Source organism: Rhinichthys klamathensis, unplaced genomic scaffold, assembly GCF_029890125.1.
Source record: "Rhinichthys klamathensis goyatoka isolate OS25496 unplaced genomic scaffold, OSU_Roscu_1.1 h1tg000003l_1, whole genome shotgun sequence".
Classification (NCBI taxonomy): Eukaryota; Metazoa; Chordata; class Actinopteri; order Cypriniformes; family Leuciscidae; genus Rhinichthys; species Rhinichthys klamathensis.
The window spans coordinates 4,549,069-4,693,247 of record NW_026606556.1 but is presented as its reverse complement, the minus strand read 5'-3'; the positions used below and the strand labels follow the sequence as shown (position 1 = coordinate 4,693,247).

The 144,179-nt window shown below is 38.7% G+C and overlaps 3 protein-coding genes across 5 annotated transcripts; 2 read left to right on the top strand and 1 right to left on the bottom strand.

The window, feature by feature from the left end:
* Positions 1-44,220: 44,220 nt before the first annotated feature.
* phf10 (PHD finger protein 10) lies at positions 44,221-65,016 on the bottom strand. 2 transcript variants are annotated; one of them, XM_056249856.1, is made up of 13 exons: positions 64,905-65,016; positions 64,404-64,510; positions 63,884-63,997; positions 61,815-61,945; positions 61,561-61,644; positions 61,116-61,258; positions 59,656-59,805; positions 57,459-57,568; positions 57,137-57,287; positions 50,046-50,189; positions 46,090-46,198; positions 45,659-45,847; positions 44,222-44,410 (listed from the first exon to the last, which is right to left on the bottom strand). In XM_056249856.1, the coding sequence occupies exons 1-13, from the start codon at positions 64,971-64,973 to the stop codon at positions 44,325-44,327; spliced, it is 1,587 nt and encodes a 528-aa protein (XP_056105831.1). In that variant the 5' UTR covers positions 64,974-65,016; the 3' UTR covers positions 44,222-44,324. The 2 variants fall into 2 exon arrangements, with proteins under 2 accessions (XP_056105841.1, XP_056105831.1); XM_056249866.1 differs by lacking the exon at positions 50,046-50,189 and having other exon boundaries at positions 44,221-44,410.
* A 661-nt stretch (positions 65,017-65,677) lies between these two features.
* Positions 65,678-82,219, top strand: actr2b (actin related protein 2b). Its single transcript, XM_056249844.1, has 9 exons — positions 65,678-65,834; positions 68,499-68,609; positions 74,812-75,027; positions 76,261-76,333; positions 76,470-76,606; positions 77,645-77,794; positions 79,756-79,901; positions 80,126-80,258; positions 81,798-82,219. The coding sequence occupies exons 1-9, from the start codon at positions 65,787-65,789 to the stop codon at positions 81,966-81,968; spliced, it is 1,185 nt and encodes a 394-aa protein (XP_056105819.1). The 5' UTR covers positions 65,678-65,786; the 3' UTR covers positions 81,969-82,219.
* A 4,563-nt stretch (positions 82,220-86,782) lies between these two features.
* spred2b (sprouty related EVH1 domain containing 2b) lies at positions 86,783-127,694 on the top strand. 2 transcript variants are annotated; one of them, XM_056249833.1, is made up of 6 exons: positions 86,783-87,248; positions 110,643-110,820; positions 111,052-111,220; positions 112,451-112,515; positions 125,194-125,334; positions 126,129-127,694. In XM_056249833.1, exons 1-6 carry the CDS (start codon positions 87,223-87,225, stop codon positions 126,783-126,785), a joined length of 1,236 nt encoding a protein of 411 aa, XP_056105808.1. In that variant the 5' UTR covers positions 86,783-87,222; the 3' UTR covers positions 126,786-127,694. The 2 variants fall into 2 exon arrangements, with proteins under 2 accessions (XP_056105808.1, XP_056105798.1); XM_056249823.1 differs by lacking the exon at positions 86,783-87,248 and adding an exon at positions 98,310-98,545.
* Positions 127,695-144,179: the final 16,485 nt, after the last annotated feature.

Below are 144,179 nucleotides of genomic sequence, written 5' to 3'. Positions count from 1 at the left end.
AGTGAGGCGCGGTGGTTTATGGGATGAGTAGTTCCTTCGCTCGGAAATTAAAATATGTACACAGTCTTGTACCTTTGATTTTATTTGGATTTTCTCTTCGTTTTTTCACTCGAAATGATATGTTGTATGCTTATGAGTTCAGCCGTAGCCGGTTATCCTCAGACATGCTCTAAAACTCTTTAGATACGGCAAAACGTCAATGGGAGAAATGAATGGGAAATTTACTTCCGGCACCGAAGCTCTCTCGGGCTGTGGGCGGGACTGTGATGACATTTAATTTTGTAACAGAATATTTTTTTTTTTTTTTTTTTACAAATGTAATTTTACTCTGTTTATTAATGTTTTTACTCAACATTTGTGCAGTTTTTGGAGGATTTATGATGTCTTTTAAATTTCTATAAATAAATAAATATTTATTTAAATAGGCTTTTTTACACACACAAAAACAGCATTTTATGTCAAATTCACTTTATAAAAGACCCAGATTTCTAACTTTCATTCATGGAGATAACATGGATAATTTTACATGGTTTAATGTAAGATTTTTGGCCATTTTTTGGAAAATGCAGTTTTAAAATAATATAAAAATCACTCTAACCACTAGATGGCTATAGAGCTTCACTATATGCTATTTGCTATTTGACTAATCAAAATATATCTTTTCACAAGTTTTTCCAGTTGGATTCATATCCACATTTTGTACATTTTATTTATGTTCAGTAGCTCTTTCTACTGTAGCTCCTTCTAAGGGTATTTTTTCAATACCATTTTGCACATTTTATTTATGTTCAGTAGCTCTTTCTAGCTAAAGCAAATCCACAAACTAATAAAAGGATTTATTATTTTTTATAAGGTCGTCTGTTGACCGCTGTTTATATAAAACCCCTTCAATATAGTTGTTGTTACCTCAGGGGTGGAGGGAAGTCAGCAAAAATAAAAATAAAATAAAAAAATAATAATAGAGTACCGCCACCTCTTTTGGGCCACTTAAAGCACTGAATAAACCGAACTAGAAACAGGTGTGGAACTAATGAGTAAATAGGAAACTAACTGGCACAGAACTCAGTAACAGTAACAGGGAACAGAATGAAAACGAAACCAAAACAGAAAAGAGACCATTACAGTCTGCGTGTTAGTCCAGTTATCCAATCACATCCTCTGTTGGGGCAAAGACACGTGAGTTTTTTGTTGTGCATCGAGGATTTATTCGGTAAATGTGTTTCCATCCTAGTTTATGTGCATGTCTTCTTATTAGATAAAAAACAATGTTTATTAAAAGTAGGCCTATATTTAACATTTTTTTTTATTGCAGACAATATTAATGAAACAAAATGTATCTTACGTATACTTAAAAAGTATATTTACAGACTTTAACTTAGTAACAGACTTTAGTGCATTTTCTAATAGAGTCATATTAGACGCTTTACTGTAAATTACATTTTAAATAACTGTTTTAATTAACTGTATTTGTGCTTTAAAGAGATACACTTATTTTTGACGCGTTATTGTATTTCAATATTACATTTACAGTTCATATATTCTAAATTTCTAAAATATATTTTCAGCTTTAAAATATCTAATTCTAATTATAATGATAATTGATTTCACCAAAAATCTGTAAATAAAATGTAATTAAATGTCATTCAAACGTCATTTAAAGTTTCAATGTCAGAAATATTTTAGTTTACTATAAATGCTTGTCAGTAGTCGACAAAATAGACAAAATAATCATGAAATAACATATACAAATGTACTTAAGTCCTACTTAAGTGGGTCAAAAAAACACTCTAATATCTGCATTTAATATAAATTGAAACTATAATACATTTTCATTAAATTGTATTTAACATTCAATGTCCGAAAACACATGCAGTTTGTACATTAAAGTATATTATAATACGCACTCTTTTAAAAAATATGCTAAAGTATTGTAAAGTATTGTACTTCTCTTTCACAAGAGTGTAAATGAATATGAAGACTTGAACTAACATGCACCAAAATATCATGCAAAATAAATCCAGGAAGGTGCATTAAAAAAGTATATAGTGTCAATTTGATGCCTTAAAAGCACTTTCCTTATATCTTGACTTTTGTTTGGGACACGTCCTACTCTGATTTTCACTTTCCACACTGACACATTTCTACCATCAAATGCTAGGCTATATGTGGTAGATTAAAGAACACAATAAGCTAATGAAAGTATTGACTGTTATAAAATTCAGAAAATTGAAATAATCACATTCCTCATTACATGTGCCCGAGTCACTCCAAGCTTGAAAATCTTGAGGAATGCGTCCACTTCAAACATGTGGCGGTCCCATTGATGCCATCAGGAGGTCTCAGACCACAGCATCTGACTTATCCATTGACACACGTTTAGCCAAATGGACCTGTGATTTACACTTCTGCAATTAGCTCAACTATTTCAAACATTCAAACTGGTTTGAGGTGTTTTTACAGGCCTCACATGTTTGGCGAAAGGATTTATTTATCTTAAACGCTACCCAGGTAGGTTTAGAGGACACTTCATGCCCTTCTCCATTCTGTCCCAGAAGTGCCCCTTGACATTGCCCAGGAGAGTCAGACCACCCAGCCAGGAGAAGACAGTGCACCTCAGGCCCTGGAGATCATCAATCACTCGCGCTCTCGATGAGGGACCTAAAGACCTCTTGACTGATGTGAACCCTATTCCAAAATAGAGCCACTGATCTGGAGAGGGTGGCGTCTTTGTTTTTAAAACATACAGAAGGGCCTATGCTTGTCACAGCTGAAGAATAAAGCGTTCGCCAACCTCACAAGCTTATTCACGCTTTGAAAGCAGACACTTTCTGATAATTACTAGACTAAATAAATAAGTGCCACCGGCCGGCGTTTCTTCATTCTAATATGCTGATCTGCTGCTCAAGAAACCGTTCTTATTATTATCAATGTTCAAAACTGTTTTTGCTGCTTAATATTTTTGTGGAAACTCTGGTACACTATACCATTTAAAAGTTTAGGGTTAATACTTTTATTCAGAAAGCTAGGACACATTAAAAAAGAATCCTGAATTTTTTTTATCATGGTTTCCATGAAAATATTAAGCTGCAAACATTGTTTTCAACATTGATAAGATAAGATAAGATAAGAACCATTATTACTGTAATAACTGAGCAGCAAATCAGCATATTAGTATGATTTTTGAAGGATCATGTGACACTGAAGACTGGAGGAATGATGCTGAAAATTCAGCTTTGATCACAGGAATAAATTACATTTTGAAATATATTCATATAGAAAACAGTTATTTGAAATTGTAATAATAATATAAATATTTACTGTTTTTACTGTACTTGTGATCAAATATATGCAGCCTTGGTGAGCATAAAATACTCCTTTCAAATGCATTACAAAACATCTTAGTTATTTTAAACTTTCGTCAAGTAGTGTAAGTAAATAAGAGAATGAATGAATGAATAAGTAAATAAATCCATCCATCCATCTATTTTTTTATTTGTTTGTTTGTTTTTATTATTTTGATTTTTTCATTCATTCATTAATTCATTCAATCGTTCATTCGTTCATTCATTCATTCATTCATTCATTCATTCATTCATTTAATAAGTGGTCTGGGAATACTTATAATAAAGTCTTCATAAGCTTTTAAAGAGTGACCAGCGTTCATGAAGTTTATTATTAGCAAAATTTATTATTAACATAACGTCTTCAGTGACTGGGGCGTTGTGGACATTGTCAGAAGATAAAGGTCAAAGTGCCTGTTAGCCCCTCGTGCTTCTCTTTCTTATAAGCGACTCCTGGAAGTGTCCTCATAAAACAAACATACATGATGCTGACGGCAAGGCATAAGCCAAAAAATAATAACAATGTGTAAACAATTCCAATTCATCTGCATTCAAGCATTATTTCACTCTATTACACAGCATCGCATTAATCTACAGCATCAAAAATGGTGATATTATGATGATATTGAAAGGCCTGGATGATAAGACGGGAGCTTCTGACAGTTGCTGTGTGGCAACAGGTCTGTAGGCATGGCAATAACTTCCTCTGCATCGTGGGAACTGCCCGAAGAAGACAATGATTGAATTCACAATGGTGCATACAAAGGCCACCTTTGGGAGAAACCATATCCCATGGCATGCTGGGAAAGAGGAGCAATAGCAGCAGATGTTGTGAAGACTATAAGCGACAGATGCCTCTAAAGCCAGCATTCAGGCAGGACGAGTGGAGCACACATCCCCGAGCCCAGCGTAGAAAAGAATTAGAGTAGGGGGCGAAGGGAACACGCACACAAATAATAGCAGAGGAGTTTCTGCTATAAAAGAGAGACAGCAGTAAATTGTGTGGGGATTGATGTTTGTGTACTTATAATTGTTTCGGAGTGTTCTACAAGCTCTTTGTGAACATCTCAGAGCACCAAGACGTTAAACTTCTGCTGTCGTGACGCTAGCATATATTTGCGGTCATTCAGTGGAAACAACAAGTATTTGGACACTTAAAACTGTCTCAATGTCATTGCATTACATTACAAAGAGCCAAACAAAGTTTTTAAAGAATATGTCACAAGATCATTTCAAGCTAAATATTTCACAAAAATAAGATTTTAAATGATAAAAATTAAACGTATTCTGACACTTTGTCTATGTGTCAAAAATTTGTGGATCATGTTGATAGTTAATGATAGCCATCCATCCATCCATCCATCCACCAATACCTCCATCCATCCGCCAATAATTCCATCCATCCGCCAATCCATCCATCCATCCATCCATCCATCCATCCACCAATCATTCCTTCCATCCATCTGCCAATCCATCCATATATCCATCCATCCATCCATCCATCAATCCACCAATCATTCCTTCCATCCATCCAACAATCCATCCATCCACCCATCCATATATCCATCCGCCAATCCATCCATATATCCATCCATCCATCCATCCATCCATCCATCCGTCCATCCATCCATCCATCCACCCACCAATAATTCCTTCCTTCCATCCATCCATCCATCCATCCATCCATATATCCATCCATCCACCCACCCACCAATAATTCCTTCCTTCCTTCCAACCATCCATCCATCCATATATCCATCCATCCATCTATCCATCCACCCATCCATCCATCCACCAATCATTCCTTCCATCCACCAATCTTTCCTTACTTCCATCCAACCATCCATCCACCAATCATTCCTTCCATCCATCCATCCATCCATCCATCCATCCATCCATCCATCCATCCACCAATCATTCCTTCCATCCATCCATTCATCCATCCATCCATCCATCCATCCATCCATCCACCAATCCTTCTTTCCTTCCATCCATCCATCCACCCACCAATCTTTCCTTCCTTCCATCCATCCATCCATCTATCCTTTCATCCATCCACCAATACATCCATCCAAAAATCACCCAGATATCCATCAATCCATTCACCAATCCATCCATCCACCAATCCTTCCATCCATCAACCAATCCATCAATCCACCAGGCCATTCATCCATCCACCAATCCATGCATTCACTAGTCATCCATTCATCCTTCCTTCCATCCTTCCATCCATCCATTCATCCATCCACCATTCCATCCATCCATCCATCCATCCACCAATCCTTCCTTCCTTCCATCCATCCATCCATCCACCAATCTTTCCTTCCTTCCATCCTTTCATCCATCCACCAATACATCCATCCAAAAATCACCCACATATCCATCAATCCATCCATCCATCCATCCATCCACCAATCCTTCCATCCATCAACCAATCCATCAATCCACCAGGCCATCCATCCATCCACCAATCCATGCATTCATGCATTCCATCCATCCTTCCTTCCATCTTTCCATCCATCCATTCATCCATCCACCAATCCATCCATCCATTCATCCTTCCTTCCATCCTTCCATCCATCCATCCATCCATTCATCCATCCATCCTCCAATCCTTCCATTCATCCATCCATCCATCCATCCATCGATGATTCATTCCATCCATCTTTTCATTCATCCACCAATACTTCCATCCATCCATTCATCTTTTTTTATTTACCTGTATATATGCTTTTTTTTTTTGTATTTCAGTTCCACTGCCTGTAGTGTGTAATATTTGATGTTTTAAGCATTCTTGTGTTCCATATGGGTCTGGTTATAATGTTTTTGTTCTTTTTGAGTTGTGAGTGTGTAGTGCAACTTTTTAAAAAAATTTATAACCCCTTTAAAATGAAATCAAAATTGAATGACAAAAAAAACAGATGTCAAAATCAGAACTAAAGAATGACAAACATTGGCTAAACAAAGCTCATATATATTAAACAGGAAGAGAGAAACTGATACTAATCCCAGGTCATGTTCAATTGTGCTCAGTGACATCTCTATTCAAAAGATTTTCATGGATCAAGAAAAAAATGCAGGTAAATCCACCCAATAATGACTTTAAGAAGAGCAATTCAATGAGTTTACCAGTGCACAAAATATGTATATGCATATGCGCTATGCATTCTTCAAAAAGAGCACAAAAGCCATGTAGAAAAGGCTCAGAGACACCAACAAATGCAAATTAGGAGCATGTGAAATGTGGTTGTCACAAAGAGTTAACAGCTATTTATTCTTTATGGTTGTTAGATGTTGACATTTGGCCTGTGTGAACCAAACTCAAGAGTCATAAGCAGCTGCTGGTCTTGAATATGAAGATCCATCGGTGACCTGTGAAGGTCACAGGATAATGACTTAAAGAGACTTCAATCGACATATAACTCTCAAAGCTCACCCGATGGCATCCAAGTGTCATGGAAACACAGAAAGTCTACTGTACGACTGAAGCACTTTGGCTTTTCGGCTCCCAATAAGTGTCGGTCCATGCCTGGCTTCTGATTGGCTGTTGAGAGGGGAGTAGCGGTGCATGGCTCTTTTGAGACGGCATCAAGTGTGATATGTGGGAATGGACAAGTGGACTGACGCCTGATTAATGACCGCAAACACTGAATGCTGTGCTCTCTTCACATGATAATCATTTCCAATGCCAGATGGGGAAAGTTGAGGTTTGTAACTTTCAGGACAATGAATGACAATTCTTTAGACCAAGGGACAAAGGAGGGAAGCCAGCTAACAGGCTCTTGCACAACTCTTGGATGAAATGGGTGGAAGCTTTGTGTTTACAGAAAATGGCCATATAGCAACATCTCGCTGTGATCCTCTTCACACAGACTTTGTTTGAATTCTTTTTGTGCTTATGAATAAATATTTGAGTGGACAAGAGCCATAACACAAGGATGATGGGAGTGGGGGTGGGCTCCTGGCCACAAAACATTAAACAAACTTAAGTTTAGACAAAAAGAATACATATAAAATGTTGTTTTTGGAGGTTTGCGTCTTGTAACCCTGTGTATAATCTGGGCCGGCAACATTTTTTTTTTATCATATTCAGTGAAATCGACACTATAATCTGACAGAACAACATAAATAAAGTGGTTTTAGAAAAAACGCGACCTTCTAACTCCACCTAGAGCGTGTTATTTGTTTTTGCAAAAATCCACAGCTCCCGGTTCATCGGGTCCAATCAGCGCAGGGGGGTCGGAGATCTGACTGTCAATCACAGATCGCGCACACGCCACCCCTCGCGCACGTTACAATCACATGCACACGCCGGAAGTTCGCGCAGTAACGAAGAGTGATGGCGGAAAATCAAGTAAGCTCATTTAGAGTATAAATGACGTTAGCAATTGCAATCTATCGGTAGATTAGCCAGGACAGCATACCTCCACATACTCCATGGTGTTGATGGATGCTGATGAGACGGGCGCGTTCACAGATAACCTGGTGCACACGCACTGACGAGCACGAACTCGGTGGGACTCGTGGGAGGGTATCCGTTGATAGTGGGGGAGGGCCATAAACATTCAAAATTTTGCCTAAGTCCACTCAATCTGCCAGACTTGCCGACTGCAGAGATTTCATTTATCGAAACAAAAATGCCTTCTTTCACATGTATCCTATGATGAATTGTGATCAGTGAAAAAAATCCATTCAAGATGGTGAAAGAAACAAACTATGGTAATTAAAAATAAACTTCTATAGAATCATCAATCAATCAATATTTCTTTTCTGCTCACCAATGTTGCATTTATTTGATCAAAAATAAAGATATTATTACAATGTAAAATAACTGTTTTCTATTTGAACATATTTTATAATGTAATTTATTCTCGCAATGACAAAGCTGTATTTTCAGGTTCATTACTCGTCATTACTCGTATTTTCAGGATCATTACTCTAACCCTAACCCTAACCCTCACCCTCTCACATGATCCTTCAGAAATAATTCTAAAATGCTAATAAACATTTCTTATTATTAAATGTTACAGTGATGCATTTTTCAGGATTCGTTGATCAATAGAAAGTTCAAAAGGACAGCATTTATTTGAAATAGAAATCTTTTTTAACAATATGCATATATTTACTGTAACGTTTGATACATTTAATGCATTACTTGCAGAATAAAACTATAATTTCTTTGAAAAAATCTGACCAATCATATATGTGACTCCTAAATATGTGGCATTTAGGATATATATATTATATACTCTAAAAAAGTGATAAATTATGAGTTAAAAAATCTATAAAATTTTATTTTAAAATGTATTAAAAAAATAGTACTAATTAATCTAATCAAATTCAAATTATACTACTTTTGAAATGTACTTAATATTGAAGGATGTTATGTATCATGCTGTCTGTTAGCATAGCAACATGCTAACGCTAGTTGTTTTTAAAAAATCAACTGTGAGTGAAGTCTCTCAAAGTTGCTGCCATGTGTATATTCTTTTGAGATTATATTTCAGTTAAGATGCTCCCTTACAATCCTCCCTTCAACTAGTGCCGAATTTACACTGCAAAGTGGCACAGAAGTGCTTCTTATGTGGGATTTAGGGGTCTTTACAGAGACTGTTTCTTGCTGCTCAGAGGTGCTATGAATGCATTTACACAGCACTTGCAATACTTTGATGCTTGGGCTTGAGCTAGGATTAATAGTCCAGCTAAACTTATGCAGCATTGCGTCTTTACACTGAATTTCAGAGGAGCCTCAACTCAGACACAGGTTGGCTCACGGGCGTTTCCTCTTGGTCCCCAGGTATCCCAGCCTCTGTGTATGTATTAGTAAGCAATAGTGAGAGAACAAGCAGAGAGCTTTGGCTCCAGACTGCCTACTCCTCAGTCCGAGCCTCGGGTCTACAGGCTGCTCCAGCACCGCAGAGAACAGATGGTGAGCACCGCACAATAATGGGATGACTAGCATTGCACCGTCCTTGGCCTGGTAACTGCTGGCCTGTGCTGGCATTTTCTCATCCTCAACCCCCTCCCCAACAGTGATGGCAGCTCTTAGCGCTCTCACTTCTCGAGTATGTAAATAAGCAGACAGAGAAGGCCTGCTTTCATCTAAATATGAATAGAATGAGAGGAGGCCGCTCAGAGGGAGACAGAAGTGCGAAAGGGGGGCAGGGCCCAATCTCTACTCCTCCCTACAGACTTCATTGTGAAAACAGACTTAGACGAGACACAAACACATTAAATCAATGACATCTATTTACAGTTGTTCCCCAAAAGTTGTATCTCTGTGCGTTTAGTGTAATGTTTGCGATGAAACCAAACACCTAAGATATAATGTCTTGCTTCCAAGAATTCATAATGCAGAAATGATATTACACAATGACACAATCAATTAGTCAACTTACCTCACAGAGGAAAGCGTTAAAGAGATGTACTTCTTGTGTTGCTGTTGTATTTCAGAACACTTTTGCATGTTGAATTGGCTATTGAGGTCATAGCTATCAACATTGAACATTGAAAATAAGGGAGATTTCCCGGAATCCATCCCCAAAATAAGGGATTTTTTTTTTTTACATGATTCTTACCCACAAACTTAAAAAAAAAGCACTAATCATTAACAGTCTAAAGAGTTTATAACTACATATGTGTGTGAGAGAGAAAGAGACAGTGTGTGTGTGTGTGTGGTTGTGTGAGAGAGAGAGAGAGAGAGAGAGAGAGAGAGAGAGAGAGAGAGAGAGAGAGAGAGAGAGAAAGAAAGAGACAGTGTGTGTGTGTGTGTGTGTGTGTGTGTGTGTGTGTGTGTGTGTGTGAGAGAGAGGTAGAGAGAGACAGCGTGTGTGTGTGTGTGTGTTAGGGGTGTGACGGTTATTATATAACCGTGAGACCGATGGTTATAGTTGAACACCGTCATTTGAACTCTATAACCGCCAAAACCGTGTTATTAAAAATTATTTTATCATAGAGATCTGTTTAAATACTAATATCAGCTTACGAGGAAAAGGGAGTTAGTGGTGCTTCGGAGGCTGCTACTGCTGGAGATGATTTGGGAGAGGTCTGTGCCCCTTTGCGCTTGATGTTTACCGATCAGAGCGCGCGCTGACACGGAGTAAAGCCTTGTTTATTCTCGACGCGTCCGCACGAGCGCGAAGGTGCGCGCGGCAAAAATTACGTTGGGTGCGCAAGACCGGCAAGGCCGAGTAGGCTACTTTACTGGAGGTCTAGCAACCCAAGTACAAGCCACACAGATAGTTGCGTGTTCTGAGTTAACACAATCAGAGCGTAAAAATACGGGATATTTTACGGGAAAATACTAAAACGGGAAGACAGCGGGAAAAGAGCTAAAATACGTAGGAAACCCGGAAAAAACGGGAGGGTTGACAGCTATGAGGTGGGATACAAGTAAGGTTAGGGACAGGTTTTGTGGTCTGGTTAGGTTTAAGGGTATGTTAAAGTGTAAATTGCAGGTTAACCACCACAACCAATTAATGTGTAAATTAAAGTCCTCAATGTGTATATACAGTATGTAAAAATTTCTGTCTTAAAATGCGTTAAAATAACATTTATTGGGGTTTCTTCAAAGTTTTTTTACCGTAACTGGGTGATGACGTCATAAAAGGGAGCGCAGGCGGTAATGCACTCACACTGTGTGTGCCGGTTGAGGGAGAATAAAACAATTCGCGGGACTCCCGCAAACTAGAAATATCTATGAATAAAACATAAAAACGAATACATTTTTATTCATCTGTTGCAGAAAAGCAATTTCTATTCTATTCTATTCAGCTATTTCTAACATGTCTGCAGCATTGAGCGATGTAGCCAATCACAGACATAGTTGATTTCTTGAACGCAATAATGGCCAATCAGAAGCATTTACGATAGACTTCCTGTAATGGTGAGTCAGAGGCGTTTAGATCCATTTGCAGTAATTTATTCACACATGCAATAAAGCAGAGATAAGCAGACATGAACTGAAACAGGCTCAGATAAAGGGACAATCCAGTACTCGAAACGAAACACAGGCGAAGGTCGAGGCAGGCAGCAAAGGTTCACAGAGTCCAGAGTCCAGGCAAAGATCTAAGGAACAGATAATAACGGGAGATGGGGAGAGACGCTTGGTAATGTCTGCGGGGCAAAACAAGACTTCGCAAACTAACAATGAAAGGGATAGTCCAGATAAAGGGGAGATAATGATGAACAGGTGACGAGAGGAGGATGATCAGATAAACCAGGCAGGGATGGAGATTGATAATAATCAGAGGGACAGATGGGAAGTGCAGTTCTAAAATTCCGGGGAGGTGGAGCGGATGAGACCAGAGGGAGGCGTAATTGCGCGTTCCGTGACAGAGCCCCCCTCCTGCGAGCGGCTCCGGAAGCGAGGACCTGACCGACGACGGGGTCTTCCACGGGGTCTTGGTGCGGGTCGATCTGGGTGGTTTCGGTGGAAAGTGGAGAGTAACGAGGGGTCTAGAATATCCTGAGACCTAACCCAGGAGCGTTCCTCAGGACCGTATCCCTCCCAGTCAATGAGATACTGAAGTGCCCCGCCGCGGCGTCTGGAATCTAGGACCACTCGCACCCGGTACGCCTCTGCGCCGCCGACCTCAATGGGAGGAGCCTGCACTGGAGCGATCTCCTCCTGGACCACCTCTCTCCTGGGGGTAATAGCGGGTCTGAAAAGAGACACATGGAAAGTGGGTGAGATGCGGTAATGAGCGGGTAATGCCAAACGAAACGAGACTGGAGTGATCTGGCGGAGAATCTTGAATGGGCCGATGAACCGAGGAGAAAGTTTCTTGCAGGGAAGTTTAAGACGGAAATCCCTGGTAGAGAGCCACACCCACTGGCCAGGCCTGTATTGCGGTCCCCTGCGCCTTCTACGATCAGCGTGCCGCTGATAGTGGCGGATAGCACGCTGCAAGTGGACGTGGGCGGAGTCCCAGGTAGCCTCGCTGCGCCGTAGCCACGCATCCACTGCAGGGAGATCAGATGGCTCTCCAGCCCACGGGAAAAACGGAGGTTGAAAGCCTAGAACACATTGAAATGGGGTTAGTCCTGTAGCAGGTTTCAACAGAGAATTCTGGGCGTACTCAGCCCAGACCAAAAAGCGACTCCAGTCGTGTTGATTCTGGTGGCAATAGGTGCGCAGAAAACGAATGAGATCCTGGTTAAGCCGTTCCACCTGACCGTTGGCCTGAGGATGATATCCAGATGTGAGGCTTACGTTGATGTTTAGCTTAGTGCAGAGCTCCTTCCAGACTCTAGATGAAAACTGGGGACCGCGGTCAGAAACAATGTCATCTGGGAGTCCGAAGAGTCGGAACACATGATTCAAGAGAACCTCAGCTGTCTGAAGGGCGGTAGGCAATCCGGCCATAGGAATAAAGCGGCATGACTTGGAAAAACGATCAACTACTGACAGGATGGTCGTAAATCCCTGGGACCGAGGCAGATCAGTAACGAAGTCCACGGCAATGTGGGACCAGGGGCGCTGAGGAACAGGTAGAGGTTGTAATAGACCAGCAGGCTTGAGATGAGAGGATTTGACGGTATTGCAAAGGACACATTGATGGATGAAAGTGATGACGTCGGCTTGCAAAGTTGACCACCAGAAACGATTGGAGACGAGCTGAGTGGTAGCAGAAATGCCCGGATGTCCAGCGCTGGGAGTGCAGTGAACCCATTGAAGGACACGATGGCGGAGCTCGAGAGGAACAAAGAGACGATCCGCAGGGCATTCAGGCGGAGCAGCATGATCTCGCTGTGAAGCAGTGACTTCAGCTATTATATCCCATTGCACGGGTGCCACGATCAGCGTGGGGGGAAGAATAGACTCTGGTTTGGAGGGTTCATTGGGACTATCGAACAGACGAGAGAGAGCGTCGGCCTTCCCGTTCTTAGACCCCGGTCTGTAAGTGATCTTGAAGTTAAATCGGGAGAAGAACAAAGACCAGCGAGCTTGACGCGCATTCAAACGCTTGGCGGATCTGATGTACTCCAGATTTCTGTGGTCCGTGAGGACAGTAAAAGGCTGACGTGCGCCCTCCAACCAGTGCCTCCACTCTTCAAAAGCTGCCTTCATGGCCAGGAGTTCACGATCGCCCACATCATAATTACGCTCAGCTGAATTGAGCTTGCGAGAATGAAACGCACAGGGGAACATTTTGGCCGGGTTACCATGGCGTTGAGAAAGAATCGCACCCACTCCTGTGTTCGAAGCATCCACCTCGACGATAAACTCCCTCTCTGGATTAGGGTGATGCAGAATGGGAGCTGTGGTGAATTTCTCTTTCAGCCGTTCAAATGCCGAAGTGCACTCGGGGGACCATCTGAACCTCCTCCCCCCCCCCTGGAGAAGGGAGGTGAGAGGAGCCACGATAATGCTGAAGTTTCGTATAAATCTGCGATAAAAATTGGCAAACCCCAGAAAGCGCTGCAACTCCTTCACAGACGAGGGTTGAGGCCAATTGACCACAGCCTGGACCTTGCTGTCATCCATAAAGACCCCTTCGGCGCTGATAATGTAGCCCAGGAAGGAGATTCGGGTCTGATGAAACTCACATTTCTGGATCTTTGCATAAAGTTGATTTTCGATTAGGCGTTTCAGGACGGCTCGCACATCCCTAACGTGCGCCTCGAGGGTCTCAGAATAGATCAGGATGTCATCTATGTAGACTATGACGTTTCGGTTAAGCATGTCCCGGAAGATTTCGTTGACGAAAGCCTGAAACACGGAGGGACTATTGGAAAGTCCGAACGGCATAACCCGATATTCATAGTGACCGGAAGTCGTAGAGAACGCTGTCTTCCACTCGTCACCCTTGCGTATGCGGATAAGATTATACGCATTTCGTAGGTCCAGCTTGGTGAAGTACCGGGCTGTGCGAAGCATCTCCAAGGCAGCAGGAACTAAAGGCAGCGGGTATCGATATTTAACCGTCACTTCATTAAGACCACGAAAGTCAATACACGGCCGGAGACCACCATCCTTCTTCTTCACGAAGAAGAATCCAGCTGAAGCAGGGGATGTAGAGGTAGTAATAAAGCCCTTAGACAGTTGCTCGTCGATGTAGGTTTTCATAGACTCCGTCTCAGGCTGAGATAACGGGTAAACTCTCCCGCGGGGTGGAACTGCTCCAGGAAGAAGTTCAATGGCACAGTCGCCCGCTCGATGTGGGGGTAATTGATCAGCTTCTCTCTCGCTGAATGCCAGGCTTAAATCATGATAAACTGCCGGTAAATCTTGAAGATTCACTTCCTCAGATGATACGAGACATGCCTCAGGACCTTGGACAGCGGGCACGCAGTTCTTCTGACACAGAGGAGACCACTGGGAAATCCTCCTCTCTGACCAGGAAATCTGTGGATTGTGATTCTCCAACCAGGGAAATCCTAGGATTACAGGATGAAGAGGCGAGTTAATGGAAAAAAGTTGTATAGTTTCTGTGTGCTGTGGACCGATGTTAAGCGTGAGGGGTTGTGTGATGTACTGCACTCTCCCTGTCCCCAGGGGACGCCCATCCAGCGCGGCCACTGCCATACGAGGGTCACAAGAGACGAGAGAAAGACAATGATTTTTGGCAAAAGCAAGATCAACAAAGTTCCCTGCCGCTCCAGAGTCAATCAAAGCTGTAGTTTTAACACTCTTTCCATCTGAATATAGGGAAATCTCTAACATGAGTGAATTTAGAGATGAAACATGAGGACTCACCGCAATAGAATCTGTGGATGTGGGTCTCCCAGGGGGTCTCATGGGACAGGAAGCTCGCAGATGACCAGGTTGAGCGCAATACATGCATAGATTATTCCGCCTTCTCCTCTCCCGCTCGGCCGTAGTGATATGTGTGAAGCCGATCTGCATAGGCTCGGGTTCTGTGCTGACAGGGGGATTAAAGAAGAAGTTAGTTTTGTTCGATGAGCGACGAGCCCGGATGAGATGGTCGAGACGAATAGCGAGATCCATGATCTGATTTAAAGTCTTTCCATCATCGCGGCAGGCTAGCTCTCCCTGAAGTTCCGAGATGAGACCCTTTCGGTATAAAAGCTTGAGCGGTTCCTCTGCCCAGCCCGTTTGTGCTGCGAGCGTCCGAAATGTGAGGGTGTAATCAGCCGCTGTGGAACTTCCCTGGCGTAACGAAAGAAGAAGCTCCCCCGGATCCTTTCCATCTGCCGGGTGTTCAAACACCTCTCTGAAGTGAGTAACAAACATATCATAAGAGATAGTAGAAAGCTGACCTCCTGACCACATCGCCGTTGCCCATTCCAGCGCTTTTCCAGTGAGGAGTGAACACACAAAAAAGATACGGCTGTCGTCGGTGGTGTGTTCCCGTGACTGTTTAAAATAAATCTCACACTGCATCAGAAAACCCTTACAAAGGATGGGTGATCCATTGAATTTTTCGGGGAGTGACATCTTGGGATTACTGGAAGAGGTACTCACAACTGGCTGTGAAGGAGCAGGTGCAGCGGGTGCAGGAGCCTGATTAGCGGCCGTGATCGCTGGGGTGAGAGCGTGCATCGATTTCACCAGTTCCTCCGTGAGATTAGTCAGTTTAACCAGCTGCTGGCGATGTGCAGCCAACTCTGATGCTTGCGAAGAAACCTCCTGGGCGAGGCGGAGAAAATCTGCTGGATCTGGTGGTGGCGAAGTCTTCTGTAATGGTGAGTCAGAGGCGTTTAGATCCATTTGCAGTAATTTATTCACACATGCAATAAAGCAGAGATAAGCAGACATGAACTGAAACAGGCTCAGATAAAGGGACAATCCAGTACTCGAAACGAAACACAGGCGAAGGTCGAGGCAGGCAGCAAAGGTTCACAGAGTCCAGAGTCCAGGCAAAGATCTAAGGAACAGATAATAACGGGAGATGGGGAGAGACGCTTGGTAATGTCTGCGGGGCAAAACAAGACTTCGCAAACTAACAATGAAAGGGATAGTCCAGATAAAGGGGAGATAATGATGAACAGGTGACGAGAGGAGGATGATCAGATAAACCAGGCAGGGATGGAGATTGATAATAATCAGAGGGACAGATGGGAAGTGCAGTTCTAAAATTCCGGGGAGGTGGAGCGGATGAGACCAGAGGGAGGCGTAATTGCGCGTTCCGTGACACTTCCCTCACCGCTCAAAACGGACTTTTTTTTCAGTGCTGAATTCTGTATGCTGGCAAATCCTCTAATTATAACAAACATAGTGTATATATTATGAAACATTCATTGATAATAACAGAGATGTGTGAGATCGCGATGAACTGATGTCAGCTTTTTAGGAATTATTATTGGAGCGCACTTTGCGCGCAGTCATGCCAGACTATCTATCAAGCAAGACTACTGGTCTTGCTTGATTTTTTTGCGCCCGATCTAAGCTCTACCTCGGGTAAGTTATGCTAACACTTACAGGCACGAATCAGCCGTTTGTCCTTGGGGAACTTGTGGAGCCTCTCCCCCGTTTTTGATGTATTCGTACATCCCGCACAAACACAATAGGTAACCATTTTTGCTAGCTAGGTCTCCAATATAACGTAACTCCAGGCCTGGAGCATAGACAGTAAAAGCTTGGAGTACCTTTTATGACGTCACGCCCAGCCTAGTGGAAGGGAGGGGGCGTGCTTAAAACCACTGTAAAACGCACCAACTTTTCATATTATATACAGCATTTTGGTATAAAAAACATAACAAAAACAATGGTGGGCGGTTCTTATCTTTATGTTTAGTAAGCACATTGCATTATCTTCGTGAAACATTTTACCTGCAATTTACACTTTAAGGGGTAAGGGAAAGGTCAACAGTGTAACTATAAATGTTAAGGCCGTTAAATTAATGTTCAATTCAGGCAATGCCAGCCCGTTTTTGAGGGTCGGTCAAATTAGTTTTTTCGGTGTGTTCCGCACCGTTGGCTCTAGTCGGACGCTGTCTGTCTGTTCACATGTTGAATCGGCGTCGGGCCGTCGGTGAGATGGAGATCTCTGATTGGCTGTTCAGCTTAGCGAACGAATCAGTGCATGAGAATAAAGGCAAAAGTGATGAATGCGAGCAAAGAAGTGAAGATGGCACAGACAGAAGGCTGTTATAATTTTACGCCATCTTACCTGAGCATTTGAATGCACGAATAATTTCATAATTTTTCATAATAACATGAGCCGACTGGAATGAAGAAAGTGATCAGCGTGATTGATATTCAAAATGTTAAGCTGCTTTGTTTACGGTTTGTTTAACTGCAGCTTTGGTTTCGAGAACACCACATCCATTTTCAATAATAGATCTATTCAATACCCTTAAGGCACTTTATTTAAACTTTTGGAATATTTTCTTCATTTCTAGGTAAAATCAAGAGAAGATTGGGATCGGAACTCGGGTCAAAAATCGTTCAATTAATTTCAGTTCACATTTATTTGTATATCATTTCAAAGCAGCTTTACACAAAAATGCATGTGTCTACATTACAGTTTAGAAAAATCTGTTATCAGAGGTGACTGTGTCAAAGTAATGTCCATATGTCAGAAATGCACAGTCGATAAAACAGATCATGATGTAGTTAGCTACCATCATCTATTCATTTAGGCAGAAACAATGAGCTCATTAAAGCAATTATTACAAGATGTGATCATAATGATTACAATATATAGAAAATTTGGCAGTGGTGTATGTTGATTCAGAGTTGGCATCATCTGAAGTCCTCGCAGGGGTTGGGTCATCTAAAGTCCTCGCAGGGGTTGGGTCATCTGAAGTCCTCACAGGGGTTGGGTCATCTGAAGTCCTCGCAGGGGTTGGGTCATCTGAAGTCCTCGCAGGGGTTGGGTCATCTGAAGTCCTCGCAGGGTTTGGGTCATCTGAAGTCTTCATAAAAGGCTGGATCCAACAGATCATGTGCATTTGATCTGATATAACTGGAGTATAAGGTTATGAGATGCATTATGTGAATGCTTGGGTAAAGAGACGTGTCTTTAATCTAGATTTCAACTTGGAGAGCGAGTCTGAGCCCCGGACATTATCAGGAAGGCTTTTCCAGAGTTTAGGAGCCAAATGCAAAAACGCTTTCCCTCCTTTAGTGGACTTAGATATCCTAAGTCTAACCGGTCCTACTCGACCCGCTCCGAGTGGGATTCGAACTGGGGTTTCCGGCGTAGGAGGCGTACGCGCTAACAAGGACACTAAAGACCACGGTCTCTGCCTTCAGGGGAGTGAGGTTTACACACACCGCTCTTACTGGCCTACGGCCGTTACATAGGTACTACCAAAAGCCCAGAGTTTTTTATCTTAAAGAGTGTGATGGACTGTAGGGCGATAGAAGATCAGTTAAATACACAGGAGCTAAACCATTCAGGGGCTTATAGATCAGTAGCAATACTTTGTAATCGATACATAACTTAAGAGGTAACCAGTGTAGAGATGATAAAATTAATTGGGATTATATGTGTAACATGTATGCTATGTTTCATCGTGTTTTGCCGGTGTGTCCTAGTTTCTGTCAGTTTCATTCAGTTCACCTGTTGTTTGTTAATTAGACCATTAGTTCCTCTGTTGGTCTTGGAACACAAATCTAGAGGCATCACTAAAGTAGGTAAAACAATTTCTTAAAATGATGAACTTTATTTTTTAACTTTTTGTCATTTCAATGGATGAGTTGAACTTGTTCTTAAAACCCCAAAGTAATATAGAAAACACTTTTGGAAAATATTTTTTTCTTCTTCTAGGTGACCACTCTAATGTTTCACATTGAAGTGATCCACCCCTTGGCGGGTGATAGAACAACCTTCCAGGCAAACAGCAATGCTTCCTCTTGTGGTAGAATAACAGAGAGTTGCTGATTAAGATGGGTTATGCTGAGAAGTGATAGCAGACAACCAGTGTTACTGCCGCAGGAAACTCTGCCTGTTTCCTCCCTGGAGTCCCAGAAACAGAGTAAAAACAAAGCGATTGATTTGTGTATGGATTAGAAGATCATCATTTTACACCCAAACACAAAGTTTTCGTTGTTCTATACCCTGATTATATCCCCGGGTAAGGGAACATTTCCCACCATGGTCAGCTTTGGACAGTCACTGAAACACTGCATGTTGTATAAACAGTAGTTTCAAAATGGTGACGGAAAACGTGTTATTTGGAATAAAGAAAAGAGACTGTTTCATTTTTACCTTTTAGTCCATTCGGCAATATTATGAGGATGTGCAATGCTGGAGCGATGTAAACTGGTTGCATGCTGTATTTGTACAGTCAATGGGACTGATAATGAATACCCAGGATTAATTGTTAACCCAGGTTAATTATAAGCAATGTGAAATACAAAACAAGATAACCCAGGATTCTGCTTACCCTACAATGACCAAAGTCTGAAAAGCTATTATGATGTACTGGTCTCTAGATCTGGCGTTTTTTTTTTTTTTTTTTTTTTTGCCAGTTTATCAGCATCATCTCCATCATACAGGTGAAAATCCCAATTGAGATCATTTAGTGTAGTAATAGCACATCTCTTCTCAACAAGCTGCTTGATTCGAGGTATCATGCCTGCATGGGACAAATTAAGGCCCCAATGTACTTCAAGTGAAAGCAAAGAATGAACTTGTGAGACATAATTTTGAACATGTTTGTTTGGATCTTGCCAAAGTGAACATTCTGGAAAAGTTTGCTCTGTCTGGTAAACACCTTTGAAGTACCATTGGTCCGTGGCGATCACATAATAGAATCCCATTTTTTTCAGTTCAGTCTGTTGAGGTCAGACGTCCATGAGTAAAAACATGACCTGGAGAGCTGCTTTGTAGAAAAATTGAAGTTGTACTTGTAATCGAAAGTGAAGCTGAAACTGCTTTTTCATGTTGAATACTATAAAGCTACTTGCTAACTCTAAGCTATCTATTGTGCAAAGTGGTGTATAAATAAACATGACATTACTGCAGTGTCGTATTCACCCTTCACAGGGAGTTTGATTGACAGGCGATCTGACCAATCATAATCCGCCATTCTGCCCGACAAAGCAGTCAGGAGAGTTAGTAGATTGACGTCGGTGGACTTGAACTTGATTAACGGTCTGTACTGACGTCTTTCTGCGGTTGAAACAACATTCCTTCTATTGTCCATAATGTTTATTTGATGCAATAAATGAACTAGAAGGAAGAGATGATCAGTCTTTGCGAACGGTCAATTGCAGAGGTTGTGCAAACATCCACGTCACTATGATCAGATGCTTTCTAAACTGCTGTTTTCTCACCCGCTGTCATTTTTGTTGTGTCTATTTCCATGTTCTCCTAAAAGCTGCTCTCAGCAGTGGGCGATGTCGGATGTTCGCTAACAGCATATCGCTGCAAAGCTATTTCAAACTTATTTTTACCCCTAACCGAAGAACGGAAAAGAACTTCACCATGAGTACATCGTAGCTTTATGCACATCAGTAATAGCAATAGTTTAAAGAGCAAGGAACGTGCCGCAAAAGCAGCAAGCGTTCACTCCTTTTGTTATGCAGTGACATTCTCCACCAGGACAAAAACAAACAGAGCGCACTTGCTCTAAGTCCCGTCACAAAGCAACACTGTCAGAGCAGATCAGGCCGCCACGTTCCCGGGCCCAGGCGTTTGTTCTCTCAGACCTCTGTTGGCTGTCAGGAGGGATGAACGTTAACGCTCACAGAGGTCCAGCGAGTGCCAGTGACAGGGGGTTTCTGCCTGCCCTGCCTAATGGGCACAGGAGCTGGAGCGAGTCCGCGGCACAGGGAGCGCTGCATGCCCGGATTTGTCATTTGTGAGATTTAATTTGTCCAAGAATGAGCCGGAGTCAGAGGTCAGTCGGTTGGAGAGCCGACCTGCTGACAGGTTGACCGTTCACGGGGGGCTAATGAGAGCGCTCGGCCAAGTGAACGGAACAAAGGCAGACGGATTACATGGACTCATTTGTTGACTGGAATCAATAACACCAGTCCCTCGGACTCGCATTTCCTCCTACACTCAGCACCGGAGGACTCTATTCATGGAACGTCACACTCATGCTTTTTCAGCACAAGTCATACGCACTTACTTTTCACTCTTTGCACGCATGGCAGCTCACGCTGCAGCGGGCGTCATCGATTTTTTGGCTCTTTCCACTTGGGTTGCAGCATTGTCACTGACGGCATGAGCAGGGTCCCCCTTTTATGTGTGTCCTTCATTTTCCACTTGCCCACTCACTATTTCGGTTAAGCATGTTTTCGTTGGCTACTGACCATTACTAACAGGCAGGCGGCAATTGAGCCGAGGGCAGCAGTGAAACCAAGTCATCAAACACTTCAAAATATATGTGTTCCATGTAGAGTTATGAGTGAATCTCACAAAACCTGTTAAGAACATTTCGACCCCAAAATCAGAAGAATTTTTTTTTATAAATAATGACTAAATACTTTCGCTTACAATGATATAAATAAAAAAAGTAATGTTTTTTTTACTGTAATATGGTAAAAAAAAAAACATACTCTATTACCGTTCTATAATGTAGAAATCATCATTATTGAGAATGTAAGTAATTAAGTAATTATACTTTAACATGCTATATACTTACTGTAATATAGTAAACACATTTATTACAGTAATAGAAATCTAAAATGAGGATAATGAGAAGTTTGCAACAATAATGTCTCAATGCAAAAAAATATTAAAAAACTAGCTACATTTTGCTTTTAATCAGCGCTCGTTAGCGGATGAAAAGATAATAATTCATTAAATCATAAAAAATTGAATATAATTTTAAAATCAAAGCAATCAAAATAAAACACTTACTTAAAAAAAGAGTTAATATTTTATGTTTACCTGCATGTCATGTAACTATTAACTGACATCAGACAACTGTGAACACGTGAATGTGTTGTTAAATTATTGAAATGTTGGTAACACTTTACAATATGGCTCATTAGTTAACATTAGTTAGTGTATTAACTAACTAACATGAACTAACCATTTGTTACTGTATTTGTTAATCCTTGTTAACGTTAGTTAATAGAAATACAGCTTTTCATTATTAGTTCACAGTGCATTAAACAAGATTTTAATAAAGTATTAGTAAATGTTGAAATTAACAAAGATTAATAAATGCTGTATAAGTGCAGTTCATTATTAGTTCATGCTAAACAAATGTAGTTAACTAATGTTAACTGATGAATCTTATTGTAAAGTGTTACCGTAATGTTTATCAGGGGGGAATTTGGGAAGATCTCCTCTACAATCATTGCAATATATATATTCGCGTTTTATTAGAAAAAGACAGCCTGCAACCGAAACTTCTCAAATCCAGCATCTCAAATCTCTCTCTCTCTCTCTATGTGTACATTTGTTCCAGTGGAATGCCTCTGATATTGTTCACCCTGATGAGGTCTGGCTAAAAGTTTTACTGAGGAAGTGCATCAGGACCTAGAGGAAGCCCTTGCCAGTATCCGCCCTCTATCTACTGCACAGGGAAGGGGAAAAAGAAACGCTAATGTAAACAGAAGCACAGCCATAAACTGTCTGATTCAACCTGACACAATGTAGAGAGTGTTTACCTTTCACTCTTGTATGTTGATTGATTTTTATTTGCTTTAATGACATCATTATTTTTTGTCCCGTTGTTGCTCAAATGTACTGAAACGAATGTTTTTGAATCAGAAAATCATTTCAACCGTGACTTCAAAACTGAAAACAATGAAAGAGGATCTGAAACGCTATCAGGACTTTTCGAGGTCTCGCTGCTGGTAGTGTTCGGCAGGCTTACTTCACAGCAGGGTGCAACTAGCCGTGCCAACAGTGTGTGCCAGTATTGTCAGCAATGTCAAAAAAAAGGGAAAAAGGGAAAAAAAGAAAGAAATGTGTGTGTGTGTGTGTGTGGGGTGGGGGTGGGGGGGGGATGCTGGGAAGAGAAAAAAATGATCCAAAATGACTGAGTAAAAGCTTAAAAGCAGAAAAGTCTACTGAACATACAGCTAAATGTGTGATTTTAAAGGGAGATTTCTGCTTGCTTGTGCAGTGAGGTATAGTTAAAAAAGCCAAATAAATAAATTAATCCTTAAACATCATTTTAATGTCAATCTTACAGGCAAAACTGATATTAAATGTACATTAAAAAAACGTGGTTTCCGATGTTTCCTTTTTACTTGTTTTCACTATAAATTCATAGGTGTTACTTAAACATGTCCTACTTAAAAGCACAGATGCTACACATTTGTGAAAAAGAAGTACACTTAACTGTACACTTAATTGAATGCGCACAAGTGTTCTTCAAATTAAGTTTTTTTTTAAACTGTGCTTGCAGATAATATAATATCAATTAAATGAAAGGTCATGTAAGTGCAGTTAAAGAGAGTACACTTTCTTGACTATATAAAAAAAAAAAACTTAAGTACACTTTTAAAAGTGCTCTTTTGTAATAATGTAAAAAAAAAAAAAAACTTTTTAAAGGGGCTGTATGTAGAATTCAGAAACCCTGAACAACGGCCAGTGGCCGTTAAGTGAACTGCAGCCAGCAACTCATTACTCATGTCATGCACATGTAACGTACAAGAGACTGAACTGATATGCTCATGGCGAAGGTCTTTTTTGTTCTTCACTTAGAAGTAAATAGTTGGAAATACCTTTGCAGCGACAAACTGTTAACAAACATCCAGACACGGTCCACACTGCTGAGAGTATACGCGGATTCATGAATATGCTAATTAGCCCCGCCTCCACTCACTCACGCCAGCTCAGAGATTCACTTTTACGTCGGACACATAACGGTAATTAATATGATTAGCCTTTTGCTTGACTATGTTATCAAACAGATAATAATGTGCTGCTACTGTTACACAAACCATGTTCCCGTTCGCCATCTCAGTCTGCCTTCTAACAATCATCAGAAACACTTCAGAACCTGAAAATAGGCTACCTTCCGTCAACACAACGGAACTATTTTCAGGCGCTGCGTCATATCATTACGCCTGCTGCTCTCATGGTACGGCAGTAAAGTTTCTTGATTATTACGCAGGAATGAGAGTATAGTTCCTAGCCATATCAGCCTAGAAAATCGCAACTTTACATTTTCCGTCGGTCTTAGTGCACGATGTAACTAAGAGTCAAGTTTTAAATAGGAAAAATATCGAAACTCTTTGGTCATTTTTTTTTTAGAAATGCTAATGGTCTTGTCCACTTCAATGATGTATGCTAAGCTATGCTAAAAGTGGTACCGCCAGAACCGGAGATCGGCTGAATGGATTCAAAAACGGTAAAACTCAACAGTTTACCTCTGGGGGAGTTGTAAAATGAGCCTATTTCCAAAAAAAGTGGAGTATCCCTTTAAAAGATACTCAGAACTGTATGATTCAGAACTGTATTGCGCTGTATTTAGTTCTGTCTGAAAATTATACAGCAATCCTGCTCACAAAATCAGATCAAAATCGCAATAAAATGAGTGGGTTTTCTGTTACGACATGGAAGAAAGCACAGAAACAGGGAAGGAGAATTCAGGGCAGGATAAGGACTATACCACACACACACACACACACACACAAATCAACATCTGTGGTTTGGGAATATTTTGGATACAGGAGAGATGATGTATCATAGAGCCAGGTAATTTGCAAGAACTGTCAAACTATCGTTGCGGCAAAACATTCCCACAGAACGCGTTTTTGCAGTTGAAAACACAAGAATCAGGTTAAACGGGCTAAAGATGTCAGTCTAGCATGTGTCATTTACATAAGAAATGTTGCCCGCAAATGCCGTCAATAAGTGTGTAAGAAAATATTGTTTCAAAAGCGTGATTAAAATTGAAATCGCAATATTGATTAAAAAATCATGATGTAATTTGTTGTCCATATCGCACAGCCTTAATCTTAAGTGAAAATGTTTATGGTGATATTAAGTTGTAAAAAGTAAAAAAATGTTATACCCAGACAGCAACATTCCACAGGTACCAGATGTGGGCCAGATCTGGGCCGACACTAAGTTGCTGTCTGGGTATTGACCTACATTAAGTAACATTTTGGCTTATGTCTAAAGAACTTTTTTTTTTGCAGTCCAGTGAATTGTCCAGACTGCGCTATTCACAATAGATTGCAAACAATGTTCCATTCTGCATTTTAGTGCTCAGTTACTACTGGCTTTTAATAAAACTCCAAACAAAAGTATGCTGTGACTTCGATAAGGAGGAATTGTACAGGAACACTCCCACTATTACCAATCTCTGGGACAAACAAGACCGTTCCAAGACTCTGCTGAGAGGAAGCACATTATGAATGAGTTTACAATCTCAGTTACAGGGTCAGGTCTACCTGTTTTTTTTTGTTTTGTTTTTATACATTGACAAAAGACTGTATGAACTGCTAAAATATAAAAAGGGTAAAAAATGGAATAATAAAGCGATACAAAGTAAAAACGTAGGTCAAATTGTAAGATATCCACTTTGAACTGAATGAAACGCAAGTTAATCGTTAAAAAAAATCATTTTCATGTTTTGTTATCACACCATTTTTTCTTTTGTCGAATCAACTTAGAAAATTTATGTGGTTCAGATAACATAATATTTTGAGTTTCTGTTGATTAAACCAATCTCCTTTGTAGTATTAACTCAATTTTTATTTTATTTTAATGAACTTACCCAGCAGATTTTACGGCAACCAGGTTACTTACTTTTTTTAAGTTAAACCAAAAATATGTTTTTTTTTTGCAAGGCAGTTTCCTAGAAAGTCATTGGCATCCTGTAAGCTGCTAAAACAGCCTTTCTGGATCATTTTCACAAACAGATGCACACTAAACACACCATCAGCATGCTGTCACCTCTCAAAGATGTGCATGGATGTACGGTTATATATGAAGACATGCAGCAGCACAAGGATTTTCACCATTACAGGAGGGTCTGCCCAAATTATTAGTCAGGAACAAGACAGTTTCCTTGGAATCTGTGCCCATTTCCTATTTGACAATGCAAAGAATGAGCCTTTCCTTACTGTGGCCATTTCCCTCTCATATCCTGAGACCACCCTTTCCATCCAGGCTTGTTTTTAACTATTTCAAATCCCTCCTCATACAAAAAAAAAAAAAAAAAAAAAAATCCAGCCAGCTCCAAAAGGTCTGTAATTTTAATTATTTCAGTTCGAAAAAGTCAATTTATTCACAAGTGATGCCAATATATTGGTCGATATTAGATATTTAATTGTGCAAGCTTATATTCAGTATTTTTACATTTACATTATTTGTCCAAAATCTACCACTTTCAATTGTAAGTAAAACTGTAAACATTTTACTGAAAACTGTAAAAACACTAATAATTTAATTAAACTGAATCTTTCGCAAATCTCAAAATGGATGTTAATATTTCATATTGCACATCAGTGTTTCTCAAACTTTCAAGTGGTCCACAAATTGATTGGCTGATAAAAATTATTAAAAAAAATTATAAATGACAAAAATACTTTGAATTAATCAAGTAATTAATCAGTATTGTTATGAACTGCTCCGAGACATGAAGGTTGAGATCCAAATGCAGCTTTAATTAGGGGCAATCCAGACACAATAAACAGGCAATAGGTCAAAACACAGGTAGGCAGTCCAAACAAACAAACAAACAAACAAAACAGGCAGGGGTCAGAGACAAAAGAGTAATCCACGGAACAGGCAAGAAATCCAAAAAAACCCAAGAGACATGAAACCAGCGAAAGCGCTTGGAAATGCAGTGCAACAACATACAAAACTTCGCAGTGAGTGAATGAGTGTATAAATAGGCTGATACTAACAAGGTAATGAGATACAGGTGAATGCAATCAGTGATGAGTCCGGGCAGTGAGTTCTGGGAAATGTAGTTTTTGAGAGTGACAATAGTCCAGGGTGAATTGATTGATGGCTCATCATGTAAACAGCTCAATCAACCAAAAGGAAATTTCTATGTGATTATGAACGTTTACCTGCACTAATTTGCGCCGTGCCTAAAGTGTCCGTGTTGAACTAGACTAGAGAATAATAATGATAATATCACCAGAGCTATCCAGAGCATAACTGACATCTTTTCTTTGATGACATTTCTAAAAAGAATTTATAAAAAATAGCAATGTTGGAAAAAGCTCCTTTTAACGTAATGTTACTTTTGCGTTACTCCCTAAGAAAGTAATAAAAAAAGGTTACTTAGTTACTTTTTATGGAAAGTCTTACGTTAGTTTCGCTCTCTTCCAGACCTTACAGGTGTTTTTTTGGCAAGTGTTTAACTTAGTAATGCATTCAACAACACAGCCTACATAACATACGCCTTCATTTTCTTGTAAAACACATTTAGAATGTTATATATTCTGACCACTACTATTTCCTGATCCTTAGAGCTATTTATGACATACAAAAGATCTCTTAACATTACAGGTTGTATTACCTACTGCGCAACTCTTTTTATTGAAAGTAATCCGAAAGTAATCTTTTGTAGTTTTTGACTGTTCCGGCACACGTGGGTCTAAGTGACTACGTTATCGAGGAGAGAATTGTAATTCAGTAGTTAAATTAAAAACAATTTAATTTAATTTTAACAACAATTTTAACAATTTTATTAAACTGAAAAGGAATTACTTTACTTAAAAAAAAAAAAGTAAATCAAATATTAATGTTTAAATTTACAAAGCAATGCTTGTTACATCAAAAAGGAATTTGGTTACGTAATGCACACAACTTGTAATGATTAAGGCCCTGATTTACTTCAAGAGAAATCAAAGAACGAACTGATGTGACGTCAGGACATAACCAACAGCTCCTCCCCTTTCTTAAAACAGCCAATAGCGTTTCATTTATATCACAGCTCGGCAAGAGCTGTTGAGCTTGATAAAGCCGCAGTTTCCTCTAACCGTTTCTCCTCCTAATCTCGCTTTACATAAACGTGAAACCAGACTCTATTCACCCCAATGGAAAGCATATTTATTTACACGGTCTGAATCGTTCCCTATCTCCTATATAGTGCACTATGTGCCATTCACCGTGTAGAAAACAGTAAATGTGTGAAGAGTGACTGATTTTAGCCGCAGCTTCAGCATCTGTTTATAATGTAGGGGGAGGGGCTTACGATTCTAGAGAGCATTTGATTGGACAGAAAATCTGATGAGAAGCTGAGTGCAGAGTGATGTCATCAAAATCATTTATTGGCGGAGGTAAGAGACTGTACGTTTTGAATGCTTATTATCTTCTAAATGTGAACATTGTCGTTGTTTTGGAGCTCACTATCTTAGATAACCTTAAGGCTAACATATTCATCCTAAAAGCCCCCAAAAAATTCAATTTTGATTTCATGGGGACTTTAACTAGGTTGCTGTTGAGTACAAAAACATTTTGTGAGTGACTAACAAAGTGGGGAATGCCGGGGAAAAGATCTTTTGGAACATGTACCACACTCTGGTCAGTTTGCTCTGGCCAGCTCACTGGGTTTATAAAGTGTAAAGTTTAATGAAGTAGCAGGCGAGGGAACGGTGGGGACAGTTCTCTGAGCACAGATGGCCCTTTGTAACTCCTGACACCTGCCAGCTGCCCGCTCTTCAACACGCTGGTGCGGGGGGGGGGGCTCTTCTAAGCTGCCTACAGTGGCTGAGGTTGACCTCCTGACCCCTGGTGTCAGACAGGGCCAGCCGATGTTTTCTCTCCTCCCAGTGGGTCTCCAGCTCTTGTCTATGGCCCCTCACGATCCATGCAGTGGCCCTGGGAGCCTGTTCTGGGAGCCCTTTGTAAATGTGCCGGGGATTAGATGCCTCGTGTTCCTCAGTTCATTATGAACTTGATGAATCAGTTCTCATAATATGACTAATATTGATACTGTTACCAGCATACTGCAAATACTATCTATCTATCCATCCATCCATCCATCCATCCATCCATCTAACAGATCAAGGATGATGATGGGTCAATACATCGTTCCAGATGTGCTGATCCCTGTGAAAAAGAAGTGTGCTAACCTATTTTGAATGTGAACTTGTAGTAAATTTCAAATCCTAAAAGTGCATTAAAAATACTACTTGACAATATGATAATATTATTGTAATAAAAGGCCACTTAAGTCAAAAGAGAGTATATTTACATGACCGTTTTAACACACTTAAATACACAAAGTTTGTAATAATGTCAAATTAAAAGTTTTACTTGACTTTAATCTTTGTCGTGCTTTAAAAAAAGTACACTTATTTTCATCTGTTGACTATCATACTAAAGCATACTGTATGTAATGTACTAGATTATACTTTTAACTGAAATATGTAATATTTCAAAGGCAATTTAAGTCATTATAAAATTACAAATACACATACTTAAGTCCTACTTAAAAAAGTATATTTTTTAAAGTTCAATATAAATTTCAATTAAAATGCATTTTCATTTGATTGTAAATAACATTAATTAAGCAATTGTCCAAAAATATTATATTCATTTTGCAGTTAAGTATTCTTTCTGTCTTTTTCAAGTCAAGTCACCTTTATTTCTATACCGCTTTATACATTACAGATTGTTTCAAAGCAGCTTTACAGAGATAACAGGAAAATTATGCATTTCGGCTGTTGATTTAGTTCTGTTGTAAAGATCATCAATTATTAAATTAGTTCATTTTATCTCATTTTAGTTCTCATCCAATACTGTCAGTACAGACAGATCAATAATATTCTTGAATATTAAGTCCCAACTAAGGGAATTTCACAAGGGAAATTCAAAATATAGTTATACTATATATTTATGCCATAACACACTGTATATTACCTATTGTAAAATATAGTATAATAGCTGAATTTCTTATTTTAAAACATTTGATTTTAATTTAAATTATTTAAGTCAAATATGTGCACCCTATGGTTGACCTGACATTGTGGTTCTTGAATTCAAAAGGTTGAAACATTTCAGAGAAAACAATGTGAATCAGTGTGTTTAGTCTGTTACGCCGGACACCTGTGATTGAGAAAGATGGATTGCTGTTTGCAAGGTAAATTGGGTAATTGCACTAATGGCATAAGTGTTTTCTTTGGCAAGTGTTTGCTGCTTGTCTTTAGATACTTGCTGAGGTTTGCAGAGTGAGTGGAATTATTTAGAAGAGCTCAAACAATGTAAGTGTGAAAGTTAGAAAGGAAAAAAAAACAACAACAACAAAAAACCCCATAAGACTTTCGTTCATCTTTGGAACACAAATGAAGATCTTTTTGATAAAATTAAAAAGAAAGTTACAGAATTTTATTGGGTAGCACTATATTTTACAGTCCTTTTCCGCATGTATTATATCAATTACAATAACTGGGTAATAACTAGGTCCTAACCCTGAACCTAACCTTAACCCATGAAGTTAACTTATATTACCACTACTTTCTTGGGTAACTACACGGTAAAATAAAATAAAGTGTAAATGTTTTTTTTTGTTATGAAAAATGCACAAAAATACTATTTACATTTTTTTAATGAAATCATTATCACAAAAATGAGATTTCAGTAAGATTTTGTTTGGCCACAGTACCAAAAGTTTCCACTAAATGAAATTCGTCTCCCATTCATTTCCAATGTGGTCAAAACAAATTTCAGTACCCTTTAACCTTTTCGGATCATGTCCATGATTTTTTGTTGTTGTTGTTGTTGTTGTTGTTGTTGTGTTCACATAGCAAGTGCCAAAACCTTTACCAGGTTTCGTACGATTGCGATGAAGTAAAAAATTCGAACAAAAAATATCATATTAATAAAAGCTGATGACTTGTTTTGCTAAATGGCATGCGATTATTCATTTTAAAACATTGTATGTTGGAGAAAATGGTGTATTACTGTTACTAAATAAAGCTCTAACGTTATCTGATTACGCCATGTTAGTCACTTGACAAAATAGTGTTGTCTGGTTTATTTTTGGGGTAAAAACACGTTACTTGCAGTAAATCAAGAAAACAATAAGACTAACCATGTTGAGCTATATAACAATGATTAGTTTTATGTCGATAGAAGTATCCAAACAGTTGCTCACCTGTCTATTAAAACCTGTCTATTGTCTTTGGTGTTTCCATGGTTTCTGCGGAAGTAAAACCGGAAATCGGTTCATGCCGGGGTTCAGTGGATTCACCTGATTGAGATGTTTTCAAGATGATTCTTTCTTTCTTAAAGCCTGTTCACACCAAGGACGCAAGCTATACAGATAACGATAAAGATATAGCTCTAAAAATCGTTCCAAACGTAAAAGAATAGCAGAGTCCATACTACAAATATAACGATAATCATCATGGCACAGAGTCATGATATCGTTTGGAATCACTTTCAGAACGATTTTTCCTGCTGGTGAACGATAAAAACATTGACAGCCAATCAGAATCCATCCTGCTTTACAGAGCTCGAGCATTTAAAGCGACAGACGACAAAACTGCAGCGTGTCCATAACGTCTTCAATTTGAAGATTGTATTATTCAAGCAATGCAACTAAAATGTCATAGTACATTTTACTCCTATTCACATCCCAGACTGCTTCCCATATAATCAGCTCCTAAAAAAAACCTCTGTATTCAGATATGCCATATTTTAAATGCCATATAAGGTATCTTTTAAATATCTACTTTGCAGTGTTTGCAATGAATATTTATTATTCCTGCAACTCTGGCAAAGACGCACTTTTATAAATCATGACGAACAATATCATGCATACTTCGAGCAAGAAGACCATTTTGGCACAACTCTACCAGTTCACATTTCTACAAACACCTTGTCCTATTGACACATCAGGCAGGGTGAGATCCCACAGGATGTGTGTCGGGTCAGGAAGATGTGCCCGAGTCTGTAAATACTGGCTACTTGAATTACATCTACAGCACATTAACCTGGGCTGGGAAGTGATGTCAGTCCCACAGCTGTCATGCCCGAGCAAAAGGGAGCAGTAAAACACGGGGCAACAGCATACGGGCGTAACATTACCTCATTAAAAGCGTTTTGATGCATCAAATGGATGAAAACAGGCAATGATTCGCCCGAACAGGACCAAAATTTTCTATCATGAGTCATTCTATATCAAAGTAATGGTAGCATATATTTATATTTATTTATTTATTTAGTGGAAAATTAAATTAAATCAATGAAAGTAATAATGATTTTTTATATAAACCAAAGACATACTTAAAAAAAAAAAAAAAAGGTCCTTATCTCATTTAATTACTGATTACTCATGAATGCTTAACAAAACTATTAAAATAAAATATAATCATTTGTGATGTGTCATGCAGGGACTTGAATGTCCTTATACTGTTAGGGAGGCTCATATTTTTTACTAAAAAAAGGCATAATTTTAATTTACAGTGCGTGTGTGTTTGTGTGTGTGTGTGTGGTGTGTTTAGAAAAATCTCTGCCAGCTGACACATTTTTTAAACATCATTCCACCCAGTCCTAGGCCCAAACTTGACAAGTATTCACTCCAATTTTTCATGTTAAAGTTTCCTAGAGCTCTTTAGAGGTTTCCTTTAGAGCCGAACCGATCAATAACTGAGCTTTTGTAGAGAATCCCAGTGTATAATGGTGTGGGATAAAAGTAGGAGCGGTGATAATGGATGTGTCTCTTTCGCTCCTCTCAGAAGGGGGAACGCTCCATCATTGGCCTCCTATAGCACTACGGTGTGTTGCCAGAGACAGCTGGTTAGCTGCATCCTTTTCTGCAGATCCCATCATCTTCTCACTGTGGGTCAGAGTAAATGAGTTCTCCCAGAGGTCAAAGGTAACGCTCCCCTTCCCAGGAGTCCACCCAGCCAGAACAACATTCCCTTGAAACAGGAAGGGAGGGCATTGTCCATATGCTGTCTTCACTCACAGGGCACAGACCTGTTAGGCTGTGACGTTAAGTTAAGAACTGTGAGGTGTATGAATCCATACCTTTTAGGGAAAATTAAATGAGATATGATATTATGTTGTCAAACGTTGTATCCTAACGGTCCGGATAAACTTAGTAGTAGAGCTCCGATAAATATCCATGTGTTGGTTCAACACCCAAAACTGAAATCAGGAATAATTTGGTCTCTGTTCCAAAAGTGTCAAGCCATGAACCAAACCAAGCAGCTACAATATAAATCACAACATTACAAACTTGATTTGAGCAACAACAAAACTATATATATATATATAAAAAATTTTTGTTTTGTTTTGAAAACCAGACAAAAGTTCCAAGACGGTATACTTAGTGAATAAAAAAACTACAAGCATTGCAAATGACAAATTAAAAATGACAGATAAATATAAATATACTGATTTAAATATGTATTTTACATTTATTGCAAAATATCCATACACTCACTAGTACCGTGTTGGACCCCCTTTTGCCTTCAGAACTGCCTTAAATTCTTCATGGCACAGATTCAACAAGGTGCTGGAAACATTCCTCAGAGATTTTAGTCCATATTGACATAATCGCATCAAATTTGTCAGTTGCACATCCATAATGTGAATCTCCTGTTCCTCAACATCCCAAAGCTGCTCTAGTGGATTGAGATCTGTGACTGTAGAGGCCATTGGAGTAAAGTCAACTCATTTTCATGTAAAAAGAAAACAGTTTGAGATGATTTGAGCTTTGTGATGGCACAGTATCCTGCTGGAAGTAGCCATTAGAAGACTGTACACTGTGGTTATAAAGAGATGCACATGATCAGCAACAATACTCAGCTGTGCTGTGGTGTTTAAACGAAGCTCAATTGTGCCAAGAAAATACCATTACACCACCAGCAGCCTGAGCCGCTGATATAAGGCAGGATGGATTCATGCTTTCATGTTGTTAACGCCAAATTCTGACCCGACCATCTGAATGTTGCAGCAGAAATTGAGACTCATCATCAGACAAAGCAACATTTTACCAATCTTCTATTGTCCAATTTTGGAGAGTCTGTGTGAATTGTAGCTCAAGTTCCCAAGAGATGCTCTTCTGCAGAACTCGGTTTTAACAAGGGGTTATTTGAGTTAATGTTGCCTTTCTATCAGCTGAACCAGTCTGGCCATTATTCTCCTCTGACCTCTGGCATCAACAAGGCATTTTCACCCACAGAACTGCCGCTCTCTGGATATTTTCTCTTTTTGGACCATTCCCTGTAAACTCTAGAGATGGTTGTGTGTGAAAATCCCAGTAGATCCGCAGTTTCTGAAATACTCAGACCAGCTGGCACCAACAACCATCCCACAATCAAAGTCACTTAAATCACCTTTATTCTCCATTCTGATGCTCAGTTTGCACTTCAGCAGATCGTACTGATCGTGTCTACATGCCTAAATGCACCGAGTTGCTGCCATGTGATTGGCTGATTGGATATTTGTGTTAACAAGGAGTTGAACAGGTGTACCTATAAAGTGGCCAGTGAGTGTATATACACAGATATAAGAAGTTTGAAAGCATAGGGAGATCGATGGGTAATGTATCATCAGGATTCATTAAGATAAAATTCTGTGATAAGTAATAAATACATCAAATGTACCCATAGCAATGCAATCTGGGAATGCCTTCTCTGCAAATGGTAGATGGTGACTTAGTATCTGGCCAAAATGGTATCTTACTAATCTTTTGGAACTGCCTTTGTGTATGGAGCGCATTGAAGACACCTTAAGCCCAAAGTACACTACTTCACTTCCTACACGTACACTAGGGCATGTGTACAGTGCGCGTGGCACGAATTTCGTCATCAGCACAGTACACACGCAACCTGATTTGTCTAACCGCGCATACTCTCCACAGGCTGCACATGCGCATTGAATTTTTTTGCACTAATTAGTTTGTCCACAGGGTGGCAACAGTGACGCAGGGCTGTTGATTCACAAGGTAGTAAAAGAAAACACTGAATAAGTGCAAGAGACAGAAACACATACAAGCTACAACAACAATGAAGTGAAGTAGTGTACATGGATAAGAGATTGTGCAAAGAGGTTAGAAAATACCCACATTTGTACAACTCTAGCCTAAAAGTTTATAAAGTTGCGTGAATATCTTCACAACAGATATGTCAGGGCTACAAATATGCTGTGGAGAATGAGTAAAAGTTGGCCACCCCCTGTGTACACATACATGTCAAAAGGAGTATTGCATACAGCTACAACATAAAAAACAAAGTATACTTTGGGCTTTAGAATGCTGTCTATATAGGGAGCTCACTAGATATTGGACCGGAGCCCTGGACAGTTAGTGGCCACTGGCCATCCCATTAGAGTGAGCATCTGTAGCAACTTTTTTTTTCCAATTGAGGTTTCTCCAAGTCCTTGTTTTGGCCTAAAGCAACAGCCGGCGTTCCACTTCAGCCAAGAACAACTGCAGCATCACTCCTCACCGACCAATATTGCTCCCTAGAGGGTTTGCTCTTCGTTATTGTTAGAGTCCAAATGTATAAAGAATGAAATAATAGCCTTTATCCAATTCTATCAACAACTGGGGATAACTAGCTTGTTCATCTTGGTGTCAGCTTTTAACAGCACGAACTGACCTCAGTGTCAACGTCCCGAAAGCAAAGAGACCGAGCCATTTCTATTGTGACGGGATAACAGGTGTGGGGCAGGTGCCCGAGCGTCGAAGCCGCTGCTCAAATATGAATGAGTTTCTCCGTTGCTTCACTGCTGTTTTGCGGTTGCAGCCGTTTTAGCGGCATGAAAACAGAAAACGGGGGAAAGTATGGGGGTATTTGTTACATGATCGTCCACTCAGAATGCAAGTAGAAAAACCTTTCATTTAAAGCTTGTAATGGGTTATTTATTCCATATGGTTAGCTGTTTAAATATTGATTCTCTATATGGTCATACAACCACTACTCATTTGTTTGGACACAGGTCACACTGTACTCACAGAGTGTGAGTAGAGTAACCCAAAGTGTTGTGTTCTTTAAAGTCTGCATTAAATGGAAAGTCACCCATATTTTCTAAATGCCTGTTATCAGGGACGGGTAACTTTGGTCCTGGAGGGCAACTGTCCTGCAGAGTTTAGCCAGAGACTATTTATATAGAGACACGCCACTTCCTCAATCCTCAATACAACTATATAGGGAAAACCTGTAACGCCAAAGATGGCGGTTGTATGCACATGCCCCGCCCCTCCCGCTGGAAAGCCAATCGTCTGCTTTTAACAGTCAAGCCGGGAAACATGTAAGCCTATCGTCTGGTTCCACTGACGCAGTTGAGGTTTGCGACTGCGGAGACGAGAACCCTTGCGCATGCGTAGTAAACGTGTAACCTGTGAGGAAAAGGCCTTTTAAACCTTATTTTGGGGCAAAATCATCAAACTTTTTCAGTGATTTTAATCATATTTTACTACTGTTTATACAAGCAGTTTTTATGTCCCGGTGACCAGTGAAACTGCAGTTCTGACTCTCTGCCCATTCATTTAGATAGGAGCCTGGTCTTGTTAGTCCGAAATAGCTGCCCGGAGGTGTTGCCAAGATGGCGGCCGAGTGGCATGACTTGCCTAAAAGGACTTTGGTTTAGCTCAACCCCATTCAAACACACATGTACCAGTAGGTGGCGACATGTGACTGTTGAAAAATGTATTTGTCATTGAATCATTCAGATTCGTTCAAAAATGCTGATAAAATGCTCTAGAGATAATTTGATGCCATACACTGATTGGTCTTGCACAGCGCAGCTTCAAGTCGAACACACCTTTAATAAGTGAGTCATTGAATCCTTCATTCAAATCAATAAAAAATAAAAAAACGTTTAAAAAATAATAATTTTTATAGACTGCAGCAATTACATTTTGTCAAACCCGTTAGTAAATGATATGTTATTTTGTTTAGTTCTCTCTTCAGAACCGTGGGAAAATCATTATTTTCAGTTCATTCAGAATCTCGCAGCTCTACTATTTTATCAGGGTTGCAGCTGAACTCTGCGGGACTAAAGTTGCCCACCCCGGTTATAGATGTTATTGTAAATTATTCATCCATGCATGTTTTTTTTTTTTTTTTTTTTTTTTTTTTTCAAAATGTCATAACTCGATCTTCCACTGAAATGACAGTACTGTATGTCAGACTTCTGCAATAATTGGTATTGAGTGCACTAGTAGTGTACATCAAAACTTAAAATTATATGTTTAAGAAAAAAATGTAGATAATATAATATAATATTAATAATGAAAAAAGGTCACTTAAGTCTACTTAAATGGAGTACACTTTCATAATTGTTTCTTAACACACGTAAGTACACTTTTAAACATACACTTTCTAACTGTCAAATAAAAATATTTACTTTTTACTTAAAAGTCATTGTATGTATGTGGCGAGGACGAGGGCCGTGAGAGAGCGGCGCGAGGATCTCTCACGGAGGAGCGGAAGCATGAAGGAGGAGTGATGACAGTGAAGGACGAGAGAGGACCAGGCCTGATATGTTATGTTTTATTTTGTTATATGTGACAGCAGTCGTCCGTGAGGGGCTGCTGTCTTTTACTTTCATTTTGTATTTGTTTCATTTATTTTATTAAAGTCTGTTGAATGTTCGCCGGTTCCCGCCTCCTTCTTCCCACAACATCTAACCTAGTTACAGTGTACATTTAAATTATTCTCTTTTGCCATGCTTTGATGTGCATGCAAAGTACTTGATTATAATTTGAACTGTAGTCAATCTTACATTTAAAGTTAATATGATTTAAATGTACTAAACTGCAACTTCATCATTACAAAAGTGTAATTACAAATATATTTAAATGCATAGAAATAGAAATGACATTACATTTTAGTTTACCAATGCTCGTTCGTACATTCGGAAGATCACTTCAACCATATTTCAAACAAAAGAATACAATAGAAATCATGGGCGTCGGAAGCAAAAAAAATGTGGGTTGGTCATCCTCCAGATTTCTTTTTTTACTGGAGTAGATTAGGGGTGTTCCCGAAGCCAAATACCTTATCTAAAATATCTATGCAATAATGAGTGAAGTGAATGAGTGAGAGTAAAAATGAAACGAGCGCAAATCCGTCTATGCGTGCATCTCTCAGAAACCACAGCTTGGCAAGAGTAATATCAACTCAAATAGGATATTGTAGGCCTATATTATTGTATGTATTTTTAAATGATTTAAGCTTTGTTCAATATACAGGCTACTCGAATGAATTGAATAAGCACAGCACGACCACAAATCAAACAGCGCGTTAATTGCCGTCTCTGCGCGTCTCCGTCTCAGCAACCAGTTCTAATAGCCTATAATCAACTAAGATTCATAAATATTCGTAAATATACATTAATTACTACATGATGTGTCTATTTAAATGTTTTAAACTTCGTATTATGTCCCATAGGAACCTGAGACTCGCTTAGGACACATGAAACGCCGTTACGGACGTGACCGCTCTGGGAAAGCGGCACTAAAAGATGCTTTAAAACTTTCACATGAGACCTCAAACAGAAAACACAAAGCCTTTCTTGAAAGTGAATTTCATTTTGTATTAATTGTATCTTAATTTTAATCAAATTTTCATCAACCAATTGCCTGGATTTAATAAATAAGAAGTAAATATAGCAGACAATAATCACGACACGGAGGCGCCGGCGCATGAACTGGAGCTCGTCTCATAAATGAACCGAAACTCAGTGTATAAGGTAGCCTACTTGCCTCATAGACCTGAAAATATATATACGTATATAGAAAGCTTTTTAAACAGAACAATTCAAAACGAAAAAAAAAAAAAAAACAGACTGCTCTCCGTATGAAATGTGCATTTCTCTCAGGCGCGTTCACTACTGCAAAGATCGCAGTCAGCATCGTCAACTTCATTTTTGCAGCCGACACACACAAAAACACTTGTTTATTAATAAACAATTAAAATGTTTCCTTGCTATATTTGACATATTCATAATCATTACTTTTGCCGGTTCTTTGTGACAGCTTTTAGGTGCTTTATTGGCAGCGCCACCCTTACATGTTACATGAACGTGTCACACCGCGTCACCACACCTCCAAAAGAATCGAGGTTTGTATCGAACTGTGTGTCAAAAATCGTGATACGAACCGAAATGTGGGTTTGGTGTATCGTTACACAGCCCTATCAAATATAGTAACGCATTTTTTGGCGTAAAGGTAACGGCGTTATTAAGATGGGAATAGTAATCAATTAGATCACTGCAAGTGACTGAAAAGTGAGCAGACATATGCGCTGAATTAGAGACAGTAAAGGTGAGTGGGTCCAATATCATTGGTCTTAAAAAGTGGGTGGGTCTTGTCCCACCCATATACAATGGTTCCGACGCCCATAACTGAAATTACATATAAAGTAACAAGGTTATAAGTTATAGGCATGTTAAAAAAAACATTCTTAAAGGGATAGTTCACCCAAATATATAAATATATATTTTGATTATTAACTTTTGTTCCAAACCCGTAAGACTTTCGTTCATCTTCAGAACAAAAATTATGATCTTTTTGATGAAAAGAGACCAAATCGCTTGATGAACAGATGAGTAATTAATGACATCATTTTCATTTTGGGGTGAACTATCCCTTTAAGTTTCACTAATTGCATTTAATAGCTATATATTTAAACAAATACATTTTCATTTATTTTAAAATAATATGTAGTTAAGTGTCCAACCTTTACAATCAGTTTACACTTAAGTATATTAGTTATGTATTTAAAAGTATGCTAAAGTGTACTTTTTCACAAGTGTCCATCCCTACATTTTTTATCTCTTCAATAATCCGTTACACTCGGATGTACATCACAATAAAGAAGAAAAGATCTGTCGCCCACTACAATATCTCTGTTACATCGCGACTTTAAGCTAGGTCTGTACACCTCTGGATTACAACCACACACAAGTCAAAAGTCCATCAAGTATCAATTTAACAAATCCTTATTGATATTATTATTATTATCATCAGTGTTATATGTTATTATTGCTAAGATGTCCTGAATGGTTTTTAGCACATTGCTATAAAATTTCTAGGTGGTAACTTACTGGCCCAAATTGCTAATACTAAGGGTTGGGGGTTTATTCTTTAATGCATGTGCACAATATGCTTGCCTTTCTAATCGTATTATAGGCTAAGCTAATAAGCTACAACATTAGCTAATAATACATTACAGATGCATTTGAAGTCGTAGCATTTACAATATTTTTGACCACAGGATATTATGGCTTGACTGATGGTTTAACATAATTTGGCTATTCCTAAAGCCATAATTGCTTATAAACCCACCGATTACACTGGGAATTTGTGTGGATGGTTAAAGAGCTCTATTTGTGAAGAAGAATTATATAAAAGCTCTGAATCTGAACTCTGTGACTCCTTAAACTAATTATGTTTGTGTTGTAATTTAAGGAGGATAATGCACTGTAAAACCCAATAAGTTAACTCAACTCAAACTGATTGAGGAAACTGATTGCTACAAACCGTTTAAGTTTAAAAACAAATACGCATGAGTATTGGGAACTTATATATATTTAGTCAAATTCAAACATTTAGTGTTGGTTTATTCAATCATTTTGAGTATAGGTAACTTAAATATTTTAAGTTCATTCCATTAATTTAAAACTGGTTTGAGTTCATTTAATAAATTTAATCAAGTTTAAACAACTATATAGCTACTCAAATGGTTTGAGGAAACCGATTGCCGTGAATGATTTAAGTTAATTAAACTCAAATTTCCCCATATAGGGGATCACATTATGAAATAAATGTTTTTCTCCAAAACACGTTGGGAACAATTATTTGCACCCTTTTATTAAATACTTTTGGTAATCTCCTTTTGCCAAGATAACAGCTCTGAGTCTTCTCCTATAATGCCGGATGAGTTTGGAGAACAACTGACCTGAGATCAGAGACCATTCCTCCAGAAGCTCTCTAGATCCTGCAGATTCCCAGATTGGCGCTTCTCCTCTTCAGTTCAGCCACTCATCAGGACAGGGAACTGGGACGGTCATGGCAGAAGCTTCATTGTGTGTTTATTGATTTTTTTTTATTTTGGTAGGCTTCTGACCCCAAGATTCAAGTAATCTCTCCAGTTCTCCATCTGTGATCCTTGGAGAGTCTTTGGCCAGTCAAACTCTTCCTCACCGCGCATTAAGATAATACAGACACACGTCCTCTTCTGGCAGATTCGTAACATCTTTAGTTGACTGGAACTTCTTGATTATTGCCCTGATGGTCAAAATGGGGATTTTCAATTCTTTAGCCATTTTCTTTCAACCACTTTCTATTTTGTGATGCTTTACAATCTTTTAGATTGATATTCTTTAAGAACTATTCTTTAGTTTTACTCATTGTGATGGATGATTGAGGGAATTTGGCCTTTGTGTTTCCTCATATTTAAACTCCTGTGAAACAAGAAGTCATAACTAGACAATTTCATGTTCCTAGTCCTCCTGGTGTGCTAAAAAAAAGTAAATATTAATGGGAATATACTTCAGAGATATTTTACTAAAAAAAAAAAACATTTTACTTTTTACAAAAAAAAAAAATTCTAGGGGTGCCAATAATTGTGGCCAACGTGTTTTGGAGAAAAACATTTATTTCATAATGTGATTTCCCCCTCACTTTCAATTATTTTACTTCAATGAAAGGTACGATTTTTGTATTTTTTTTTAAATGAAAGATCAAAAGGATAAACAATGCAGATTTATTTTTTTACAGCTAATATATGTCAATATATATCTGTAATAATCAAGGTACAAGTTGAAGTGAGCATGCATATATATGCATGCCCAGGCACTTCAACTTGTACCTTGATTATGACAAAAACATTTTATGCTGGAAATAAAGAGTTATCCATTGCTCAGATACCCTACCTTACAGAAGGATGTCAACCTGACGTTCAATTTGATATTTTTGACAATCTATTGAAAGATTCATATCGAACCAACTAGGATGTGATGTTTCAGAAAACCCATAAAAAAACCTGTTTCATCCCAAATAAGGTGGAAAGTGAAATTGAGGACACCAGAACAAATCATATAAAATAAATATTGATTACCAATTAAAACAATATTACTAAGAAAACATGTTTGGCTTGAAGCTTCATCAGACTCAAAGTAAAAATAAAAATGAAGAAATACCTAGATTATTTCTAACATATAACGTTTTATATGTAAGAAGCCAGCCAAAAAGGCAAACATCCACTCAAACTAAAGTAACAAGATGATTTAAAATTAATCTCTGTGTTAACTGCAGTTTTTGATATTTTTTGTATCCCACCAACACTACACATTTGAACTCTTCCTAATCAAACACACTTGATTCATGCCTTGCTCGCCTGGAGGAACACGGTTTGGAAACACTGGCCTGTATAATGGGGACATTGAATCAGATGTGCTGCAGAGGAGCCAGTGTTCCTGCTTTATTACTGAGGGACACATAGACACGGAGTAACTGCGCCCTCGTGTGGTTCTCAAAGGCTTCTGAACACAGACATTCAACTCATTTATGCATGATTAAGTTAACCATAGTAGCCTAACTCTAAAACATTCGAAAATAATAGGGTACAAGAGTAAACTTAAACGTAAATAAACTCTTCTAATGCGTCGAAGCTCTATAACTGACACACCTGCTGTTTCCTCACCATTAAAGTGGCATCCATCCAGTTCCCCCTCATGAATGTTACTTTTCGGAACAAGTAAATCTTTTTGCGAGTAAACATTAAAATATTCCTAAATATTCTGAGCGTATTTCTTACATTACTGTGGCTGCATGTTTGAAAGCGCAGATTCGTCAAAGAAGCGAAAAAACACCATTAAAACGCCTGAATGCCATTGCATCAGATACAATACCAAAACGAAGATGCATTTATGAATAAATGAACACAATGGAAGTTTGTTGACTGCCAAACGTCACTGTAACAATGTGATTGGGTGAATTTACTCCACTAAAAACTGGCAAAACACTTAGTCACTTAAAAAAAAAAAAAACTTACGATTTTAGTTTGTTTTAACGTTAGGCCTATATCATTATTATTATCCTTATTCTCATTCCCCCCCCCAATCACAACTGTTTTTAATAGTAAGAAATGTTTCTTGAGCAGCAAATCAGCATATTAGAATGATTTCTGAAGGATCAATGTGACACTGAAGACTGGAGTAATGGCTGGAGATAAATAAATTTTGACGTTTATGAAAATAGAAGTGATTTTAAAGCGTAATAGTATTTCACAATATCAGTTGATACTTTGTCTAAGGCAAGGTAATTTATAGCTACTATAAAAGTAGCTACTGTAATATAAACATACATATCTGACTGTATCATTATTAGATGCATGGTCATTTTTAAGTTTAAACTTGCAAAGTCAACAAAACTGAGAAATATAATCACATACATTGATTTGATTATAATAACGGTTTGGTAATAATAGACCAGAAGAGCCAAAGACTGCACACATACACTAACCCCTGGTGTACATCTACTTTTCTTTAAGACTGGCATATCATTTTCATCCAAAAGGATCTTTTGAATAGTTACCTGACGCTGGCCAGATCCGGTTACACAACACAGCCAGACATCACCTGTGGCTCGGTCAAAACAGAGCCCGACTACTCAATGGAAAGATGGATCCTTTGTGTCGAGGCTTTCCAAGGAGCAGGTTGGAGTGTTTATTGTGTTGCATACACACATATCAGGTGTCAGAGCAGCCGTCACACACACACACCTGTTACCTGCTGATTTACTATTGACCTCCACGTGGCATCTGCTACACAGCACAATACAACACACAAATACAGTTCCCATTCACTAGTCAGTGAAAGTTGAGACGACTGACTGGTGTCATTATGGTGTGGTTAAAACACCCTGTGCCGTGCGTCCTCCTGCTGCTCAGTTAAAAACACACGAGTCCCCGCGTAATGACTGCATCTGGACACTTCAAGTCTGAACTATGAGCATCACTAAGAATTATTAAACACTGGAGTGAGAAATGTTTAAGAACAATCAACAATTACCAAAACAAAAGCAACACACACACACAATCAGTTTTGAACTTTATTTTAAACATTACAAAAACAATCTACAGTGGAAACAATTATATAAAAAAAAAACCCAAATGTAACAAAATTAATGCAACATACCAAACAAATAGACTTATTCAAATAATAGAAAAATAACAATTAATATCAAAAGTGTTGTAAAAATTGGTCAACTTTTTGGAGCTTATTTAGATTTTTTTGGTGTTTTTATTGTTCCTTTCTTCTGAGGTGTCGGTATCTCTTTGTTACATAAATCACAGACCCAGCAACCTGTTGTTGAGAGAGAGAGAGAGAGAGAGAGAGAGAGAGAGAGAGAGAGAGAGAGAGAGAGAGAGAGAGAGAGAGAGAGAGAGAGAGAGAGAGAGAGAGAGAGAGAGAGAGAGAGAGAGAGAGAGAGAGAGAGAGAGAGAGAGAGAGAGAGAGAGAGAGAGAGAGAGAGAGAATAAGTGAATATTGGTCTTTTGGACTGTTCAAAAATATCTCTTTGATGGAACATTTTCATTTTTTTATGTTAAGTGTTTTCTCCTTCACAGAAGCCTGTTATAGGAAAACTGCTCAACACTGGCCTAATTTCCCCCCACGTTTTATAGTTAGCTTTTTCTTTGTATCTGAAGGCCACAGTCCCAGTAAATAATTAAAAATTTAAAGTTGAAATCAAATCATTGTCTATTAGCGTTTGCTATATACAAAACACTACAAGAAATTAACACTTATTCAGCGAGCGAGGGTGCATTAAATTGATAAAGTGACAGTAAAGAAATTCATAAAGTTACAAAATATTTCTATTTCAAATAAATGGTGTTCTTTTGAACTTATTGAAAAAAAATGATTGTTTCCAAAAAAACATGAAGCAGCACACATGGTTTTAACATTGATGATAATCATAAATGTTTCTTGAGCAGCAAATCATCATATTAGAATGATTTCTGAAGGATCATGTGACACTGAAGACTGAAGTAATGATGCTGAAAATCAGTGGTGGACAGCAACGCATTTTTACTTTGTTACTGTACTTAAGTACATTTTTTCAAGTATCTGTACTTTACCAAAGTATTTTTTTTTCCTGTGCATCAGGTTTTAAAGTGACAGCAGCCTAATATCCGGGCTCCCAAATTATGAGACAATATTAAAAACATCTAAAAGGCAGTTTTCCGTATCGATGTCAAAATTGTGGCCGGTAAAAATGCAGTGGCTACCGAGAAAAAAGGTTAATGTCAAGCCCTGTGTGTGTGTGTGTGTTTGTATACTGTATATATATATTTTTATTTATTTATTTATTTATTTATTTATATATACATATAATTTGATTTATTAAAAGTAAACAAAAATCTTGCCCTAAATATTTGATGCAACCGAAGCCTATTTCTAACCGTTTCCTTACATCAGGCTTCTAAAAAGCTTGTGAGGTGAAGTAAGATTTAAACAAACACAATATTGAGTTAATCTTGTCCTGTTAATGTAATGTTGAATTTGAGCTATGTATTCACGTGGGAGAGAGGCCGTCAGCTGCGGACTCACCCAGAGGAATGGAGTCCATGCCCACACAGAAGGTGTGGTAGCCTCGATCACACTTGTCACAGAACATCATCTCCTCCTCATGGTGGGGCTGCTCGCAGACGGTGCAGGTCTTGCACTCCATGCACTGCCAGGGATAACTCTTGATCTGGGACACCAACGCCACACTCATATCCAAGCAGGACGGGTGACCTGAACACAAAGTGAGGCTTCTCATCATTTCCGCTTTTCTCACCATGCTATAAACCCTCAGGCTGATCCAACAGGAAAACAGCATCTTCAATCATCAAGAGGACAATTTTGACCCTGCGGCTTTCAGGTAACAGTTTTAAGATGAGTGCTGTCCTACTACTACATTGAAGAGAAATGTTTAAAGGAATAAACACTAGCAGTGTGGTAGACCACTACATCAGGAAGAGATGGTTTTGACTTACCACTGTTTTGGCACTGGGAGCAGTGGATGAGAGCCTCCGGTTTGCCTTTCTTGTTGGCCTCCTTACCCTTCTGGCATATGCCACATATAGCATTGGGAATGACCTTAGGCTGCAAGGGCAGAGTAATGCTATAAACGCCATGGCAACCAAGGTCATACACACCATCATGTGATATTACGCTTGAACCAAAACCACTATGATTTTCAAAATTAAAGGGACAGTTTACTCAAAAATGAACATGTTGTCACCATTTACTCACCCTCATGTTGTTCCAAACCTGTATGAGTTTCTTTCTTCTGTTGAACACAAACGAAGATATTTTGAAGAATCAAATTGTTGGTAATCAAACAGTTGATGGCACCCATTGACTTCCATATTATTTTTTATAAGTCAATGGGGTCCATCAACTCTGGTTACCAACGTTCTTCAAAATATCTTCTTTTGTAAAAGTATTGTTGTGGTAGAAGTTCATTTTTCGGGTGAACTATCCCTTTAAATGAGCAAAAATACCAGAATAATCTGGGTGCAGGATCTTAAAATTAATTGGAATGGTCTAATATTAAAATTTCAAGAAGCACAAAATATGTACACAAGCAACAAAGAAGAAGAAGAAAAAAAAAGGACCAACATCTGTATAGCACATAAATCAGGATAAAACATACACTACCATTAAAAAGTTTGGGGTCGCACAGATGTTTTAAAGAAATTAATAACAAAAGCGAGATTAAATACATTTATAATACATATATATTATCACTGTTTTACTGTATTTTTTATCAAATAAATGCAGCCTTGGTGAGCATAAGAGACTTCTTTCAAAAACATTAAAAAACCTCAGAGAGCCCAAACTTTTGATTGGTTGTGTATATAATTTAGAGTATATCAAGACTGATACACAATGTGACCATTTGAATGATTGTTTCAGTAAATGTTTGGAACAAAACCATGCAGGAAAACATTTTTAGCAATGCATAAATTATTGTGATATTCAAAATTAGAATAGAGGAAAACGTAGAGGAAGCTACAAAAAATTGCTATATTATGAATAGTTGATCTCAAGAAAGGCGTTTCACACCAATAAACAAATACGCAGTAGCAAAAGCCAATTGTAAATAGTAACAAAAGTGTATCAAAAGGTCACAACACCCAAAAAGTGGCCAAAATACAGAACATTTCTGTAATTCTTGTGCTACTCATAACAACACAGAATTGACACTTTCATTCAGTGCTCACAGCCATTAAGAAATCTCTCTACAGCCTAATTTCTTTAAAACCTCTTTATTCAAAAGGTTACTCTAAATACGGACATGTCAAAGGCCCTACCATAAAAACTGTGAAACTAAAAAGAGCAGTGACAACATTGTGCTGGGGAAACGAAAGAGGCAGGCCAAGCTACAGGTTAAAGACACATTTAGATGTTAGTGAAGTTAACGGAAGGACAAAAGCCTTCATTCTGTCACAGTAGGAAAGTACTAGCCGAACTAAGAGTATTACATTTAAAAAAAAAAAAAAAATTCACATAACAGGAACAAGAACATTTAATGTTTAACTACAAACACTTTTAACAAGACTCAAGAGATTGAATAAAAGAGGGATGGGAACAAACAAGCCAAAAACATACTGAGAGTGAGAGGATCAACAGAAGCTGTACCTACTGTTTTAATCAAGTACTGCAGTGACTCGGGACTACAACTCTTAAATCTTAAATTAGAACAACATGAACATTTTTGTTTAAAGAAAAAATCCAGTTTCATTTAATTCTGGAATTCATCAGACTAGACCACAGTGCATTGTGGGATACAGTATGCACTGTAGTATACTGGCAGACTACTCTGACAAACGTAGCAGATCATTCAGGTACTCTCTGGATACAGAACGTCTACATGTTATGCATACTCGGAGAAGTATACTGTTCGGAGAATATCCTGCGCCAGTTTACACTGCTCATACTTCTAGACATAACGGAACTACAGGGGAAACTAATAATCAAGACAGGTCATCAAATAAGCCTTTAGCTAAGATGTAATGTCAAAATTGCTTCAAACTGTCCAATAAAAAGATATGCAAACTTATCCACAAGAAAAGGTTTGATAAGAAAAAACCTTTGCAACCCAGAATATATATATATATATAAAAACAACAACACCTATTGCACAAATCAGCATAATTTCTGTATGGAAAAATATAACTTTAAATGCAAGCATGTGGGCAAGCTACAATTTTTTGTATTATCACACTGCCAAATTACTGTTTGTTATATATTCACTTTTTATACATTTTGTTTTGTACAAAAAAAAGTGAGATGTTGTTGAGGATAATTAGTAATGTGTTAGGTAAACCTTTTGTTGATCCGCCAAGCATTTTGACAAAAAAAAAAAAAAAAAAAAAAAAACTTACACAATTTAAACAGAGTAAATCAAAGGAAACACTGATATCAAGCATATTTAAGGTGCCCATAGAGTCAGTATAGAAAACAACTGACTTCGACAATGTTATACCAAACAGTAGTTTGATAACCATTTCATGCCTGAAAGATAGTTATGCATCACTAGCATGACAAATAAAGGATAAATAAAGCTCAGTTTAAAAGTGCACTCAGTTTGTTTCACTGGCTCTTCTTCATCTAGCATCTTTAAAGAGACAATACATACAAAAATGCAAACTGTCATCATTTACTAACCATGTGTCTCCAAACCTGTATGACTTTCTTCTGTGGAACATAAAATAATATATTAAGAACTAAATTATGAATTCCTTTCTTCAGCGAAAAAAAATATATATATTTTAAGAAATGTCTTTTTTTTTAATCCATGATACAATGGATGTCAATGGTAACCAAAACTGTTTTGTTACCAACATTCTTCAAAAATTTTATGATTTGCAAAAGTCAGTCATAGTTTGGTTGAACTATCAGCGTGGACGAATACAATTTTATGATAGTTGGAATAGCTATATTTCAAGTCTTCTGTAGCCCTATGATAACTTTGCATGGTTCTTCTATGGTGACTTTAATGGGCGGGGGGCTCGGGAATCATATAGATTATGATCCACAAAAGAGATTTCACAAAAAATAAACCAACGTACAAACATACAGAATGAGATCCACAAAAAAAGAGAAAACAATTCACAAATACGATCAAAATGAGACGTGCAAATATTTTTTAAATTGTGTATTTAATCTATTTTTTCAGCTTTATAAATGTTTTCAGCTAAATGGAAAAGAGCTTTAAAAACGCATGTTGGAAACATGAAACATGCTTGTTATTATTGCTATTTTGTTATTATTACTAGTAACTTGGTTGGGTTGCAACACAGCTGGCCATGTGATTTCAAAACAATAACTTGTCATATGATTGGAGTCCTCATCCAAAAGTGCTATTCAAATCTGTTTCTTACGATTACATATTTATAAATCAGGGAAAGCATTACTGAGTGCACTCTTAATATTTCTTCAACCATTTTATATCTATAGTATGGATTAACACTTTTCAGAGTTTAGCAGCCATGACAGGCAGGTAAGATAGATATTGATAGATAAATAGAGGTATTTTAAGCTATATGAAGTACTGTTCACTTTATAAGGGTATTTACCTTCACAAGTGCATCACAGCAAAAAAGAAAAGAAAAGAAAAAGCCCTAAACTAACACAAAAACGTTATTGCTCAAAAGTCTGTGCAGAACACAGGAACTGTCACTGGGTTTTCCTGGCACTGAAGAAAACGAGTGCCACACTTAAAAAGGAAAATAAGTTCCATTGACTCGTGAAGTCCCAATCTACGACCACCAGGGAGAGTGTGTGTGGGTGCATGAGTGTGTTTGGACAAGGTACTGATGATCAAGTCAGAAGAAAGAGGACTTCTCTGCTGAAAGTGCTGGAAAAGAGGGGTGGCGAAAAGGGGAGAAGAGAGGTGTTGGGTTATTAAAAAAAAAAAAGATCAGGGGCTTTTTTCTTCTACCTTGTACCCAGGGACAGATTTGTGTTGGATGCTGCGAGGAGTGGCGTCTTTGCCCTGGGTGCCGGGTCGGTCTTTGCTCTTGACTTTGGATTGAATTCCGCTGTCTTGGCTGTCTCCATCTGAAGTGTTTCCTGATGAACTGTCCTGCAAGTCAACAGGAAATAAATTGACCCACTTTATTTAACACACTTCCTGTCATCCACGATTCATTGCTGCACGTTATTCAAATGTTGGATCTCTCCTTTCATATAGAGACCACTTTTCTCAATCCAATGAATTATTTAGTTAACAATAACAACATTGATCCAAGATTTTGGTGAGATTGGTAGATTTTTTTTATCACCACTTCAATCAGAAATACACTATATTGGCAAAAGTATTGGGACACCCCTCCAAATCATTGAATTCAGGTGTTCCAATCACTTCCATGGCCACAGTTGTATAAAATCAAGCACCTAGGCATGCAAACTGCTAGCCTGACTGCGTCAGACTTCGTACTTCCGCTCTATTTCAGTTCGCTTCTGTACTCAGTCTGAGACATCGACATGTCTCTCAGATTTCCTCCGGCCTGAAAACAGCCGGCCAATCAACGAACAGAGGGCGGGCTGAGAGCCGTGACGTAGACGCTAAGTACCGAGTTTAAGATTGTGACCGCGGATATGGAGACACGGGATGCAATTCGCTCTGTTGTGGAGAATATTCCCGGCATTTGCAAACTGAAGCCCGAACAAGAAGAGTGTTTGTTAAACATTTTGAATGGAGGTGATGTTGTGGCTCTACTCCCGACAGGTTTTGGGAAAAGTTTAATTTATCAACTATTACCGATCGTCAGAGAGAAACTGGGCAGGCCAAAGGCCGGCAAGGCGATAGTTGTGATTGTGTCCCCCTTGGTTGCACTCATGGAGGATCAGGTTCAGGAGGCAGCAAAACTCGGTCAACCATGTTCACTCCGGTATTTCGCTCGATGGTTTCGTTTTCGCATCATACATGTGTTTACAGTGGAAGTTCAATGCGGCTGAACTGGTGAATAACACACGTCATAACCAGACGTTATGTGATTGGCTTACGGGTAACGAATGATTTTATTCGAGAAAGAAAACACTTTTCAATTATGCCATGCCAGACTCTGTCTACGAAGCAAAGCGAAGTAGCAGAGTTTGGTATTACCAGGCTAGAAAACTGCTTCTGCAAACTCGCTCTCAGGAGCTCAGTGAATTCAATCGTGGTACCATGATAGGTTGCAACCTGTGCAATAAGTCCATTCGTGAAATTTCCTCACTACTAAATATTCCACAGTCAACTGTTATATTATAACAAAGTGGAAGCAATTGAGAACAACAACAACTCAGCCACGAAGTGGTAGGCCACGCCGAAGTCGCCAACGTTCTGCAGAGTCAATAGCTACAGACCTGCAAACTTCATGTGGCCTTCAGATTGAGGCCGAGCAGCTGCATCCAAGCCTTACATCACCAAGTGCAATGCAAAGCGTGGGATGCAGTGGTGTAAAGCATGCCGCCACTGGACTCTAGAGCAGTGGAGACGTGTTCTCTGGAGTGACGAATCACGCTTCTCTGTCTAGCGATCCGGTGGACGAGTCTGGATTTGCTGGTTGCCAGGAGAACGGCACTTGTCTGACTGCATTGTGCCAAGTGTAAAGTTTGGTGGAGGGGGGATTATGGTGCAGGGCTGTTTTTCAGGGGCTGGGCTTGGCCACTTAGTTCCAGTGAAAGGAACTCTTAATGCTTCAGCATACCAAGACATTTTGGACAATTTCATCCTCCCAACTTTGTGGGAACAGTTTGGGGATGGCCCCTTCCTGTTCCAACATGACTGCGCACCAGTGAACAAAGCAAGGTCCATAAAGACATGGATGAGCGACTTTGGTGTGGAGGAACTTGACTGGCCTGCACAGAGTCCTGACCTCAACCCAGCTTTGGGATGAATTAGAGCGGAGACTGCGAGCCAGGCCTTCTCGTCCAACATCAGTGCCGGACCTCACCAATGCGCTTCTAGAAGAATGGTCAAAATTCACACTCCTAAACCTTAAGTAAAGCCTTTCCAGAAGAGTTGCAGCTGTTATAGCTGCAAAGGGTGGGCCAACTGCATATTAAACCCTACGGATCAGGAATGGGATGCCATTAAAGTTCATGTGCATGTAAAGGCAGACGTCCCAAAACTTTTGGCAATATGGTGTATGTTGGGTTGCGAAAGTAGAATGTGTTGTGAACATGGTTTCGGGTTGACATTTTTTTCTCAATACACTTTCCTGGTCATCTGAGCATGTTATTCCGTAGAATTTAATCTTTTTTTTTTCTTTCAACTTCAAATTTGTCAACCCTTAGAACCACCTGGCTCCATTCTGGTATAAAGTGGGTTTCACTTGGACACATGTCAGATTGCAGAAGTAAAATAAATAAATTGGTGATGTCAATTTAACACATAAAATTGGTGCAATTATGGAAAAAATAATGCGTTAAAATTAACGCTTTTAACATAGGCCTGTTGCGATAATTACTTTATCGACTTATCAAACGATATAAGGACACGAGTGACGCATATTGCCCATTGTTTACATACATTTTTCACAAACATTTAGCATCTGTCATCTGGTCTGCTCTCTGTCTGAGGCGGGGCTCAGGCAGCTCCTCCACACACACACGGAGACCTGCGTATGTCCTCCTTTAGGTCAAGTCATATATTTGTGAAAAAAATCAGTTTGCCATCAGTTGTCAGAAGATAAGAGCGATAGCTTTGTCATAGTATGCTTTCAACATTAAAACGGCTTTTCCATGTTTGTCGTCAGCACTGTTCAATGCATTGAATCAATGCCATTGATCTCTATGAAGTGAAACATCAGCTTTAGCATTACCCCAGGTGATGTGTTGATTATCGATTGAGCCTTTTAAAGTGGAACTCAGTTAAATTCATTTCAACACCTTGATTCATTCACAAAAAAAAAGAAAAAAGAGAAGAGCGTTTTTAAGCGTATTATGAATGGTTTAATGATGACTCACTCATAGACAGTCACTTGTGGCCACCTACTATAACAATGTAACTGGACTAACTGACCGCTGGCGTGTGCAGAGATGTGCCAGTGCTGATGCTTCTAAAATATCAAGCAGGGCAATGACTGTGTGCGTGATAAAGCCTATTAGAATAGTTAAAATGCCACAAAAAAAAGATATGGGGGAGATTCCCCTGTATGGGTCTTATTTCTAAACTATATCATATGATATCACAGCACAAGTAAAAGTGCTATTTTCCCCAAATATCTGCACAATTTCAAATGTGATATTGATTTTATTCAACAGTTTAATAAACAAGTTAAAATACGGTTTACATTTTAGACAATTGTCAATATTGCCTGATTTTGCTCAATTTCACCAATGAAAATAGTTCTAAACAAGGCCACAGCAGAACTGTTGTGCGTCTCTGAGCAACACACAGCGGTGTTTCATTACTGAATAAATCTGTGGTTTTTAACTAAACAATTGAGCCAATGATTTACTGACTCATTCATAAAGACGATCACTTGCTTCGTTCCTGAATAAATGAGCCGTTTGAATGAATGACTCATTAAGACAGTGACTTGCCATCACGATGCACTTTTGAATCATTATATATCTTTAAATCAAACACCTGGCTTTATAGTTGTCTAAATATAAGGGAATGACAATCTAATTGCCTTAACCCTCTGGGGTCTGAAGGGGTTTTTGGGCCCTGGAGATGTTTTGACATGCCCTGACATTTGTGATTTTTCAATTACTTATAACATTTTAATGGCTAAAGTCTGCTTACACTGTACTCAGCACAAACTCTGCTACAATAATATGTTAGCAGCATGTATGTAAAAGTTTCTCAAATCATCCTGACCACTTATGCACATACAACAATAGATTGATTTAAAATGTGTAAGACATTATATGTTAGAAAGGCAAGAGTCAATGGCCATGCATATTGATGTGATTCACACCTGGGGACTCCCCTATAATGAGCCTATCAGGGTGAATGGGACTGAGGGAAACAAAAGAATGTGAGTTTTTTCGTAGTTTATTTTCAACATAGTGCACAACATAATCAAAATACACATAATAAAGGTCAAAGGCACAATATTGAGCACATTGACCTAAACAGACAATTGAACAGTTATGCACGTTTGCCATTCCAGAAAACAGTTCCTGTTCAACTGTAGAAACAAGTGAACCATACCTGGCATTTCCAATGTGTCTGCTGCTTCTTTTGCCATGCACTGAAGAAACAACATCAGTAGTCAGTGATGGAGCTTATTTTACCATGATCATATCAGTCCAATGTAGTTGAACAGCTTGCTGACGGTACAGCACTCTGAGAGACAAACAGTTTGAAGACACTCGTGAAAGTTTGAGTCAGAAGGACTCCTCAGTGGTGCAGGTATCTGATCACTGTATATAAAAAAAAAAAAAGAGAGAAAAAAAAGCCAACAACAGTAAGCATGATGTCAGGAGCAATGATATTATTACACTAGAAATCACTAATAGCTTACTAATATTGAAGATTGCAGATTAAAAAAATAAGAAAGTCATATTTGTAGTCATGACACACATGCTGCATTATCATACAGTACAAAAACAAAAATAAATTATTATTGTTTAGCAACATAAACATTGTTTATACATTTGAACAGTATTTCACAGTAAACACTATTCTAAATATTCTTAGACTGTAACATTCATCATTTAACAGTATAGACACTATTACTATTATATTGTATTATGCTTTTATATTACAGAGCATAAAAACACTCTTTATACAACATTTACATGCAATACCAAAATAATTCATATTTCAACATCTCACTCGATTTCACACATTTTAGTCTGGTAATATAGTTTGAAAAAAGCCGACTAGTAAAATGCGTAAACATTTATGTGAAAACACGTTAACTAATGCAAAAGAATGAATGACTTACTCAACAGTAAATGATATCCTCCGCTGGATCAAGCCGCGCGTCACATTGTGCTCTTCTTCTGAGGTAAATTCAAGGCTTTTTCCACATATCGTGTCTTCTTCCAAAACTGATGAAACGTAGAGTAACCTGACGCAGCTTGATGGTTTGTTTATCCAGGTGATATGGGCATTTACAGGTTCGTTTAACTCAGGTGGATGATTACCGTATGAATAGCCTGCGCTGTGCGTGTGTGTGACCACATTACAAATAATGAGCTCAGACAGGAAATATTGTACATCTCATTGGGTTCATAAGGATTACATAATCAGCGTAGATTTGATTTCAATTGGTTCATTTATAGGTAGACATTTCAAGCTCTCTATACACGTTTCTCATGTGAGTGTGGAAGTATTCGCAGATTTTCGGTTCATTTTTGTGACGCGTTTCGGAAAGAAGTTTGTGGAGATTGAAACAGCAGAAAGCGCACCCTGTTTGCTTCCTTTATTTTACAAAAGTGGAGTGGTTTTTTGTAGTGCTGTCAAACGATTAAAATATTTAATCGCAATTAATCGCATTAATGTCATAGTTAACTCGCAATTAATCGCAATTAAACACACATTTTTATCTATTCTAAAGGTCTCTTGATTTATTTTTGTCCCATTATTTTTTCTCATTTTAATGCTCTTATCAACATGGAAAAGTGGATCGGCTTGCTTTGTGCAAATGTTTTTTATTGAAAACAACATTGGCATATACTGTGTTCAATTTCACACAAACATTCTCACTTGGAGCAAATAATCTCTCACACAATGTAACACTGTCCATCAATAAAAGGGTGAAAGAAATCCTGACGAGGTCCTGATATTGACGAGGGGGCGGAGAATTCGCATCAGGTGTGTGTGTGTGTGTGTGTGTGTGCTTGGCCATCATCAAGTGGTATTTCAGACTGCACGTGCTGCGATGATGATAGCTCAGTTCACAACGACAAAACACACAGATCACTTTGGTCTCGTCAATGGAACCATTTGGCAACTTTTTAAAAGTAAACTTTCCATTCAGAATCTTATTGGCATCCATTTCGGCATCTCGCGCTCGTCATCCACTCAAAACGTAACGTTAACCTACTATTTGGCCGGCTCGCAAGCCCAAACAAGTGTGTGCGGCGTGCCTGTTGTTTTGTTTCCGGTCTAGCTAGATCCGCTTGCGCTTTGGTTGACGAAGCAACAAAACGTCCTCGCGCGGCGCAAGCCATTGACATGAATGGGTTTCATAGCGCAGCGCCACGCATGCCGCGTCCTGTTGCAAAAGCATGTGAAAAAAACTACAAAGTTTGCTAGGCCAAAAAGACCGTTAATCTCACGATAAAAAAATGTATGCCATTAAAATGGGTTTGCGTTAACGCCGTTAATAACGCGTTTAACTGACAGCCCTAGTTTTTTGTAATTATGAGTGCACTGAAATAAAAATAGACCTTGAAGAATAGTTTCAAATGATGTCCCACTGTTATCTGTATGACCAATAATGAGAGAGTATTTTAAGTTATTTTTGATGTTATCAGGAAAAAAATGCAGCAAAATGCTTTGGCTCGTTAGTGGACCCCAGAGGGTTAACTATAACTAAACTAGTCTCAGCCTCAGACGTCACGGCCACAGACTGTTGGCTGAACGTCTGATGCATAAGGCACACAAAATTGGAAACATTTCAGGAGTCTGATTGGTTGAATTCTACAGGACTTCCAGGAGACGTGTGTGTCACGTTCCGCCTGGAAACAAAGATGCCGTGGTGCCAAACCCCCTCATGGAAAAAGAAAGCTATTTTGTTTACAACTGTGATAAGCGCTTATCAGGATTAACTAAACGTTGGATTTTCAAAAGTATGTAAAGTTCGCATTGTAGACTCTTTAAAATAAGTTCAAGAGTTGGTTTTTTTAGGTTATTGTAGGGACATCGAAGTTATATTTTAATCCCCCTAAACATGACGCGTCGCAAAACTAACTGTGATTGGCTGCTTTACATGTCAGTCAGACGGCCTCAGGGCAGTCCTTGGCCAATAAAAGCTGCTATGGACTCCAGACCTTCTACCGTTAGTCTGAAGGTCTGGAAGCGCGAGACTATAACTAAACCAACTGTGCATTTATAGTCACGGTCACATGAAAACAACTTACAGAGGAACCTTTATGCTTTTTTCCGTCTTCTTTTCCATCTTCACCATCATCAGAGTCGCCATCACTGTCCAGGGCAGGCAGCTCTGGGTCCAGCGGAGGCTCAAACAGAGCTGTGTTCAAGGGCAAGTAGCGGAGCTCATTTGGAGAGTACCTGGATGAGGCAAGAAAAGCTCAGTCAGAAAGCTAAACAGTGGCTACATTTTAGGACAACATTCCAGCATTGTTCTCAAGTACAATGGAGACTACAATAACTCATCAACAGGTAAATCAGAAGCTCAGCAGGATTTGCAAAAAAGCAGCAACAATTTATTACACAATTCACCTTTTGTAGTACTCTTGGAACTGGCCAGGGATGAGTGCAACTGGGTATGGACCGGTCTTGGTTCTTTCTGGAGGGAGGACTTTGTATTTTCCTTGAGGTACCTGAATAATCTACAGGTAAAAGAGAAAGCGCGAAACAAATAAGTTAATAAATATTTACATAGGTGTTCAGAGCCATTGCTAGGGTGTTGCAGGTCCTAGGGTTTTCTACATACTTTTCATACATTTTCTACACAGAATTTTGTTAATATGCCTGTCTTGACAATAGGGCTGGGTATTGACACAAATTTCACAATTCGATTCGATTCAATATAGATTATTTTGGATATCAGGTACAATACATGGCAAAGAAAACAAATCTCTTAACTAATGCTGTAAACTATGGGAGTCAGTTGTAGCCTACTAGGCTTCATTAGCCTACTATAATGTTGAAGGTAAAAATTAACTGATTTGTAGCTATACAAACACTTAAATTACACTTTTATTTATTTTTATAATAGGAAAGTTATATGAAATATAACAATTTAAATGGTGGCTGTCATAAAAACTTGCCAGATTTATTCAAACATGCATTCAATATTTAAGAACATTAAAAATTAAAAATATGGTGCATATATTTAGCAAAATTCTCCTCTCTAGAGTTAATTTTTCTAGCTGACTAACTGACTAAGTTTATGGTCACATATGGTTTTGTGACGTCTGAGGTAAATGTGACGTTACATGACATTGTTTACAAGTTGTTTAACTGACGTCTTTCCACAGATGAGACACTGATTGAGCGATACCACGTTACATGATATGGATTTCGATGAGTTCCAGAGCGATCTCACGCACGCCACAGCGACAAAACGCTATTTATGTTTTTTAATTTCATAAGAAAATGGACATAATTCTAAATTTGAGACTATTTCATAATAATAGTCACAAAGCACAAAGATTATTGATGGGCGCTACAATGTTCCATTCATTCATCAAATGAAAACAGGATGACTAATTGATTCTTGAGATTTAAGAATCGATATTGGTTCGTAAAAATGAGACTCGATTAATATCGAGAAATCGATATTTGTTACCCAGCCCTACTCGACGAGTATCCTTACAAACACAGTCGGTTACGTCTTAAGTGAATGTAAACAGTTGAGAAAGAAAACGGATGCGTATCAGTATCCATGCATTCAGTCTTAGAGTGACAGCAGCCCAATATTCATGTTGCTCTGTGTCATTAATGTTAATAAAAAAAAAAAAGCCAGAGAAATCCCTTGTTAGACCTACATGAAAAACTATTTATTTTAAAAATCTGTTTATAGCAATGTTTATTTAATTTGTCTCTTTGTTCTATTGCATTTATTTATCCATGCTTGTAATTTGTTTATTTGTTCTTATTGTATCACTGACTGTTCAGTTGTCTTTAATAACATTTGATCTTTATTAGTTAGGGCTAGAAGCTTTTGCTGTGGTATCAAAGTAAAGTGAGATTTAAACAAGAAATAGAAAGGATAAGTTATTTTTCGTCTCCCCCAACACACACTTTTTTTTTTTTTTTCCCAACCCAAAAAATGATCGGATCTGTGACACAAAAAGTGCAATATTATACGAACCGCAAGTTTTCTGGGTGGTTACTGGGATAATGTTATGTAGTTATTAGGGTATTCTGGCTGACTATAAGGGCTGCGTTTAAGTTAAATTTGTTATGTCCTTCCCTCTATAACTTTCCTCTGCCTTTGCACAAGTGCCCACTACTGGTGGAACCCTTGAAATTTGTTTAAATGGAACGAACTAAGCCTTAGATCACTTGGAATCTGATATGGAGCAGATTTATTATTTACAGTTTTTTTCCCTATGAATTTACACACCATTCTATAGGCCTGTATGCATGCTTGGGCTGTTGGAGAAAATATTTAAAAAATAAGTGAGACCTGCAGTAACGTAGTGTGATTGTGTGATCGTTCCATCTGTCAAAATTGAGGGGTCGAGGGGCAGTCCAAATAAACTTCCCTCGCCCACTTGACGAAGTTGACCGCGCTTCAAAAAGGCGGGGGGTGGGGTGGATTCCCCTGAGGGGAAGTGCTTAGGGAAGTGTACGTCTAAAAGCGGAGTGCTAGATGCTTTCATTTGTGTATCTAAATGAAGCTGTTTTATATGAATTTTACACACTATAGCACACAATCAGATTATCAAAGAACATGAGCACATCTTACATGTGTTTGAAGGTCAAAATAAGCCCTTCTCTCTTCCATCCGCTCTCGGTTGAAATTACTGTTGAATTCAGCCGCTTTTTTAGCAGCTTTCTTTATGTACTCCGGCACTTTACTGGCTTCAACTTTTTGAGGATTCTGTTGTTGCATTTGCTAAAAAGAAAAAAGTCAGACTTTTAGCACTCACAGACTTCATTATTACATGATTATTCCTGCAAACAAGCATATAACAGTTTACATGTTTTTGAAAAAAGTCACTTATGCTCACCAAAGATGCGTTCTTGCGAAATATTATTCAAATTTTAAATTATTTTCAATTAAATGTATATAATATGCTATTTATTCCTGTGATAGTAAAGCTGAATTTTCAGCATCATTCGTCCAGTATTCAGCATCACATGACCCATTCTATCATGATGATTTGTTGCTAAAGAAACATTTCTGATTATTATCAATTCAATATCAGTTGTGCTGCGTTTTTGTGGCAACTGTGATATTTCAGTATATCAGGATTTTTTTTATGAATAAACTAAAGTAAAAAATTGACTACTTGCACAAATACTTATGTATTCTATTCTTATTACGGCTCAGGCATTTCTGGTAACAGTGCTCAGTGCACCTACATAGAGACAGTTACTCATGAGAACACAGATTATTGCTAGGTTTTAGGCCTGTCAGTTGATTAAAACAATGTTGCCTGCATTAACATGAATTATACTGAGCCTGCAGAAATGTTCCTATAAATGTATTATCCAAATGTGCATTGTGTATAATAAATAAATAAATATATTTCCCTACTAACCTGCAGCAGTTTAGTACTCATTTACAGTGTTTTTCACATACTGATCATATTTCATACCTGTTGAGTTTCCCTTTATAAATGAATTTGACTGGTAAACAGGATTTGCTTGTGGTGTGCTTGTTGTGCTCTTATTCCAGTTATTTAAAATAGTTTGAATTAATCCGCTACTTGCCTTAATTAAATCTGCTTACCATCATTACATTTCTTGTCTTAAACCTTAACGCATTGACAGCATTACTACTATGAATATTAAGAATTTTGGGCATAAACATGTAAATGACATACATTGAAATACAAAAAACATTTAAAACAAATAATTAAAGGTTCATTCTGATATTATTCATCAGAATATCTCTTCTCCTGTCCCTGAAATCAAGAAAATGTCCGGGTTTTTAAATAGACTTCTCATTTTAAGTGGTGTTTAGTAAAGTAGGTGGCTACAGCACACTGAAAATATACCGTACATAAGCGGAAGCCAGCGAGCCATACTTTGAAAACTAAACTCAGAGCATGTAGTTCATTGAAATAGATTTTTTTGTTGTAACAATCTATAACTCTTCAATGTTAATTGTGATCAATGTAATGCATCCTTGCTGAGTAAAATTATTTGTATATAAGAGTACCATATAATTTATATAACGAATAAAAGAGTGTTACTCACTGCACTAAGAGTGCTCACAGAGTACTCCTTAGTTATCCTCTGCCGCTCTCGCTCCTGCAGTATGACTGAGTACTCGGCATGTTTGGCTGGGTACTCCTTAATCATCAAATCAATAACTTCATCACTGCGCAAAGCAGTGAGACCTAAGGGAAGAAGGGTGGAACATCAATATAGGATTCTCACATTAAGCCTTAGACTAGGCTGATACAGTGAATTTACTACTACTATTATTATTATTTCTAGTGGGTACACGTCAAGGCTGAAAAGCTGTTGAGCAAATTATTAATTAAATCACTGTGTTGGAAAAGTAAACCATCTCTGTATGAGACATAAATCAGTTAATTTCAGGGTAAAGTCACCTGTTGTCAATTTTACAACATTTTTTTCTTTCTGTTAAGCAAATTCAAGATAATAAGACTGAAAGACTGAATTATTAAAATCTTACCCAGTGTACACTGCGTTTCCGTAATGACATTTTGCTCTCTCAGATAAAGTTTTTCTTTGTGAGACAGGTCTCTTCTTTCCATATCTGGTATGAAGTTGAAAATTAAAACATGTGTTGACAGCAAAATACAAAACTTCATCTCTATCATCAGTAACTGAATCCGAAAATAAAACCACTATTTGACCGATAACATGAAAGTGAAAACCATTCAATTCAATTTTCCCTGCTGATAGTTAGAGGCTTGTCGCTCATACCTGGATACTTCCGTTTGAATGACGTGACTCCCAAGTACTCGCTCACTTGTTCTTGTAGCATATAATACTCTCCTGTGTCATCCGGAGGCCATTTGTATTCTGTCAGATTTTCAGCAGGGAAGTATGTTGGCCTGTAATGAAACAGCAAGGCTCAATACACAGAAAGTAACCCTGGGCCAGAATGAGGAGTAAAAATTGGCCTTGGCCAGCCAATAACGCCACCAACAGGTGCAGTTTCATAGAAATAAATATAATATGATGGTGCAAGAAAAACTGCTAAATAGTTCCATTGTCATGGTGAAGGAATATATTTTAATAAAAAAAATATGGCTCGTATGAAATATTTCTAGATAAATTCTCTTAACCCTCACATTGTGTTCTGGTCATTTTGACCCAGAGAGGATTTTCTTTTCCCCAAATATGCTAGTTAATGTATTCGCACTGGACTAAAACTTCCTCACAAAGGGTATTACAACTTGAACTTGCCAAAAAATGTATAATTTGTATATTTTTGGGTGATTTTTTCCACCTTCAAAAATGACCGGCCTACAAAAAATGTATTATAAATCTCTCGTTATGCTATGTTTTTTGCCAAATATTTGGTTCCAACTTTGTGTCAACTTGTTTTATTTTATTTCAGCATACGGTCACGTCAACCTAGCCGTTACACCAACTATGACATTATGGATAAGTCAGTTTGACCTTTTCTTATCAGTCCAAAACATACATTTAGGAGGATGTAAGCTTCCTGGATATACAGTGGTGTGAATAAGTTATTACCCCCATGCTAAAGTTGCCTAAAAAGAGGAATAAAAAATCATCTTTTGGAAATTGATCTTAATGCCTTAATTAGAAAAATGAGGAAAAATCCAACCTTTAAGGGCACCAATTTTCTTTGTGTATGAATAATGTATCATAAATAAATAAATGTTCTTCCTTAAAATACAGGGTGCATAAGTCAGGCCCCCCCTATGTTAAATTCCCATAGAGTCAGGCAGATTTTTATTTTTAAAGGCCAGTTATTTCATGGATCCAGGATAATATGCATCCTGATAAAGTTTCCTTGGCCTTTGGAATTAAAATATCCCACATCATCACATTCCCTTCACCATACCTAGAGATTGGCATGGGGTACTTTCCATAAGATCATCTTTCAATGCAAATCAAACCAGCTATTAGGCTAACTGAAATAACACCATGCCAATCTCTAGGTATGGTGAAGGGAATGTGATGATGTGGGATATTTTAATTCCAAAGGCCAAGGGAACTTTATCAGGATGCATATTATCCTGGATCCATGAAATAACTGGCCTTTAAAAATAAAAATCTGCCTGACTCTACGGGAATTTAACATAGGGGGGGCCTGACTTATGCACCCTGTATTTTAAGGAAGAACATTTATTTATTTATGATACATTATTCATACACAAAGAAAATTGGTGTCCTTAAAGGTTGGATTTTTCCTCATTTTTCTAATTAAGGCATTAAGATCAATTTCCAAAAGATGATTTTTTATTCCTCTTTTTAGGCAACTTTAGCATGGGGGTAATAACTTATTCACACCACTGTATTTGTTGCTCTTATTTTTGCTCTTCACTTCCACTTCTCTTTTACCTCTACTTTCATTCTGCAAATATCTTGCTTCTTTGGGGTCCTTCTTTCTCTATAGTCTAATCTTCACAATCTTCATCTGTTAAATACAATACTTTGGAATTTATAATAAACTATAGAATAAGAAAGATCTTATTTTTGTTTAAACTTATTTGCAATTACAATTTTGATATACTTTATTCATTTGTTTGTTATTCCCTATTCGAATTTAACCTCTGACATAATCACTGCTTGACTGCCTGGATATCATTGCATCACCGGCCAAAATAATAATAATAATAATAAAAAAATAATAATTCAGCCTACGCCACTGGCAAGGTTTAAAGGGGCAAATTTCCTGAGATTTTAACAGTTATGTGTGTTGAACATCATAGAAGTCAATTTTACCATCTGTTAGTTTTGATTGTAGGAGAAAACTAGTTAATAAAAACGAAACAACAAAACTATTTTCAACTTACGGGTTTAAATTCGTCTTCATGTCAGCATCACAGGATGTGTCGTTTTCTTGTACTACAGTGGATTGATGACTCATCTGTGTCTCATAATTATTCATAAGACTGCATGTCCTTAACCTATGAAAAGATGCCTTAATTATTCATGACAGCATGCAAGATGCAACAGCATGTTCATATATATTTTCGATGCAGAGAAGAAATGCTGTGCATTTAGTTGTGTATTAAATTATAGCTGTCACAGGATATGTACTGCATGTAATTTACAGTGAGCTTATAAAACCACGAGTATATTGTGTAGGTGTAATGGTACATTGCTGTGTGCATCTGTGGGAAGCTTTGATGCTTTTAATGAGAGCAAAATAAAACGGTCTCAATCAGAAGCCGTAGCTGTGTTGTGGGGCTCTCACTTTTGTAGCACTTTTAAAACTGTGTGTGGTGCGAACTGACTCCTGCTGAAACAGGGGGGTTTCATGACCCTCTAATAAAAACACCTGTGATTGTGTGTGTCAGATGTGCTGCTCACCCCAGCTCTTGGTTGGACGTGTCACAGCTCCGGGAACTGTCCCCTGAACCCATCCTGCGTCTCTTGAGGGCTTGACTACCATCACTGGAATTCTCCTCAATGTCATCCTGTTTCAAGAGACATAAATAAGATTACTTCTAGGAAATTTCAACGTTCCCCATTGGGAGGAATTGAGAGATAATGTTTAGCACCGCAACCTAGATCTAAAACCATCTTATATTGCCGCAATAAACTATTAGTGTCTGTCCAAAACCATCCAAATAATACATGTGGGGTTATTTCATGCGTTTTAATTTCTTTTAGACAAGAAGTTTTACCCTGAGCATCATCTATGTATTTACCTCTCTCTCGGCTAGCAGGCTAATAGTAAATAAACAAAGGCGACTTTGGCTCACATTCAAGTTTTTACCGACGCAGTAATAGCATATATGTGAGCCTCATATTCTACAATGTTATAACTGCAGTCTGTGCTACGAGATGTAGCAGTAAACATCCACAGACCTTCACGGACTGCGTCCCAGGAGTCGCGGGATTGCTATCGCACGGTCTCGGCGACAGAACAGCCGCCATGTTGATGTTCTGCTAATGAAAGAGTGTCGCATTCCGACTGGAAACTAGGAACACAAGAAAGTGTTCCGACCTCAACACGCAAAAAGAACCGTGTAATATACTATTGTAAATATTTTATGTTGAAAACAAAATTTCATTTAATCTTATTTACATTTTATACACTTTTCATAGGAATAGTTTATATTTAATTTAAAAGCAATATTTGTTATGCTTTTCTATTATTAATTGAATGGACATCATTTAAATTAAATACACAAAAGGCTAGATTACTTTGATTATCTCTCCAAAACGCATTGGCCCGTAGCTGTTTTTTTTAAATGTATTAATAATTTCAAGTACAATACATTTTGAACTTACAGCTGGGGTAAAATCTAAATTAATTAATAACATATTGTGTGCGTGTGTGTGTGTGTGTGTGTGTGTGTGTGTGTGTGTGTGTTTGTGTGTGTGTGTGTTTCTTTACCGTGTCCCTAGAGAAGAAGACAAGTTATCAAATATTGCAACCTAAAGGCATAATTTATTAATAACAAGATATTAAGGGGGGAAAGTGAAAACACATCGAAAATGTGTTTACTTCAGGTAAGGCTATATGAATGACACATCAGCTGTCCAATCGTAGACCGCTTGGAAAGTCTTAGTAGCCAATCGGGACGCAGGAGGCGGGGCATTGAAGAAAAAAGAAAAAAAAACAGGCTGATCTGCTCGCGCGAGTGTCAGGAACAGGAAGTGAAAGCGGCTGCTGCTGAGTGCTTGAAGCACGGGCACTTTCTTCAGAAACTTCGGCTGCCTCTGACGGCTCCGGTGCTTTGAAAGATGGACAGCCAAGGAAGAAAAGTGGTGGTTTGTGATAACGGAACAGGGGTACGTTCGCAGCTCTAACACCTGTCATTTATTTTTGGCTCGTTTAGCTTTTGGCTAAAGTTAAATGAGAGTGAGGAAGACAGACCCCTAACAGGAAGTCCTGAAAGCTTAGCGCATATATAAGGAATGTGTGACAGCTGCCCTTATATTCATCTCTGCCGAAAACTCGGTGTTATCCGACTGTGAAGCGATTCATGTTCTTTATTTCTCATATTTAAGATAAAACCAGCGCATTACAGTCCGCATTAGATGCTAGCAGCACAGTTGCTGTGAAATGTGGGGTGATTTGGGTAACGTTATATGATCCTGATAAATCGCTAACTACATGCATAATAACATAAACACAATGGCACACAAATAATAATTTAGTTTTTTCGATTATGGGTCGGTTGCATGATCAAAACCCCGAGGGCTCAATCCTGCAGCTAGCAGCGTTATCTCAGCCTGCTAGCTTTCTCCTGTCATTGCTATCATAATACATCATTGAGATTAATTTTGCTTTACAGTGGCTACAGTTAAAACATGCTGTTCCCATCCACTATGAATGTTGCCTTTTATGGATCATCCACTTGCTTTGATAACGTTTAGCATATTGCAAGCACCGGGTGATGTTACTTCCTCTCGCGCCTTTTCGGTGTATAGCTGTGTAAGTTAAATCGAGTTTCACTAATGCTGGGGAAGATCTGTATTGGTAGATCATAAAATGAAGACATCATACATAATATAATTGATGCCTGATATAATTTACCCTGGGATTTGGGGGCGTGGTCATATATTTTGACGTCATAGTTGGCTAGTGAGTGACGTGATCAGAATGCAAACAGTGAGATCTGGGAATAATGTGATCAAGGAATATTTTAGTAGTCTATTACAGTAAATACTAAAAGTGGTTGGGCCCGGACGGCCAATGAAATAAAGAGCCACAACGAGTCAGAAGGAAGTGATGTCACCTGTTAAAACCACAGCTTGCACAGAGAAAGCAGTGTTAGTTGACCAATAAATGAGCCTGAAAGCCTTCAGACCATTTTTGGAATCGTGTTATCGTGCATAGAAACAAGTGACATTTTTATTGAGTTTTATGCAAAGTGAGTTTTATGCAAACATATTTGTTGGTATGATGACTATATAAACAAAAAAACAAAACAATTAAAGGGATAGTTCACCCAAAAATTAAAATTCTGTAATCATTTACTCACCCTCATGTTGTTCCAAACCCGTATGAGTTTCTTTCTTCTGTTGAACCCAAAATATAATATTTTGAAGAATGTTGGTAACTAAACAGTTGATGGTAAGTGATGACAGAATTTAAATTAAGAACACATTTATAAAAATGTACAGATCATCACATGCTGTATCTATAAAGTGCAGTATGAACTATAAAGTGCAGCAGGAGTCAGTCCTAAAACCTGGAAACCTTTTTTTTTTTTAATGTTTACAATATTTTTGGTTAAATGCCTAAGGTCTGTGGTCATTTTTATGTTTCTTGTGGAAAGCAGTTGCTAACAAGTGGCTAAATGGGACTACAACACACACAGACACACTCACACACACATATATATATATATATATATGCAATATGCAACCGTAGTTAGACACTTGTATGATTCTTTATATCTTCAACAGACTTCAGCAGATGATTTTGCTAAACTAACACAATACAACAAGATGAAGGTGTCCGCTAACATGACAATACCAAAGTATAAAATCCTATAATATTGAGTTAATACATATAAAAACACAAACCAACACATTCTCACACTTGTGAAAGTTTAACACACTAAGTGACGACACGTTGACCGACGCTTTTGCAGCTTTCGAATGTGGCATCGATCTACGTATACATATCTATGATACAGAGGATGTCAGGACAGTAAATGTCATCACATCAAACTGCTTTGTTTTAGATTGACAGATTATTTGGAAACAACAATGGTGATGTTGAAGTCATGTTCCTGTGGTGTAGTTCTTTATAGCTTTTAATTCTGGTGATTCCATTTAGATCATAAAAGTTCTATTTATTTGTGAAGATTATCATGATGAACAAAACATGAAGAATCATACATTTTTGTTGGTTAACCAATGGAAAAATGCAATGGAGGGAACCAGTGTGATGCTAACTTCCTGATTGGCCTACAAACTTATGTCCTCCTTGTGGTATTTTATAAAACATATGTGTGTTGTAGCATTCTAAAAGCCATTAAAACCAGGCCATTTGTCATTGGAAATTCAGGAAAAATTCTATACAATTAAATATAGTTTTTCTAATTATGCTCATCTGTGGAATTGCTAGAAATTGCTATTTTTGAGTGCAATCTCTATGAAATTGATACTTTTATCCGGTAATCACAAAAACCTAGTTGGTCAAATATTGTAGTGACTGATAATAATAATAATGTTTTTTTTAAAATATTTTTTTATTTTATAATATTTTTTTATTAATAAAAAAAAAAAATATATATATATATATATATATATATATATATATACTTTTTTGTTGTTGTTGCATTTAACATATAACCTCCATAACAATGGCTAATCATCAAGATGTGTTAAAGGCATCAAATTCAGTTTTGTTTTGCTATCTTGTTGTCTCTCCTTTTTTAACAAGTAGAGGATGAACACAGTATTCTTCATTACTTTTCTCTCTCTCTCTGAATCCTTTAGTTTGTCAAGTGTGGTTATGCCGGATCCAACTTCCCAGAGCACATCTTCCCAGCACTGGTGGGCCGTCCCATCATCCGATCCACAACTAAAGTGGGCAACATTGAGATTAAGGTGAGGTCCACACTCGCACTCAGTCTACTCTCTGCCTGCTCATACGATCAATTTGGAGTTTGTTAGAGAATACTGTGTATTGAAGGATTCTCAAAAGTGATGTTCAAAACTTTTAGCTTGGTTGTTTTAAAGTCCCCCTGTAGTCAAGGCATATAGTTTGTTATAACATCGTAATACACCCGCATCATATACCCTCTATATTGCTAAATCTACTCAAATATCAACAGTAAAATATACCGGGATAACCTTGCATCTCTCGAGACCCTGCTAGTTTTCTGTTAATGATATGCTAAAGCTCGCCGGCACGTTGATGTCATTGATGTCAAGGTGGTTTGTGACGTCAGATACACCAGCGATTTCAAACCGCGTCTTCGGTTCACTGCAGTTTTAAAGAGAAAATACTCAGCAATGCTGTCGACTTATGAATTTACACACGGTTTGTCTTAAAGCATATTAAAAACACCACATAGACATATAAACAATATTAAAAACTTGATTTTCACCACAGGGGGACTTTAAATGAAGCCTTCATTCGGTCCTGTTCGACCTTCTTTTAATACTTACACTCTTTCCTTCTTGTTCTTCACATGGTAAAGTAGAATAACAAAAAAATGGTAAGTGCAGCTCGACGTTTGCTCTGTTTAACACTCATCGCCTGCTGAGGAGAGTGTGTTGCACCATGCAGTATTACAGTGGTGTTGCAGATTATTGATCTCCGATTACTATTGATTCTTGATTTATTTTGTACAGTTTCTCATTCCTTATAAACTTCAGTAAAAGAAACTAGGGCTGTCAAACGATTAATCGCGATTAATCGCATCCAAAATAAAAGTTTGTGTTTACATAATATATGTGTGTGTACTGTGTATAATTATTTTTAATACATAAATACCCACACATGCATGTGTATTTAAGAAATATTTGCATGCATATACTGTATATAGACTGAATGTAGCCTATATATAATGTATATTTTATATAAATATAAACATTTTATATATAAATAACATATTTTTCTTAAATATATACATGTGTGCATTTATATACAAAATAATTATAAACGGTACACACACATATATTATGTAAACACAAACTTTTATTTTGGATGCGATTAATCGTGATTAATCGTTTGACAGCCCTAAAAGAAACTGCAATTTTCTATATCATTGCACAATATATTGTGAGTATTCTATGTATCGCCCAGCCCTTTATTTTTTGTATTGTTTGATCTAAATTGCCACAGTGCACTTTGTCTTCTGTTTCAAAGCTGCAAATGTCTTTCACAGAACTTGGCAACTATTCATATCCCCATCAGACATTATAGCTTAATTTCCTTCTCCGGTCCGAAATAGATTTAGCAGAAGTCGGCCTCAAGATGGAGGGAAATGTTGATGTTTCTGCACTTTTTGTAGCTGCCCATCATCCTGTCTGTCTGTTCAGTGTCCTCTGGCCTCTAGAATAATGTTTGAGGAACTAGAAGAAAACCAATACGCTCTAAATAGATTCTGACGTGTCACGGAAGATGCATTGGTAGCAGTGTTCACAAGAGATGGTACACGCAGAGCTCCTTTTTTCAAAACACTTCTAGACAACCCTGAATATGCCTTTTCAGATGAACACAATGTTGCTGAAAGTGTGCTGTAACCAGGAAGTTAGTCAGACAGATGAAATTTAAGGACAGCGGGGCTCCATTGAAAACACATGGCACTACCAGACACATCCTGTGCCGGTGCCAAAGAACACACTGTACCCGTGCACGACGTGATAATCCATACAATTAACATTCAGTGATTCATTCAACACTCAAAGCCTGCCTAGTTATTAGAGATGTTCTCTCAGACAAGCATCTCTATTACCAAAGTGTATATCTGAAAGAAGTCACTCTTTGGATTTAAATAGGCAAATGATGAAGAGTCTACGACTGGATCATTATTGCAGTGATTGTGTTTCTAGCATGTTATATGTTTGGCAACAGTTCTTCTAAGCATAATTGATGAAGTGTGTAGCTTTTCATTTCTTAAACATCCATGTATGAAGAAACATCATGACCATATTCCAGGAAGACAATGTCAAGATTCATCAGGGTTAAACTGTGAAAGAATGGTTGTGAGGGAGCAACAAGAATCATTTTCACACATGAATTGTCTCCTCTGAGTCCAGACACTGAAAGTTTTTGAGATGTGCTGGAGGAGGCTTTACAGAGTGCTGGACTCTTGCATTGTTAATACAAGATCTTGACCAAACATTGATGCACCTCTTGATGGAAATAAATGTTGTGATGATGTTATTTCCATCAAGAGGTGCGTACATTTTTGCAAGAGTCAAGCTCTCTGTAAAGTCTACTGGAATATGGCCATGATGTGTCTTCTTAGATGGTTGTTTAAGCAATACAAAGCAACACACTCCATCAATTAGGGTTAAAAGAACAGTCGTTATAGTTATGGTGTGGAATTAGAACAATTAATAAAACGTATCATCTTTGGTGTGAACAGGTATTAAAGGGGTCATGAATTGAGAATTAAAATTTCCTTGATCTTTTGACAGTTACGAGGTCGTTATACTATAAAAAATATCATGTAAGTTTCAAAACTCAAAACTTCCTTGTTATTCCAAAAACAGCTTTTATTGAAACCAAGACCAGAAAACGATATGATCTCAGGGTACCCGCGGGTCTTAAAAGCCTTGAAAAAGTCTTGAATTTGATCATCTCAAATTAAGGCCTTAAAAGCCTTGAATTTTGTATATCAAGTCTTGGATTTCGTTACAAAGGTCTTATTTATGTTTTTGCCTTTGCTAGGATTAAGTTCATACCGTAACTAAATTAACTGTTACTAATGTAGGCTAATTCAAAATGTATGCAACGTTGAGTCAGAGACAATTTTGGTTGAGTGCACCTCGCGCTCCACGTCATAGCAGAAAAAGCGATCGCGTGCGCACCCGTTACTAGGCAAGTGAGGTACAGAACAAGATAGTACCTAGCCTAGTTTAATCCGCTGTGGCCACAAATGACAGAATTTAAACCCCAAATACGAGCTTTTCTGTTAAAAGAACATACTTTCTACCCGGTCTTTTCAATAGTATCTGGCAACCATGCGCAGATTGCGCACGCTCTCTCTCTACACTGCTGAAGCGCAGATTATCTGAAAACACAGACAAGCTGGTTGACAACAGTTGGCATTCAGCGATCTTTATTTAAAATGTTGTACTTGAATTAAAGTGTCATCCAGTCGATCTGTGTTCTGTCACGAGCCGCTTGCGCTGTTTGTGCGACTACATCTGCGATCAAAATGCAGGCTGATATATCCACCAGTGTTCATACGAGCAAGAATGCAATGTTTCCCGAATATCCACACGATTTCAAATGTGACATTGATTTTATACAACAGTAAAAAAGAAAAGAAAAAAGGGTAACATTAAGTGATGTACCACATTTAAAACAGCATTGTCAGGCTTATTGCTCTGTTTTGCAACGAAATATGTGGCTTTGAACGAATCGTGAGATCCAATTAATGAATGACTCAAAGACTCACTCATAAAGATAGTGAGTTACTGCCACCTACTGGCGATTTTAATGTTTTTTAACATTGCAAATTTAACGAACATCGTTTTATTTAAAGCATTATTTCTGTCTTTTTTTAAGGTATTACAAAGGTAAAAAAAGTGATAATTATGTAGAACTGCACAAGTGCTACTGCTAAAGTCGTGCAATGTCAATAATTTCTCATAAGCCTAATTGAATTGGCCTAGAGAGAATAATTATTATGACATTTTCTGTCTAAAGACTACATATAAAATAACTACCAAAAGTAAAGTAACTGCAGTTTGACTAAAAGTGGACAAAAAATGCAAAGACTTTTCGTCAACTACAACTATAAAAAACTGGATGACTCAAATGTGATTAAGACCAATAAACATTTTCGTCTTAAGACTAAATAAAAAATGGCTGCCAAAATTACACTGGCCTACATACACGTGCGCGCTACAATGCTGTTGCGTATGTATTAAATGAATTAAATAAAACATTTTACTTAAATTATCAGTCAAGTAGCCTCCTTGTACATAATTATTTTCTAGGGTTTAAAATGTACACAGATTTGACATTTTCCCCTCATACTTCTGTCGGAATGGGTACGAAGTTGGCATTGAATTTCATTTGAAATGGTATTAAAAAGGTCTTAAAAAGCCTTGAATTTAAGTTGGAGGATCCTGGGGGTACCCTGGATCTGAAAAGTGTGGAATTATGACGTCATAGGGCAGCGAAAGACCGCTTTTGCAGAAGAATATCAACGCCTACGTCTACATCACCGCGTCTTTGGTGCCGCCCACTGGTGCGTTAGTGAATAGTGACATGAGAACGAGTAAAGATCGACACAGGATCAATATCATTACCTTCCGATGGATCCTAATGCTAGGAATGTGTTTTTTACTTTGTGAATGTCTCAGCAGGGCTGTTGTATTCGGTGCATTTCACTGTGGATTATTTGCTAATTCAGTCGCAATTTCAGCGCAGGCTTTGCAAACAGACTTTTACGATATGGATCCGTCCGCAACGTCACAAACATGATTTCTGATGTGTAATTATTCAAGTTCAGAGCGATTTTCTTTCTCAAAATCGTTCAATGCTGTTTCTGCATCAGTAAATCAAGCCAGTGACTAAACGATCAACTTCACTTTGTTTCTCTTTAGTAGCATTAAAATATGTTATTTAAATTGTGATTAAATTATATACAGATAGTGATTTAAAAAAAAGAACACTCCCTTTTTCACAATTCGTTAATCTTGACAGCTGTAATAGTAAAAACTTTCTTTTTTCGAGAGAGTTTCACATGTATTACTTACGTTAGCCAATCACAGCAGTGGGCGTATACACTGGAGTCTCACAGCAGCCAATCACAGCAGTGGGCGTATACACTGGAGTCTCTCAGCAGCCAATCACAGTAGTGGGCGTATTCACGAGTCTCACAGACAGCAGCCAATCACAGCAGTGGGCGTATACACTGGAGTCTCACAGACAGCAGCCAATCACAGCAGTGGGCGTATACACTGGAGTCTCTCAGCAGCCAATCACAGCAGTGGGCGTATACACAGGAGTCTCTCAGCAGCCAATCACAGCAGTGGGCGTATACACGAGTCTCACAGCAGCCAATCACAGCAGTGGGCGTATACACTGGAGTCTCACAGCAGCCAATCACAGCAGTGGCCGTACACACTGGAGTCTCACAGCAGCCAATCACAGCAGTGGGCGTATACACTGGAGTCTCACAGCAGCCAATCACAGCAGTGGCCGTATATACTGGAGTCTCACAGCAGCCAATCACAGCAGTGGGCGTATACACGAGTCTCACAGCAGCCAATCACAGCAGTGGGCGTATACACGAGTCTCACAGCAGCCAATCACAGCAGTGGGCGTTCACACTGGAGTCTCACAGCAGCCAATCACAGCAGTGGGCGTTCACACTGGAGTCTCACAGCAGCCAATCACAGCAGTGGGCGTTTACACTGGAGTCTCACAGCAGCCAATCACAGCAGTGGGTGTATACACTGGAGTCTCACAGCAGCCAATCACAGCAGTGGCCGTATATACTGGAGTCTCACAGCAGCCAATCACAGCAGTGGGCGTATACACTGGAGTCTCACACAGACTCACACGCCCCTTCAAACAGAGCGTTCAAATCAGAGGCTAAAATCAGGCTAGGAATCATGCCTTTTATTTCTAAATTATGACAATTTTTTTTATGTAAAAATCATATTAACATTAAAAGTGCACCTCAGGAAACATTATTAAATAGAAAAACATTCAATTCATGACCCCTTTAAAGCCAATGCTAAACATGTGAGAGTTTATCTGGGGTAAAGGGTGGTCAATGCAAATTACTAACATGTTGTTGTGCATGGAGATCTGCTGTTCTGTGCATGCTGGTTCTAGTGAACGAGTGCAACATCTGTCCGTATGCCCATCTCATCCCAGCGTGAGCTTGAGCCGTAACGAAGGCTTCCTCGTGACCCAAACCCTAACTGCACCAAAGTGGATCAGCTGTGGGACATGAGATTGCCGGTGCCGTGCATCTGTTGTGGAAATGCTGATGCTGAGCTGCCACATTGAAGTGTTTTTGACGGATTCTATATCACTGACCTCCGGTTTCGTCATCATAGCTATATGAGCCGAGATGGTTTTTCTAACCTTTGTCTTCTGATTACTCAGGATCTGATGGTGGGAGATGAAGCGAGTGAACTGCGCTCAATGCTGGAGGTGAACTATCCAATGGAGAACGGCATCGTCAGGAACTGGGATGATATGAAGCACTTATGGGATTACACCTTCGGCCCGGAGAAGCTCAATATCGAATCGCGCAACTGCAAGATCCTCCTCACAGAACCTCCCATGAACCCGACCAAGAACCGCGAGAAGATCATAGAGGTGTGTAGTCAGACCATTCGTCACATTTCACGCCGTAATCCAAAGAAAACAATTAAGAAATCATTTTTTCCATAAAGACAAATGAAGCCCCTAACCTGAGTTATTATATTGCTATAATTCTTGTTCATAATGGTAATTTTCATAAGTTTCTTATTACTGTTAAATTTCATGAGATTACTTTTAGTGTTAAATATATCCAAAAATTGTGTGTGAAAACATGCACAGAAAAATGCCTATCAAAACATCACTAAAAATGCTGAAAAGGGCGTATTTTATAAGAGTTTTGATGCCCTAAATTATGAATATACACTCCTGTTCATAAGTTTTAATTTTAAGTCAAGTGAAAGTCAACATTTTTACATTTGTTACATTTCTATTTCAAATAAATGCTGTTAAAGGATTAGTTCACTTTTAAAAATTTTTTTTGCTGAAAATTTACTCACCCCCATGTCATCCAAGATGTCCATGTCTTTCTCTCTTCAGTCGAAAAGAAATTAATGTTTTTGATGAAAACATTCCAGGATTTTTCTCCATATAATGGACTTCAATGGTAGCCAAACGGTTCAAGGTCTAAATGACCGTTTCAGTTCAGCTTCAAAGGGCTTTAAACGATACCAGACGATGAATAAGGGTCTTATCTAGAGAAACGATCGGTCATTTCAAAAATAATTAAAAAAGTTAAAGTTGTATAGGCACAAATGCTCGACTTGCGAACTCTCCTGTTCGAACTCGTTCATCAAAATGAACGAATCTTTTTTCGAGTCAATGACTCGTTCATCAAAATGAATGAATCTTTTTTCGAGTCATTGACTCGAAAAAAGATTCGTTCATTTTGATGAACGAGTTCGAACAGGAGAGTTCGCAAGTCGAGCATTTGTGCCTATAAAACTTTAACTTTTTTAATTATTTTTGAAATGACCGATCGTTTCTCTAGATAAGACCCTTATTCATCGTCTGGTATCGTTTAAAGCCCTTTGAAGCTGAACTGAAACGGTCATTTAGACCTTGAACCGTTTGGCTACCATTGAAGTCCATTATATGGAGAAAAATCCTGGAATGTTTTCATCAAAACATTAATTTCTTTTCGACTGAAGAGAGAAAGACATGGACATCTTGGATGACATGGGGGTGAGTAAATTATCAGCAAAAGTTTTTTAAAAAGTGAACTAATCCTTTAAGATGAATAAATATATCATATATATATTTTTCTTTGTTTGTCCCACTGCCCTTTAGGTCATGTTTGAGACGTACCAGTTTGCAGGTGTTTACATCGCCATCCAGGCTGTGCTAACACTTTATGCTCAAGGTGAGTTATCCTATGCACTGTATTAACCGTGTACACAACGTTATTGCTCAATGTTGAATTGGCAAACATTTTATTGCAATCAGTGCGTCGCTGATTCGGACATTATATCAATATTTGTCTGTTGTGCTACACCCAGGCCTTTTGACAGGAGTGGTGGTGGATTCGGGCGATGGAGTAACCCACATTTGTCCCGTGTACGAGGGCTTCTCTCTGCCCCATCTTACCAGGAGACTGGACATTGCGGGACGAGACATAACACGCTATCTCATTAAGGTATGGAATATTTAACTTTACATGCTTCAGCATCTCGGTTTAAATAATGTGAAGTATGTCATTTCACTTCCTCATTTAACACGAAAGAGCTTAGATGTCCCACGATTCCCTAAATTTCCCTAATAACATGTTAAAGCAACTACTCAGTCTAAGGGCCATTCAAACGAAGCATGTTTTTGTGTTTAAAAGTATAGTTCCCGTAACTCCTCGACAAATCCTTTAAATTTAACAGTATTTAGAAGGAATGAGAAATAAAACAAACATAATTTATAGTGGCATTCATTATAAACACCAATCCTAAATTAATTTATTTAAAGCTAAACTAAAAGAACAGCGTGTGTGAATACACATACATAGCTACAATAACCTTTGTAAGCTGTGAGTTGATGAAAACGTAATGGGATGCACTTACTGCCTCAGATGCGGCCGTTGTAATGGCTGACCAAACACAAATCTCAGACATTCGCGGGTGAAAAAACTCAATTTAAGCTTGATTTTGGTCAAATGTTAATAATCTAACGACACATGCAAGTGTCTGACCGTACATAAAGTCACAATACTACCTTTAAAAACATGGTTTACTTATTTAAAGCAGCGGTTCTACAATAACCTGCAATTTTCTCTGGTTTAAAAAGACACACCAGGCTGGATATTACATGCCATTAATTTTCACTTAAATGTAATGTTTTAACGGTTGGTGTCATATCCGCGGAAAAAACTCCTGAGATCCAAAAGCTGTGAAATGAGCTTGAACAATGATTGGTAAATTGACTGCTGAAGCATAATATTAAACAGAAAGATAAATAACATTATTAACAAGTTAAAAGTCATTTCAAATATGCATTTATGCTCAAAATGATTAAACTTGATTTTGTTTTTGTTTGTTCCTATTAAGATTTTGTTTGTTTCCTTTTTTCTTCTCGTTCCTTGAACACGTTCAGAGCCCGGCTTTGGAAAACGTCGCAAGTCGCCTCAGATGATAAAAAAAAAACGTGACTTACATTCCGACATGTTTGTTTGTTTTTTGGCATCACACAGTTGCTCTTGCTGCGAGGTTACGCCTTCAACCATTCGGCAGACTTCGAGACGGTGCGCATGATGAAGGAGAATCTCTGCTACGTGGGATACAACATCGAGCAGGAACAGAAGCTCGCCCTGGAGACCACCGTATTGGTGGAGACCTACACGGTCAGTTTTATGTGACTGGGAAGAATTTCATGAACCATTTTTAACGCAAGGTTGCGTTCTAAAAAGGTGTTAACAGCCTGCAGCGTGAAAGTATCCTTCTTGCTGAGATGTTCGAAAGTTACAGTTTGTGAGGCAGAAGTTTTTCTGGCTGGAGTTTTTAGTATGTGGTTTCACAGATTTCCCACTGGGACACGTAAGTGTTCTGCGTTTCCATGGTGAGATGCTCTTTGGATGGGATTTAGCAGCGGGGAAATTCTTCAGTCTACACTTTGACATCCTGTCTGTGAGACGCCACACACTGCTGGATTCTGATTGGCTGCTGGATGTGTAATTAAGCAGAGTGGTCTCAAGGGGGCAACAGTTGGTCAAGAGTTTTACTTGTCACATAAACTGGGCTAAGTTCCTTCTTTTCTTTTGAGTTTGTAGGTATGGGTGTGGTATTTTTCTTTTGATTTCATTTCTGAACTTTTTCTTTTAGAGGGAATAAGAGAATCAAAAGAACAAGTTTTGAAACGAGGAAGGCCGTGTGGTGTTGAAGTTGCTTAACCAGCATGTAACATCATTTCCTGCGTGGCCACAATCCTTCCCCAGCTGGGAAGCTCTGCATTTCCGACCTCTGGACAGTCCTCAATGGGCTCTTTATATACTCCCACGCACCCTGTCGCCATTTTCTCATTAGTCATCACAGTTCGGCTCGCTGTGGGTTACCCTTCAGACCTGAGACTTTGCTCAGTCTAACAGGAACATCTTATTATCAAGGCCAATTTGAAGTAGTGTGGGGCATGTGATAAGAAAGCAGCCGAATGTTGACACGAGGAGTGGTTATATACCACAGTATTTATCAGCCAGGTTACATACTTGTCATAAAACATATATACTTGCAGTCCTGTTGCCACTGGAGACAGTTTAATAACGTTTAACTTTTAATAATGTTAGGGCTGTGTAAGCTTTTTTTTCACAACTCTAAGATGCAAAAACAGGAAGGATCACAAATCTTGTCTAATAACATCTTTAGAGAAGTAGTCATTTTATATCAGCAGCAAAAGCCTCACAAATATATTGTGATTTTTACTATATATATGTGTTTGTGTGCGTATGTATATATATATTAAAATCACACTATATTTGCGAGGCTTTTGCTGCTGATATAAAATGACAACTATATAAATGACTATATATGTCTGTGTATAGATATATAGATAGATAGTATTTTTGTCTTGTTTCCAGTCCAAATATCAAAAAAATCTTAAATCAAGAAGGATTTACTAGAGAAGTAAAATGATGCAAGATATTATACCTTGTTTTCTGAAGAAAGTGAGTTTTTGCTTAAAACAAGCAAAATGACCTGCTTGTTTCTCACCCCATTGGAAGATAATTTAGCTTGTTTTAAGCAAAAACTCTCTTAATTTTAATTTCAGAAAACAAGATATAGGTAACACTTTACAATAAGGTTCATTAGTTAACTACATTAGTTAGCATGAACTAATAATGACCTGCTCTTATACAGCATTTATTAATCTTTGTCAATGTTAATTTAAACATTTACTAATACTTTATTAAAATCTTGTTAACATTAGTTAATGCGCTGTGAACTAACATGAACAAACAATGAACAGCTGTATTTTTATTAACTAGCGTTAACAAAGATGAACAAATACAGTAACAAATGTATTGCTCAGGGTTAGTTAATACATTAACCAATGTTAACTAATGAACCTTATTGTAAAGTGTTACCAAGATATAATATCTTGCGTCATTTTACTCATCTAGTCAATCCTTCTTGATGAGCAAAGAACAAACGAGGTAAAAATACCAAGTAAGAAAAGCATTGTTTGCTGTGTAGGTTCAATATCTTTAGGTTCGGTGTTAAAAATGCCAATGTGACAACTACAGGTGTGAACATCCTCTTTATATTGCCTTTTTTAAACCCCTAAACGGCTGTATGTTCTCTGTGCCTCCAGCTCCCTGATGGCCGGGTCATTAAGGTTGGAGGCGAGAGGTTCGAGGCCCCGGAGGCTCTGTTTCAGCCTCATCTCATTAATGTGGAAGGAGTCGGAGTGGCCGAACTGCTCTTCAACACCATTCACGCGGCAGACATTGACACAAGGTGAGCTCTTATTTCACACCACCAGCACTTCCCATAGTTGCTGATCTGATCCTCCCTTCAATATACAATAAGCTATGTATCATAATGTGACACTAAAATAAACAAACCAAGCAATAACAGGATAACCTAAAGACGAACACTTGGTTTTTTAGTAACTTCACCCTCTACCCTTCCAGTATCAATGAACCTCACTGTATGTTTTTATCATGCTCTCTCTTCCTCAGGGCTGAGTTCTATAAACACATTGTTCTGTCGGGAGGATCCACCATGTACCCTGGTCTGCCCTCTCGACTAGAGAGGGAACTTAAGCAGCTTTATCTAGAGCGGGTACTGAAGGGTGATGTTGACAAGCTCTCGGTAAGTTTGCCCAATCAGTGCATGTGTAAATGTGTCATCCATCAAACATGAGTTCAAAAGTAGCCCATTTGCATCTGAGTTTTAACAGTTTTAAGTAAGGCTGGACGATATAGTGAATCATGACTTACCAACTTTGTGATAGTGCCACAGAGTCGGTGTTTAAATCAAGTGGTTCTTCTGATAGTTCACTCTGCAAAGCCTTACATTAAAAATAATAGTCCGGAACAGAAGCTTTAGATATAATATTTTATAAAAAGTCTTTTATGTGTGTGTGTGTAGTATTATATTTGATATATCAGGCTTTTTTGGCTCCTAAAGTGTGATATAGTGAGAATACAGAGCTCATACTTGAGTAAGAAAAAACACCCAAAGACCCAAACTGAGCAAATATATGCAATTTGGTCCATTTGCTGATATTTCTATGGCCAAAAAGTGAGATGAAATTCTGATAGCTTGTAATGTAAATGTGATTTTTATAACAGTATAGCAGACTACTTGCATATGAATATCAGTTGTCACTCTATATCTCCCAAAAATATTTCTTTGTAAGGTGATATTTAAATGTTTAGTTTTATGATCAAAGCTCTGTATATGATAACATATAATGCAATGCAATACAATGATGATTGAGAGGTGAACAAATAGATGTTCCTCAAAAGCCTGATGGATGAAACCTGACGTGGATAATCAAGTAAACCTTATTGCTTCAGTAAATGTTCATCTTGAAATATGACTAATATTCTAAAAGTTATTCTCATGTTTACTTAATACAAATCAGTACAGAATTCACAGTGCATCACGACCTGGAAGAGGACCTTTTTTACAATTATACTAAAAGGACTTTTACTTACTATAAAAGTATAAACTATCAGTCAGACAACAGAAGCCATGAACTAGATGTTAGATAGATCATGTTGTTCGAAATGTACATATCAAATATGATACATTAGACTTTATAGGGTTAAGCTGGGATAAAATAAACTTTTTGAACTTTTTAAAGGCACACAGATGTGTGGTAATGCCTCCTGTGCACCAGCAGGTGGCGCTGCGTCACCTGCTCCTGTCCCGCTAAACAGACTGAGAACGCCACAGTGCCCAGCTGAGCTCCATCACATTTAAAACCTGGCCATTGGCCTGGAAAAGCATTTTGGGGAGCCTCAGAGTGGGCCGCATGTCAGGCCGCTATATATAGATGATCAATTTCAGATGGCATGCCGATACGCCCGAGCGACGTGTCTGTCTGCCTATCCCGAAACTGTGTTTAAGGCTAATTAAAAAGCAATCGACTTTACATGAAGGCCTCCATGAGACCCTTTCAGCCACCTGTTTATAGCCGGATGAACACAGAACGGCTCCACATACACCGTACACCTCATTATTCTCCCATTTGGGTTGGCCGCTCGATTCCCAACCGGACAGTGTGCTTTTTATATGCATTAAAGAGATCCATTCAAACCGTTTTCTGGTATGTGGGTCAGTGTCCATGCTATTCCACTCCCCTGAAATTCTCGTCACGCTGTCTATTTAATACCCCCATAGAAATTCAAGATCCGGATCGAGGACCCTCCCCGCCGCAAGCACATGGTGTTCCTGGGTGGAGCGGTGCTGGCTGACATCATGAAAGACAAGGACAACTTCTGGCTGACGCGGGAAGAGTATCAGGAAAAGGGCGTGCGCGTTCTGGAGAAGCTCGGCGTCACCGTCAGATAAGCACGGATAAACGGCCCTCGACCCCTGCATCTATTTCGCATCTCCTTTGTTCAGCCTGTTCTGCCAGGCAATCATGTCACCAGGTGTGGATTTATGGGTTTGAATTATGAATGGTACTGAGGAGGTTTTGTATTATGTTTTATTTGGTCTTCTGTCACTGCACTGACGTACGAGTGGCGGTCGCTTCATTCCTACTTTGCAGTGCATTTTTTTAATGTCCCCTTCACATAATGTAGAATATATTCATTATATAATAATAATAATCAATATATACTACTGTTCAAAAGTTTGAGGTCGGTAAGATCTTTTCATGTTTTTGAAAGAAGTACTATAGGCACAACAAGTATGTGATTTTAAAAATGATTATACTTAAAGTTAATATTGTGAATTTTATTACAATTTGAAAATGTATTATTTTCTATTTGAAAATGTATTTATTCCTGTGATGCAAAGCTGAATTTTCATCATCATTACTCCAGTCTTCAGTGTCACATGATCCTTCAGAAATCATTCTAATATGCGGATTTGCTGCTCAAGAAACAATTCTGATCATGATCAATGTTGAAAACAGTTGTGCTGCTTCATATATATTTTTTTTCAGGATTTGTTTAAAACGTTTTTTTTTTTAATTGAATTTTCTTCATTTACTGGACCTGTGCATCATTGCTTTAAAAAAAATAATAATAATAATTTATTTCAAAAAATATAAAAATGAACCATTCTTACCGACCCCAAACCTTTGAACGATAGTGTATACATTAAATGACAAATTATAAAAATGTCTTAATATATTGAATGAAATATTAAACCTTTCAAAAATATGAGAACCGGGGAAATGGGAAAACCGAGCACAAGCTTCTTTAAGTATTAGCTATGAATTCTGTGATGTTTTGTGCTGTTAGTTGGTTTGTGCTACTCTAAAACACTTCTGATAAATTTGATAAAATTACAGAAATTATAATATTATCGTTATTATGAAAAAATAGCAATTACTCTGAAGTGTCAGTTCCTCTCTGAGTAATGGCCAACTTTACATTTTAATTTCCATCCAATTAGGCATCGTTGTCTAAATAATGTTTTGATTTTAAATTCATGAAGTCTAAGTGTCTGATCTTAGCTAGAATGTGTTTCTAAAAACTCTTACAGAAACGCTTCCTTAAACTACAACACAAGCATATTAATTCCAGTGACCGAGTAAGAGTAGTGTGCGACAGGAATGACCCAATCAGTGATGAGTAATAGAAATATGTAACACCAAAGCTTACAAATGGTTATGACAGACACCATCATCACTTCTGTATTACTGCAAAGACTAATATAAGCTGTAATGAGCCCCGTTCACGACTGGATGTGTTGTTCTGTACGTCAGTCCGGTGACAGAGAGACAAATGCGTTATTGTCTGCCTGTAATGTAAGGGCAGAAATAAAATGAATTTTTTTTCCAGGGGAAATTACTTCTTTGCCAGAGTTACGATAAATGAAACCGAGCAACCAAAACTTATTGTGGTGGTTTTGATTCCAGTGTGGTCATGGAGCTTTAGCCCTGTAGCTGTAGCGAAGCCTTTCTGCTGTTTCTGTCTGTCCATTCTGTGCTGTGTCCCTGTTACTGTGTCATGTGCTTGTCCAGAATAATAAGAGGGACTCGAGTTACTGCGAAGTGGTTTTTTTTTTTGCGTTTTGAGAAATTGAACAGAGTTTGGGGGATTTTTTGCTTTGTCTGCCTTTAAAAATAGTTTAAGCACACTTCAACATAAGTTCAACGTTTGCAACTGAAGTTTTATGTTGCTTGTATCTAAATATATATATATATATTAAGAAAATGTTTTTTTTAATTCTCTAGTTGTCCTTTTGTTTTCAAGTTTTTTTTCACATGCAGTGCTGTGTATATTAAAAAAAATATATTCTGAAATCTCAATCAGACAGTTGCTTCAATTTATTCCCTTGAATTGATAATGCCGGGATGCTAGTTTTAAGAAAGGTTAGAGAATAAATCTGATACGGATAATATTGTTTCAGACCGATTGTTTATGGACATTCAAACAGTACATAACAAAAACATTGGTAGTTGTTCTGCCTCATATTGTCTCATGCATATATTTGAGACACCACATATTTGTCCAATATTATTTTAAATATATCCTTGTCCAGTGCCAATCACAATTTATGTAACTGGATCTCATTTTCCCCTCTATTTTTTATTTGTATCGTAGTGTAACTGCCTAATTCTGATTTAAATAAAGAATGTGATTTATATTTTTTCTGCTGTTACTTGTTCTTTTTTTTTTTTACCTCAATATCATACTCACGTTGACTTGATCCAAAAGAAGACAATTTAAAGGTAGGCTATACAATGTGCTTTTTTGTTCAAAATAAGTAGTCATTATATCATCGATTCTTCATCCAATTTACCAACCCAGATTCATTATGGTACGTCTATAAGTATTTATATTTCAGACCTGTAGGGATGGTTTTCCCGGGAAATTGCGTATATGCGTCACTCGCGTGCATGTCTCGTCATATCCGTAAATAGAGAAAAGTTGCTCCCTTTGACGCATGTCTGGTGGTGAGGGAGTAGCAGAGGTTAGTCGATTCGTCACAATGAGTGAGAAAGTTTGACAAGGAGCAGCTAATTCTCCAAACTCCGGGAATCACCCGTTTTAAACAAACAGCAAACTAGAATCAACATTAGCTTGGCTTTTCAGAGATGGCGAGAACTGAGGGATTTGAAAAGTTTTCAAAGCGACGTGGAGATGATGGCGTATTTATTACCCAACAGGTGAGTAAGGTATTTTATTGAACCCATAAATGTAGTCATGTAGTCATATGTCGTTGTAAAGCATTAGTCCTACCTATTGTGAAGGATCATATTCCACACAGTCGCAGAGCCGAAGCACAACCAAACAATATTCTTCCGCAAAATGCATGCAGTTTGTTTTTAACCGCTAGAGGGCCACAAGTTACATGTGTGTACTACAGTTTCTGTAAATGTTTTCCCATTTTTTCTATGATCAAACATTTGCCCTAGCTGCCAATGAATAAAATGTCACATGATAATGGGACTGTGAGGGAGGGGAGACATCACAATGGTGTTCTTATCTTGAAGTATGTCTAAAATCACTGCAGTTGTTGATTGTGATAGCCAGGGTAGTTAACTATTGTCAAGTGTTGGGAGCTTTCTTGAGTGTGTATAGCCTGAAAAAGCAGCTTCCTGATTACATTATGGCATCTGAGATACTTTGATGAGATTTGCAAATGGTGGTTATAGACTAACACTGGCAGCTCTCACTAGAAGTCATTGTGTAGTAAACAGATTTAATGAGGAATGCTTCTGAGGGCGTCCTGATTTGAAGTGATCAATAAGGAATTTGGACTGTCACTGGTGAACGTTCCCCTCAGTTCTCAAAATACCTCGCTGGTCCCTTGATCAAAGCGTGTCTAATCCTCAGCTTTCCCTCCGAGTCAGAAGTTACACAGATAAGGAGTCTGTGCTGTCCACCTTTGACCCTGATTACACTTTTTGGAGGAAGTGGTGCTCTAAAGTAGCACTTAAAAAGCCTTTGTTGTTGTGTACTGTTATACATCACCGCTCACATAAGGTGAAAAAAAAAAAAAAAATGAAGAAAGATGGGGTTTTTTCCACAGGGGAATTCATAAATCCTTCAAATACTAAAAAACAACAATACAAAAAACATGCAATCAGCTATCGAAGTCATATGACCTGTTTATGTAAGTTTTGTTATAACTACCTACATGGCTTATTTGAAGAGGGGTTTCAACAGTTAAGTGATATTTATATGAATTTCCTTACTAAGAGAAACACCAGAAGACCAAAATGTTTTTATTCATTTTACTGAAGATCAGGACATCAATATCAAATGACATAATTTATTGGAGTTCCAATTCCAGTTAAATAATAATAAAAAAAGACTGAAATGAGTATCAAAAACACATTTTCAAATTCGTAATCCTTAGTAACAAAGTAATAAAAAACATAAATTTTTAGATTTGCCAAATATCCTTCTGTTTTTGTATACAACACATCACATCAGAGTCAAAAAAAGAAAGAAAGAAAGAAAGAAAGAAAGTGCAACATGACCAGAGGACAATGAATAATAGTCGAATAATTCTAAAATCAATAAAACTAGACATTGTTTCTGGCTCCTTAATGCTAAATATACTTTTATTATCACATTATTTATCACAGCAAAATCATGGATGTAACAAATATATTCAATAGATCTAAAACCATGAATGCATGAAAGATATATCAGGAGTAGGGCAGAGTTGTTTTGTTTTTGCCGAGAACGTTAGAGATTAAATAAAGCTCAGTTTCTTATGTATGAATGTGACATTAAGCCATAAGCATAACATTTCTTTAAAGGGACAGTTCGCAAATGAAAATTCGATTTTGTCCAAACATATATGAGTTTCTTTCTTCTGTTGATATTTTGATAGATATTTTGAAGAATGTTGATGGTAGCCATTGACTTCTTCCATAGTATTTTTTCCTACTATGGCTACCGTCAACTGTCTGGTTAGCAACATTCTTCGAAATATCTTCTTTTGTGTTCAACAGAAGAAACAACCTCATACAGGCTTGGAACAAATATAAGGTGAGTAGCCTAAATGATGACAGGAATTTTGTTTGTTTGTTTGTTTGTTTGTTGGGGGATAACTATCCCTTTAAATGGTTTGCCATCGTGATCAGCTCTCCAGACAGACGTTCTTCGATCCGTAAAACGAATCCCACCGATTTGAAAGGCGCTCGGCCTGCAGTGTGACGTCATCGCTTCCGGTCTCTCCCCCCTCCCCCTCGCGCTGCTGCTGGTGCTCGCGCTGGGCTCGCGCTGTTGCTGCACAATAATCCAACATGGAGTAATCAGAGATGGGGCTCGTCGGGGCCACCCTCAGCAACATCAACGCATTTTCATCTAAGGGATTTTCGGGAATACACTCAAGCACTCAAAACTCTGGGAAATTATTCGGGGAGATCTGATTTAGGTCTCTTTAGTTCAAGATCCTCCAAGGTTTTCATCAGCAACTGGTTAGATCCAGTGAAAAAAAAAAAATAGAGAGAGAGAGAGAGAAAAAAGAAAAACCCATCAAGACGGAGACGAGGAGAGGAGAGAGCGCAACAAGAAGACACTTTAGACGAACGAAATGTGAGGGATTATTTGGAAAAGAGTGGGATAAAAAATGACGAGCGAACTGAGTGCACCCATTGTGGGATTTTTTTGTAGGTGAAACAAGAAAAATGATTGAAGAAACACACCCAAACGAGTAAGTACCTGGAAAGAAATGTCTTTTTTGGGGTAGGGTTTCTCTTTGTTCTGGACGGCTGTTCTAATGTCACGTCTTTTATGGTTAAAGCAAGTCAGCGAGCATCCGAGGATGGTGCTGGAAAAGTTTGGTAAACTATTTTACGTTGAAATGTTGAGTGGTATTGTCAGTGGAAAGGGGGATCGGGCCCTCTCCCACTGGAGGGAGGGAGGGGGGAAGATGGAGTAGGGGTGGATCGGAAATATTTGGTAAAGGGATTTGATGGTTTAAAGGCACTTCCTTAAACATTCCTATGTGTATTTGCACTCCACACGTTGCTTAGCGCAGCAGAGCCATTTTGTTTGTTTGTTTTTTGAACAATTGAGCGCGTTTAAATATTGACTATACAGTCATAAAAACCGAAGTGGTTTTATGTTCTGGAAAGTCAGTTGCAGTGGTCGGATATATATCCGTCATTTGTTTTCTTCTCAGGCGCTTTGAATCGTCCTCATTTGCATACAGTGCTTCATTCATAAAAACACCATTTGACTTTGTTGGCTCGGTGACAATGCGTTATGTGAGGCAGGTTTGCTGCTCGGGCTGTTTAGTTGGTTATATTGGGCCTGTAAACAATGTGCGTGAACTATTATAACTCAAGAATGTTAATTTACCTCGTTCAACCCCTTAATAATATGACAGGCCAGAGGTTTTCAATGTAATGGTTGGCCCTCGGCCGACATATTTTCTCGTTTCTTCGCCTCCACACGCTATTTGTTTGTTGTTCACCGACTCGACGGGTTGGCTCTAATAGGCCTTGTACTATATATGTCATGTCTTCAGCTGTATTTCCTAATATTCTGCCCTTCCGTGACAGAATTGCTGTCACACGTTAACAATAGTGGCCTCACGGATGAATTGGAGTCAGTCTGCCAGCGCTTGTCAAACGGAAGGGCGAAGGGCAGAGGAGTTGTTGTTTGCACTCATTCATAAAAGCTGTAACCTTCAGCCACTCCATTCATGACTGCAGAGATCGCTTCAGCGATAAGCGCGATCGGCGTGCGTCGAAAACACACGATCAAGACAACACACACCCCAGGAGGGTAGAATAGGGTAAAACATACTAATAGATATCAGCATAGGCTACTTCCCAGGTTGATTGCTTTAGAATTGCAAAAAAAAAAAAAAAATGTATCACACGTTTTCTGAAGTGTTTAAATATGCAAATGAGGCATTGTCTAATTAAATATGCACTAATTTGCTTACATTTTTAGAACATTGAAGCAAATTGGAGGAAGTCAGATTCAGAATTCTTATTTTTACAGAGGGGATTTCATTTGGATTTCTCTTTTTATCACTCCATAAATTAGAAAACACTGTCAACAGCCATAAAAAAAAAAATCACCAATTTCAGAGCCTTCAGAATATAGATAGGAATAAAACTACAGTTTGGAGGATGTAAGTTCTGCAGAAGTGAGAAAAAACTCGGCCTTTACATATACTGTAAGTGAAATCTACAGACGCAAATAGATAAAGTGCTATAAAAGATACTTTAAAAGTGTAAAATAAAAATAAAAAAACACTTTATAAACAGCAAAAAAGCCACACAAAAAAATCTCAAAATTGACAGATGCATGAAAAAAACAGTATTTTTGCCTGTAGTGTTTCGCCTTAAAACGACTTTTTGCAAATAGTGTACGTGTACGTAATACATAAACAGGCAGGTGCAACTGAAAGGTGAGTTACCAAATGAAAACCAAGCTTACTTACTCATTAATTACTGTCCGTGAAGTTATTACACATTACGCTGGACATTAATGAAACCATTTCCTCCAAAATACCAGTTATTTCAGGGCTTATTACCATGATAAATGTTTATTTACGTCCATCAATATTAAGTTTGCAGGTGGTTCAAACTAACTGAGGTTGCTTACATTGGTAGTTAAGGTCAGGTTATATAAGTTATACCCTTACCAAAGTTATTGTGGTAATCATAGTTACTGCTGCTTACTAAGTATTATGTCCTAACATTTAAACCAATAAATTGATACAATTCACTTATTGTGTACATACATGTTTTAGGTTGTACTCATCTATTAAAAAAAACATAACCTAACCCTAACCCACCCATAAACCAGACCACCCTTACTCGCATCCCACCTTAATAGCAGCAAAAGATTTTTGCAACACTACAGGCTAGTGCACACAATAAGTTTCATTACACCAAACAATTTTTCGTTACACTTTGTTTGGTAACACATTATTTTAGTGTCCTTGTTACATGTAGCTACTTACCATAGTAATAACAGTAAATTATGCATAATTAATTACATGCAATTGACTCTCAACCAAACTCTATATTAAGCACATGTTGTTAATTCATATTACTCGGTACTTACATATACAATTACACCGTAACAATGACACCTCAAAATCAAGTGTAACCCTTTATTTTAAGGTGTCCTTGTTATGGTAATATTAATTAAAACATTGCTTTATGGTTAGGTGTAGGGTTTGGTTTAGGGTTAGTTGCATGCGATTATGCGTCATTTACTGTTATTATTGCAGTAATTACATGTAACATATGTAACACGGACACTGTAAAATAAAGTGTTACCCAATTCTTTTTAACATTTGATTGTAAGTTTGCACATTATATACTCATCTACCATGTTATTCAGGGACTAGCAGGTTGAGGAGCTTGTTACCCAATAGGATGCATGTGATATAGCACACAAACACAGGCCGACCAGTCATGCCAATCGTATTGATCTCTGTAAAAATGTTCCCAAACTAACATTTGACTCTGCCTGTAAATAGTATAGAGGACAACAGTGCAAAATGACTTTGAGAAAAGGTCACCCGGTCCCCAACCATTCCCAATCCCCTGCCCTGTGCAGGAAAAATCGATTTCAGATCCTCATTTTCACTCTGACTCATATACGAACAGCCTCGGCACAGACTGTGTGCCGTAAACAAAAGTATTACTTTGTGTATGTCAGTGTATGATTATCCTCATAGCTACGCGTCAATGCAATATTACAGTATTGTTAGATATTTTACAAAATTTTTGAAAATATAAATCATTATGACAGCATTTAGCTCCTTACTTCTTTTCCCAATCTGTCTGATATTTGTGACATGCTCGCTTGATCTGCAGCAATAATTAACCGTAATGTCTTAAAACGATGAGTCCTCAATGTTACACTAGCAAGCTCAGCGGTTTTAGAGCCTTATGTCTCTCTTTCTTTTAATTTGATTTAATATTGGTTATGTTAGCCATTTAATTCCCTTTAAGAGGATGTTGGACTGTATTGCTTTCCCTGGCTTTGTTTTGTCTGGAAAAAAAGAGCTTTACCTAAATCTGCTTATATTCTGATCGAGTTTTTATTTTTATTTGAAGTGTAATAAACCGAGGATTGACTGTTATGTTACTATGACCTCGATATATTTATATATTTATTTATTGTTAATGGGATGCTTATGTACTTGGGATGAGCTTTTGAATTCATATTCTTTGAGTAAATGGGCAAAAATGGGTTTTGTTTGAATGCAACAAAAGTCCTTAAACATTCCTGTTCATCGTTATCATGTTTGAAACCTGCCACAGTCACACTCACATTTTTCACATCTCGCACTACATTACAAGATAATAATACAAAAGAGACAAGTTAACACAAGTCAAGGTCCACGAAATGCACTATACTTTAGTTTTGGTCCTCCTCAGGTTATGTAACCAATAAATGAATATTGAAGCTGGCAAGTGCTTCACATATTTGCATAAGTTAAGTGAGTTTTTGTCCTCCGTAAGACTCCAAATATATGATTGAGCAACAAAACAGTAACAGAGGTGATAATAATGGCTCTTTTAGTAAATATCAGGGCTGCGAGATATCGTAATATCGCATAATGAACTGCAATAACTTATTTTAATACTTCAAAAACTTCTGAAAAGTCAATGTTTTCAGGCCGATACAGATAGCAGCGTTTGTCCGACGACATATGTGAGACAATCAACAAGCCGAACACAAGAATGTGAAACAAGTTTGTATGTTAAATATATTTAAATTGGTTTTATACACTTAAAGCAATATTTTATTGCATATCACATTATTAAAAAAAATATTACATATCACGTTTTTCTTCAATAATATGCAGCCCTATGTATATTTAAATACAATTGTCGAAGTAACCATGGAAAAGTGGTGAATTACAGATTTACAGTTGGCGTTTATTTCCATTTCAGATTTCAAGAAGTGCTTTTCTTATTTCCCATTATCAGACGTCCTGCGCTTCTTATGAATGTGTTTTACATCCTGTGGAAAAGACGCAAGGGCCAAATGCTCCTGCCCAATCTTCCAGGCTGTTAATTTTTTATTTGATTGTTTCCTTAAAGGTTTTCTTGGTCAAGCCAAGTAGTAAAATGTGATGGTTTATTTGTGAAGGCCACTCTGCTGTTGTAAAGCGGCCTGTCCAAACATAGCTCCCAGTCCTCCGGAGAATGAAAGCGTTGTCAACTTCTCACCCCTCTGTGGTCCTGCTGAGAAGGGAACACAGATAGCTCTTCTGTCACGGCCCAGACAGGAAGCCATTATCTGCGCTTTATTGAACCTGTTGTTCTTTTTCATTCAATCAGCCCATCCCTCCCCCCCCCGAAAAAGCATTGCCGAGCCAAATGAGGTCTTGTGAAATTCGGTGCTCTCATATGGAAATGCGCATGTGTCCACTGGAAGTCCAGTCGACTGCACAAGCTCTTTTATTCAGTGTGCTTCCTCCACAGCCCAGTGACTGGTCGTTCAATAGCAAAGCATGATAACGAGGAGACTTTTGCCAACGCGTTCCCAAGCCAGCCGATAGAAGCGGCCAAATGTCAGAGCCCAATCTTAGCCCGGCTGATCCAAGTTTGTTAACTCTAAATCAGGATTCAGACTGAATTGAATATCAAATGCAACGGGACACCTGGACGTGAACAATAGCTCTGGTATTACTTGCCACCATTATTTAGCCCTCTTTGTGTCCTTTCTGGCCTAAAGGGTTGGTTTTCCCCCTTCTCAGGCTGAGGATGTAGTTGATATGACACAGATCTATGGTTGAATAGCACTTTATTCTGCTTGTAACCATATGTTTTAGGTGTCAAGTTTACTCGTGTGTGTGTGTGTGTGTTGGGGACTTGTCTTCAACCTGAATGCAAACTGACTCATGGGGACTCGTGTCACTGTCGGGAAACAAGCTTATGAATCATACAGAATGATTGTAAATGTAAACATGCAGAAAGTTTTCTGTGATGGATAGGGTTAGGGGTCGGGTTAGTGTAAGGGGAGAGAATACACAGTTTGTAACCATTACGTCCATGGAGAGTCCCCACAAAGATAGTGAACCAGATGTGTGTGTGTGACGAATGTAATTCAGGAAGTTTGAAAGACCTTGAAATACCCTCTCAAGCTATATTTGAATTCTTTTTAAAATATCAGTCCTTGTAAACAAGTTTATTTCAGGTTGTCAAATGTCATGACCATTAGATTCGGAAGTTAATGATATTTGTAAAGCAGTTTTTACTAAAAAATATTCAAAACAATACACTCATTAGATGTGTAGGGGGAAGATAATGCTGTTTTACTTGGTTTATACCACTTACTTGACAGTTATACCACTTGACATTGCTAATCAAATGGTGTAAAGGTGTTTCAAATGAAGGTTTAAAAGATTTTTCCTTTTTATCTTCTTCTCGCCACATTCACACAGACACTACCGTTGGAAAGTTTGGACTCTGACTGTAAGACTTTGTTTGTGAGAGAAATGTCTCATTTATTTGATCACAATACACTACAAACAGTAATATTTTAATTTTAATAATGTAATGTATTCCCGTGATCGTTACTCCAGTCTTCAGTGTCACATGATCCTTCAGAAATCATTCTAATGTGTTAATTTGCTGCACAAGAAACATTTCTTATTATTATCAATGCGGAAAACAGTTAGGCCTGATATGTTTGTGGAAACCATCATGCATTTTGTTTTCAGGATTCAAAAGAACAGCATTTATTGGTAGATTTTGATAGATTTAATATTTCCTTGCTGAATAAAAGTATTAACTTAATAAAAAAATGTACTGACCCCAAAACTTTACAGTATAGTATAAATATGTGTCAGATGGCCATCTTTGGCTACAGTTTGATGTCTGTCTTCATGAGCTCTGTGTTTTTTAGACACAATGTCAAAGCGATAATAGTTCTGCTTTTGACACATGGATCGATATCAGTTCATGACAATGGAGCAGTCATGAATCTAATGGTGGGATAACCATTATACATTTACATGAGTAATAGTGTCTGTGCCATGAGCACAGAATTTGCACATAACTTTGTTATTTAATATAATGCCTTTTCAACATTAAAGTTCATTCATTGTAATGCATGATAAAATAGACTTGCTTTTAAAAAGAGTGTTGTGTTTCCCCTTCTCTGTCTCTTGTAGAGTAGGGCCGGGCAGGGTTACACAGACCTTATCTAAGGAAGTAACACTCTCTGCCCTTATCAGGTTTGGTGCAACTGTTTAACACACCTGCCAAAAGGGGCGGAAACCACCCTGCCCCACATTTATATATTGGTTTTTCATTACTTGCTCAGGTTTTTTTGTGTGTGTGTGTGTGTGTGTGTGTTATTTTTATGTGTGTGTGCCCTGTGCCAGATTTCTCGTTCAGTGGGGGGGCGGTTAAACGAAATGATTCTGAGCTCTTTGTGTGAGGAACACACTTGAATTTAAAGGGGCCATATGACGCTGTAGTATTTTAAAAGGTCAATATTTTGTTTATTGGGTGTTCTGTACTATAATAGATTAACATGCTTTAATGTTCAAAAAACTAATTATTTTCACACACTGCTCATTATTGCTAGCCTGGTTCTACCAGACTCTCGTACATTTCATTTGTACAGAGAGTCTGGCCTCGCTCCATTGAGAAACGTTTTCTTCCTTGTAGGCGGGTTCTCTGTTAAAGTTCAAAACTATTGGATCTGCCCAGCGTCACTCAGGATCTGCCATAGCCAATCGCTAACGTGTGGTCGTGACGTATGTCATGCGCCGAAACCGGCTGGAAACAACAAGTCCGAATTCCATATTCATAAATCTAAATATCTAAATGCTAAACCTCTCTTTCTTATATTTGTGAAAGAATTTTAAAAATACCTCTTTTCAATTAAGTTGTCTGAGAACAAAAAAAGCCTTAAAAACATTATCTGTTTGTAATTATTTTCCTTTTTTCAGTGTCATGTAATTCTCTTAACTTGTTCATGTTTATTTTATATTTTCCCCCTACTGTTTTATTTTTGTTTTGTTTTTATTATTATTTTTTTGTTTGTTTTTGTATTATGTTTTCTGTTATTACTTGTGTATTGTTTTAAGCAATAAAAAAAAACAAGTCCGAATGATCAGAGGATTATGTTTAGAATAAGATGTCTGTCAAAGGAGAGCTGCATGTTTTGTTCATCGAATTTAAGAGTTCAAGGAACAATTCTAAATTCTAAATGTATATTTGACACTAAGGACAGTGATGTATTCAGTCAACTGTCGAAGCTGGGTGTAATCATTAACAATACGCCGCTGCGGTCGTTTCGGATCTGCCGCAAATGCTGTACAGTGATCATCGTGCACGCCGAGCTGCCCAGCACCAACTCCTAACCTTTCTGCCTCCCTCACTTGGTCCTCCATTAGTGCAACAAGAGGAGACGACAACAACTATCGGCTTTCCATCCTATCGTTCGCCTTAGCTAACTCATTCACCACTAGCGGAGTGAGCTGGAAAATTAAACTTTTCCCGAACCCCGTGGGGAGGGCCACAACATCATGGCCACCAACAACACTTAGCAAACATTGATCTTGCTCCGGCTTTAACTTCTGGATATTCGGCAGTTTTGCAACAACGGACCGAATAGATTTTCTCACGTCTTTCTCCGCTGCCATTACTGAACTCCAACTCAAACTGACGCGCTACATCAACGTCATCGTTCTCAGCCACTCCCTCTGTTCGCTGATTGGACCGGTAAAAAAATTATTTCTGGAAACCAAAGTCTACAGCACAATCCCAGACGTAGTACTGAAGGAAAATAAAATTGAGCGGAAGTGCGTAGGAGGGCGGAGCCAGGCTACATTATTGCAGCACCTCTTTTCCAATCTGTCTGAAACGCTCTGGTTTCTACAAAGCCTCTCGTTCTTATTGGCCAGCTGGCCCAGTGCATTGTGATTGGCCAAACACCTCGAGTGTGCGTCACAAACGGGTAATAATGTTGTTGGTTTTATCGTATCAGTTCGCGCCCGAGTCAGATTCAGAAAATGCAGATTGATTGGAACTAGTGGTGGGCGATCTTCCCAAAATTTCAGATGAGATGTACTATGGAGAATATCCAGACTGGAACAAGCCTATGGACTTATCTATGCACAATTTAAAACACAGAATTGCATTAAACAATCTGTTGTCAAAATACCGTAGTAATTTAAACCCTAAATTAAACTTTAAAACGCTGCATAGTCACTGTATGAATTAAATATACATTGATTCTTATTAAAACTACTTGAGTTATTCAGTCCAGAGCAGTGAGTGTTTTGTCTTTTCTTTTGTTTAACATTAATGAGGCAGACCGCAGGGGGTATTTGCATTAGGCTTTAAGATCGAATGCATGGATCTAATATAATGATGCTCACACATATTCAAACTAATTGTCACTAATGTCAAATCAGACACCTCTTTTTCACTTAAGTGTCATATGCTGTCAGAGATGTGAAAAGTCCTATCTTTAGAGTTTTGCTATGGCAAAATAAGGTCGGGAACATGTATTAATCAAGTAACGGGTCAATTTGAAACCATTTATTTAACGTTTGTGTCTTTTTTTCACAATTTTATAAAAGCAATAAGCCACTAAAGGCCTATGTACACCCCTCACACCTGATAAAATCACTTTAATGCATGTACTAGAATGGCTTTCAGGTAAACACGTGTTGTTCGCGTTTTTTGTACCTTTTTTTCTAAGATTAAGCAAATTGAGCTGGAATTGAGATATTCATAAGCAGAGCACACTGTAGCTGATAGATTTGGCAAAATAATTGTGTCCCATCCCCCAGAATTCACGTGTTTGCCAGAGAGAGAGAGTGAGACACACACACACACACACACACACACACACACACACACACAGGGTGAGAGTTCTACTGACTGAACTTGCATCACTCATGTGATAAATGTCATGTGTTCACATGTCTACTGAATGTCCTCTGCACCACTGGACTCAATAGCGCGAGGGTGTCCGGTATTCCTGTCCAAATTCTGCTCTTGTACAGAACTATGATGCAATTTGGTCCCTGCAAGGTTTTGTTTTTCCTCTTTACATCAGCAAAGATGCAAAGGGGAAAAAATGCAGACAAAGTCTATGACTCTTAAAGGGATAGTTCACCCAAAATTGAAAATTCTGTCATCATTTTCTCAACCCTCATGTTGTTCCAAACCCGTAAGACTTTTGTTCATCTTCAGAACACAAATGAAGATCTTTTTGATGAAATCTGAGCGCTTTCTGTCCCTCCATTGACAGCTACGCAACTACCACTTTGATGCTTCAAAAAGTTCATAAGAGATCGTAAAACTAATCCATATGAATTGAGCAGTTTAGTCCAAATTTTCTGAAGAGACTCGATCGCTTTATATGATGAACAGATTGAATTTAGGCTTTTATTCACATATAAACAGTAATCAGTGAACACAAAAAGAAGCTCAACTGTACTTGCTTGAACAAAGCTCATTGGTCCGTTCTTGCTGTGTAACATGAGAATAAACCTCATTGGTTCTTACAGAAGCTCAGACGTGCTGCGTATGCCTTTAAAACATATAAGTGTTGATAAAATAGCAACAGTACCTGGCCAAACTGGTTGGAGTGCATTTCATATGTGAGATTCCACATATCTATTATCATCTTTTCATTAAATTACTTGTATTCATAATCTATAAATAAATAAAAAATATTGCTTTATAGAAAGAGGTGGTGACTGGTATATATATATATTTGTTTATTTGTTTGTTTATTTATTTATTTATTGCTGTTTCCATAGAAGTATTGATTAGCACAACTGATTTCAACTATGATAATAATAATGTTTCTTGAGCAGCAAATCAGCATATTAGAATGATTTCTGAAGGATCGTGTGACACTGTAGACTGGAGTAATGATGATGAAAATTCAGCTTTGTGTCACAAGAAGAATAAATGACATTTGAACCTACATTCAAATAGTAAAGTTATTTTAAATTGTAATAATATTTCATAATATTACGTTTTTTGCTGTATTTTATCAAATAAATCCAGCCATGGAGAGATGGCAGTGTGGTGGAACTAAAATAGCATAATGCGATGCCTAAAGGGATTGTTCAGTCAAAAAAAATTATATTCTGTCATTATTGATTCGCCCTCATGTCTTCAACATCTGATGAATGTTGGTAACCAAACAGTTTTGGTGACCATCGACTCCCACTGGTGATTAAATGACGACAGAACTTAAATTTTTAGGTGAAACATCCCATTTATCTAAAATAGTAGGTGCTCAGATGCTGCAAGATCCCCTGGAAGTAAATGACATGTTTTCTGTGTACAAGTTGCTTGCAAAAACACTTTTAGTTATAAAACATGGCTGCTTCTGAAAGGCCTCTGATGGAGACACCAGTGGGTCAAGGTTTAGCCTTTGCTTTTGATGGCCTTAACAGCCATCATCGTACTCTCTCTTTTCTTAAACCCTCAAACGACCAGGACCAGCTCTCCTGTTAGTGTTCGCACCAGTGATTGATGGTTAAGATGTAGGTGTTTGCACAGCGTATAGGCTCCAAGTCAGCTCTCGTGTGCGTTGCGTTGCGTGTAGGTGTGTTGTTTGATGTAGAGGGGCACAGTAACTAACTGCACTGGTTCATGTTTGGTTGAGCCCACACCCTGTGCATGTGTGGGTGTTGTTGGTCGTAGCTTTAGCTGGAGGTGTAGGCGAGTTGGAGCTTACGCTGCTTGGAGATTATATTCTCTGCACGTTAGACTGCGAGAGAGAGAGAGAGAGAGAGAGAGAGAGAGAGAGAAAGCTGTGCTGTAGGCCGCCGGCTCAAGGCAGAAATGGCTGCTTGTGGATGACTCATACTCCAGCTCTCCGAGTGTTTGTCAAGGAGACTGAATCATACAGTGTGTGTGAAGAGGAGGCTGGAGCTTTCTGGACGCAGACATGCTCGGTCCCCGTCCTTCTGAGCGCTCGCCCCGCCGATGCCGTGAGCGCTGCCGCTAGATACACAGAGATGACGGAGAACAGCCGGTAAGCCCGGTCCAGGCAGGTTTTTCCAGATCGTCTGTTGTCAAGTGCCGTTCTGCTCTGCGTTTTGTCTGTCGGTGCTGCCGTATCTTTGCAGGTTTAAAACGCAAGGCGCTGCTTTGGATTGCAAAGGTGGCGGTTGTGGGGTCCATGTGGCGTCCACACGATTTCGATCACAATCTGATTCTCAGTGCATCTCGGTTTTTCAGCAACAGTGCAGGGATGCGAATTTGTGGTGAGCTGATAACTGTGTATGAAGATTCGATGTAAACGCCATACTGAAATATGTCTGCGCTGACTGGCCAATAGGAATAGAATAAGCAGCTATAATAAAACCAGAGGCTGAAATGCCGCATCTTAAGCTTGGTCGTTAATGTGGATTGTTTATGGATGTGCATGATCAACTTTTAAAGTGATGTTTTTTTTTGTGATGAACTAGGCCTATGTCTTGCGATTATGGTTCATTGGTTGGTTTTCTTTATGATGATGCTGTAACGATTTTGCAGCGTTGTACTTATGCATGCCACTTATTAATGTTTTATCCTAAGTTTTCCAATACCCTGAAATATTAAAAATTCAGTTATAATTGTTTGTGGATCGATGTAGAATAATTTGAAAGAGAATCGTGATGCATTCGTCGATCAATGTTTGTCCCCCACCTCTAGTGTAAGTCACAGGCTGAAGAATGTTTGATATTATGAATCAGATTAGCATAAGACATTTTGGCTATTGAATAATAAACCATTCAAGTATGTGAATTTTTAACATGGGTAAAGCCAGGGTAAATGCTGGTAAAATCACCGTTTCACACAGTCTTGACTGCCTTATTATTTTTATATACATGACACCAATGGATAATTAGTAGTTTACTATATTAATACAATATTTAATGAATAATATTGATAAACTACTCTTCCACCAATTAATGTTTTTATTGTATGCTGCTTAGGTTTGATATAGAATGTGAACTCAATGTTGTCAGTTTATCGACTGTTCATGTTCGACAATATTAACTGATATTATCTGAGAAATAGAAATGTGTTTATGGTGTTCAGTCTTGAAATGCACAGTAGCTAAATGGCAAATATCCAGCAGGCCTTTGTGGCAGCCAAAGACAAACACACAAATTGTGTAGTTTTTTGGATTCCCTTTAGTCTGATTTGTTTGAATTATACAAATGGTTAATGGCTAAACGAGTTCAAATTGGTGAAAGGAAAGGAAGAGGTTGTCTGTTTGAGTAATAAACATTCTCGGATTTTGGATTGGTGGTACCCTTCATCGGTCTCTGTTAATTTGGGGATATTTGGGAATAATGTTTCCAGAACCTCACGTGGGATACGGCCTATATTTGGCCTCACAGGAGAAGATTGCAGATTGAATGAATTTGTGGCCATGCTGTCATAATTCCCTGAGTCGTCCATTGTTGATCTCATTGAGACTCTGGGAAGAGGTGGCGACATATCATTTAGAGCCTGGAGAACGTGGACAATTCCACATTGTACGGAAACCATTGTGCCCTATTGTAACGCCGGTGCCCCTGATTGTAATCAAATAGACTAAACTATGGTGAGACATCAGTCTATCCGTCACTCTCTCCTGACTTCACCACAGTTTCTCTGTGGCCTGACAACCTGCACGTACACTAAAATACCCAGCCACAGAAATTCTGCAAGAAGTTTTGTCATTGTTACTTCTGTAAACTGGAACTTGTAGACCTTTTATCTTCAAGGAACCCCTGAGTGGGTATTTTGGCCGGCCCTTCGGAAGGCACCGAAGAATCCCAGTGGCTTTCTATGACCTTTTAATATGGGCAGCTTGGAAATATATTTGTACTTTGTGTTGTTTTGTGTCAAGGTCATTTAGGTTTGTCCTTTTCTCACCTCCATCTTAAGGGGAAATATGTCATTTCTGTGGAACTAGCTGTTTGAAGTTTCTGACTGGACTGACCATAAAACAAGTGAGTTTGAGGTCTACCTGCAGTGGAAGATGGGTTCATTGTGTGGAAAACCTGGGGAATCTCGTGAAGGTTAAATGTAATCCATTTATTTTGTTAAAGGATCATTTATAATGTTAGTTTAGGCTACTTTAAAATGAAAATTCTGTCATCATTTACTCACCCATTTGTTCCAAAGCTGTAGGAGTTTCTTTATTTTACTCTTTTCCATACTATGAAAGCATACAGTGAACAGTGGCTGTCAAGCTCTAAAAAAAAGACAAAACACACCATGAAAGTAGTTTTCAGAAGTCATATGAAATGACAGTTTTGTTTGAGGAACAGAATGAAATTTAAAGGGTTAGTTATCTAAAAAAGAAAAAGAAAATTCTGTCACCATTTACTCGCCCTCATGTCATTCCAAAGCTATAAGACTTATTCTTCGAAACACAAATCAAGATATTTTAAGAGAGATTTCTGATTTATGTCAACACAATCAAAATTTGCATGCTTCAAAAAGTTGTAATGTATATGAATTAGGTAATCCATATGAATCAAGCGGTTTAATCCAAGTCTTCTGAGAGACTAATCGATGATGAACCGATTTAATTTAGGTTTTTATTGACATATAAACATTCACATTGATCAACATAGAGCACAAGAACCAATGAGAAGCATGTTTGAGGTTCCTCAAGAACAAAATCAGTTTGTTCTTATATGCGTCCGTCAAGCATGTATGGTTGAGTTTGTTTACCATTTCTCTTTATGAACTTTTTGAAGCATCATGGACTTTCAATTGAGGGACAGAAATCTCTCAGGTTTCATTAAAAATCTCTTCATTTGTGTTTCGAAGATGAACAAAAGTCTTATGGGTTTGGAAGAACATGAGTGAGAAAATGTTGACAATATACATTTCTGTGTGAACTATCCCTTTAAGATATTATTCACTGAAAATCTTTGAAAACAGGAGGGTTTGAAACCGCCTAAATAGAGTCTAGCAATGCAAATGATATATATATATATATATATATATATATATCAGTGTTGATGAACCAGTATTTATGTAGCCATGCTACCCTGTGAGTTCGCCATAATTGAACTGCACACATCTTCACTTCCAAAAAACTTATTTTTACATTGTTAGTCAATACAAGTCGGACACTTGTGTTCATGGGTGAGTGCAGGACAAAAGCGGATGGGGGTTATTGCTTTTCTTATTTATTTTTTGGTTCTACTTTATTTTAAAGTGTCCTTGTTACAGTTTAATTATACATTTAAGTACCGAGTATTAATACATGTACTTACTATAGGGTTAGGATTAGGTTTGGTGTAGGGTTAGTTGCATGTGCATTACTGTAACTACATGTAACATGTGGAACAATGACACTAAAATAAAGTGTTACCATTTTTTTCTCCATTATGATCCCTATTAAAAGGCCATAACAATTGAATGAGCGTGTGACACGTTTGAATGGAGTAGGAAGGATGGCTGTGTTGCGGTTGATGGGGTGTCACCTGTGTGGCGCTCAGAGGGTTGTTTGTTGGCTGGATACGGTGGGGTGTGACGCTGGCCTGACGCCCACTGTCGCACAGATGGGAGAGAGGCCGAACTGAGACACCTTCCAGCCTGGGACGGCAGCGAGCAGAGGGAGTCGTGGCTTTCGCCGCCTTCGTACATTCTGTTGTGTGTGTGTGTGTGTGTACGCGCACGCTTCACATTATGTCTGGTAAATGCCTGTAATTCTATGACCCTGTTTTCCCCCCCGATAAGCCAGATGGTAGATGTCCCAGCATGCTAAAGAGACATGCTAAATATTCTCAGTTATTTACTTGGAAAAGATGACCAGCTAACTATCACTGGTAAAACAACTGCATTGGATGATTGGAGGTGAAAATTGCAGAAGCATTTGAGTCATGCAGGTTTTTGGGTTTCCAGGGTCATGGAAATTTTGTCGTGACTAAATTTGTGTGGTTTTCGTTCTAGTTTTGTTTTGTTTCAATGACTAGTTATTGCTCTTAGAAAAAAAAAAACAGTCTGATAACACCCTTCATCTGAAATGAAAATGTTGTCATCATTAACTCACCCTCATGTTGTTTCAAACCCAACCCAGGCTCATTGGGAAAACGTGTCTGTGGCAACATTATATTACATTGCTTCTTTTCTTAATGTATATTACATTACTTCGTTTTGAGGTCATATTGCAGAACAGCTGTAGCCTGGGAAAACCCAGACAACTTCCGGCAAATTTAGATTTGCTCTGAAAGTTAGTCTGGCAAAGAGCTCATTCAAGCCCATTTCCAATCCGCCGAAATCGAGGCACCAATCAGAAACGTTGGGGCGGGCTTTACAAGATGACGACAGCGCTGGGATTTTGAACATGATTTTTGTTACCTACATTACAAAGATGGATGCCGCCGTCGAACATCACTCGTTCGAATCAGCTATCGCGTCTGTTTTAAGCCATTTGAACGTTTCCTTTTTGTTAAAAACCGAGCAAAGAACAACACTCGGAGATGTTTCTCCGCCGCTCTGCATACGTCATCTCCTTCATCGCTCTGATTGGGTTTAGGTCTATCCGCGACGTCCGTTGGTGACGCCCTTCTGGAAATGATTTGTCTATGACGCTTTGCCAGACCATAACTCAGTTACAACTGAGAATGCTCTGGTTTTAACCAGGCTAGAACAGCTGCCAAAAGAAGTCTTTATTAATTGACAATCTGCCCCTATAATCATAATTTTTGTGAAATGGAATAAGCGTTGTTGTAGAGGTGATTTTGATCTGATGATTTTATATCATGTGATCGATCTTGAAGACATCCACAATCTACTTTTCAAGTGATTAGAGATTGTGATCTTTTATGTCCTCGTAATAATGTTAAAATACAGCGATGACTGCCTACTAGATGGCAGTTTTGCTAAGAAGCAGGTTGAATAAAAGTGCTGTTATGTTTTGTGAAACACAAAAGGTGAAGTTTTGAATCATCACACAAATCTTTTCTATCCGAGAAAGATCTAACACTAACTCTCCAAGCTTCATGCGAGGAACAGACTGGACTTTTTGCTTTAAATTATATTCCTAAGTTACTTCGCATAGAAAGGGAAATCCTCCTCTGTAAAAAGGGTCCTAAAGAAAAATCCTTATACAGTGATCATGAACAACTGGATAGGTCATGGAAATACCAAATTTCCGAGACTTTCAGTATACTGTTTTTATTTCCAGTATTCAGCATACCGTGATTGTGATGTCTTTGTTCGTCTGTATCAAGTAAAGAAAGACTATGTAATGCAAGGAATTCTAAAATATGTTGATGACTTAAAATGCCAAAGATTTGAGTAAAAAAAATAAGTCTTCTGTTATAAATGTCTAGTGTCCTTGGAAGGACAAAGGAGATAAACAACAGGAAGCGACAGTGACATCACAGAAAGGAAACGGCAGTCTCTAATTTTAATCAGACGTTACATTCAGTGACTAATAAGAGTGTGTTCGAAATGTAAGAGAACATTTCAGTGTGTTAAGAGGTAATGCTTTAGCATATAAATGAGTGGACATGTTCAGATTGACGATCAGTCCTTTTCAGTTCTTCCATTTGTAATGTATATGTCACCCCTGTACCCTCGTGGGCCCTCCCGCTCTCGCCGGAGAGTAAAGGGGTGCGATCTTTCAAACTGTACGAGGGAAAAGCGAGGAAAAAGGAGTGTTTTTTTTGTAAATTTCCACATCACAGATGGATAGAATGACTCACTCTCTCACACACAGACATAAACACTCACACATACTTCAGTGACATTTTCACTCGCCTTTCTGCATTTAACATCCAGGTTTTATCATGCGTCCTCTTTTAGATCCATCGTGAGAGAGCTTACCGGTAATATTAGCATTGCTTTTAAATCATATATCCACCAGTGAACTAAATGACTGACATTGACTATAGGATCATTTGTCTGGCATTTTGGCACAACAGACATGGTAGTTTTTCTTTATGTTTGCTCCAAAACCGTCAGCCTTGATAATAAACATTTTTTTTTTGGTTTAATTATTTGTCTGTGTTTTCATTAAATATTGTGCAAAATATGTAATTTGTTCAATTTAATTAGTACATTTCAATACATTTCTAGGTCTCATTTCATCGGCAAAATTATAAATTGTCTTTTGACAATTTACAAAAAAACAAAAAATTACTAAATTAAAAAAACTAAAAATTAAGGACCAATATTGTCATTATTTCCATAAATGTTATTATAAACTTTAATATAATAATTTTTACATTTAAATGAGAATTTTTTGTTTTTTTGCATTACAATAATAAGGGAGAATGTGCTTATTTGTCATACAAAAGCTGGTAACACTTCCTTTTACAGTACAGTACTTACGTGTACTTACAGTGTACTTACCTAGAAAGTACTGGCTAATATAAGGTAAGTACATGTGTTAGGGGTAGGTTCAGGGTTAGTACCTAGTTATTACCCAGTAATTGTAATTACTATAATAAGTACATAGTATGTACATAGGTAACTGGACTGTAAAAGGAAGCGTTACCCCAAAGCTTAATATATATATATATATATATATATAGCTAAAAATAAAATACAAATATTAGATTGAAAAACTTAAACTTAAGAAACTTAAATGGAGAAAATAAACAAGTTTAGTATTACATTAAATTACTAAAACTGAAACAAATTACTAAAAAATCGAAATCTAAAAAATCGAAATAGATTTTTTTTAACTAATAAAAATGGCAAAAGCACATAGGCCCAAAAAACGTACTAAACCTTAAGGTGAACTGAAAATTTAAAAATAGAGCCGCTAATTTAAAATATTTATAAATACTATAATAGTATATAAATAATAATACTAACATCTAAAACCAAAAAAATACACACACACACACACACACACACACACACACTCTTTGGACCCAGTACCCCAGACACCCAACGGCACATGAAGGACGTGTGTGTGAATCGCACCGACAGCTGCAGCTTAGAGAGGAATCACCAGCCCTCCGCTCGTTCAATTATGAAAAACACCTAGTTTTATGAGGAGTTACATTTGATTTGATTTTAATTAGCTGCTGATATTGAATGACTCTGGCATAGAGACAATCCCCTGGCCTGGCTCTCTAAGTGTAAGTACATTAGACGGTGCTGCTCCCACAGGACTTCCTCCCTCATTAATTCGAATCCCACAGACAGCGTTTCTCTATTTCTTTCCACTAGAGGAGCCACATCTACGATAATAATTACAAATGGATGATCGTAATACCCGCTCATATGGCTGATGTGGCCTGCGTGCCACGACATGTTCTGTAGATCCTGTCGTATTCTCTTTCAATCTCAAGATTGTTCTAGATGCTCTTCAAAGGGACTTCACATCCCAGAGGAACATTTTATTGTGTCAGTCAGTGTATTTCATTTAAGCATACGCCTCATCTCAGATGTTTCTCCTAAAAGTCATAAAAATGAATCCATTCAAAGGAGGTCGCAATCAGTAATCGTAGACCCTTTCAAAAAATGAAAGTTCAAGTTCATTTAAGGTACATTATGTAACTTTTTGCCCTCTAGTGATAAAAAAACAGAACTGCATGCATTTTGCGGAAGAACATTGTTTTGGTTGTGCTTCGGCTCTGCCTGATTGTGCAGATGAATATGGTTATCTTTCTGCTCATAAAACATTCTCTACTAGGCTAACCAGTTTAGATGGAAAGGATCTCAAGCTGACTAGCTGAAGATGTTACAGTGCTTCAAAAAAAATGAAATGACACTTCATCACAATAGAAATGCTTTACAGTGAACTCTAGAGAGATACATAGGACAATTTATCTGTTCAATAAAATACCTTACTCTCCTGTTGTGTAATAAAAACGCCATCATCTCTTTTATTACGAGCTCTGTCACGTTCTCTTTTGCCAGCAAATCCTAAAAGGAAATGTATCATGATTTCCACAAAAAAAAAACCACATTGATAATAATAAGAACTATGATAAATAATAGATCACCGAATCAGCATATTAGAGTGATTTCTGAAGGATCATGTGACACTGAAGACTGGAGTAATGATGCTGAAAATTCGCGGGAATAAATGACATTTTAAAACATATCATAATAGAAAATTGTTATTTTAAATTGTAATAATATCTCACAATATTGCTGTTTGTTTTTACAGGTTTTTTTATCAAATAAATGCAGCCTTGGTGCTCCATTATTCCAAACTCTTGTCTAATCCTGTGTTTCAAAAACATGGCAAATCACCAATATTATCTGATAAAAATGGTATCATACATTTAGCTTCTTTAGCTGAAATATTTTTCAGGTCCTGCTAAAGCGTTTGCTGCCTTTACCAAAAAGCAACTGGCTCTTTTATCTGATAGGCGAGACTTCCTTTACTATATTGGGTGTTGTGGTTTCTCCCGGTCATTTCCTTCTGCTTATACAGTAGGGGTGTGCAAAAAAATCGATTCACATTTGAATCGCGATTCAATCTTTACCGATTCAGAATCGATTCATAGAATTCCAAAAATCGATTTATATATATATTTTTTAATGGCGTGCACGGGCGGAGTGGCAATCGGGTGAGTCAGGACTTTTACCGGTGTGTTTAGAGTTTTTTAGTAGTGTTTCGAGGCTGCGAGGGCCGGTCTGATAAATAGTTACATTGCAAGTTCTTGCCGCCCGCTGGTCAAACTGTGCAGCCTCTCTGCTCAACCCGTGAATAAATGCATCGATCCGCAGATTATGTTTGAGTTCTGTAGATCTTTTGCCAAGCGTGTCAGAGGTTACGGGTTCTTAACCGCCCTCGTATAGTTTTTTCTCTCTCTCTAATCAAAACCCAATATGTTCATCACGTTTGTGTGCATTTTATTTTGTGATTGCACCGGAGTCTCCACAACGGCGATATGAAGCGCGTGTCCGAGTGAAGACTGCGCGAGCCACAGAGAACACTGTATCCATGACACTGATAGCAGCGGCAAAGAGCGCTCAGCTTGATTTCAAAAACAACAGATCTCTTATTTAATAGCGAACTAAATGAATGCTCTGCTAGTTAACTGGAGATACCCGCAAATTAAGCCTATGAACGACTTCACTGGATCTAAACAAATCAATCTAAACCATAGATGTTACCAGTAGCGGTGGCTTTTTAAAATCTATTTAAAATAATTTCGCAAGGGTTCTATGACATTAGTATATTTTTAGGAAGTTCAATGTGTCCAGTCGAGTTCACATTTCAACAGTCAGCCTGGTAGCTGAAGTACTCCTTAAACCACATTTAGCATAATTGTTTGATCTGACTACAGCACTTTAAAGCTAAATGTAAAAGCTTTTTATTTAAGTTTTATTTTAAACTTGAATTAAATGTATTTGAAAGCTGGCCAAAGCTTGGCACTTTGCACTTTTTAGTTGCAAAAGTTTTTATTTTTGTATGAAGACATATAAAGTAATATCAAACTACATTTAATTTGTTGTGTTTTTTGTTCTTTTAAATTGTGTCTACTGCAATCAATCACATAGGAAAAAGTAAACTACATTTATATACTGCGAATCGTTTTTTGAATCGAGAATCGTTTTTGAATCGAAAATCGATTTTGAATCGAATCTTGAGACAAAAAATCGGTATCGAATCGAATCGTGACATTTTCTGAATCGTGCACCCCTATTATACAGTATCTGTCTGAGCACAGTTTGAGACATTGTTGAGATCTCTCCTGAAATTCTAGACGAGACGCGTGAGATTACTAGGGTTTTTTCCTACGTGGAGAACCTGAGAAGTCTTCATTTGCGCTCAACTTAATCTCACTACTGTCTGGTGGGAATTAACTGATATCTTAAAAAGTTTATTTTCTTTGTGAGTCAGAGGTTTGAGGTCTTCATGTCGATTGTGAGCGTTCACACGTACACAAGGCCGTTTCCTTCCTCTGGCTCAGCCTATTGATTTAGTTGCTCTCTGGTCTTGAGATGTGCCCTCACCTCCTCACCCGTCCACTCTCCTTCTCTGGTTAATTATTGAACACGCCAGCTCAGGTTACCATATAAGGCTGACTGCTGGCTTTCACGGCGTTACAGGGGAAGAACGGTTGAGTTAGTTTGAAAGGATACCTGGCTCGGGCTCTGGACCACTGTGAGTGCAGATGACTTTTTAAATTTGGTTTAATTTTGCCGCCTTGCCCTCTGGCTGTGTGTAACACTGTGAATATTGTGGATTTCATACTGACAGGCCGCCTTGGTTTGGCTTAAGGTGTTGATGCTTGATTTCCCCATTGCTACACTCTAAAAAATGCTGGGTTGTTTCAACCCAAATTTGGGTCAAATTTGGACAAACCCAAATGTTGGGTTAAAAATATAATTAAAAAAAATTTACAGTTGAAAGTGAAAGTTGAAGTTGGGTTAAAATTTTGGTCAACATTTGGGTTTGTCCATATTTGACCCAGCATTTTTTAGAGTGATATGTCTGACATCATTGTGTAAAGCCGCAGATGAATGGAAAACACACAGCTGGATTTAGAGTATTACTGGGGTAGGATACTAGGATATGGCTAAAATAAAATGTTATTTATTGAAATACATTTTTTTTAAATTAGGGATGCACAATATATCGGCCACCATATCGGTATCGGCCGGTATATGATCATTTTTAATGTTATCATTATCGGCCTGAAAAGAAAATTTGGCCGATATTTTAAAGCCGATAAATAATGGATTATTTCCTTCAGCTGAGACACTTCAGATGCGCAGTGTTCACCATGATGGTTTTGAATTGCTTGAAATATGATTGAAATCACTTCAAAAAAGGAAAATGGAGTTTAGTGCAGCACAAGTCTGTTTTATAGGCTACATTAAATTATAATGAGAGAACATTATAATTGTGTGCTTGGGACGTGGTTTTTAAAAGTGAGACTTTTGTTTCTGTAATCCGGCTCTCAAAATGTATATAAAAATTTGGATTTAGTTTTGTCAACCAATATATCGGTTATCAGCTTTTAAATATAAATAATTATCGGTATCGGCCAAAATGTTCATATCGGTGCATCCCTAGTTTTAATGATAAAATCCATAAATTAATGAATTTATTGAAATTACACTACCTGTGTTACATTGAAATTAAGTTGGTCTCCATAAGATTTTTTAAAAGAAATTCGCAAGGAAGCTAGCCTGGTTAAAACCAGAGCATTCTCAGTTGTAACTGAGTTATGGTCTGGCAAAGCATCATAAACAAATCATTTCCAGAGGGGCGTCACCAACGGACGTCGCGGATAGACCTAAACCCAATCAGAGCGATGAAGGAGATGACGTACGCAGAGCGGCGGAGAAACATCTCCGAGTGTTGTTCTTTGCTCGGTTTAACAAAAAGGAAACGTTCAAAACAGACGCGATAGCTGATTGGAACGAGTGATGTTCGACGGCGGCATCCATCTTTGTAATGTAGGCTACAAAATCTGCTTCAAAATCCCAGCGCTGTCGTCATCGTGTAAAGATTGGTTTACACGTTACCCCAATGTTTCTGATTGGTGCCGCGATTTCGGCGGATTGGAAATGGGCTTGAATGAGCTCTTTGCCAGACTAACTTTCAGAGCAAATCTAAATTTGCCGGAAGTTGTCTGGGTTTTCCCAGGCTACAAGGAAGCATTAAATTGATTAAAAGTGTAAAAGAGTGAAAACTGTGTAGAATGTTACAGAAGATTTCAGTTTCGAATGATTGCTTTTGAACTTTCTATTCATCAAAGAATCCTGAGAAATATCACAGTTTCAAAATTGAAAATAATCAGAAATGTTTCTTGAGCACCAAATCAGCATATTAAAATGATTTCTGAAGGATCATGTGGCACTGAAGATTGCATCACAGAAATAAATTACATTTTAAAATGCATGTACATACATACATAGAAAACTGCCACATGGGGACTACTGTGAATTTTTGATATTCATTAGACTACATTTTTGAGTTTTGAATCATTTTTGAAAATTTGAAATGATTCACTTTAATGTTACTTTACCATTTATGCTACTGAAATTTAAATCAAAGACACTATTATAAGAGACAAACATAATGGCATTAAAATCATCATCATCATCATCGTCATTTTTTATATGACAAAATTTGTTGCAAATATATTCATATCATTTGGATTATGTCCCATTCATGTGTCTTTCTCTTTCTCTCTCTTTCTCAGTGACAGTTACATTGTGCGCGTGAAAGCGGTGGTCATGACCCGAGATGACTCGAGTGGGGGATGGCTGGCACAGGAGGGGGGGGGCCTCAGCAGGGTGGGCGTCTGTAAGGTGATGCCCGCTGAGCTGACCGGACACAGCGACTTCCTCATCCATGGCGAGCGCCTCAAAGACAAGCAGGTGTGGCACCAACACTCATAGTCTTCCTCCCCGGGGGCTTCTAGGAAATCAAGCTGATTTACAACCTGGGGAGTTTTGCATGCTGGGTTCTTTTCCAAGACAAACCTGGTTACAAACTCATTTGTTATGTGATTTGCAAGACTTTTCTCAGACAATGACCTCTAGCAGTGCAGCAGCAGCACAAGTCTGTGGGCTCAGGCTCAGATATGTCTCACTTGTTTTGGCTGGCAGGTGATTTTGGAATGTTTCGTGAGGAAGGATCTGATCTACACGAAGGCCACGCCCACATTTCACCACTGGAAGGTCGAAAACAAAAAATGCGGCTTGACGTTCCAGAGCCCCGCCGATGCCCGTGCCTTCGACAGAGGTGTGCGGAAAGCCTTGGAGGACATTACGGAGGGTGAGAACATCGAAAGTAGAAAAACACTTGCATGTTTCCAGGCTTAAAAGTGCACTACTAAATGTTTTTGGCTCCACAAAAAAAGTTGCATACGTAAAAAAAAAAAAAGTTAACAACTATTGGAAATAAAATGCTATGCACTCACATATGAGGAAGACACTAGGCATATAAGAGGAGTCTCCCCTCACGGTGACAGCCATGTTGAGATCACATGATCTGCTGACTACTCACTTTATCTTAGTTTCACCCTTATTATTAGACGCTTTTGGTTGTGGTGTTAATCTTGGGTGACAAATACATCAATGAATAGGGTATCCGCAATTGCATCAATTAAAAAAAGTGTGTGTGTGATGCTGCATCCACACCAGTAGGTGTCAGTAGGAAGTCTAAGACCACTGTTGTATTAGCTAGAAAAAACAGCAAAACATGAATATTTAAAGTCAATAACTTTATCCCTTAAAACTCATCTTTGATCACCCAAATTACATTTAAATGTTTTTTTCTTGAAAAAATGTTTTTTCATGACTTAAAATAGCTTGAATGTAACTCGACACCCTTGCCTCATTAAGTATACACGGTTCTATGAATATGCAAATTTGCCCCGCCTCCACTCACTCACACCAGCTCAGAGATCCACTCGTTGACAATCACACGTTGATCTGATTGGTTACAAGGTAGTTTGTGACGTCAGAAACACCAGGGATTTCAAACCACGTTTTTGGTTTCTTTGGTTCACTGCAGTTTTAAGGAGAAAATACTCAGCAATGGTGTTGACTTATGAATATACACATTGTTTGTCTTAAATCATATCAAAAACACCACATATATACCACATAGTTTATATAAACAACATTAAAAGCTTGATTTTCACCACAGGGGGACTTTAAAAGAAACAGAGAAGTTTAAACCGCATACCACTTTTACTATTTCAGAAGCATATTGTGTTATTGTTTTTAGAACAACAGAAAAATAATACTTACGGCATATTCTTAAATGTGCTGCAAGACTTTGAATTAACTGCAACCATCTGTGTTAAGAGTAGAGAGGCTATACTTTAGCGATGTGATGCGCTCTAGGACTTCTGGCTGGAGTTGTGTTTCATCCATCAATCAATCTTTCACTGTCGTCTCGTCAGTTTCTTTCTTTCTCCGACCTCAAACACCACCATTAACCGACAGGATATGTGAAGGTCTGTCGGCTCATGTCTCCTGTTTGTGTGTTTTATTTTAGGTTCCACAACTTCCTCTTCAACACTCCAAAATGAGGCTGAACTTGGAGATGACGATGTGTTCACAGTAAGAGCCTTTGTTGTATAATGATTATTTAAAAGGTCATGAAACCCTAACCCATTTTTTGTGATTATTTGACATTATTCTTTGTTTATTATTAAGGGAAATGTGGTTATTTTTTTTATTTACTGGAGCCATTTCGTTCTTCCGGTTTGAAAAGCAAAGTGGAACCAACATCATGAAAAAGTGGAGTGGTGATTGGCTGCAAGTGCGCGTCTCTGTCTTGAGTTTCTGAGCTTTTTGCCGCATTATTCATGAGAGTTAACTCTTTTAATCCAATCACTGCGTTGTATTATGCATGAGATCGCATTACAGCGGAGAATTCAAATGTCACAGAAGACCGTTTAACGCGTCCCATAAGTGTATGTTCCCTCAGTACAGTAACACAAAAGTGTGGAGCTGGAGTTTGACTACCAACACGTGAAAAATATGAGTGTGCATGAGAGCGGTTTCTTTAGCTACACTCACGATTCATATCCAGAGCAAGCATGTATCGGACATAATTCATATACTCCAGCACCGTGTATGCACACATTTTTCATCCTGTCTTCTTCAAATCAAATATATATGTGCAAATAAGGAGACTGATACAGCGGTACGTCTGATCATGAACGCGATGACACTGAATTATTCTGATACACAGAAGACAATGATGAAGAATGGGCAAAAAAGCAACTATGCCTTTATTATTTCTGTTAAACTGATCATTTGTTCTAAGATTTTTGCCCGTATTCGTAATGAAAATATTTTTAGACCTATTAAATGTTCTTCCTCATTTTTCGTATATCAATAGCTCTGCAGTTATAATGCTGATTTGTTAATATTTATAATTTTTTTTTTAAAAAAAATAGCAAAACGTATTTGATTTGTTGATGATAGTAGTAGTCTCTAATGAAAAGATTTTTGTGAGTTTGTTGTAATAGGGTTTTCATGACCCTTATTACTGTATTATTACTTTATCATATTCCTATTATCATAATGTGTCAACAAGGCATTTTTAATAAATGTTTAAAACATTATTTTTGTTTAAGAAATGATGGATGATTCCCATTATTCTAGTTAGATTCTCATTTCAGTAATAGTTTTTTTTTTAAATACTACAAAACAATAAAGAGTATACTACATAGAATAAAGAGAGTAACAAATATGAATGTTATGGGTAAATACTTCAATAATATACACAATTTAAATCATATATAATTTAATTGTATTTACATACAATATAAAACAATTTAAATATGATATAATAACAAATACATTTTTCTGCATTACAGTGATGAGATTGAGATTTATTGCATTACTGTAATAAATGTGAAAAATCAAATGATTTTCAGGCTTCCTTCTCTTTCCTATTTATTTCTTTTGAATTTGGAGTGAAATATTACAAAGCCCCTTATAAGACATTCAGAAGAAAAAAACCTATTTATTAATATATGGTAAATGTTTTTCATTTATTTAGATAAATTGTGGACAGATTTTATTAATTTGTTCCCTTGCTTTAGTTACATTTACGATTGAACAAAACTGAGCGAGCGAATTAGTACAGCTAAAACGAGGGAACAAATGTGAATGAACTCTTAGCTCGTGGTGTTTGCTTCACCTCATGTCATGTGCGTGGCTCTGTATGATCCAGACGTTTCCTCACCCAAACACATCGGCGGTGCGTGTTGTTTCACGCCATTGTGCACTAAGGACATATACGTTTTTAAAAAGCAATATTTAGTAGCTTCCTCTTCCCTTCAGCTTTGAGTGTGTGTGTGTGAAGCGTCCCAGAAAAGGCCTTGTGATATTTTTTCCCACTGTGGAAGAGACGGGCCTTTGTTTTGTGAAGATGGTGGATGTGATGGCGGCACAGGCCGGTTTCCTGTGGCGATTTCTGTTCCGACGCTTGCCTATTGCACACTCACTGTCACAGTCACAGGAGACCAGGAGCAGCAGGAGAAGACTTCCTGCTCTCCCCAGTAAAACTATCATTAGCAGCTGCTTCCTAGCTAACTGCCATCCTGATTTACTGTCGCCCTGGGTGGAAGGAGGGGGAGAGGGGGGGCACGCACAGGGGAAGCCTCATGGCTCCTCTTTCACTCGCTGTCTGTCTCGCTTTCAGGCCAAAAGGGTAGACTGCTAAGCCAAGGACCCCGAGCTTGAAAGGAAACTTAATCCAACGCTTCTTTCCGTCCTGGAATTTATGCTCTTCTTGTGCGCGTCGGAAAACACAACCAGATTTACTGCCGCGCGCCGGTTCTTTTTTAAAACCTACCTGTTTTGCAGGACACACACATTCTGCGGCTGTCGGAAGCGAGTGGACACACACTTCCACGTGAGGTCGTTGGCGCAGTTGTTGGGTTGGGGGGCTGGTGTTGATGACCTTTCCATATATTGCCGTGCGAGGCAAGTGGCCGCAGACAGCAGAAATGCGGGTCTGGATTTACAGCTCGGGGCGATTATGTCGAGGGGAGTTGTTCCTCTGCTGGGATGCACATTCCTCCTGATGGTTCCTCGTGAGCTAACCTATACTTAACCTCAGCTCGTTTTAGCTCATTCAGATCAGGGAATGGACTTGCGTCTCTGAATGCAGGGCATTTAGCAGGGTGTGTCTTCAGTGTGCTCTGAGACGCATGGTTTTGAGATGCTTGTGCTTATATTTTCACCTAATGCATATTTGCTCTGAAATGGAGTCAGTTAATCAAACTGCCAATGTTACAAAGCAGATTAAAAACTTTTGAAGAAGTAAATTGTAGTAAAAATACAAGTTGTAGAAAGTAGTTTTTAATACATGAACTAAAGAAAGAATATGTAATTATTTTGATTTATTTATGGACCAATTTAACAATACATACAAATATTATACACAGTATTACATATATAATACAGCAGAAAAATGATTGCAGTATTGATTCATTTTATTTCACCAGAAAAACAACAGTATATTTTGAATATTGGATATAATGAGCAGAATTAGACGGAAAACTTTTCGGAAGTTGCAACCTTGTTTTATTTACACTATAATGGGAAATGGCTCCAAATAAAATTTTCTGAATAATTTTAGACAAATCTCAGTAGTAAAAATGTTAATATTGAGTTAGTACATATAAAACCAAACCAACACATTTTCACCTGTGAAAGGTTATCCCAATGTTGTGGCATCATTGAATCTTACTGTGAGTGTGAGTTATGACATGCGGACCGTTCCAAGATGGCGGCGGGCCGACGTGTCTGGAGCGGTCGAATGTGGCATCTACGTATGCTCATATGGGCAAAGACTCTTCTACTCCCTGTCAAACATTTTACATTTAAACATTCAATAGATTGGGGCTGGCATCATTCTAGTAACCTGCCAAAACATGCTAGCGACACTTCTGTAACTTACATGCTAACAATGCGTCATGCTAAAATGTAAATTACCTTTTAAACACTTTTGAATTAAAATACTCTTTGAATGAAAAAAAAAAAGACTTGCCTTTCCAGGTCACCACACACATTGAACTGATTGGCAGAGCAGAGAGCAACAAGTGCTCCAAAGGTCATAATGCATCACCCTACATCATGACAAAAGCAACGCTCAATGATGATACTCAAAATTGTCATTAATATCTATGATGAGTCATCAGTTATGAAGGGAAATTAGTATTTTTGATTGACAGCTGCGCAACTACCACTTTTGACGCTTCAAAATATTCATAAAGAGATTGTAAAATTAATCCATATGAAACTAATTCATAAATTCAATCTGTTCATCATATAAAGCGATTGTGTCTCTTCAGAAAATTTGGACTAAACCGCTCAATTTATATGGATTAGTTTTACGATAGGGTCAACGGAGGGCCAGAAAGCTCTCAGATTTCATCAAAAAGATCTTCATTTGTGTTGTGAAGATGAACTTACAGGTTTTAAACGACATGAGGGCGAGTAATTAATGACAGAACTTTTGGGTGAACTATCCGTTTAATAGGATTGCATTCATATAAGAAGTGAACCGTACCAGAGTTCACATGAACCCCAGATCACTGTTTTTAGGTGGACTCAGGTTCAGTTCGTGAATGCACACCCGAGTTCGAAGAACAGCGTTCACATCATCCAAACAAACTAAACTAATGTCTATCGAACAATGGTGCGTGCCAAAAGTGCACTCAGTAAACTTCATAAAAACTATATAGACATATTTAAAAAAAAAAAAAAAAGCTAATAAAAATGTTAAGAAACACTACGAAATTGTTGAAATTTTAACTAAAAACTAGAATAGTATATCAATGATACTAAAGTAACACTGGAATGACTGACTTTGTAAAGCGCAAAGGAGATATTTTTTTATAACAATGTTCTTAAATAAATTTAGTGAATAAGTTCTGCTCATATGATCAAGATGTAGTATACTAACTACATATATATATATAGTTAAACTATAAACTAATAGTGTAGTCACATGCACTGCTTGAATTTTTAGTTGAACAATCCAATTATTTCTAATTTGAGCTTTTCCTTGTTTCAGGTGTGTATTTGATTTACATATTGCATGAATACACTCTTTACTTTATACTTTAAAAGAGTATGGTAGAGTTTCTGACAATTTGGGCTGTGTAGTGTGTATGTGTGTGTGTGTTGGGAGGAAATATATAAATGACAAAAAACAACTTCCTGTGCAGCAGTCAGGCAGGATAAGGCTTTGCTGTATAGAGCGCTCACAGCCAGGGCCCTGGAGGATGCTCAGAGGAAGTGGGATGTGGAAGACTAACATTTCTGGGAAGAGGGGAAAAAAACGAGGTGGAAAGAATCAATGCTTCTTTATGCAAGAGGTAGAGAACCTTTATTCTGTTATCCTCTCCGGTCCTTAGCAGGATTGGGCATCTGCATGTGGAGTATGTGTACGTAAAGGCTCTCAGCACCGGTGCCCTTCCAAGACTCAAGATGGCTGATTACAGGCAATTTGACTTGGAACTCAATTAGTTCCAGCACATTTTTCACTCCCTGGATTGTCTTATTGAGGAATTATAGCTGAAACCCTTGTTGTCAGTGGTTTGGAGTTCTATACAGAATATAAAACGCTTTCCAGATAGCATCAGTCATGCGGGTTGAGCACACGCTGACCGCACACACGTTTAGCGATGGCGGGCATTCGGTGCGATCAAATCTGATTGCTTGCGGTTGACCTGAGCCGCGGGAAAGCTTTTGATGCACAGCAAATCCAACTATGCTCAGATCTACAATGTTAACTGCTAACCTGTACAGCAAGCAGCTCCTCAAAACATGTTCCTCTGGCCAGGTCAACAGCTATTAGAAGAGTCTGACACTAAAGCCCTCTTCAGTTTCAATGCAAATGTTTAGCATGCATATGGTCAAATCGATAGCCTTTCAAAGTATACTCCATGATGTGATAGCATGCTCGAAAACAAGCGCTTGATACATGGCCTCGAGTCATCCTTGTCCAATATTGCGATATTTCTCTCCAGAAGTTATGACGGATTAAAAAGTCAAGCAAGAACCGAATAAATCCCTTTGACGTACCCGAGCCATCTAGAGACCAGATAACAGACTATCCTGTTCCTGTAGGATCTACCTTCCTGCAAAGTTCAACTCCTACCCTGGTAAAAAAAACAGCTAATTAAGATCTTCAGGTGCACTTGATAATTACAGACAGGTTTGTTGGATCAGGGTTGGATGTGAACTCTGCAAGTATGTAGATGGAACAGGAACAGGATTGGGCCCCACTGTCTTAGACACTTGGGAGTAGGCTCTCAACAACCCAGAAAACCCTAGTACCCGGATAGCAACATGCTAAAAACACAGAAAACATTAGCTTGCAACACCCAGGTAACCTGCCACAAAATGGTGGGTGGTGATGGCGCAGTGGATGGTGATGGCGCAGTGGATGGGGGTGGCGCAGTGGATGGGGGTGGTGATGGCGCAGTGGATAAGACACATGCCTTTGGTGTGAGAGACCCGGGTTCGAATCCACTGTGAGACACCAATGTGTCCCTGAGCAAGACACTTAACCCCTAGTTGCTCCAGAGGCGTGCGACCTCTGACATATATAGCAATTGTAAGTCGCTTTGGATAAAAGCGTCAGCTAAATGAATAAATGTAAATGTAAAATTCTAGCATCATTAGAGCAAATTTTACAAGAATGGTTTTTTTTTTTTTGTCAATACTGTCTCCTTACAAATTCCATTTTTGTGTTTGCTTATGTAGTAGTTAGTCCTTCCCATATGTTTTTAAAGGCTTATGTTATTGTTTCTGACCCCTGTACTCAGTTGTGGTCCATGTATGGGCCTGGTTTTGACCCCGCTTCTATTTTCTTGTGCTCTTTATGCTGGTTCTCTCTCAGTAGGTCCTATGGGGCCACATTAAGCTATGTCCGGTTATAGCCAGTTTATTGCTCAGACAGTTTGGATTGGTCTGGTGTGGTTTCGTGCCACAGGGTGGCCAGCCTCAGACTTAATGAAGGAGGGCCCATTTGTGAAATTACCCAAAAGACTTCAGTTTTGCTCCCCCCTCATTATCTTCCCGTCCTCCCCCACTGCGCCACTGATTGCGCGTCATTAATGGGCCGGCATCGGCTCTGCTGCTGGGAAGGTATGCCTTTGAATCAGAGTTGGGCCACATGTGCCTTTGAACTCTCTTGTTATCTGCGCTACGCCACACACTTCAGAGCTTTTCGATAAGAGGGTTGATTTTGTGGTGGGGGTTAGCGATTTAGTTTAGTGCGCCATTTTTTGTTCTCTGTTTTGTCCTTCGTTTCTGTTCAAAAATCTAGTGTAGGCAACATTTTAGTGTTCAAAAAATTAGGCTGCATGATTATGTGTTGCCTACTAAGGCAAAATGTTAATGCTGCATTTCACAGGCAAAAAGTGAAAGTCAAAGATGACAGACGAAGCAAACAAAATGTCTTGCGTAATATATCTTTGTATTTTATGCTTCTAAGAGTGTCGCAACATGCTGACATCAAACTATTGGAATAAATGAACCAAAGCCTACAACATAGTTCATGTGAAATCGAAGAACAAACTGGTGTAACGATAAACAGTAAAACTGGTATAATCTTAAACAAAAACCAGCCAAAACGAAGTTTGTCTGGAGTTTGTTTTAGGAGTTCAAAACAGCTTGCCAAATCAAGAAAGAGCGGGTAAACGCCTTTGAAATACTATTGGTCCAATGGTCCATGATGACAAGCTGGTGTGGCTTTGATGCTCCACCTTCTTAGGCGCTCCATATTCATCTAAACGGCGCTCTCGGCACAGTCTGCCGATGTTCGTACACACCATCCACGTGTAGCTCGATTTTTGTGGCCACACGGACTCAAGTGCAAAACAACAGTGCATGTGCAACGGATTGAGAGCTCAAAACAAGGTACACTACGTAGTCCACTCTCAGGGTCAGTAGTGTGTTTTTTGAAAGATTGCACTTAATTGTGGGCGTTCGTAGTGCTGTCGCTCTAATGTTATTGGTAGACTGCACGTCTGGCCATATCTATTGAAAGTACAATCACAAGTCATATATAAAACTAAGATATCATTCTAATTTGACTAGGAATTAGGCTTAAAAGATTTAAAAGTAATATTATGCTGTTGGAGAGTGTTGTTATATTAACCACAGAAGTCATTAACTAGATTAACGATCGGTCAATCAACAAATTAAACTCACTCATACTGTCAACAACAGTTACTAAAACGTCATTCGAATTTGACAAATGTTACATTTTCTTGTCCATAATAATCAACATAATGCAGGGGAAACTATAAATTGAACTGCAGCAGTGCTAAACTTGCCTCATACAATTACAACACAAGATCAGTGTATGAATCAAACATACATTTTGACTGTCGACAGTTGTTTTCCATGCATCGTTTATGTATGTTACGGAGCCCCCCTAGTCCCACTTTGTCAAAAAAAAATTATTATAACTATCTCGTGGCCTCAAGATAAGTAACTCGTGGCCTCAAGATACTATCTCGTGGCCTCAAGATAGTAACTCGTGGCCTCAAGATACTGGGTGTTTCTCAAAACCAAGAATGCAAAGAACGGACTTGTGTTCTTGGGGAGAACGCTCTTGCTAGTTGTTCTTGGAAGAATGAACTCACAAGGTGACGAGCACACAGAACGCTGCTGACAGTTTGAGACGATGTGTTCTTGCTGGTATTGCGCAATAATTCCCCCGCACAGACACCGTCTGCAGTACCCAAACATAACGAGAATTATTGACGATAACAGCCAGGCTGCAATGGTCTCTTGACTGTGGGGAAAAACGAGTCTGTGAGCAAACTGGCCGGTTGGCTCGATAGCTAACGTTACACCCGCAGGCGCTTATGGAGATTCTCACTTCCGAAAACGTTTGAGCACATTTTCGATTAGCCATACATTTTCGTAAAATGCCAATATTTGAAATCTACACAGTTGATTTCTCGCATCAAATGTTCTCAGAAGTGAATTTAGTGATGAAATAGTGTACGTAATTGTAGAAAAACGAAATACTGTATTGACCTGCCTCTCCTTCCTCGAATGCCGAATTGAATGCTGGGATATTTCTGCCGTCAAGTTCACACAAGTTACCAGCCGATGCATCCTCGGTAAAATGGGCGTGTCAAGAACACATCCGGGATTTTTAACTGTTCTTGCCAAAATGCAAACTTGTGTATTGGGACAGTACTTGGGCCACAAAAGATGACGTTTCACAAGAACACAAGGACACAAGTACAGACAAGAACACAGATTGAGAAAGGCCCACTATCTCGTGGCCTCAAGATAGTAACTCGTGGCCTCAAGATACTATCTCGTGGCCTCAACTTGAGGCCACGAGATAGTATCTTGAGGCCACGATTTACTATCTTGAGGCCACGAGATAGTATCTTGAGTATCCACGAGAGTATCCACGAGATAGATCTATCTTGAGTATCCACGAGAGTATCCACGAGTTACTATCTTGAGGCCACGAGATACTATCTTCAGGCCACGAGTTACTTATCTTGAGGCCACGAGATAGTTATAATAATTTTTTTTGACAGAGTGGGACTAGGGGGGCTCCGTAGTATGTGGTTACACTACAGTATAATATAAAACAGTGAATCAAATCACTCCGCAACTCTGTCTTGCCTGCAGTCGAGACGGTGCCGTGAGCTCCACTGACAGTCCCTCCTATTGGTCGTTGCTCGCGAAAATCGCTTCTCATTTGCATAAAGTTAAAATTTCTGAACTTTCGTTGCGTGTCTCGCGTCGCTTGACACGCCCACATTCTGTCGCCAACGGTCTCAGTCGCCAGCGCTCCATTGAAATGAATGGGATCGTGTCGCTGCGTGTCGCTGGCGGTGTGAACGGGGCTTTAGAAGACAGTAGACAGCAAGGCAGCTCAATAGTTTTTATATCTACGTCGGCCAGACTCGGCCTGATACTGCTTGAGTGCTTTGGAGCAGTGTTTTTTAGAACGGCAGTGTAAACATCTGAAAGGGTCTGTGTTTTTAATTATCTCCAGCAGTCCGGCACCAGCTATCCTCCTAAACGTATTTTTAAATCATGTCGGCTCAGGCTCTCTTGGCAGAGATTTGAGGGACGCCTGTATTATTTTTGGCCAGCAGTTCTGAGGTCTTTGTATGAACACGAAGGGGAAACCAAGGCCCGGCAAGGCTGGACTGAGACAGAGAGAGAGAGAGAGAGAGAGAGAGAGAGAGAGTTTTGACCAGGGTGCAAGGGCAATGGTCAGCCACCGGAGACTCCTTGTTCCTCTCGCTCAGCTGGAGTTTAGTCTCAAAAATAGAAAAACTCGGCATTATCTGATCCCAGTGACCCTACAGACCCCATGAATGGCTTGATGAACACCGTTTTCTTTCCTGCGTTGGCATATTTCCTAAAAATCAGGAGAGTAAAGAGAGTTTAGGCGAGACATATTGAAAAGTGCATTCCTTTTTTTGATGACCTGTAGAGTCAACATGACAAGTTAACAGGAGATAACATGTTTTTTTATTGTTTATAATTTTTTCAACAAAAACCTAAATATAGACCATTGAAAAGACATTCAAATAAAAGCACATTGATGGACTTACCATCTGTCCAGGATGTTGGGATAGCCTCCAGCATCTCTACATAGCGGTTTGGAAAATGGATGAATGCAAAATAAAATAAAACCTCTCTCACTTTCAGCTGCTTCTGTTAGGGGTTGCATACTTGTTTGCTTATTTGCTTATCATTCTCATAATTATTTGCCATATTTTATATTAAAAATATATATGTATCTTTTGCTTTTAAGCTACTCCCGTTATGGGTTGCCACAGCGGATATTCATAATTTTATTTGGCATATTTATTTATGAAATAAAAATAATTCAAAATTACACACAGGATTTGTTTTTTCATAATTATAATTGTTTAACCCATCTCATATTGAGAATTTGCAGGCTATGTATAATTTCCAATGGAGTAGGTTTTACTTTCTCATTCTTATTCTGGAGGGCATTTTATTAGAGTCTGCATACATCCACGATATATAGTTCTTCTAACCACATATATCTTTTTAAAGCTCAGTGTGTGTGTGTGTGTGTGTGTGTGTGTGTGTGTGTGTGTGTGTGTGTGTGTGTGTGTGTGCGTGTGTGTACTCGCACTCCACCTGGCAGGTGGTTGTATAGAAAGGCATCCTGTTCAGCCAAAGGAAGGATCACGTCCAGACTCTCAGCCACTAATCACTTCCCATCCGCCCTGTCTGCCTCCCTGCCTGTCTGCCTGCCTGTCTGCCTCCCTGCCTGCCTGTCTGTCTGCCTGTCTGTCTGCCTGCCTGTCTGTCTGTCTGTCTGTCTGTCTGCCTGTCTGCCTGCCTGTCTGTCTGTCCGTATGTCTGTCTGTCTGCCTGCCTGCCTGCCTGCCTGTCTGTCTGCCTGCCTGTCTGTCCGTATGTCTGCCTGTCTGCCTGCCTGTCTGTCTGCCTGTCTGTCTTGTTTGCCTGTCTGTCTGCTTGCCTGCCTGTCTGTCTGCCTGCCTGTCTGCCTGCCTGTCTGCCTGTCTGTCTGCCTGTCTGTCTGTCTGCCTGCCTGTCTGTATGTCCAAATGTCTGTCTGCCTGCCTGCCTGTCTGTATGTCCGTATGTCTGTCTGCCTGCCTGCCTGTCTGTCTGCCTGTCTGTCTGTCCGTATGTCTGCCTGTCTGTCTGCCTGCCTGTCTGTCTGTCTGCCTGTCTGTCTGCCTGCCTGTCTGCCTGTCTGTCCGTATATCTGCCTGCCTGCCTGTCTGTCTGTCTGCCTGTCTGTATGTCTGCCTGTCTGTCTGTCTGCTTGCCTGTCTGTCTGTCTGTCCGTCTGCCTGCCTGTCTGTCTGTCTGCCGGCCTGTCTGTCTGCCTGCTTGCCTGCCTGCCTGTCTGTCTGCCTGCCTGCCTGTCTGTCTGCCGGCCTGTCTGTCTGCCTGTCTGTCTGCCTCCCTGTCTGTCTGCCTGTCTGTCCGTCTGCCTGTCTGTCTGCCTGTCTGTCCGTATATCTGCCTGCCTGCCTGCCTGCCTGTCTGTCGGTCTGCCTGTCTGTATGTCTGCCTGCCTGTCTGTCTGTCTGCCGGCCTGTCTGTCTGCCTGTCTGTCTGCCTCCCTGTCTGTCTGCATGTCTGTCCGTCTGCCTGTCTGTCTGTCTGTCTGTCTGTCTGTCCACCTGCCTGTCTGACTGTCTGTGTCTGTCTGCCTGTCTGTCCACCTGCCTGTCTGTCTGCCTGTCTGTCTGTCTGCCTGTCTGTCTGCCTCCCTGTCTGCCTCCCTGTCTGCCTGCCTGCCTGTCTGTCTGTCTGTCTGTCCGCCTGTCCACCTGCCTGTCTGACTGTCTGTGTCTGTCTGCCTGTCTGTCCACCTGCCTGTCTGTCTGTCTGCCTGTCTGTCTGTCTGTTCAGCCTCCGCAGGCAGCTGTCTATCTGCACCATTCTAATGTTTTGTGTTTAACGACCAGGCTGGAAACTTTTCACTGGAGCTCATCCAGACAGAGAGCTCCAGTCCTGCATTTCTGTTCATACGTTTGAAGTAGACGTGTGGCCGTTTCCATTGACCTCTACTGACAGGCTGTTTCAGAGCTTCAGCTCACTCCAATGATAGAGCAAATCTACACTCGTTTTGCAAAGCTAGATGTTCATAGCTTCTGTTTCATTTGGTAAAATGTTATCATTCATGACATGTAAAATACGTTGCACATTAGATACAGTGGTGTACCTCAGCAAAAAGAGAATAGCTTGATTCTGGTACATAGAACAAGCACTGAGGTGTTCTGTAGGCCAGAGCGGATGGTTTTGTGGGTGATGGCCTATATCCCAGCATGCTGGAATAATTTTGAGTTCCTCTAATAACAGGGAGACTTCAGAGGTTTTTACAGATCCTGCGGCCTGAGGCCTGATTTTTTGGTTTAATTGCACACTGAAGTTGAGCCACGTCACGTCGGATTGACTGCACTGACGTGTGCATGTGTGTGTTTATGTGCCGTATATGACCGTGTGCGTGGTGTATTAATGTTTAGCTGTGAATCAATGCCACTTGCCCATGATGTCATGGAAAACTGCATTTACTCTGCAAAACACCTGTCTATGATCAGGATTGTTTTCTTGTGTTTTTGACAAGACTGACCGCAGTTTCCTGGACAGTACGTGCACTGTGTTCAGCTCTTGTTTCTCAGGAGATGATGGTTTTTCATTTTCAAATGCCTCTAGGTCGTTTGAGACTGAGCTTGTCGTTTTTTTGTTGTTCTTAAGACTGCCACCGACAGCTCCTCAAACTCATCTCAGAAGAAGGAGCACGCTACACAACTAGTGGCCACCTCCACCTTCTACGAGCCTCACCCGCATCGCTGCATCCTGCAGTACCGGCCGCCTGAGCGCTACAGCCTGGATCAGGTACCTAGAAACTGGAGCCTAGTAAATATTGGCATGAAAGAATGAATATTAATTATACATCACTACTAAAATACACTGCCGTTCAAAAGTTTGGTGTCTGTAAATAGTTGATTCAGCAAAAGTGACAGTAAATCGATTTCTATTTCTATTTCAAATAAATGCTGTTCTTTTAAACTTTCTAGTCATCAGAGCATCCTGAACAGAAATATAAGGGTTTCCACAAAAATTTTAAGCATCACAACTATTTTCAACATCGATAATAATCAGAAATGTTTGAGCAGCAAATCAGCATATTAGAATGATTTCTGAAGGATCATGTGACTCTGAAGACTGGAGTAATGATGCTGACAATTCAGCTTTGATCACTGGAATACATTCCATTTTACAATACATTGTAAAAATTGAAATCAAATGTCACAATCTTACTGTTTTTACTTTATTTTTGATCGAATAAATGCAGCCTTGGTGAGCATAAAAGACTTCCATCAAACACATAAACACTCTTAAACTCGATAGCGTGCATGTATATTATTGTAATTTTATTATGTAATCTCAAAATGTGTGCTTTTTTCCATACAAATTCAGCTAATTCAAAAAGATGACTCATTCACAACTCATCAATATCTCAATTCATATTTATTGAATAAAACACAACTATGAAACATCATGTGAAGTCAGGGTTACCATACTTGGCCTTCACGTCACTTCACTAAATTAAAGAGATGCGATTTTAATGGATGATCATACGGGCACAGTCACCTCTTTTATGCGTTTGTATTCTTCTTGCCTTTTAGAAGTTCTCCAGGAACCCCTTCCCCTTTGAGGACGAGGAGATCGTCCGGATCAACCCCCGGGAGCGCTGGCTCATCACAGGCTACGAGGACTACCGATACGCCTCGGTGCCGGACAAGTTCATCCAGCCTGAGGACTCGGACTCGTACGTTCAGATCGCTAAGAGCGAACCCTTGAAGCACGACTACAACTACCCCTACGTGCCCAGCTCCGACTTCACCCAGTGCGACCTCAAGAGCCACTGCGACGGTGAAGTGGTGGCCACCCAGCCTCGGGTGTTCAAGCTCAAGGGCAAGCGGAGGAAAGAGGACGGAGAGCGATCGCGCTGCGTCTACTGCCGGGACATGTTCAACCACGAGGAGAACCGGCGCGGACAGTGCCACGACGCGCCCGACCCCATTCGGACCTGCATCCACCGGGTGAGCTTCATGTGGTGCGCCGACAGCATGCTCTACCACTGCATGTCCGACCCGGAGGGCGACTACTCGGACCCGTGCTCGTGCGACACCAGCGAGGAGCGCTTCTGCCTTCGCTGGACGGCCCTGCTGGGTTTGTCGGTGCTGGCGCCCTGTTTGTGCTGCTACCCGCCGCTCCACATGTGCCACCGCTGCGGCGTGGCCTGCAGTTGCTGCGGAGGAAAGCACAAGGCCGTCGGATGAACCCCCTGCCCGTCCCCAACAATCCCTAAACTCGCGCCCCTCGGAACGCTAGCACTGAGGAGGGCAGGAGCGGACACGGCCCGGTTGGAGCTTTCCCTGCTTTTACTTCACAGTCTCTCCTGGTTCCAGAAAACAATTGGTGCATTTAACTGGCTTGAAAAACATTCTCTTCTCTTTTGGTTTGATTTTATATATATATATATGTATATGTTCTTTTCTTTCCCTTTTGTTGTGGATGTTTCTCTCAGTTCCTTGTGAACGAAATGGCTCTTCTGTCAGGTGGCTCCCGGAGCCTTCACTTTCATGCATTTACTTATGCAGGTACTTTATATTTTTTACACTGATTTGACTTTTCAAGAACTTGAATAGCTTGTTTCGGTTTTGGCGTCCGTGGCCAGCAAAGGGAGGAATTAGCCGTTTACTCTTCCTGAACAGGTCCTTACATAAACTGGCATTTGTATCCCAAGCCCTTTAACCCATTCAGAACAATAACAATGAGATTAGCTCGAGACACTAAACCTGTAGTTGGAAGCGACCATTTGTAGTGCGTCTGCGGGAGAACGTGTGTCGATGCCTGCGTGCGTGTTGTAAAGGAATGATAACGTCGTATCACAGCATAGTATTGTTGTTATTATATTTAAGCCAAATTTACATAAGCTGCATCCAGAGTATATGTAAATACTGTATACTCATATGTATATGTTTCAAATCGAATTATTGTAATCACCTTCGACAGCCACAGCTGTGCTTCAGATAACGGACATTTTCCTTATAGAGTTGACTTATTTTGGATGCGAGGGTGGCTTTTGAGTTGATGCATATTTGATATCCAAAGATTATTTTTGTCATATTTATTTTTCGCCGTCAATTGAATCACCAGCCAAAGGGAGAAACAAAATAAATAGAGAGAAATTATCGGTGGGCAAAACAAGCACAGCCATGATGAGTTTCTAGCGAGCCCACACCACTTAAACGGCAAAAAAAATCATTCTTTTAATAAAAATGTTTGTCTTGAAAAACAATGTAAATATCCTCACAACAAATTACTTGATTTACTTGAGAAGCAAAATTGTGAAAAATAAGGCTTTAAAAAAAACAAAAACAAATCAGAATTATACCTTTTTTTTAATCTATTTATTATGATTTTCTATAGGTTTTAAAAACAAACCTCTTTTTTTTTTAGATTTCTGCTTAAAATAAGAAGAAAAAAAACTTTGCCAATGGGATAAGAAAACTAATGGAAAACAAGTCAATACGAAATAAGCCCAAAGTATACTTGGGCCGTTCCTGTTTGCACGTACAACACACACGTTTCGGTGACTTGAGCGCTTGAAAACAAAGTCCACTAGATCTTTCCGCGCTCATGGCCAAAGGACTATACTCTGAAAGGCAGAAGACGGAGCAAAATGAAGTATACCCGCGCCTTTATGCGATTTTGCTTCTCATGTCATTTTTTTGTTTTAGGGCTGTTTTGATATTTTACTGGAATACAAGATCAAAATATCAATTATTAAAATGATTTTTGCTGCCTATTTGATTTGAGATATTCTACTGAGGGAAAACACTAAACCGCTATATTTTTTCCCCTTACTGAAAGATGGTTCATAATTTGTCTCTATGATCTCTAGATAAAAAAGGAATTGTTGTCTCAAAGATGTTTCCAGCTCCAGTCCTGATCTCTAAGAAAAACAAAAGGAAACAGAAATATAAGCTTGATTTTTAGGGTGCTTTATAGAGGGACATTTGCCAAACCGTTCTCCAGTTTCTTCATGACAATAACTTAACGCCTTAATTTTGTCTCAAAGAACTTTTGAGAGGACATGGAATCAATTCAGTTCCTCAAAGAAGAGAAAATAGTGAATAGATATTTTTCTATTATATTAACAAAACAAAAAAAATGAAATAACACCCCAATAGATAGGCCTTTCTGTTGAATAAAAAAACGTGCTCCGGTTATTGCGGGAGTCAAGCGGCATGGTACAATCCGCGAGACGGCTCGTGTGTGTCGAGTCCGTCTCGTCACCTCACCCACCCCTGTGAAGGACCATGTGGTTAACCAGTCACCTTCCCCTTTATGCTTTGTCTGAATAAATCATTGACTGACAATGACATATTCAAACTGTGTGAGAGCAGTCAAAGAATGTACAGTATATGTGCGTCAATTATATAAACGTTTAGCCTCAAAACCATGTTCTCAATGGTGGCGTGTTCTCGAATGACAATGTGCTCTTAAAAATAAAGGTTCTTCAATGGTTCGTTGCAGAACCTCTTCTCAACGAGAACCAATTTATTTTTCGATATAAAGGTTCAAAGAAGTCCTTGATGTCACATCATTTGCTCAAAGACTGGTTCGGAATAGCATACTACATTACTATCGCTGCAGTAGCCTACTTTTTATTTGATTTTATTAGATTTTTTTCTTTTGTATGCTGTGAATACATGTAGTATACATCTGCACAGACTAGTATATCCCACAATGCAATGTGGTTGATATGACCTTCCATTTTCACTGTGATGGATGAAATTGGAATAAGACCTGTTCACAACAAGAACGATAACTATAATATAAAATCTATATTAGTGTCCACACATCAATTTACTTCAAATGTGGGTGTGTTCTGATTGGCTGGCATAATATTGTTCCTCTGTGTTCGCATTGAAGTGTTGGTGTTGGCGTCACTATAGTAGAGGAGATACAGAACCAGCGGAGACTGGGAAAACCGGGGTCACCAAATACCCCCCTTAATCCCAAAAATGTCCCAGTGACCATAGTGAACACATCCACTACAGCGAGGCTGTTGGCGGGGCTTTCCTCCCAGCCCTAGTACTCCACAAACCCTCCCTCGTCGATGCACAAGGCTCACACCTGGCCAGACACACCTTGTGGTTCAAGGAATTCCACTGTTAAACATGATAATTTTAAATAATAAGTTAAAATAATGCAGGCTAACGGCTTTAGCAAAAGCAAATACCATCGATTAACAACCTGGTAGCTCACAGGAGGTCTCTCTTATAACTTATAGTTCAAAACCAATTTCCCTATGGAGAAAATGAATGCAGTTTTATACTTTCAGAACCCAACAGCTCTCAATTCTCATATAATTTAGAACAATTATTAAAACGTTAGTTATTGTCCTTGGTGTGAACGGGCCTAGAAAATCAGCCACCATTTTTTTTTTTTTTTTTTACAATCTCTTGTTTGATTGGATTGTCAAAAGTAAATGTATTTTATACACAAAATTGGATTAAATTAAATTGAAATGTATTATTTGCTGACTAAAACGTGATGTATTCATGTGGAGTGATGCATGCTGTTTCACTCACTATTTTTAAAAATGGCATTGTATACATCACAGTGTTCAAGTAGTAGGATGCTAGTATCCATTCCGAACATAGTCTTTGTGTCCTGTGGTTAAAATGAAGCAGTTGTGTGTTCTTACGGTGCATACAGTGGGGTCCAAAAGCTAAAATGGTTAAATTTAGCATTTTTCAAGAATAATACATTTCATTACAAATCAAATTAAGAATAAGTGGAAAGTTTAAGAGTTGCTCCCCAGTTTACTTGCCCTGTTGTTTCTTTATGTTTACTTTTCCAAAATATCTCAATTTCCAGGTTTAAATGAAAACCAAACAAGCATTCAATGTGGTCACAAACTTGTAAACCTTTCCTAAAGGAAGGTTCAGGTTGTAAAAGGCTTTATTTTTAAGAGTGGGGGTCGTGCTGTGTGGTTTGGTCTAACTTTCGGGGGAACGAGGAGAAGCCCCCTGTCGGTTCACTGGAGTCCTCACGCTAACCTCCGCAGAGAGGTGTCAGCTGTCACTGTGTCCTTCATTCACCACGTGTCCTTTCTGTATCTCAATATGTCAGCTTCTGCAATACCGATGTCATCCAAGCTTAGAGAAGAGCTGCGTTTTATTTTTCTATCTGTGGTAATGGACCGTTAACCAAAAGCATTCTGTATGAACGTCTGTCCTGGTGCAACGTCTTGCTACTACACACATTTACCTGTTAAAAAGTGCCTGAAGCATCATGTTAATCGATCTCCTTGTATACTAAAAAAGAGAAAAGAAAATGAAATAAAACCTATTGTATTGATTAGTTTTGTTTTTTACAATCCCCATTTTTACCTCTGTAAAAAGCAAAAAAAATCTATATCAAGTGTATGATGTACATTTTTATTTCTATTTTTTTTAATCGTTTCTAACATGTATGATCAATGTAGCTCCTGCTTTTAGGAAAAGATGGGAAAAAAGAAAGTACTTTGTAAATACCAGTTGATCATATCAGAACTACATGGCGTCCTGGCCGGTGTCAGTTCTACATGTTTGTCATAGGTCCCAATAAAAATGAAAAGAAACCAGTGATCGGCCTACATTTGTGCTGTTTGCCAAGGAATTGACCGTTCGCAAAGACCCGCCCCCTTTAGTTACTGTTGCTATGTCTGACGCGCCATGCCTATCTCACGCCACACACCATGTTCTCACGCAGTGAAAAATACAGAGCGGAGCAAAGAGGACACTGACAACGTGCTGTCAGAAAGGACAGACCAGCTTACTTTTGATATGAAATTGAGTCTCAACTTTCAAAATTTGGTCCTTCACCGTTTTGTGGCTCTTTAATGTGTCGTGACAGATCGGTGTAGCGCCTCAGTTAAAGCTGCTCGTAAACCGATCATTTCTTCCTTCTAGTTACTTTTAGCATCAGATAAACATGAATGAACATTAGAGAAAGGTTGTTTCAACCGCGAAAAGACGTCAGTACACACCGCTTTTCAAGTTCAAGTCCACCGACACTGCTTCGTCAGACAAAATGGCGGATTCTGATTGGTCAGATCGGCTGCCAATCAAACTCCCTGCCAGGGGTGAACTGTTCGCTTAAAAATTCAAATTTGATAAGAATTTGGTAGGATTTATGCTCGGTACACATTGTACGATTTTGGGCTGTCCCAGACAAAAGATGACCAATCGTGGCGATTGATTTCTGTGGTCGTGGCTCATAAGTCGTACAGCAAGAGAGGTTGTCACGGTCTTACGACTAAATATAGCCTGCGATAATTTTCTGACAGACAGTGTTATAAATTTACCATGATCATCTCACAGTGTGTTTGCTGCTACGACCTACTGTACGTCTACTGACTAGCCAATAAAAATGCAACATGAAATGGCGTTAAAACTACTTCCCTTAAGCGCAATTTGCAAAATTGGCATGCCAAGTTGGCCTCTTTTCCTATAGCCATGGCCGTGTCTATATTCTCCTCTTTCTCTTTCATCCTCATCTTTCAGCCCACACTAAAACCACAATTGGCAAAGTACGATTCATCTTGCTCTATTTGTTTACCACTAGCGCATGCTGATGATGATTTATTCTTCTATACCATCTTGCGTCGTAGCCTACGATTCAGTAGGTGTCATCATCGTACAGTCGTACACAAGTTTATTAGATTCATGTCGTAAAGTGTGATTTGTAATGATCATATTATTATAGTATTGCCGAAATCGCACAGTCTGTAGCAGGCATTATACTTTGACCTCCTGTGTATCATGCTGACCTCCATGTGTATTGCTGAGAACGGGCCTTTATCCATCAGTTCACCCATATGAATCGGTCATTGGCCCTCGGTAAGCTGTAATCAATCAAAATTGTGACGCTTTTCCCCCCGGCTCCTAATGCGCTTCAAGCCAGACGTGACTGCAGTGCTTGCATCTGGACCCAGAAGTCTTTGAGCAGCCTAAACATGTGAAAGCCATACAGGACATTAAGCTGTTTCACTCAGGATGTTTTTTGAAAAAGCATATGTACGATTATCAGGCAAGAAAAGAGGGGAGGGGAGGGGGGGGGGGAGTTGTCCCGTTGTCCCGTTGTCCCCAAAGGCTTGGCCTGCTGCTGCTTGGTGACTGCAAATAGCATCAGCCTCCACATGTGCAAACATTTAAGACGTATTTTCTCGTAATGAGGTCACTTTTTTCTTGCTTTAAAAGAAAGGAAGCGATTCCTTACTTCTGCTAAGGGCCCTTTTGCCTGCAGCTTTTGGAATTCTGATTAGGATACGAGGCCCACTAAAAGTTCCTAGGTAGTTTACATGCACTAATTTTCGTTATTCCGGATGAAATGGATGGACACAGATGGATCTCTACCTGTCGCAATAATATAAAACTCTCCTGATATTAGAGTATTACAGAAGAATAAAATAAAGCATGTTTTCTTAAGGGTTCAATTTGATATTCGCAATCTCAAGTTTCAAGTTTACTTTATTTATATAGCACATTTAAAACAGACTGACCAAAGTGCTTCACAACAAAAGAACAGAACTGTTTCTGTTCCATCAAGGTTTCCATATTAGGCAATAATACAATCCTAATATGCCAAAGAGAACAAATGAGTTTTTAAAAGAGACTTAAAAATGGTCAAACTCTCGGAGCCAATCGAATTTCCACTGGCAAGTCATTCCAGAGGCGCGGACCGATTACCGGAAAGGCACGGTCACCTCTGCGTTTAAGTCTCGAATGTGGAGTTAAAATAAGATTCTGTTCTCCAGATCTTAAGCTTCTTGAGGGGATATACTGATGCAGCAGGTCAGATAGGTAGCCAGGTGACTGAAAGTGCAGTGATTTAAAAACAAATAGTAAAATTTTAAAATGTATTCTAAATTGCACTGGCAACCAATGAAGGGCCTTTAAAAGTGGAGTGGCGTGATCCCTTTTCTTCTTTTTTAACAGAAGTCTTGAGGCAGCATTTTGAACTAACTGGAGACGGGCAATTTGGGACTCAATTTGGGACTCAATCTCAAAAATATTCTCAAAACTAACATTTTCAACATCTTCAAACTCAACATTTTTATTACTGACAGCTTCTTCACCAGATCCACCATCAATCAAGTGACAGTGACACTGTAATATTTGATTGTGTTCAGTACTTGCTCTGCAGTAAATCACTGAGCCATATTTTTTTTTTTAAACGTTTGTTTTCAAATAAGAACATAACTGCTTAAAAATTTGTGTTCACTATGGGGATGTGCAATTTACGTTGTAGAACAAAACGTCAAAGTATAGTCAAGTTCTGACGTCATACCTGTAAAAGAGTTTTGCAATACGTAAACACAATAAGTACATTGTAACAAACAATTATTATTATTATTAATCTAAGTACATAGTAGATACCTAATATAAAGTGTGACCCTATTTTAAGATGTCTGTGTTACAGTGTAATTATACATTTAGGTACGGAGTAATAGTAATTAACTACATGTAGGCCTACTTACTATAGGGTTTGGTTTAGAGCTAGTTGTATGTAATTATGCATAATTTATAGTTATTACTATCATAACTAGCCTACATGTCACATGTGGAATAAAGACACTGTAAAATAAAGTGTTACCCCGAAAAGTCATTGTTACGGAATCAGACTCACAACACAGAGATTAGTCAATCAATAATTGTATTTGGACAACTGAGCAGGTGAACTGGAAGCCGGTGAGTGGGAAGTGCAGTGATGAGTTGGAGAGTGTGGTGCTGGCAGTAAATGGAATGTATCTTCTTACAGGAATGTGGATGGATAGATGAAGGCGTGGAAGGATGGAATGCAGGATCGCTGGAGACTTTGGAGACACTGAGGGAATCACACGAAGGAGAATGGAGACAAGACGCTGGGGAATGACACTGGAGTGGAGGCTGGAGAAGTCAGGTAAGTCATTGTAAGGGAAGTCGTTGTAAGGTGAGTCGTTGTAAGGTAAGTCGTTGTAAGGTAAGTCGTAAGGTAAGTTGTTGTAAGGTAAGTTGTTGTAAGGTAAGTTGTTGTAAGGTAAGTCGTTGCAAGGCAAGTCGTTGTAAGGTGAGTCGTTGTAAGGTAAGTCGTTGTAAGGTAAGTTGTAAGGTAAGTTGTTGTAAGGTACATCGTTGTAAGGTAAGTTGTAAGGTAAGTCGTTGTAAGGTAAGTCGTTGTAAGGTAAGTCGTTGTAAGGTAAGTTGTTGTAAGGTAAGTCGTTGTAAGGTAAGTTGTAAGGTAAGTCGTTGTAAGGCAAGTCGTTGTAAGGTAAGTTGTTGTAAGGTAAGTCGTTGTAAGGTAAGTCGTTGTAAGGTAAGTCGTTGTAAGGCAAGTCGTTGTAAGGCAAGTCGTTGTAAGGTAAGTCGTTGTAAGGTAAGTCATTGTAAGGTAAGTTGTAAGGTAAGTCGTTGTAAGGCAAGTCGTTGTAAGGTGAGTCGTTGTAAGGTAAGTCGTTGTAAGGTAAGTCGTTGTAAGGTAAGTCGTTGTAAGGTAAGTTGTAAGGTAAGTTGTTGTAAGGTAAGTCGTTGTAAGGCAAGTCGTTGTAAGGCGAGTCGTTGTAAGGTAAGTCGTTGTAAGGTAAGTCGTAAGGTAAGTTGTAAGGTAAGTCGTTGCAAGGTAAGTCGTTGTAAGGTAAGTCGTTGTAAGGTAAGTCGTTGTAAGGTAAGTTGTAAGGTAAGTCGTTGTAAGGTGAATCGTTGTAAGTCGTTGTAAGGTAAGTTGTAAGGCAAGTCGTTGTAAGGCAAGTCGTTGTAAGGTAAGTTGTAAGGTAAGTCGTTGTAAGGTAAGTTGTAAGGTAAGTTTTAAGGCAAGTCGTTGTAAGGCAAGTCGTTGTAAGGTAAGTTGTAAGGCAAGTCGTTGTAAGGCAAGTCGTTGTAAGGTAAGTTGTAAGGCAAGTCGTTGTAAGGCAAGTCGTTGTAAGGTAAGTTGTAAGGCAAGTCGTTGTAAGGTAAGTTGTAAGGCAAGTCGTTGTAAGGCAAGTCGTTGTAAGGTAAGTTGTAAGGCAAGTCGTTGTAAGGCAAGTCGTTGTAAGGTAAGTCGTTGTAAGGTAAGTTGTAAGGTAAGTTGTAAGGCAAGTCGTTGTAAGGTAAGTTGTAAGGCAAGTCGTTGTAAGGCAAGTCGTTGTAAGGTAAGTTGTAAGGCAAGTCGTTGTAAGGTAAGTTGTAAGGCAAGTCGTTGTAAGGTAAGTTGTAAGGCAAGTCGTTGTAAGGCAAGTCGTTGTAAGGTAAGTTGTAAGGCAAGTCGTTGTAAGGCAAGTCGTTGTAAGGCAAGTTGTAAGGCAAGTCGTTGTAAGGCAAGTCGTTGTAAGGTAAGTCGTTGTAAGGTAAGTTGTAAGGTAAGTTGTAAGGCAAGTCGTTGTAAGGTAAGTTGTAAGGCAAGTCGTTGTAAGGCAAGTCGTTGTAAGGTAAGTTGTAAGGAAAGTCGTTGTAAGGTAAGTTGTAAGGCAAGTCGTTGTAAGGTAAGTTGTAAGGCAAGTCGTTGTAAGGTAAGTTGTAAGGCAAGTCGTTGTAAGGTAAGTCGTTGTAAGGTAAGTTGTAAGGCAAGTCGTTGTAAGGCAAGTCGTTGTAAGGTAAGTTGTAAGGCAAGTCGTTGTAAGTCGTTGTAAGGTAAGTTGTAAGGCAAGTCGTTGTAAGGCAAGTCGTTGTAAGGTAAGTTGTAAGGTAATTCGTTGTAAGGTAAGTTGTAAGGTAAGTTGTAAGGTAATTCGTTGTAAGGTTAGTCGTTGTAAGGTAAGTCGTTGTAAGGCGAGTAGTCCTCTTCATACGAACGAGACCAGACAGTAAACTGTGGTGAAGTGTGTGTTTATGTAGTGGTAGTGATGAGGGTGATGATGAGGTGCAGGTGTGTGTGATTAGAACTCAGGTGAGGGAGTGCGCTGAGTTGGCTGGTGAGAGAGCCTGGCAGATCTGTAACAGTCAGATGCGTTTGAGTAAAGTTGATAATTGTGGGAATTATTTATTTAAGCTACTGTCGAGCTGCAAACCCCAGTAATGTGCCTTCCTGTTGTTGTGCGACCGCAGTCAGTCTGAAGACGAGTGTGTCTCTCTCTGGACTCTGGGTTCCTGTCTAGAGTTAGAGTCACACAGCTGCTTCTCTCTTTCCTGTTGGCTTGTTTGGGCTTGTTTCTGCACCTGTTGTTTGTCTCCTGCTGTAGGTGTTGTTTTTAGAGTCGTTCAGGCACAGATACAGCTGGTCTTGTCTGGACTCATCAGGAAGCGCACTAATCATCAGCTTCACTGCATGGACGACTTCCCTGTCCAGTGAATCTCATGAAAACATGCGCGTGCCACAGTTCACCCCAAAAGCACAAGAATACAACATAGGAAATTATAATTTGAATGAAGAAAACCAGGCCTTTTTTAAAGAAACACAACGATTTTACCCCTGTTGCAACATCTATCTATCTATCTATCTATCTATCTATCTATCTATCTATCTATCTATCTATCTATCTATCTATCTATCTATCTATCTATCTATCTATCTATCTACTGAGTATCTTTATACACACTACTGTTTAAAACTTCTTTTCTGCTCACCAAGGCTGCATTTATAAAGTAAAACAGTAATATTATTAAATATTATAACAATTTAAAATAACTGTTTTCTATTTGAATATATTTTAAATGTAATTTATTCCTGTGATCAAAGCTGAATTTTCAGCATAATTTCTCCAGTCTTAAGTGTCACATGATCCTTCAGAAATCATGCTCAAGAAACGTTTATTGTTATTATCAATGTTGAATTGTTGGGTTGCTTAATATTTTTGTGAATTCTCTGATGAATATAAAGTTAAAAAACTGCATTTTTTTTAAAAAATAGACAAAATAGAAAATATATTGTAACATTATAAATGTCTTTATTGTCACATTTGATCAATTTAATGCATCCTTGCTGAGAAAAAGTATGAATTCATATATAAAAAACTAACACCAAACTTTTAAATGTAGTGTATATTTGTTTTTTGATCATTACAGTAATTAGAATTTTATTTGCATTAAATTCTTGAAAATAATGTTACAGTTAAAAAAAAAAATATTCTTATTTCTTTCTTTTGACACAATTTTCTGCAGTTTTGTATAAAATGTGTCTTGGCTGGATACTGATGAGATTGGAAGTAATTTACCTACTTTTGACCTTATGTTTACTGTCACTGCCCTCCACCCCAGTCCTTGATTGTGGCGTTTAAAAAAAAATTGTTTTATTTGTATCCAACTTCCCTTGGACAGAACAGTGTGGTACATGTACCAGGATGTTATTGTGAGCAGATAACAGCTTTGACTCTCCACATCCTCTGCCTGGACAGGGAGGGGTGACCACTTTCCCACACCGGCCAGCTGAGGAAAAGCCAAAGTGGGCATTGTCTCCTGCGGCTTGCCTCTCTTATCATTCCCACTGGGCACCGGGTCACACGTCGGACGAACACAAAGCTCTCTGCTTCGTGACCCGAGACATATCTAGTGATCAGAATACAACAGCAAGTTTGCGTGGCTAGGCAGCTCAAGTTATAACATCCGAAGTTCATCCCAACATAAGGTTACTCTGTGGCAGTCGTGTTTTGTTTCTGTGCACTGAGCTGTAAAAACAGGCCATTGAATAAGATCTTTTGGGATTGTTTACTGAGGCCCGCTGTTGCCATGGAAAGGAAGTGAAAAGTGTCCAGATCCTGATGAAAGTTGCAGCCCAAAGGGAGTAATTGTCTCCATGTGCTGACTTAATAAGCTCTCTGTAAGCGCTCTCTTTGTTAGATGCACTGGACACTATCAGGCTTGTAAGTTTCAAACTTTTTCTTTAGTGTGTAATGTTGCTGTTTGAGCATGAAAAAGGTCTGGAAAGTTCCAAAGCACAAAGTCACTCCTATATCAGTGCGCACTTTGTCCGAACTCCCTGAAACGCCTCCATTGTAGTCTCGAGTTTTCTTCCGCGAATGGACACGTCACTATATTCCTCATTTAAATAAATCCCATCGAAGGCATAGTCAAAAATAAAGGGGGTTATGGTAAGAGGCGTGATCAAAATGTCCAAACACGCTCAAAATGGTTGACCAATCACAACACACTGAGAGCTGACCAATCAGAGCACATTATGTTTTTCGGAAGGAGGGGTTTCATAGAGAGGAACTAAACCGGGGTCCGTTTCCCGTACGACGACGTAACTCGCTGCTTAACTACAATAGTACGATGCATCATTGAAGTTGCACGAAGCACGTTCGCACATGCGCAGTCTTCAAAAACGACACTTTAAATCTCTTGACAAACTAAAAGACGTAAATGACATTTGTATGTATATTCGAAACAAAAGAGACAGATTTTACTAAATGTCAGCTTGCTTATTTTGCTCAAGATAAGGATTTATTGAGTCTAGGGATGCACGATATAGGATTTTGGCCGATATTCGATATGCCGATATTTTCAAACTAATTTTGCTCGATGCCGATACCGATATATTTTTTTTTTTTTTTTTTTTGTGCAAAAAAAGCTTATTAAAGCTTCTATTAAAGTTGTCAGTCAAGAGCAGTGAGTGATTTCCTCTGTGTTTTGTTGTTTTATTAACATTAACGGGATAGTTCTCCCAAAAATTTGAATTGTCATCATTTACTCTCTCAAGTTTCTTTCTTCTGTTGAAATAAAAGTTATTTGGAAGAATGTGGCTAACCAAACAGTTGCTGTACTCCAGTGACTTCCATAGTATATTTAAGCACAAGAAAGAAATGAATACAGGTTTGGAACAACATTAGAGTGAGTAAATAATGACAGAATTTTTATTTCTGGGTGCAGTATCTCTTTAAGGACAAGCGGCAGCATATTATTACTGTCTCTTTAAGAACTGCACGCGACGCGTCTAATATACACGCATTTGACAAGCAGATTGTCTCTGTTTGCTTTCACTTTAGACATAACCAACTTTGTTTATGTAAACCTTGTGTGTATTTGACAGTATCAGCGCAATAAGACTCGAAAGATTAGTCCAGTATTCAGGCGCTGTAACAGGCTTTTAGTTCCTGTGAGCGTCGGGTGTACGCGCTCAGAAAAGCGCATGTTAGAACAGCGCATCAGCACGTGAATGACATGTTTAACTAGCAAGACTTTGACGCACATGCACATAATGAACTTTTGTGAATTGCAGTGTCCCGCGAGTGTAACTCTACCTCTGTTTACATGTGATGTGAATATACGTCGCGTTGTACAGTATGTTGAGATGAAGGCGCCAGAATTGAACTGATAGAATGCGCCATACTATGATTTTTCTTCAAAAGCAGATCGTGGAGACATTTTAATAGTCCACGATCAAAAACCGCGTGAGACGCACACCCCTAGTTGGAAGTTTAAGTTGCTGGCGCTCATGCTTCGTTCGCGGTCGTCACGTGCGCATAGGAAACACCAACCCATTCTCATCCCAAAGCGTAATATTTTGACTCTTTAATTTGCCAAAGCGTCTATATCCAACGCATATGGCACCCTTTAGCGTCAATATAACACGCTTCGGTTTTGGGTAGGTTTAGGTCTGGGGTAGTGTTAGGGTTAGACCACTAGGAGGCGCCATATATCTGCGTCTCATATGACGCTAAAGGGTGCCATGTCGCGTTGGCAAAAGAGTCAGTATATTACGCCTTGGGATGAGGCAATTAAGGCTCATCGGCAGAAATATTCATATCGGCCGATGCCGATGATGGTCATTTTAAGCTTTTATCGGGCGATATATCGCTGCGTCCGAAATAGTACACATCCCTATACCTTATAGTATTCGAAAAACAGTAGACGAAAAGTACCCGGATGACTTGCTACTTTCAGGGAGGAACACTTTACTGTCCCATGAGGCCACAGGAGAGGATTTATTAATGGAGGTGAAGCGTTCACATGATAATGACAACATGGCGGATGTAGTAAGTCCAGATTACATTCATATACTACACTCATTCATTCGATATACAACATACTTGTTTAACGGTTGTGAAGTAAGTTTAAATTGAAATGTAGTACTCAGACAGTACGCGGTTTTGGACACACTATCCCAGACAGCAACATTGTCGGCCCAGATCTGGTACATGTGGACACTATGTTGCTGTCTGGGATGGTTTCAGGAAACACACACTCGATGAACTATGTTTGTAATGACAGGACTTGTGGCCATAGTTGGCAAACGATGCTTTTGGTAAACTCACCCCAGAGCTTCACTGACAAACTGAGGAGAGGAGCTGCAACAGTGTCAAATATGTCAAACGTACGGTGTTATTTTGAACATTCAAGCATGAAAACCTATTCTAGTAGAGCCCAAAAAACATAAGCATAATGAAGACCATAATCGGTCTTCTTTCAAGATGTTTTTCAAAGACGTCTCTTTGCTCACCAAGGCTACTCACCAAGAAATAGGTTCTTCAGATTATTACAAATTCACACTAAGAAAAAAATGGTTCTTTCAAGAACAGTTCACTGAAAGGAACACAGAACTGTTCTTTCTTGTCATTGCTGCAACAATTCCCTTTTGGAACCTTTTTTAAGAGACAGATTCACAAGAATAAGATGTTAAGATGAGGCTAAAATAATCAGAGACATTACTAAAAATACACTTCAACTGCTCTTCTCTAATTTTTATTCTTTGGAGGAAACTGCAGAGCTGTAGGTGCTGTGCCACACACGCACACACACGCACGCACACACACACACACACGCACACACGTACAAGCACACACGCACGCACACACACACACACAAAAATCAGCACAAGATTTAATGGACTTTTATCTTATATTTATACTATGCTCTTATACAAGTTTATATATTTGACTTTCTTCTCATTACCTCACCCACGAAAGTTCAGAACATGTCATTTTAAAAGCATAATTATTTTTCACAGAGGAGGAAGTTTTTGTTTCTGAAAGTTACAGTAAGCAACTCTTTTCTGAAAAGATCAATGAAGACTGGATTCCTCATGATACGACCCCTTTAAACCAAAGCACAACTTTACTGGCACACATTCTTTACTAATGGATGTGCCTCTCAGGTCATTCATTCTAAGTGGAGCAAATCAAGGCCGGAGCGGCATTAACTCTCTCCCACACTCTCTAGAATGCATGATATCATTCTTGGGCTCAAGAAGAGACCGGAGAAACCCTGCTGGATCTGAGCGCTCGCTCCCTATTCCCTTAATGTGTGTGTAATGTGTGTGTGTGTGTGTGTAAGGGTTCCATTCCCTTCCACCAAAGTTTTGCTGTGTCTTCCAGCCCCAAACCAGGGAATGATTATTAAAACAAAAATAATTGTTATAGAGACCAAACTCGGAGACCATCAAAGGGCTGCTTGTGATTCGATTTGAGCTTTGCGAGAGGCTCTGGGCTTGTGGATTCGACAGATCTTATTGGGGCCTAATTTAAACGGGCCCCAGCGTGTCTGCCTGCCTCCCTTTGTTTACATGGCTGAAATCTGAAACAAATGTGAACATGATACTCCCCGTCCTCTGCGCAGCTCCATTCAGCCTCTCTTGCACAGTTCGAAGCGTGTGTGTGTGTATTTACATCCATTGTGTCGTTTTGATTGCTGTACTTGATCGTCAGTGTCTACAAATATACTCTTCAGCTCACTTGCAGACAGAATGCTTACTGTATTTATATAATACCAGGAAAGCTAAAATCACCTCGAATGAACCTGACATCTCTGGAAGGAAAGATATGATGCCCTTTTTTAGGAAAGTGCCTGTTTGAGAAGCAATATATTTTCTTTTTTAGAATCAAAATGAATAGGAAAAAAATATATTTATATATTGATATTCTCATTGAACTATTATAGTTTTTGTTACTATTTTCGATCAGAATTTATTTTTATATATTTTTTGTTTTCATTTTAATTTTAACTAAAGGTTTAGTAATTTTGTTGCTTGTTTGTTTGTGTTTTTGTTATTTGTATATATATATATATTTAAAATATGTCTATTTTTTATTACGTTTTATTTTTTGTCTTTATTTTAGTACAGTAGTCAACATTTGTAGTGGATCAAAACCTTTCATTAAAGTTATACATTTTGAGTTCTTGTCTTAGGACAACTTTGATGACTACTGTACTAAAACAACGACAAAAAATAAAACATAATAAAATAAATATAGACATATTTAAAAATATATATATATTTAAAAACTGTACTTCAACTTAAACTAAATGAAAATGAGAAATAATATTTGAAATAACGTAATAATGTAAATGTTTTATGGTTTTAGCGAACAATGATTGTACATATAAATTATACCAAGAAAAAAATGGGTCACACTTTAAAATGACTTTCATTAAAGACATTAACAAACATTATTATATTGTTAATGCATATTAATCATTAGCTAATATACCTTCAAATAGTTAAAAAGGTCCTTGATTCATACATATATCCTTATTTGAATGTACATGTACTACTGATCAGTTAAATAATATTATAATATCTTTTTAATGCTAAAAAGTATATATTAAAAAAAAATATATATAAATATAAATAAATATATGAATATATATATTTATAATTTTATTATAAATTAAACGGTATAATTTATATGTATTTATTTCTAATTCTCTTTATATACATATATATATATATACACTCACCGGCCACTTTATTAGGTACACCTGTCCAACTGCTCGTTAACACTTAATTTCTAAGCAGCCAATCACATGGCGGCAACTCAGTGCATTTAGGCATGTAGACATGGTCAAGACAATCTCCTGCAGTTCAAACCGAGCATCAGTATGGGGAAGAAAGGTGATTTGAGTGACTTTGAACGTGGCATGATTGTTGGTGCCAGAAGGGCTGGTCTGAGTATTTCAGAAACTGCTAATCTACTGGGATTTTCACGCACAACCATCTCTAGGGTTTACAGAGAATGGTCCGAAAAAGAAAAAACATCCAGTGAGCGGCAGTTCTTTGGGAGGAAATGCCTTGTTGATGCCAGAGGTCAGAGGAGAATGGCCAGACTGGTTCGAGCTGATAGAAGGGCAACAGTGACTGAAATAACCACTCGTTACAACCGAGGTATGCAGCAAAGCATTTGTGAAGCCACAACATGCACAACCTTGAGGCGGATGGGCTACAACAGCAGAAGACTCCACCGGGTACCACTCATCTCCACTACAAATAGGAAAAAGAGGCTACAATTTGCAAGAGCTCACCAAAATTGAACAGTTGAAGACTGGAAAAATGTTGCCTGGTCTGATGAGTCTCGATTTCTGTTGAGACATTCAGATGTTAGAGTCAGAATTTGGCGTAAACAGAATGAGAACATGGAACCATCATGCCTTGTTACCACTGTGCAGGCTGGTGGTGGTGGTGTAATGGTGTGGGGGATGTTTTCCTGGCACACTTTAGGCCCCTTAGTGCCAATTGGGCATCGTTTAAATGCCACGGCCTACCTGAGCATTGTTTCTGACCATGTCCATCCCTTTATGGCCACCATGTACCCATCCTCTGATGGCTACTTCCACCATGTCACAAAGCTCTAATCATTTCAAATTGGTTTCTTGAACATGCCAATGAGTTCACTGTACTAAAATGGCCTCCACAGTCACCAGATCTCAACCCAATAGAGCATCTTTGGGATGTGGTGGAACGGGAGATTCGCATCATGGATGTGCAGCCGACAAATCTGCGGCAACTGTGTG

What these genes read in the sequence shown, in the direction of transcription:
- phf10 (XM_056249856.1), bottom strand. Translation starts at nt 64,973, where the DNA reads ATGGCGGCTGTTCTGTCGCCGAGACCGTGCGATAGCAATCCCGCGACT. An exon ending in ATGAAGACGAATTTAAACCC is followed by an intron (nt 61,946 to 63,883) that starts GTAAGTTGAAAA and finishes GTTTCATTACAG; the next exon opens with GCCAACATACTTCCCTGCTG. An exon ending in ATTTTGACCTTCAAACACAT is followed by an intron (nt 57,569 to 59,655) that starts GTAAGATGTGCT and finishes TTTTACCTGTAG; the next exon opens with ATTATTCAGGTACCTCAAGG.
- actr2b (XM_056249844.1), top strand. Translation starts at nt 65,787, where the DNA reads ATGGACAGCCAAGGAAGAAAAGTGGTGGTTTGTGATAACGGAACAGGG. An exon ending in TGGGCAACATTGAGATTAAG is followed by an intron (nt 68,610 to 74,811) that starts GTGAGGTCCACA and finishes CTGATTACTCAG; the next exon opens with GATCTGATGGTGGGAGATGA. An exon ending in ACCGCGAGAAGATCATAGAG is followed by an intron (nt 75,028 to 76,260) that starts GTGTGTAGTCAG and finishes ACTGCCCTTTAG; the next exon opens with GTCATGTTTGAGACGTACCA.
- spred2b (XM_056249823.1), top strand. Translation starts at nt 98,367, where the DNA reads ATGACTCATACTCCAGCTCTCCGAGTGTTTGTCAAGGAGACTGAATCA. An exon ending in AGCGCCTCAAAGACAAGCAG is followed by an intron (nt 110,821 to 111,051) that starts GTGTGGCACCAA and finishes TTTGGCTGGCAG; the next exon opens with GTGATTTTGGAATGTTTCGT. An exon ending in AGCGCTACAGCCTGGATCAG is followed by an intron (nt 125,335 to 126,128) that starts GTACCTAGAAAC and finishes CTTGCCTTTTAG; the next exon opens with AAGTTCTCCAGGAACCCCTT.